This window comes from Heptranchias perlo, chromosome 32, assembly GCF_035084215.1.
Source record: "Heptranchias perlo isolate sHepPer1 chromosome 32, sHepPer1.hap1, whole genome shotgun sequence".
Taxonomy (NCBI): domain Eukaryota; kingdom Metazoa; phylum Chordata; class Chondrichthyes; order Hexanchiformes; family Hexanchidae; genus Heptranchias; species Heptranchias perlo.
This window is the reverse complement of record NC_090356.1, coordinates 18,337,634-18,456,780: the sequence shown is the minus strand read 5'-3', so window position 1 is coordinate 18,456,780 and position 119,147 is coordinate 18,337,634. Positions and strand designations below refer to the sequence as shown.

General features: G+C 44.5%; 2 protein-coding genes across 3 annotated transcripts; one reads left to right on the top strand and one right to left on the bottom strand.

Annotated features, from left to right (window-relative positions):
• The first annotated feature begins 549 nt into the window (after positions 1–549).
• clcnk (chloride channel K) lies at positions 550–45,944 on the top strand. 2 transcript variants are annotated; one of them, XM_067970527.1, is made up of 19 exons: positions 550–761; positions 9,259–9,387; positions 12,290–12,418; positions 16,847–16,986; positions 17,377–17,454; positions 18,859–18,937; positions 21,651–21,776; positions 25,718–25,802; positions 26,879–26,980; positions 28,854–28,938; positions 30,573–30,746; positions 30,972–31,041; positions 31,721–31,831; positions 32,319–32,532; positions 32,858–32,991; positions 35,567–35,664; positions 37,270–37,353; positions 44,432–44,518; positions 45,612–45,944. In XM_067970527.1, exons 1-19 carry the CDS (start codon positions 650–652, stop codon positions 45,663–45,665), a joined length of 2,091 nt encoding a protein of 696 aa, XP_067826628.1. In that variant the 5' UTR covers positions 550–649; the 3' UTR covers positions 45,666–45,944. The 2 variants fall into 2 exon arrangements, with proteins under 2 accessions (XP_067826628.1, XP_067826629.1); XM_067970528.1 differs by lacking the exon at positions 26,879–26,980.
• A 1,235-nt stretch (positions 45,945–47,179) lies between these two features.
• fam131c (family with sequence similarity 131 member C) lies at positions 47,180–62,882 on the bottom strand. The gene is made up of 7 exons (XM_067970054.1): positions 62,789–62,882; positions 60,576–60,700; positions 58,397–58,435; positions 55,758–55,851; positions 51,154–51,336; positions 50,009–50,119; positions 47,180–48,413 (listed from the first exon to the last, which is right to left on the bottom strand). The coding sequence occupies exons 1-7, from the start codon at positions 62,880–62,882 to the stop codon at positions 48,064–48,066; spliced, it is 996 nt and encodes a 331-aa protein (XP_067826155.1). The 3' UTR covers positions 47,180–48,063.
• Between the last annotated feature and the right edge of the window lie 56,265 nt (positions 62,883–119,147).

The window sequence follows — 119,147 nt, the reverse complement described above, 5'->3', positions numbered from 1 at the left end:
GGAAGTTAGGGGATGATCTAATTGAGGTATTTAAAATGATTAAGTAGATACAGAGAAACTATTTCCTCTGGTGGGGAATCCAGAGGTCATATTTTTTAAAACTAGAGCTAGGCCATTCAGGAGTGAAATCAGGAAGCACTTATTTGCACAAATAGTAGTGAAAATCTGGAACTCTTTTCCTCAAAAGTCTGTGGAAGTTGGGTCAAATTAAATTTTCAAGACTATGTTTCCATGTGAAAGAAATATACAAAAGATTAAACTGGGCTACTGATTTCGACAATGGTCTCTAATTGACCCAAAAAGACAATGAAGGTTAAGAGTTATTAAGCGACAGTGTTCTAATAGTAAATTGACTTGTTCTCAATGGTAGTGGATGTTTACATGCGTGTGTGGTGGGTTTCAAATACTCCCTTCAGTTTGCGTCCTTTTGAACAAGCTTTTGACTGTTATAAAGAGCCTTCCAAGGGCAGGCAGGTTGTGACTGTAAATGTTATGTGTACTTTGTAGGGGGGCAGGTGCTTTGAGCCTGTTTAAACCAGGTTTGCAACAAACTGCTGAGCCGTTCAGGTGTACCGGGCAAGGAGACTGTTAGCAAGGGACTGTGTGTGCAGTGAATGGCACAGGAATTTGGTAGTGCCATATATCTGCAATGAGTGAAGTATGGAGACAAGAGAAAGCTTCCACTCTAGGAGCAGAGGAAAGTATTCTTCTGCAGAAAAAGCTACAGAGACCCTGGCCCAAAACCAGGAAGAATGTGACAGGTAAGTAAGACTAGAATACTGAATAGCCTTCCAGCTTTAGAATTGTGCCTGACATTGTCACCATGTAGCATATATACATCTTAAATGATGAATGTGCCATGATAGAATTAGAAATATTTACAGAACGAAATAAGAATTCTCATTTAGTGTATTCTTTGTAGCTTGTTACATGTGGGAAGCCATTAAACCTGAGGAATCAGCTCGGATACCAAGCACTGGGCATCACTGATAGACATTGCCAACAAAAAGGTCAGGTCCAATGTAAGAAGCAGCCCCTGCAATTCCCCCACTCCATAACAATGTCTTATTGCATTCGTAATTCCTAAACCAGTTATAAATTTATGTCCTGTTATTGCGATGCTGCAGTGTCATGATTTTTATTGGGTGACTATCTGAACAGTGATTGCTTCAGTTTCTTTGATTATTTTTACTGGCCAGCAAGATTAAACATACAGATTCCCAGCAGTTTGTCATCATTAGTGGTCTGCAACACAGCACTGCTTTATTTATGGTGAATAACTTTATAAAAGGTGACCTGGAAAGTATCAAAAGCAGATTAATTGTTGGGCTTGGTTAATCTGTGTGCATTGGAAGAATCAAAGTACTAATGACATGTCAAATCATTGTATCAATATTGCATAAAAACAAGTAATGTTCTTCATTATCACAGTCTTTTCTTCAGTTAGCATACGGTTAGTTCATTTCAGTATATTATGATAGCACCAAAAGTGCTACTGTGGTCATTTAAATTGAGTAAGTATTTCACTGGGAAATACCGCAAACTTCTGTGTTAGCGTTCTCAGAGAACGACTGTGGCCAACAGTTGAGCACCAATAAGTGTGTTTAATTAATCATACTGATTGTGTGCAGCTAGCTCCGTGCAATCTGTTAAGTAGTTATTATATGCTGGCTTTCATCAGAGTGATCATGCACAGCAGGGCCAGCCTGGCAGGTGAAAAGTATTAGCTAACTCTTCATGTTGGAGGTTAAAAACAGTGGAAATTTGATGTTTGGTATTCATTTCAAACAGTTCGGATTTTGGAAACAGAGTATATGGATCACGTGGATTAATTGTGTGAAAAACAATGGTTTAAATTAAATTCCTAGTTACATACTTACCAATGCAGTTGCAGCCAGAGAATATCCTGCACTGGCTTGAATTTCTGCCCCCGTACCGTTACCTCTGGACTCCCCCAAGGATCAATCCTTGGCAACCTCCTACTTCTACGCCTATGAGGTGGGCCAAGCGGAGCAGTTGTCAATGGGGGAGCATTTAGAGAGCAGCGATCATAGTATCATAAGGTTTAGAATAGCTATGGAAAAGGACGCTGACCACTCTAAAGTAAAAATACTCAATTGGAGGAGGGCCAATTTCAATGGGATGAGAACAGATCTGGCCTGGGTAAATTGGAATCAAAGATTGGCAGACAAAACTGTAATTGAACAGTGGGCAGTCTTTAAAGAGGAGATGGTTCGGATACAGTCTAGGCACATTCCCACGAGGCAGAAAAGTAGGGCAACTAAAGCCAGAGCTCCCTGGATGACAAAAGAGACAGCGAGTAAGATGAAATGGAACAAAAGGGGCATATGACAGATGTCAGGTTGATAACACAAGTGAGAACCAGGCAGAATATAGAAAGTTCAGAGGGGAAGTGAGAAAGGAAATAAGAGGGGCAAAGAGAGAGTATGAGAATAGACTGGCGGTCAACATAAAAGGGAATCCAAAAGTCTACAGGCATGTAAACAGTAAACGGGTAGTAAGAGGAGGAGTGGGGCTGATTCGGGACCATAAAGGAGATCTACTCATGGAGGCAGAGGGGATGGCCGAGGCACTAAATGAGTACTTCGATCTGTTTATACCAAGGAAGAAGATGCTGCCAGAGTCTCAGTAAAGGAAGATATAGTTGAGATACTGGATGGGCTAACAATTGTTAAAGAAGAGGTACTTGAAAGGCTAGCTGTGCTTAAAGTAGATAAGTCACCCGGTCCAGATGGGATGCATCCTAGGTTGCTGAGGGAAGTAAGGACGGAAATTGCAGAGGTACTGGCCATAATCTTACAAACATCTGTAGATACAGGGGTGGTGCCAGAGGACTGGAGAAATGCAAATGTTACACCCTTGTTCAAAAAAGGGTGTAAGGATAAACCCAGCAACTACAGGCTGGCCAGTTTAACTTCACTGGTGGGGAAACTTTTAGAAACGATAATCCGGGACAGAATTAACTGTCACTTGGATGAGTGTAGATTGATTATGGAAAGCCAGCACTGATTTGTTAAAGGCAAATCATGTTTAACTAACCTGATAGAGTTTTTTGTTGAGGTAACAGAGAGGGTAGATGAGGGCAATGCAGTTGATGTGGTGTATATGGACTTTCAAAAGGCGTTTGATAAAAGGCCGCATAATAGGCTTGTCATCAAGATTGTAGCCCATGGAATAAAGGGGGCTGCAGCAACATGGATACAGAATTGACTAAGTGACAAGAAACAGTGAGTAGTGGTGAACGGTTGTTTTTTGGACTGGAGGGAGAAGTACAGTGGTGTTCCCCATGGGTCGGTGCTGGGACCACTACTTTTCTTGATATATATTAATGACTTGGACTTGGGTGTACAGGGCACAATTTCAAAATTTGCAGATGGCACAAAACTTGGAAGGGTAGTAAACAGTGAGGAGGATAGTGATAGACTTCAAGAGGATATAGACAGGCTGGTGGCATGGGCGGACCTGCTCTCGTAGCCACAGTATTTATATGGCTGGTCCAGTTAAGTTTCTGGTCAATGGTGACCCCCAGGATGTTGATGGTGGGGGATTCGGTGATGGTAATGCCGTTGAATGTCAAGGGGAGGTGGTTAGACTCTCTCTTGTTGGAGATGGTCATTGCCTGGCACTTATCTGGCGCGAATGTTACTTGCCACTTATGAGCCCAAGCCTGGATGTTGTCCAGGTCTTGCTGCATGCGGGCTCGGACTGCTTCATTATTTGAGGGGTTGCGAATGGAACTGAACACTGTGCAGTCATCAGCGAACATCCCCATTTCTGACCTTATGATGGAGGGAAGGTCATTGATGAAGCAGCTGAAGATGGTTGGGCCTATGACACTGCCCTGAGGAACTCCTGCAGCAATGTCCTGGGGCTGAGATCATTGGCCTCCAACAACCACTACGATCTTCCTTTGTGCTAGGTATGACTCCAGCCACTGGAGAGTTTTCCCCCTGATTCCCATTGACTTCAATTTTACTGGGGCTCCTTGGTGCCACACTCGGTCAAATGCTGCCTTGATGTCAAGGGCAGTCACTCTCACCTCACCTCTGGAATCTGTTGTCCATGTTTGGACCAATGCTGTAATGAGGTCTGGAGCAGAGTGGTCCTGGTGGAACCCAAACTGAGCATCAGTGAGCAGGTTATTGGTGAGTAAGTGCCGCTTGATAGCACTGTCGACGACACCTTCCATCACTTTGCTGATGATTGAGAGTAGACTGATGGGGCGGTAATTGGCCGGATTGGATTTGTCCTGCTTTTTGTGGACAGGACATACCTGGGCAATATTCCACATTGTCGGGTAGATGCCAGTGTTGTAGCTGTACTGGAACAGCTTGGCTAGAGGCGCAGCTAGTTCTGGAGCACAAGTCTTCAGCATTACAGCTGGGATGTTGTCGGGGCCCATAGCCTTTGCTGTATCCAGTGCACTCAGCCGTTTCTTGATATCACGAGAAGTGAATCGAATTGGCCGAATACTGGCTTCTGTGATGGTGGGGATATCGGGAGGAGGCCGAGATGGATCATCCACTCGGCACTTCTGGCTGAAGATGGTTGCAAATGCTTCAGCCTTGTCTTTTGCACTCACGTGCTGGACTCCGCCATCATTGAGGATGGGGATGTTTGCAGAGCCTCCTCCTCCCGTTAGTTGTTTAATTGTCCACCACCATTCACGACTGGATGTGGCAGGACTGCAGAGCTTTGATCTGATCCGTTGGTCGTGGAATCGGTTAGCTCTGTCTATAGCATGTTGCTTCCGCTGTTTAGCATGCATGTAGTCCTGAGTTGTAGCTTCACCAGGTTGGCACCTCATTTTTAGGTATGCCTGGTGCTGCTCCTGGCATGCTCTTCTACACTCCTCATTGAACCAGGGTTGTTCCCCTGGCTTGTTGGTAATGGTAGAGTGAGGAATATGCCGGGCCATGAGGTTACAGATTGTGGTGGAATACAATTCTGCTGCTGCTGATGGCCCACAGCGCTTCATGGATGCCCAGTTTTGAGCTGCTAGATCTGTTCTGAATCTATCCCATTTAGCACGGTGGTAGTGCCACACAACACGTTGGATGGTGTCCTCAGTGCGAAGACGGGACTTCATCTCCATGAGGACTGTGCGGTGGTCACTCCTACCAATACTGTCATGGACAGATGCATTTGCGACAGGTAGATTGGTGAGGACGAGGTCAAGTAAGTTTTTCCCTCGTGTTGGTTCGCTCACCACCTGCCGCAGGCCCAGTCTAGCAGTTATGTCCTTCAGGACTCGGCCAGCTCGGTCAGTAGTGGTGCTACCGAGCCACTCTTGGTGATGGACATTGAAGTCCCCCACCCAAAGTACATTTTGTGCCCTTGCTACCCTCAGTGCTTCCTCCAAGTGGTGCTCAACATGGAGGAGGACTGATTCATCAGCTGAGGGAGGACGGTAGGTGGTAATCAGCAGGAGGTTTCCTTGCCCATGTTTGACCTGATGCCATGAGATTTCATGGGGTCCAGAATCAATGTTGAGGACTCCCAGGGCCACTCCCTCCTGACTGTATATCACTGTACCGCCACCTCTGGTGGGTCTGTCCTGCCGGTGGGACAGGACATACCCAGGGATGGTGATGGAAGAGTCTGGGACGTTGGCTGAAAGTTATGATTCTGTGAGTATGGCTATGTCAGGCTGTTGCTTGACTAGTCTGTGGAACAGCTCTCCCAATTTTGGCACAAGTCCCCAGATGTTAGTGAGGAGGACTTTGCAGGGTCGACTGGGCTTGGTGTTTTGCCGTTGTCGTGTCCGGTGCCTAGTGGTCCAATGCCGGGTGGTCCGTCCGGTTTTTTAATTCTTATTATGACTTTTCGTAGCGAGATTTTACAACTGAGTGGCTTGCTAGGCCGTTTCAGAGGGCAATTAAGAATCAACCACATTGCTGTGGGCCTGGAGTCACATTTAGGCCAGACCAGGTAAGGACGGCAGGTTTCCTTCCCTAAAGGACATTAGTGAACCAGATGGGGTTTTTTACGACAATCCGGTAGTTTTATGGCCATCATTACTGATACTAGTATTTTAATTCCAGATTTTTATTTTAATTAATTGAATTTAATTAATTAATTGAATTTAAATTCACCAGCTGCCGTGGCGGGATTTGAACTCATGACTCTGGATTTTTTTTTAGTCCAGGCCTCTGGATTACTAGTCCAGTAACATAACCACTATGCTACCGTACCCTGTGATACATTTCGGTAGGAAGAACGAGGAGAGGCAATAGAGGGCACAACTCTGATAGGGGTACAGGAGCAGAGAGATCCAGGGGTAAATGTGCACAAATCGTTGAAAGTGGCAGGGCAGGTTGAGAAAGCGGTTAAAAAAGCATACCGGATCCTGGGCTTTATAAATAGAGGCATAGAGTACAAAAGCAAGGAAGTCATGATGAACCTTTATAAAACACTGGTTCGGCCACAATTGGATTATTGTGTCCAGTTCTGGGCACCACACTTTAGGAAAGATGTAAAAGCCTTACAGAGGGTGCAGAAGAGATTTACCAGAATGATTCCAGGGATGAGGGACTTTAGTTATGTGGATAGACAGGAGAAGCTGGGGTTGTTCTCCTTCGAACAGAGATGGTTGCAAGGAGGTTTGATAGAGGTATTCAAAATTATGAAGGGTCTAGACAGAGTAGATAGAGAGAAACTGTTCCCATTGGCAGAAGGGTCAAGATCCAGAGGACAGATTTAAGGTGATTGGCAAAAGAACCAAAGGTGACATAAGGGAAAACTTTTTTACACAGCGAGTGGTTAGGATCTGGAATGCACTGCCCGAGGGGGTGGTGGAGGCAGATTCAATCATGGCCTTCAAAAGGGAGCTAGATAAGTACTTGAAAGGCAAAAATTTGCAGGGCTACGGGGATAGGGCAGAGGGGTGGGACCAGCTGGATTGCTCTTGCATAGAGCCGGCACGGACTTGATGAGCCGAATGGCCTCCTTCCATGCTGTAACCTTTCTATGATTCTATGATTCTCATCTACATGCTGCCCCTTGGCAACATCATCCAAAGGCATGACTTCAGGTTCCACACTTGTGCTGACGACACCCAACTCTACCTGTCTCAGGCTGAACCAGACTATTCGCAATCTCGGAGTCCTAGTTGACCGTGTGCTGAGCTTCCGACCCCATATATCTCCATCACAAAGACCGCCCACTTCCAATTCTGCAACATTGCTCGTCTCCGCCCCTGCCTCTGCTTATCTGCTGCTGAAACCCTTCATCCATGCTTTTGTTATTTTCAGTCTCGACTATTCCAGTGCTTTCCTGGCTGGCCTCCCATCTTCCATCCTCCATAAACTTGAGCTCATCCAAAAGTCTGCTGCCCGTATCCTAACTCGCACCACATCCCATTCACCCATTATCCCTTTGCTCGCTGACCTACGTTGGCCCCCAATTCCCCATGCCTTGATTTTAAAATTCTCATCCTGTTCAAATCCCTCCATGGTCTTTCCCCTCCCTATCTCTATGACCTCCTCCAGCTCTACAACCCTCTAAGAACTCTATGTTCCTCCAACTCTGGCCTCTCCTGGTTCCCCTCTCCCTTCGCCCCACTATTGACAGTCATGCCTTCAGCTGTCTAGACCCTAAGCTGTGGAATTCCCTCCCTAAACCTCACCACCTCTCTCTCCTTCTTTAAGACGCTCCTTAAAATCTACCTCTTTGACCAAGCTTTTAGTCACCCATCCTAATATCTCCTTCTTTGACTCAAATATCTCAAGTTTTGTCTGATTATGCTCCTGTGAAGCAGCTTGGGACGTTTTACCAAGCCAAAGAAACTATATTAATGCAAATTGTTGATATGTATCTCCAGACAAATGAAACATGTATTATCCAGGTCTGACTATAATTGGAACAGAATTATGTGAAGAGAGATCTACATAAAAACTTGCCCCAGGGTTCTTCTCAGTTTTAGGGTATATAGGACAGTAACAAGGGAGATCAGAGAGTTACTATTAAATGTACAGATATCTCCCTTTGCAACAGTTAGAACATGTATCAGTTATTTGGCTGAGAAGGCCATTTATTCTAACAGATCCTGTGCAATTTGTACTATTGTGGAATCTGCCCAAAGTACATAATCACCTGGGCAAGGCGAATGACCAGAATAAAACTTCCAAGCAAATAAAGTGAAATTCCCCCTGACCTCAAACTTAATTGAACAAAAACTCCAGGATATGGATCTAACATTAGAACCTACGTTACTCAACCATGACCAGTTAAATTCCTCAGATAACATTTCCATGATTGCAGCAGCACAAGATCATAGAGCAGTGTACATGATTGTCTATGTCTGTGCCTACAACTTTCAATTCAGTTCTTTTTTATGTAATAGACATAACTTTTAATGTGTATTACTTGCCCACTACTGGGTGTGCGGGAGTTGCTCCCAATCTCCAGTTTAGCTTGAGGTTTGTTAATCTTGTACTCATGTACTTTGTATAGAAGGTTATTTGAGGAAAAAGTACAAAATTAACATGCCTCAAGCAAGATGGAGGATTGGAAGACATTTCCACACAACGCAGAATAATGCAATTCCAGTAATACCAAGTTAATGAAGAAAGCCTCATAGGACACATGGAGCATTTCTTTACAGGACGCACAGCTGTGATGTGAAGATGGGGAATAAAACAAATACGTTGCTTTTTGCAGGGAGTTGGAAGGTAAGTTTGTGACTCTGTGAAGCTTGGTGGGGTTAATTGTGTAACTTTTTTTGGGCAATTTTCTGTCCTGCTCTTCTCTTAAAGGCATCGATTCACACAGATGGTACGATTCCATGACCATCCATCGACCTCCTGTAACTCGCCCAAGTAGCCATTTGTCATGCATGACACCAGATAATGATTGTCGGCAGAGTATTTGACCACAGAGAGTGACACATTTGGCCCTGATCTCCTCACCCAATGTCTACATTAGGGTCCCTTTATGTTGATAAAGAGTGGTAACCCTGGTTGATTCTTTCCCTCCCTAGCTCATGGCAGAGAAGCCAATTGTTGTGTTCTTACTGCAGCTAACTCAGCGTAGACTGGGAGTGGAACTTGGGATCTTCAAGTTTGTATGGCTCAGTTACTCATTGCTTTTACCAACTGAGCTGTCAGGGAGCTCTAATTGTGTAATTCTGTGCCATGAGCAAAACACAATGATAAGCGGAACAGTCTCTGTAATGACAGTTATATGTGTGTCCTTATCAATGAATCATTTTCTTGCTTCACTTGTTCTGTCTTGCAGGATGTTTGGCTTTTGTTAAGCGCCAGCTCTTCCGGGTAGGAGATGACTGGTATTTTCTCTTCATTCTTGGTGTATTGATGGCTCTCATTAGTTTTGCAATGGACTTCACAGTGGTTAAACTTTTCAAAGGTAAGCAAAGGCAGAGTTTTTACATTATTTGATTTACTTTGCCTTTCTCTTCAATAATATATCCTTCCATACACCTTGTAGCTGGGAGGGTAGCAAATTGGCCATATGTTGCTCTGTAACCTGTTTTTATACAGGGTGAGACAGATGGTCATACTTATGGTGGAATGCTCACCTGGCTGAAAATTAACAGAACATCTTACATGGATATTATTCTGAAGGAAGAGAGCTAATTACCCCTGAGAGCTGACCAATTGCTAGCTAGGTGGCTTGCTATGGCCTGGGACCAACTATCCCAGGATTGTTTTGTTGCATATAACATTGATGTCATTAAGCTGTTGGGTAAACTACCAACACCTAAAAACTCTGCCTTGTATACAATGACTTTATTTTTTAAAGATTATTTTATTTGAATTTGTTTTTCAAAGGGTTGTCCTAATCCAGTTCAGAGAGTACATTATATTTCTTAATATTAAATGCCATGTACTATTCACCTGCTCAGTTGTAAAGCTCTTTGAACAGTATCCACCTCCTTGGAAAAGCCTAATTTCTCATAGAACTTTGTGTTACCTTCAGAGTTAGACATTCTATTAACAATACCTCACAAATAAATGTGATTACCAGCAGTGGTCCTATGACTGATCACTGGGGGATGTTGTTAGGTCACAGGTGCCTTATTATTATTGATAACTGCCTCTGTTTTGAATTTTTACTTTGGCAGTTTTTTCCATGACTTTCTTGAAAGCACTGAGCAGGATTTTCTGCAGCAATCACATCACTTTAGAGCAGTGTTGTCAATAGAAATCACTGACTAGCCACGGGCATGGCTGCGGAGACACGGTTTTAGCCATATGCACTAATTTTATTAGAAAAAGCCTTACACACAATGCGGGTACGTCACGTGTGTATTTACTTAACAAACATCTACCACCAATCAGTGTGCAACTTTGCAGTCTTTCTCATTCACCAAAGTTTGGAGTTCTGGCATGAATTTATCAGACACAGCACATCTCAGTGCAGCTTCTAGGAGCAGAAAATTGGTTGGAGAAAATCGGCTGGAGAGCCATTCCATCTCCCTGGTGATCGCTGTTAGTTCTAGGATTTCCTGCTGCAAGCTGGATGTTGTATGCACCTGCCCAAATATGGGCAACTGTATTCATAATGGATGGTAATGACAGTGCGATGTCATATGCAGCATTTCCCATCATTACCACAGCAATGTTGGATGCAAGGATTGTCAGCATGTTACTGGTGTTCAGCATTGCTAAGGGTTGGTGGAAGGCCCTTTAAAACTTAAATCTCCCTGAAGGAACTGTGGAAATGTTAACTTTTGGTAGTAAAATGTTGGATGCCTTTTCCTGCCCCGCAGACTGCTGGCCTCGCTGCACTGCTGCGAATGCCTGAGGTCCGCGGCAGACATTCTTCCTCCCCATCCTCCAACACAGGCGGGAATCCTGTTGGAAGGCCACCAAAAATATGCTAACCCCAGGATATTTGCCAAAAGTGCATTCTTCAGGCAGGCAGATGTTCTATTCTGCCACACAGCGACATAGTCACCTTAGAGGAAAATACCAGACACCCACTGTTATTGCAGCAATGGCACCTCTTCCAGGTTGGTAGTCTTCATGTCAACCAAGTTATTAGACTGTAGAGAGCATCATAGCCAAGCTCAATCCTGTCCTTACCCACCATCAACACGTGCACATTCCAGCAGCAATCACTGGATGGTGATCACGGCCAACAACCCTACTGGATTTTTTTCTACTTCTCTAGACCAGGGGCACTGAGGCCATCTCCAACTGCTGCCTCCTCCTTGAGATGAGTTAACAGCATAGACCAGAGATTCAACCTGGGACATTTCAGATCTGTATGGTTTGGTACTTTGTCTTTAACTAATAGACCACCAATGAAGCTGTTTCCTACTATAATGAATTAATAACTAGGCAAAAAACTACAGCATACCCGTAATGAGCCCTTGTATACAGTAGAATGGAGATAGATCACCTGACTGCTAGGTCAGTGTCCAAGATGATTTTCCCCTTTGAATCATAGAATCGTAGAAAATAGGAGCAAGAGTAGGCCATTTGGCCCTTCGGGCCTCCTCCGCCATTCCAAATGATAATGGCTGATCGTCTAACTCAGTACCCTGTTCCCGCTTTTTCCCCATATCCCTTCATCCCTTTAGCATTAAGAAATATATCTATCTCCTTCTTGAATACATCCAATGACTTGGCCTCCACTGCCTTCTGTGATAGAGAATTCCACAGGTTCACCACCCTCTGAGTGAAGAAATTTCTCCTCATCTCGGTTCTAAATGGCATACCCCGTATCCTGAGACTGTGACCCCTGGTTATGGATTCCCCATCCATTTGAGTTAACAACAATTTCTATTTGTAGGTAGAGATTGAAGCCTGTACTTATTAAAATCCTCTTACCAAATTGTTTTCGATATAGAGAGAGCAAACTCGATTGATATAATTCCATTATAATGAGTGTATGCGTTTAGTAAATAATTTAAACTCATTTTCATTTTCCCGGTTCTTCACTTCTTGCCCTTGTCCTTTTTGCCTGACATTTCCTTCAGTAACTGAGTGCTGCAGCAGTCTGTATTTTTCAACCAGAAATGTACACAGTGGGTTTTACCACATTCAAATAGGAAATGGGAAAATAGCACAAGGAGAGCTGAGAAAGTAGTAATTTCTCTAAGTTATGAGTTGTAAAAACAGCCTATTGCAATCTCTGCCACCTGTTAACACACACAGAGGAAACAATGTTAGCAAGTGTGTAGGTTTGAGCACATCTGTAAATTGATTTTGACCATGACACACAAATAGAATGTGCAGCCTGTTGTGTTTCTTCCTAAATTATGGATTTGGGGTTTCTCATGCTTTGTATGTCTCTACAGCTCACCGATGGCTCTATGAGCAGTTAGATGGCAGCAATCTTCTGCAGTACATCTCATGGACTGTGTATCCGATTGCAATGACCACATTCTCCACTGGCTTCTCTCAAAGTGTGTCACCACAGTCAGGAGGTAAGTCTGCCACTACCAGGTTATTTATAGAGCCAAACAGTATTCACATAATCAGTTTCCCACTGACGCTGTGAACATGCCACAAAATACAGCTGCTCAATCCCGTCTTCTCGGAAGAAAGTTCCCATGTCAAGATGAACTGAAATGCACAGTTAGATATTCAGTAATCCGTTTTGATTCCCCATCTATAAATTCCAGTAGTAGATTCAGAGATTCAAACTGGAGGAAAAAGTTAGTACAATAATAGTGTAATAAAGATGTCATAAACAAAGCTGTCCTGAGATTGAGGTAAATTCATTGTTCCCGTGCTCCCAGCAGTCAGCTGTGCTCAGAGAGTGAAGTTGATAGGGCTAAAATACTATAGTGCTGATTCTCTGACCCATGCTACCTTTGGGCACAGCACCCCACTGGAAGCACGGATTGGTGAATATACCCTCTTGTAGCTTCGTCTGATGTAATACTAAGCCATATGGACCAGTCCGAATCTCGGTCTGATCTGTGCTGATCTCAGCTGGGACAGCAGTTGACTAGTGACAATTGACAGTACTATGGTATCAGTGGAATGCAATAGTGCCCCATATGTACGCTGATGACATCCAGCTCTACCTCTCCACCACTTCTCTGAACTCCACAACCACCTCCATATTCTCAGACTGCCTCTTCAACATTAAGTCATGGATGAGTCTCCATTTCCTCCAACTGAACACCAGGAACGCTAAAGCCATCATTTTTGAGCTCCACCACAAACTCCACTCCTTTGCCACTGACTCCATCCTCCCCTCTGGCCACTTGCTCAGGCTGAGCTGAAATGTTGACGACCTCAGCATTCTGTTCGACTGTGAGATGAGCTTTAAACCTCATCTCTTATCCATTACTAAGACTGCTTATTTCCACCTTTGTAACACTGTCTGCATCTGCGCATTACCCGTTTTGTCACCCGTATGCTCGGTTACTCTAATGTCCCCCTCGGTGGCCTTCAATTCTCCACGCATTCCAATTGGTTCAAAATCACTGTCTCGCTCACCCATCATCTGCATCCTCGCTGACCCAACTTAGCTGCCAGTCCCCCAATGTATTACATTTAAAATCCTTGTCTTCATCTTCAAGTCCTTCCATGACCTTATTCCACTTTATCTCTGCAACCTCCTCCAACCTTATGTCCACTCTCACACCCTTTGATCCTCTGACTTTTGCCTTTTGTACATTCCTCTTCTCCCTTCGCCACATTGACTTGGCCTTACACTCCCTCTCTAAGCCTCCTGCTTCTCTTCTCTCTACTTTAAAAAAGCTTCTTAAAACCCATCTTTTTGACCAAGCTTTCAATCACCCGTCCTAATCTCTCCCTCCATGGCTTGTCATCTGTTATTTTACCTATTCCTATTTTTTTTTCTCTTGATCTCTGTAAAGTGACCTGGGACATTTTCTACATTAAAGGGACTGTATAAATGCAAGTCGCTATTGTAGTCATAGTAGAGGCAGGGTTCCAGTTTGAAGGCTCACACATGAGTCAGCACCTTCGGGAGAAGAGGAGAGAAAATCAAGCAAAAACCATGTCAATAGTGTGATTGTAAATAGGATGTTGTATTAGATGTGATACCGCAACCCTACTTTCTCAGTAGGGAGTGCTGCTCGCAGGAAGTGGATCTTTTGAAATCTTGGGCACGCAGCTGCGATTTTCTGATAGGTAAAAATTACTGGTCGGAAAATGATGGGCTGAGCTTCAGTGATTTCCCAATTTGCACTTCTTGCGCGCAGTTCTCTCCATTGGAAGCACTGGATAGTGGAATTGCACCTATAATACTTACTTCTAGTATCTGAAGAGAAGACTTTTAAAAATTATTGTGCTGTTTGGACATCTTGGCCTACAAATCCGTTTGCACTCGTTTTCGGGTGTGAACTGAGCGGCAGCAATGGCTGCCACCTAAACTGATGGGCGAGAGGACCACGCGATATTGGCCTCTTACATCATCTTGAAGCGACCAGCGACTGCGGGCACTAGTCGTGCCCCAAGAGGTATTTCGCCAGTCGAGGGCAGGAAGTCAGGGCGGGGGTGGAAATCGGGAGGGGGGGAGGGCGTGCCGGCAACGTTCCCCGGTTTTAATGTGCAACCAGGAGGAGCACTCTAAAAGGATCGAGGAACGGCAAGCGGCGATGGCTTTTTGTCCAAAATGGCAGAAGGATCCTGCAACAGGTGCAGGGGCCTTTGCAAATTTAAATTGGGCCAGCGCTGATTTCTAGTGGCCACCAGGGACACCTGAAAGCAACGCGTTCCAATATGGCGACCAGAAGATTCCAGGTTTGGTTCCCAGTCTGTCTTGAGTTAACTAATCTCAACCAGGGTGGCTATTGGCTGCAGCACCTCTGGACTAGGGAAAAGAAAAATCAGCCAGTGTTCCTCCTCCTGAATACTATTCAGTGACTCCTGCTGGAAAGTGTGTTTACGAGTACGTTGGGTGAAGACAAGATCGAATTTATCTGTGACGTCCTCAACAGATGAATCGCCTGTCACGACAAGTGTCTAACATTTAACACTAAATAGACAAGAATGTATGAAAAACTTTTTTTTTGCATGCTGTCAGTCGATTTGTTGTATTACCAATGTGAGGTTAATTACTGCTGCAGGAGTTACAGTACTGAATGAATTTTATTGTTCAGTGTGTTGATTGTCCTTATCTGTTACAATGTGTGACACACTGTCCGCCTTTTCAACACTAATGCAGTGATGTGTGGATGGAGTGCCCCCAATAGGCTTTTCACATCACTGCAACAAGTTTGTTATGCAGTCAGGAATTATACAGCAGAATTAACAGACAGAGTTAAAATTTGAAATCAAATATCAGTTTTGTAAAGAAAGGAAATAAAGAAAGGAAGATCTTGCATTTATATAGCGCCATTCATGACCTCAGGATGTCTCAAAGCGCTTCACAGACAATGGATTGCTTTTTAAGCATGCTCACCGTTGTATTGTAGGGAACATTTGTAAGGCAAGGTAGACATTTCACATCCTTCCCCCTTTGGGCTTCTGATGGGATCGAAGGTAAGGTGGTGCACTCTTGCTGGATTAAATGAAATTGTTGCAACTTCTATGTAATTCTATGTAAAATGACACCATAGATCTCCATCCATGCCGTTAAACAGGTGATCCCAGCAGTAAGTTGGCAACTTCCTTTGCAGATAGTGCCTCCCAGCACTATGATGGCTCAGCTGATCAAGTCAGTTAGTAGTTGAACCGTATAAAACAAGAAATTTCCATGTTTGATGTCTGGTGTCTGCTGAGTTGGCTGATCTTAGCTGCGGCAGGGGTAGAAGCACTACAATGGGCCTCAGCACCCCTGGGTTAAGGAGGGGAAATCATCCAGGATTCTTGCTATTGATTGCCGTCCAGTGACAGTTGCTGGAAAGTGTATGTGTGTGAATGTCGCTAAGGACAGGATTAGGCTGCTGTGATGGTCCCTGCAGTACAGTATGCTGCTGACATACGTAGTGCAGCTCATGCATGTATAATGGCTACTTCAACAATGTGCTGAAGGGCGACTGGTGCAAGTTGATCAGTATCCTAAAAAGTACTCAATGCCTTCAAGAGAGGAGATGGGGAGGGGAGAGAATTGGCAGAAAAAAACATAGAAGAAAAAAAATTACCTCCGACTACACAGCCTGAAGCTCAAACCATCAGTAAATAGATTTTTCCTCATGGCACCTCTTAGCTATAACAGGGAAATCCAAACTATCTGATTACTTAATTGTACCATTATATGTAATAATTGATTATCCAGTTAGTTTTATTTCTATTTTACATTCAATCCCTAATGCAACACCAACATCTTGCAAACATCTAGTAACTGACCCCATGTCTGTGTATTAATGTTGCCAAGTAGCAGCTTGTAGATGAGGAAGAGGAGGGGTCCAAGGATAGATTCTTGGGGAACTCCAGAGGTAACAATGCTTTGGCAGAAAGAGAACCCATTGCTGGAGATGCTCTGTCTCTAACTGGAGAGTTAAGGGTGGAACCAAGCAAGGTCAGTCGCATTGAGATGGACAACGGAGGAGAGACGTTGGAGAAGGATGGCGTGGTCAACCATGATAAAGGTTGCAAAGAGGTCGAGAAGGGATAATTCACCACGGTCACAATCACAGGGGATGTCATTTGTAACTTTGGTTAGGGCCGTTTCAGTGCTGTGGCAAGAGCGGAAACCTGATCGGAGAGATTCCAACAGAGAATAAAACAGGGAGAGATTCAAACAGGCAGAGTAAAGGTGTAAGATTAGGACTGTTTACTTTCTCCAGTTGTTTAGGGTTCATTATAAATATTTCTGATATTTCAAAACCTCAGATCTTTAGTTTATCTGTGCCAGGATTTTATGTTCTGTTAAATTGATTCTCTGTATCGTTTTAGAGATTTATCCAAATGAACATGTCCTTTTCATCTAGGTTCAGGCATTCCAGAACTGAAGACTATTCTGACTGGAGTACTCCTGGAGGAGTATCTGACTATGAAAAACTTTGGAGCAAAAGTGGTTGGTTTGACATGTTCACTGGCAGCTGGAAGCACAATCTTTTTGGGCAAAGTGGTAAGTTAAGGTGTAATTGTATAGTATGAAAGAGATTGGAGGAGTGTGAGGGCAGAGAGAGATAGAGAGAGTGCAAATACTGTAGAGGTAGGAGAACAAGATGAAAAAAAGAGTACTGTAGGGAAGAAAATGGTGGAGGGATAGAGAAGTGAGAGAGGGGAGAAAGAACTAGAGAGGTGTGAGGAGAAAGTGAGTGCTGGAGTGATAGCAAAGCAAAAAGGGGGAGAAAGAACTCAAGGAGGAGGTGGGTGTGCTCAGCATTGACACTTGGAACCATGGCATAGGGACAAGTATAGGTTCTTGAATGAAGGAGAATATCTAATGGAAAATAGAGAAGATTGAGTAAGGAAGAGGAAAATGACTAAATAACATTTCTTCACTGATCCCCAGGGTCCCTTTGTCCACATCTCCAGCATGATTGCCACCTATTTGGGAAGAATTCGAACTACAGTCACCAGAGATTATGAGGTAAGGAGGGACGTTGAAGTTAAATTTATAAATCATTAAACCAAATGAAATCATGTGTTTGATGCTGTGAGTTGGTATGTTGACATAGTGAGGAAACCTCACTTCATTCATCAGATAAAACATTCCTTCATTGTGGTAACAGATGGTTTGTGCTTGAAAAACGTAGCACTAAGAACTTTTTCCGAATGCTAGACCAAGCATACCAAAGACAATTCAGGGAACAAGCTGCCTTTAATGGGTACTCTCCCGAAATTTAGATAATCAACATATCAAGGACAACTGACTTTCCCCAAACCTTTCCTGGATCTGTAGAATCCTTTCCTCCCTGTCTCCTGTATGACACTGTGATATTAGTGACTCTATTACAGTGTTGTGATATTATTGCTTCCTATAGTGCTGTGGTGTGTGGCATTAGTATTAAGAGTTACCTTTTTTTGAGGGTTTGATAAACTTTGGTGTCACTGGGCTATATACCAATTGTTGCTGACAGTGTGAGTGGACAACCTGTTTCCAGACCTCTGTTAATAATACGCTAAGCCAGTTTCTATGAAATGTGAGAGGGGCCTGCCATTGATTTGCTTTCTGATCATTTTCTTCTCCCTGGAAAGAGATGCCTGAGCACTGTCCACTGCCTCCCACACAGCATGATAACTCAGGGGAAAGTGGAACTCAAACCTATGCCTATCCATTCCATTGTGTTATTTGTCAGTACTCCATGGACTGACGATATCAACACTTACATTTCATCATCTGCAGTATTCAAATCTATTTTCCCAATGTCCTAAACTAAAGAAGTGAAGTCTCTCTCTGAGCCATATAAATGAGGAAGGTTTGAACTCGTCTGTTAGTGGTGAGAGGGATAGTACAATTGGTCTTTGCACCCCCTGGCTTTGCAAAGGGAAAAGTCAGCCAGGGTTCCTGTAGTACAACAACACTTACTGAAAGTGCATATGTGTGGATGCTAGACAAGAACAGAATGGTGCTTGGCTGTGATGCCCCCACAGCTGGATAACTTGTGGGCACTCTCTGTCAAGGTTCATGTGGGAACCATGGTCACTTGGGTGAGGTACCTGAGGTCCACAACTATTTGTGAAACTGTACCCCAGTGACTTCAGGAGCGAACAGGAAGGGTGAAAATTGGAGGAAAATACATTTCTCCAAATTTTTGCTATATCGAATTAACTCATTGTACCTTATAATTGCCATATTCCAGGAGGAATGTCTTATGCCATAAACAGAGTATGTAATAATCATGTTATTTCATGCATTCAGATAATAAATTCCCAAAACATCTCAACTTGCCTAAGTCCTGTCTGGATTCGAATGGACTCTAGTAGACTCATGATAACTGCATTTCCACAGATGCAAGCCCATTTCAACATGTGATGTATTCCTTTTCTACAGAATAAGAACAAGCAATATGAGATGCTGGTGGCGGCAGCAGCAGTTGGGGTCGCAAGTTGCTTTGGTGCACCCATCAGTGGTAAGAAACTGTTCAGAAAAGGGTAACTCCTCTCTGGTATAAGCCCGATATAACCCCTACTCCCAGTGGAGGAAACGCAGGGTTTCATTCATGGTGTATTAATGGCCTCAACAGAATGGAAGGAGGTATAATTCGGCAAAAGGCAGTTTGGTTGGAGGTCACGTGTTTTTTTGGTATCTCCAAGTTTGCTGATGTTATCATTTGGATAGCCCAGTGGTAAAGGTTAGAATACTAGAGCCTGGTCTTCAGTTGCTTCCAAGCCTTTATTCACAGAGCTCCACATTACACACACATCACAACCTAGATCAGCTCTCTTATAAATGAATACGAGCATTCCCAATTGATACGCACCACCTGAATACAATTAACACTAATTGATATAAATCACATGGATTAATTAACAGCTGATGCATGACTAACCCTGATGAGTTGGCTTGAGTTACATGACATCTGGTGCCATTAGAGTTGCTTTCGTCCATTTCTATTGAGGATGCCTTGGGTGTGAATTTCCATGGTGGGGGAGGGGGGGATCTCCTGCTTGTCCACTGTAACAGCCCTGGAAAAACTACATAAAAGGTGTTTAGGCCATTTTTCCAGGGTTTCTGCGACTCTTCTGAAAAAGATACAGCGGAGGATCGGGAGAATGCCCATGGAACTTCACCCTCCCCTTCATTTTTTTTGATCTGTGAAACCAGTTTTTTTTCCTGCTATTTTTTGCCCCATCTCTCCTGAAATTGTTGATTCGTTCCTGGGGAAGGTTAATTATATCCATATGATTTATATCAATTAGTGTTAATTGTATTCAGGTGGTGCATATCAATTGGGGACACTCGTGTATCCATTTATATAAGAGCTTATCTAGGGGGTACATGGTGGGTAATGTGGACCTCTGTGAATAAAGGCTTGGAAGCAACAGAAGACCAGGCTATAATATTCTATCTTTCACCACCTGGCTATCCAGTTTATTACAGGATACAGTTCCATAGGTGCTTATCACCCTTCATTACTTTGTCCAAGTGGCCATTGAGCCTTAACAGTGACTGCTAACAAGATATTCAAGCTGGGAGCACAAGTAATATCATTCCTACCCTCACCCAATGTCCACACACAAGGACTTTGGTCACCGAATAGTAATCAAGAGTGGGAATACTGGCCAGTTTTTCTCGTACCTAACTCACTAACTCAGGATAGCAAAGCCAGTTGGGGATTGAACCTGGGACCCTCCTGGTCTGTGTGGCGCAACCACTCACTGTGCAAGACTGCTGAACCATGGGGGGGAAAATGTTATGATTCTGATTATGAATAAATTTATGCAAATCAGGTTCCCATTACATCAATAGGATAGCAATTGGCTTTTAACTCGGGCCTGAATGGGGAAGCCGCTGTGGAAAAGCAGGAGTGCTTCTTTGGATCTCACAAGGAAAGTCACGGCCTCTCCTACCCTGGACTTCGCCCCCTTCCCTCCCATGAGACCCTCCTTACAACTTACTTGCTTGCTGGTGAGCCTTCCTTTGGAGTTGGCTGGCAGTCTCTGGCCACCCAGACCTGCGCTGTCACTCACCGGTCCGCTGCCGCTTTCCTCCCGTTTTGGGTGGCATGCAGATGAGGCCTGGGAGTTAAAATGCCCCAGGCCTCAAACTTAGATCTGCGAGTGCGTTTTACACTCGTCCTGCCCCCGCCCACCTGAAACCCGCAGAGGATTTAAATTTGATCCCAGAGACATAGGCAGTCAGTCAGGCCCGGCAAAAGGCTGCAAAGTCAGTCAGGTTTTAAAACAGAAAGCTGCAAGGCTAAGCTTTCACCGGGCTCAGAAGGAGAATATATGAAACTAGTTAGGAGTTATTTTGTTTAAGTCAAGTAAGACAACCTACTGATGTGGGGAAATGCAGCACATTCATTAATTTGTATTATTGTGCAAAGACAAGTTGTACTGATTGAAATTAGTGAATCCAGTTACAACTGTTGCTCTGTATGTTCACATGTTGCAAAGTAAAATAGTTTAACAATTTGGAATCTGGCCTCTTTGTACCAAGTGTTTTCTCAGTCCACCTTCAAGAAGATTGAAGAACCTCACCTGTGACAGACATGAATACTCAGTTCAGATCACAAGGGGCATAACTGTTGTTACACCTTGGGTTACAATATTGTATAGTTAGATATTGGGCAGTACAGGCACACTCCTAAACATAAGACGCTCAGACCACTTTCGGCAGTTACTAGCCCTGCTGTACCCAAGAGAATATCTAAGGCAAGACCCCATACTTGTAACACCTGCCCACATTGACTGTCTGGGCTCATACATGAAGAATGACCACTTGGGTGAGGAACTATAGAGCTATACCTTAGAAAATGGGGGCAAATGAATGAAAATGGAAATAAAAACTAGTGTTAAAAAAGCTATACCTGATTTGTTATATTGAAATAATGTCAATACTCCCAGTTGAATCTTTAAAATTCATTGCTGTTAGCTGGAATCTTCAGCTGTGCAAATCTACTTCCAGGGAAGAGGCTAACAATAAATGTTAGAATTTAAAGCAATACATGGGGCCCTTATTTAAACCATAATGTTCAAAACGTTAATGTCAGTGAGTGACCTGGACATTGATACACTATCAGTGTTAGGGTCACTGATCCTTGCAGTACATCAGTACAGTAATAAACTACTCCTAGCCTATGATCCCTGTATTGAACCGTAATCTGTGCTTTTTTTTAGGTGTCCTGTTCAGTGTGGAGGTGATGTCATCTCATTTTGCGGTGCGTAACTATTGGAGAGGCTTCTTCGCTGCTACCTGCGGCGCATTCATGTTCCGACTTCTTGCAGTTTTCAACAATGAGCACGGTAAACACCACATTATGCCTTTTCACCACATTGTCTGTGAGGGCTACAAATCTCTACACCACATCCACCAGAATTCTCCATTTTGCTAATGTTCTGTTGATAGTGACAGGTTAAATATGAAAAACACACGATGGCCTCAGATTTGGAAATATCCTTCAGTTCATAAATTGGCAAGTGAGACAGGATTGAAATATTTATCCAGTTGTAAATGCAAAGGTCAGTGACTTAAGATAGTAATTCAGGAGGCAGGTACATCACGTTGATTCCTCATATAATGGGGATAATTTTGACTTTTGTCGATAGTGTAAAATGGGTGATGTCGGATCAGCCACCTGTTATACATCTCTCCCAAAATATTGTCCAAAGTCAAAATTACCCCCAGTGAGTGCTTGATTTCAACCATGGAGAAAATTAATAGTGGAGGATGATAAAACCTCGTAAATACCTATTGTGAGAAGATGCTCCCCATGAGTATCATGTGTGGAATAGCAAGAAGCAACTGCTGTGGGCCATCATGTAAACCTGGACAAGTGACAGTAGGCATTGCCCATGAAAGCACAGAGCCCACAGCGACTTTAGAAACAGACACTCCGAGCACTGATGCAGCGTTAACAGGGTAAGTTACAGAATCCCCTGCAACTTACCAATTGGCTTTTCAGCCATCCAGCATTGAGATAATGGGCCCGATATTACCATGGCGGCGGGTTCGCAATGGGGGGGTCGATTGGGCGCATGGGTAACGCGCCCGGTGAAATCAGTCTGCCCCGTGCGCAGTCGCAGGCTGATTGGATCCACTTACCTTGTCTTCCGGGTTCCCCACTGCCGATCTGCGCGTCGGGCGGACTGCGCATGCGCAGTAAGCTCTGTCAGCTGGAGGAGCTCTATTTAAAGGGGCAGTCCTCCACTGACAGATGCTGCAACAAATAGAAAAAATTACAGCATGGAGCAGCCCAGGGGGAAGGCTGCTCCCTGTTTAATGATGCCTCACTCCAGGTATCATTAGATGGGGTGAGGAGGAGGGGGAGGACAGAGATCTTCCCCCCCGGCAGGCGGGAGGAAGCGGCCTGCCTCTGCCACCAGGAAGGCCTGGCTCAAGGTGGCAGAGGGGGTCACCTGCACCACCAACATATCGCCTACCTGCATACAGTGCAGGAGGCGCTGCAATGACCTAAGTAGGTCAGCCAAAGTGAGTACACTTACTCATTCCCCTACACTCCGTCTGCCACATCACCGCCCCCACCCCACATCTCCTTCTGCACTGCCAACACTACTCTGTCACATCACCACTCACACCCACTCAAACCTCATTCTCATCTTACCTGCACTTACTCACCTCGCCAGTACTCATCCCGCCACTACCACTCAACCCAATCCTCATACAATCTCATGGCTCTATCTCATACTCACCCTCTGGTGCATCTCTTTCACGGTCAGCCTCACTCAACCTGCCACTAACTGTGCTGCAGCCACAGGGCATGCATCACATATGTGCAGTAGGCAGCATAAGGCAAACGTGTCATGAGCATGAAGGGGATGCACAAGGGTGTTTGAGGGTATGTCATGGTTTTTAATTTGTATTTAATTTCTGAGCAACTTACAATATATATTATATTGGCACCACTACGTCTGTCATGTCTTTGCGAATCTTGTCTGGTTTGTGCAATAATGCCCTTTCAGGAGGATCACAATGAAGACCCACATCTGATGCCACCTATTGTGTCACTGCAGAGTGTGTGTAGGTGTATTTGCAGGGCTCTTTTGTGCAGACGACTGAGAGACGTCGGCGATGTCCCCGGTGGCACCCTGGAAGGATGTGGAGGAGAAGTTGTTGAGGGCAGTGGTAACTTTGACAGCAACAGGTAAGAAGATGGTGCTCTGGCCAGCCGGGAGCAGCTCAGCATGAAGGAGGCTAAAGATGTCCACGACTACATGTCGAGTGACTCTGAGCCTCCGTGTGCACTGCTGCTCGGAGAGGTCCAGGAAGCTGAGCCCCTCGGTCTGTGGACCCTGTGGCGAGGGTAGTGCCCTCTGCGACGCATCTCTCTGCAGTTGCTCTCCCTCCTGCTGTGCAGGTGGATGTGTCACAGCACTGTGTTGTGGAGCTCCACGTGTCAGAGGTGGACGGCGAGGCTGGTGATGCTGTTCGCCCTCCGAGGAGGTCATGACTGCACCTACGGCGGCCCCCATCTGGAAGATGTACATCTGAGGGGGTCCGCAAGGTAGGTACATGTGTCTGGACGCCGGGGTAAGTGTGCAAGTTGGTGAATTTTGTTGTTAGGAGGAGGATGGTGGAGGCCAAACTTTGTCCAAAGTGACAGAGTGGCCTCCTGCAATGAGTGAGGGTTGATGAGGTAGAGATTGGTATGTGTTGCACCAATTTTTTGGATGTAAAACGGATGCAAAGAATTTTAGCAGTGGGACGGTCTGTGCTCAATCTGTACAGGCATTGGTCCCCCTTTTTTTTGTGGGGCCGTTTTTTTAGGTGTCCCAGTCAGAGGCATAAAAAATGTGTTAGGCCCCTTGAATATGTAAATTAGGGGCCTAATGCCTGTTGAAGGTCCCCACCAAGAAATTAGTTGGCAATGAGGGGGACAGGTGTCGGATCTGCCTCACTCAGGATTCTCCAGTGGCCCCTGCGGCTGCCAACTCCAGGTAAGTGAAATTCTTCTTTTGTTTAAAACACCCATCTTGTGGAGCCAGAGGAGTCATGATCACCACCCCCCGCCCCGTGTAGCCCACTCCAAACCCCCATTCCGGGATCTAATTGAGGTTCGCTGCCGCTAAGGTGCGATCAGCGCCGGCAGCTCGTGCCTTGTATGGTGATGATGCCTGAGGACCTATTTCCATGGATCCTCGGGCGTCTAGCTTCCGATGCGCGCTGGTTGCGCAACGCAGACTCCGGGCCCAAAAATCTACCCCCGTGACTCCTAAGATGCACCCTGTGGGTGCCTGAAAGGTCCCTGTGGCATAAAAGTTGAGGGAAGTGGTGACCTTCATTGCCAAATGGTGCATTGCAAATGTTTCATTGTCCTTTTACGTTTTTGGGGACTAAGTGACACACCTCAGTCACAAACATCCCGTGAGCTTGAGTCTCCTCCTTTGTTATACCCAGATGGCTTATTTTGTGGCATACACCTGCAGCCTTGTGTATTACCTGCTGCGGGTCATATGCTTCGTATGCCCTATGTACGCCCAGCTGGTATCTGTCCCACTCCACTTTGATATACCCGCCAATAGCTGTTATATCCATGCTGTCACACAGATACTCTGTAGTATTCAGTTTTGTCACTGCTTTGGTGATACTTTGAAATCTTTCCCTTTGTTAATCTCACAAAATCCAGGTCGGATCAGGATTAAAATGTTCACTTCTTGATTTGTGCAGCTGTGGAACGTTGCATGAATCCATCACTAATGCATTTTAAACAAGTAAAAATCTGCTCCTTCAATCACTTTTAAAAGTCTTTTAACTTCTTTTTTTATATAGTAACAGTAATCCTTAGATCAGTGCTAAACCCGGATGAATAGTACATGCTGAGCGGGTTAATGTCCTTAAAGACAGCAGTAGGGGTCCTGGGGGAGAGACAGCCAGGCAGAGTTCCAGCTCCTGATTATTATTGCTGAGCATGTGATCAGATGCTGGGCGAGGGCACGATTCGGTTTGGCTGTGATGTCCTCCACAGTTGGATAGCCTGCCCAGACTCACTGTCAATGCTCACGTGCAAACAATGTCCACTTCACTGAGGTACCACTGCATGTGGAATTATATCCCCGTGAGGGAATCAGTTTCTGCAGGAGGGGAAGGAAGACAGGAAAATTGGAGAGAAGCAAAACCAGAAGATTGTCCCAGCTCCATGGAAAGCAAATCGAATCACTGCCTGCTCCAGATTTTTCCTTCAAGGTTAAAATTCTTTCCTAATTTTCATTTTTTCTTTTCCCTGCAGAAACTATCATTGCTCTTTTCAAGACAAAATTCAAAGTTGACTTCCCGTTCGATTTGCCAGAAACATTAATCTTTATCATCCTTGGGTGAGGTGTCTTTGCAGCTTTTTCTCATGTGTATCTATTTAAAAGATGTGATGGGAATTAAATCACTGGCAGCTGCAGCATCTTACACACAGCATCATGCCCTTTCCGAGTGGCGCACAAGCTGTCACACAGATCATTTAGGATAGCATTAACTATGCACTATTACATGGGCACCTAGAGTGCCATTCATTTTTACAGCGTGATGCAGTAAAGCTTATGTGTTAGGGTGAACTAATACTGAACCTTTACTGGATGGTAGAGTAAAAATTAATATTAGCAAAAGACTGGATCAGACCCAAAGAAAATAAGTTAATAACTATTCTCAAGCTTTCTTCAAGAGGCACATGTCTTCATGAATAAATCTGCAGCACATCTTTGTTTGTAAACGCAAGTGCAATCATGTTAAACTGTGTTGAAAACATTATGCTGTCACTTGCACATAACAGTTCTGAGATCAAAATGATGCACTTCTCCCAGTGAAAACAAAAAAGGCATGACAAATACATTAGTAGTAATCTCAGCACAACCAAAGAAAAAACCTTTCTGAACCACTGGCCTTTATGCAGTTGCAAACACAGGGCCCTCACATCCAGAAATTGCTCTTTCTTTTTGTTGCTCAGATTTGGACCTATTTGTTGGTCCATTATCTGCTTTTCAAGCTGGAGCTGGAAATAAAACTTTTTGTTCTTTTTTATTCACATTGTCACACTCGGGACAGATAATGACTGACAGTATCACACTCAGGACAGAAGTGACACATTCAGATACTGGTAGTATCTTATTCAGGACAGGTGTGACAAAGTAAGGTACTGACGATACCACACTCAGGACAGGTGTGATACACTCAGGTGCTGACAGTATCATACTAGGGTTGACACTGTTATTAGTAGGTTGTTGGTCATCGTTAAGAATGTAAACACTGTGAGTTTGCTCCACTCTGATGGTCAGTGAGACTGAAGTGGGTGCCTGGAACTGGCACACTGTCTGATTATATGTAGCACAGTTTTTCTATCTGAAATATTACTTTCATTGTTTAGTTTAGAAAATAACTTCTTCATCTCTATTGGTGAGGTTAGGATCATCTGTGGGATGCTGAGTTGTGTCTACCTCTTCTGTCAGCGCTGGCTACTGGGATACATCAAGAGAAATGCTGTCATCCTAAAACTTATGGCAACAGAGTAAGATCAGAATACAATTTTTACAGTTTTCATGGAATGAAAATTGATAATAGATATGAAGATTGGTCCTGATAATATTTCTAGAGATGTAGAAAAAGTGTGAAGTCATTTACAACTATTTTCAGCCAAAGAGTAATAGAGTTGTAGAATAAGTTGGAAGGCCATTGAAATGGACAGTATAAATAGCTTCAAAATGCAATTAGGGGACTTCATTTTCTGTGGAAGCATAATAGTTAATGTATTTATGTAAAATTCCTCTGTATTTTAACATAGCCATTAAACTGTTTAAAATAAATAAATGGGTTAATGAGTTTTAGAGTAGCACACAAAGTAATTCTATGCAAATGAGTGAGCCAGCGCACTACTAATCCCCTGGATGTGTTTCTAGAGAGACCAAAGATTGACAGATATGGTAAGGAAGTGGGTAAATAGCACATTATAGAATCATGGAATGTTGCAGCACAGTAACAGGCCATCTAGACTATCAAGCCTGCCCCAGTGTTTTTCTCCACGAGCTACCTAGTCTAATCCCACTCTCCCGCTCACTCTCCATACAGTTTCAAATTCCAATTTTCAAGCAACCATCCCTTTTAAGAGTTTTGACTGCTTAAACAACAGTTTGCATTAGAGAATTCTACATTCTAACCACCCTCTGTATAAAGAATTTTTTCCTAACCTACCAGTTAATTCTTTCTGTGATTATCTTAAGTTTATGCTCTCTTATTGTCAGGTCACCAATCAGTGGAAACAATCTATCACTATTTACCTTTGTAAGGAATCTTACAACACCAGGTTATAGTCCAACTGTTGGATATATAAACAGTTGGACTATAACCTGGTGTTGTAAGATTCCTTACATTTGTCAACCCCAGTCCATCACCGGCATCTCCACATCATGACTATTTACCTTATCATAACCATTCATAACCTTGAAAACCTCTATCAATCATTTCTTAATCTTGAGCTCTAATGAACAAGCTCTAACTTCCCGCATCTCTTGTCATAATTGTAATGATTTATCTTTGGTAACATCCTGTTGAATCAAAGCTGCACGATTTCCACTCTTTCCTACAATGAGGTACCCAAAACTGTACCCAATATTCCAACTGCGATTTAAATAAGTTCTTGTACAAGTTCAACATTATTCCTTTGCTTTTATATTCTATGCCTCTAGATACAAAACCGAGGATATAATCTATGAAAAAGACTTGTTGCATCTAATCGTCATTTCCTTTTCATAAAAATTCTTGTGAAACCTTAGGTTTCCAATATCGTAACTCAGGCATTTTAATCATTTTTTTCTGCAAATGAATCTCAATTAAAGCTACATTGTACAATCTAATAAATATATAAATGATCCTTTGCAGTAAAGTGTTGATGTTAGAAAAATTGAGTTTGAATTTTTCCAAATGCCTTTAGGTGAAATAAACAATGGATTGCCAAATCTCAGTGTACAGTGCATGACAAACAAGATTTCCATTCTGTACTGGAATAGATTGCACATGTATATGCTACATTGTTGAATAAGAAGTGAGGGAGTCCATTGGAATTATGTCCTGGATCAGCTGGAGGGCTATCTTGAGTAAACTGTATGAAATCGAAACTTGAAATGTTTCCAGACAAATCTACAGTGAGGGATCAGCCTATTGTCTTTCAGTGTTCGTTAATAGATAGCCGCAGTGCAAGCAGATTTACTCATTCTGCTGAAAATGTTCACTGACAGATCAGACATCCCTTTCTCTATACTTAGACCATTATCATGAAAGTTACTGAATCAGGTGTTTGGTTGAGCTAGTTTGTGATGTAATTGTTCAGACTTTTTAGATTAATGAATGAAATATTGGCTGATATCCTAATATTTTTCTATCAATAGGAAGGCAGTGTACTCTGGACTTGTGGCCTTACTCTTGGCCTCCATCACCTTCCCTGCCAGTCTAGGGCAATTTATGGCATGCAGGGTAAGTATTTATGAACATGAAGCATTTTTTAACTTTGTATCCAGCTTCAGTGTCACTTCCAGGTAATGTATAGAATAGAGCTGCTACTTAAATTCAGGTTGTCTCAGCCAGAGATGGCATCCCCACTTGACAATGAGGGAAACCCATATACCAACTAGATTGATAAAGACTCCGAGACACACGTGGTACTGGTCTATCAGAGACACGTACTACCTGACACATAGTTGTTACTGGTCTACCAGAAAATATGGGTATCCTCTGCCCACTGGGTCAGGTGGTATGGAACTGAAAAAGAACTATCTTTAATCTGTAGTGCCAAACACAGATGCTGCCTGCTTCTCACCAGATGCCATGATGTTGGCAAATAAATAGTGGAACAAAAAATGCATTGAGCCTGTACCATAGAAAGGGTTCTGGCATTAGTAGTTGCATTTTGCTCACTTTTTGTTCAGTCTGTGACTCAATGATCTATCCAAATCTGTACTCTCCTGCCTTGGAGATTGCCAATTTATGGACCCAGTGCCACTTCTGCCTTCCAACTCAACTCTTATCTGTCCAGCTGTGCCAATATCTCAGAGGTAAAGTCTCTGTCACTGAGCCATACAAGAAGATCCCAGGTTCGATTCCAGTCGGCTGTGTTAGCTGACCTCAGTTGGAGAGGCAGTAGGGGCACTACAGTGGGTCTCAGCACCCCTGGGTTAGGAAGAGGGAAATCACCCATGGTTCCCTCACCTGATCCACATACAATGATCCCTACTGGACGTGCTTGTGTGTGATCAGCAGGTGAGGACAGGATTGAACTCAGTTGTGATATCCTCCATAGCTTGCTGGCAATTACTGTCAAGGTTCTCACACGAACAGTGACATCTTGGGAATGGTATTGGTGGGGCATTAGCACCTGTTGAACCATACTTCGGTGAGGGAGTCAACGGCTTTAGAGTGAAGGGGACAACATTAAAGAAAAAAAACTAAATAAGAGTTTATCTGTCCCACACGCGGAATGGTCTAACTTTCACGTTCATGGTATCATAGTATGATATAGCTCAGAAGGAGGCCATTCGGTCCATCGGGCCCATGCTAGCTGTTTGGTAGGGCTATCCAAGTAGTCCCATTCCCCTGCTCTTTCCCCATAACCCTATAATTTTTTTCCCCTTCAAGTATTTATCCAATTTCCTTTTGAAAGTTGTTATTGAATCTGGTTCCACCACCCTTTCAGGCAGTGCATTCCAGATCATAACAACTCGCTGTATAAAAATATGTTTCCTCATGTCGCCTCTGGTCCTTTTGCCAGTCACCTTAACTCTGTGCCCTCTGGTTACCGACCCTTCTACCATTGGAAACAGTTTCTCCTTATTTACTCTATCAAAACCATTCACGATTTTGAATACCTCTATCAAATCTCCTCTTAATCTTCTCTACTCTAAGGAGAACAATCCCAGCTTCTCCAGTCTCTCCACATAACTGAAGCTCCTTATCCCTGGTACCATTTTAGTAAATCTCTTTTGCATCCTCTAAGGCTTTGACATCCTTCCTAAAGTGTGTAAGAATGTTGTTCTAATTCTATAAAAGGAATCTGACGAAACAACTTTTGTGTAGAAAGGATAATCTCTGAATGTATTGTTGCCCCTGTGCAGCTCACCATGAAGGAACTTCTCTCCTCACTCTTTGATCACCGGTCCTGGGGTGTGCTTTCTCAGAATGCAACATTTAACATCCATGCAAGAGTAGACCCTGACAATCTCTGGATTGAATGGTGCCACCCAACCTTCACTTTTTATGGCACGCTCCTGTTCTTCTTGTTTATGAAGGTAAGGTGTGGCTTTTACTCCCAGCATTAAAATGCTCCACATGTCATTAATTGCTGACCCAAAATAAGTTTTAGTGATTCAATGCCCAGGGACACAGTCAAACGTGTGTGATTCATTGCATTTATGAATGGCCTCCACACATGGACATGCACAAATAACAGGAAACAAAACCAGTTAGAGGTTTAGTGCGAGACTGATTCTGCATTATTTCTCCTTTGTCTCCAGTTTTGGATGCTGATTCTTGCGACCACAATGCCAATGCCAGCTGGATACTTCATGCCTGTGCTTATATACGGTAAGTTCTAGAAACAAATCTTCATCCGAGTTGAGGTGTGCACTAAATGCATAGAGCAGAGCTGTGCTTTAAAATCAGTAGTTAGCTTGAACAAAACCACATGAATTTGAACCTGTACCTTTCTTGATAAATATTTACTGCATTTACAACTCTGAAGTAGAATGAATTGGTTCAGCTAAAACTTAGTCATCCTGCACCACTTGTGATCAGGACATGATCATGCAATCTGATGATTTGTGACAGTACAGTGTGTATCACACGGTTTACCCCTCTTTCACATCTGGCAGCAGCCTGGAATGAGCGTCTCCTCTTCACATGCAATCTGAAGTGAAACCCTCCCCCATCTCTGGAGACACTTCTGCTGTGGAGATGCAAATGTCACTAGTGATGAACAGATGATGATTTGGTTATAGAAAAGAAGGGTGTGTAGTCTCTCCCTAGGTGGCTATAAACAAGAGGATGTACAGCCTGCCCTCAGGGTTAATTATAGACAGAGAGATGTCGAGCCTCCCTCCGGATTGATTATAAATCGAGTACACGGAGCCTGCTTCAGAATGGCTATACATGGGGAGCATGTAAAGCCTGTCACAGGAGAACTTTAAATCTGTGATTAACTTTGTTGAATAAGTAATGGTTTATAAAGCCCTGACACTTAACTCGTGTGCTTTGCATTATGTAGGTGCTGTTATAGGTCGTTTAGTAGGAGAGGTTATGGCTCTTATATTTCCTAATGGCATCAAGTCAGAAGGAGTTTTGAACCCGATAATCCCAGGGGGATATGCCCTTGCAGGCAAGTATGTGCTGCTAATGCATTTCCTAAACATGCTACTATATTGCCAGTTTACCTTACAAATCTCTTGATCTGTCCTAAAGGATTGCAGATCACTTGTACCAACCTGACTTCTGGCATTGCAGGCAAGCCTGCTAAATGCACTGGTCTATTGCCCTGTCTGGAGCAGCCCAGCCAGGAGATTTGCCTACAATACTAGGAGCCAAGGCCTGCACTGATGAACTGTGATCCTCTTGGATGACGTGTAGGGTGCACTGTCACCCCTTTCTCTGCTTATTCCTTGCTAACATGTACAGCCTTTCTGTCACAATCTCTTATTTAGCACGGTTGGTCATTATGGGCACCCAGGTCTTTGCTAGTCTCACACCCTTAGATGCATCTTTTCAAGCTGTGAAATATCCGTCTCGATAAATCATTATATGATGTTGTAGCCTTTCTCTTCAATAAACTCATAAAGAATACGAAGTAAATCTTTTGGTCTTGGCAGGAGCAGCAGCGTTCTCTGGAGCTGTGACTCATACATTGTCCACTGCGCTGTTGGTATTCGAGCTCACGGGACAGATGGCACATTTCTTACCTGTTCTACTAGCTGTGCTGATAGCAAATGCCATAGCACAGAAATTCCAACCTTCCTTCTACGATGGAGCCATCATTGTAAAGAAGCTGCCATATTTACCCAAGATACGAAGTAGTGACATTGGGTATGTATCACTCCTAATGTCAGTAGGTTGGTGGCTTGAGATGTCTGATGGGTGTGGTAGGTAATGGTAAGTGAGGTGGGTTATGGTAGGTGTGATAACCAAAGACTAAAACTTTCAAACTTTATACATCTTTTTTATTGTGTTCTGAACCAGATCAGCCAATGTGGTCCTTTTTGAGATGTTCCTTCTCACATGTACTCGTTAGACATCCACACAACAAATATTTATCACTTATTACCTTGTAGCTTCATCCTGTGACCTTTAGTGAATCATCCTTAGGCTTAATCTTCCTGTTATAGTTAGATAGCATTGATCTATTCTTCAGCTCTTACAGTGTGACAGTGGAAGAGTTCATGAATACCAATATCACATGTTTGGACAAAAGTTTCAGCTACATTGATATCCTGCAACTGATGACCTCAAGTTCTGATGCTGTATATCCTGTTGTAGAGAATGCAGGTAACTAGAATTATGCAAACTTCCCTTCAATAAGAAACACTAACCTAAACTGCCCAGGACAGACTTTCATTATGGATTTGTGGTGGTTTGAATTTGTGACTGGTACCTTTGAATAACACAACTCTGAAACACACTATTGGGGAAGATTCCTGTTAATCTTCTGTTCATGATTTAGTGATTAGTGCATCCATGCTTCAGTTGAAATGTTCTAGCTTTCAAGGGCTGGTGCAAAACTAAAGAGGGTGCATCGATGCTGAATAAGGCATTAGTCAGACCCCTTATGGAATACTGTGTTCAGATCTGTTCACCTAATCACAGAAGGAATATTATTATGCTTGAGAGGGCACAAAAGTGAGGGAAAAAGGTGCTTTCCAGGTATCAGGAATTTAAATTATGAGGAAAAGTTAAGGAAGCTGGGTTTGCTTTCTTTGGAAAAGAAGAGACTTTGGGGTGACCTATTTGAAGTCTTTTGGATTGTGATGGGGATTGACAAAATTGATTCAACAAATTGTTTACTCTGGTGAAGGATTCAAATATCAGAGTTAAATATTAAAAATAAGGAAGTTAAGAGTAGGAAGGGAGGTCAGAGAACTTTTTCACCAGAAGGTAATTGAGTTGTGGAATGTAAGAACATAAGAAATAGGAACAGGAGTAGGCCATACGGCCCCTCGAGCTGGCTCCACCATTCAATAAGATCATGGCTGATCTTGGCCTCAACTCCACTTTCTAGCCCAATCTCCATATCCCTTGATTCCCCTTGAGTCCAAAAATCTATCTATCTCAGTCTTGATTATTCTCTATGACTCAGCATCCAAAGTCCTCTGGGGTAGAGAATTCCAAAGTTTCACAACCCTCTGAGTGAAGAAATTCCTCCTCATCTCAGTCTTAAATGGCTGATCCCTCATCCTGAGACTGTGCTCCCTAGTTCTAGACTCTCCAGCCAGAGGAAACAACTTCTCAGTATCTACCCTGTCAAGCCCCCTCAGAATCTTATATGTTTCAATGAGATCACCTTTCATTCTTCTAAACTCCAGAGAGAATAGGCCCATTCTACTTTAATCTTCCCTCACAGGACAACTGTCTCATCTCAGGAATATTTTCCCAGGGAAGTACATTAAAGCAGACAGTAAAAATGGGCTCAAAAGATCACTCTCCATGAAGAAGAACTTACTGATATCAGTCCTAAAATTACCTTTTATTAGTTTGAGTCTGTGTCCCCTTGTCCTACACCTACAGTTTAATTTAAAGTAATGCTACTGATTAACTTGTTCTATACTATTTACCATCTTATATACCTCCATAAGATCACCTTTCAGACACCTCCTTTCCAGGCTGAAAAGCCCATGCCTCTCCATGATTTCCTCATAATTCAGACCCCTGACACTAGGGATCAGCCTTGTGGCTCTTCTCTGTACTTCCTCCAGTGCTTGAATACCTCCTTGTTTCTTGGCAACCAGAATTGGACACTACTTAATTTGTGGTCTGACCAGAGCATGATCATGACTTACTTTGACTTGTATTCTATTGTTTTGGCTATGTAGTTCAACATCCAATTGGCTTTGTTTATTGCTGTTCTGTATTGGTTAGACATGTTTAGCGTCGAGTCTGCTAAGGTCTCTTATCAACTTTATCCTTAGCTATTTCAGTACCATTCCTGGAGTATGTATGTTACCCATCTATCCTTCCTACATGCCGTACTTTACATTTGTCTGCATTAAATTTCATCTGTCACTGTTCAGCCCGCTCATATAATTTGTTTAACTCATTCTGTAATTTCCGGGCTGTCTCCTTCAACTCCACTGCTCTTTCCTAGTTTGATATCGTCTGTAAATCTGACCAATTTGCATTAAGTTTATGAACCCAAGTCGTTAATATAAATCAGTAGTGGTCCCAACGTGATATCCTGCTGCTCCCCACTCAATATTTCCCTCCACCCCCAACATTACTCTTCTAGCCAGTACCCATTGTTTTCTACCTTTCTCAAGTTTTATCACATCTTTGAACTTAAGTAGTCAACTTGTGTGTTGAACTTTATCAAATGCCTTTTGGGAGCCTAAGTAAACAATGTCATAAGGTTTACCACTGTCCTGTGAATTGTCACTTCCTCAAAGAAATCAAGGTAGTTGGTCAGGCAGGATCTTCCTTATTCTAAAGCCATGTTGACTGCTGTTTAGTAGGTTGTTGTACAGATACTCCTTAAGGTCACTCCTGATTCTAATATTTTACATGGAATTGAAGTAAGACTAAGTTTTAAGATATGAAGTAGAGAGGAGATTGGGGAAGGGGGGTGGGGGGGTTCTGTGAAAATAGGATAGATTTATTGGGCATAATTAACTTTGTCCTGTTCCTGAAAATTCTTACGTGTTGTAGAAATAAGAATTTAGAACTGACAGTTTCCCAACTTATTCAGAAAACGGGAGCGATATTTTGTATTTCTGATGTTTTCTTTAATTTTACTTTACATTTCTAATGTGGAAGATTTTAGAGAACCCTTTCTGTCATTGCTATGCAACATGAGTGCATCAAAAGGCATTTAATCCTTGAGAGTAAGCAGAGATTCTGTTCCTGTTAACAGAATCCATGGTGCTTGTGGGGTCAGTTCAAAGGAATGAACTTACCAAATTCCTTCAGACTCAAGGAGAAGAGAAAGGCCACAAAGACAAAATACAGCTGGTAAGCAAACTGCTGAGGAAATAATAGACTGTATTGTAAAAAAACAACATTTGATTCCTAATCATGATTGAGCACAGATCGGAGATGCCTTTATCTGGACTCAGCAATTGCACACATTATAAGGGAGGTTTGACTCTGTGTGTTGGCATCTCAGACTAAAATGCTAAAAAAACCTATCAAGTGCAGTGACTGACTCTATCAGGACTGGAGGCTTTCCAGCAGATCAATTATTATTCTTTACTTTAAAAAAATCCTCCTTTTTGATTTGTTTGAGGTGGAAAGTCCCCAGATCCGGGCTGCTGCTTTTTATGTCCATTCTTGGATACAAAGATCTAAGGTAGCCCCCTGAAGCCTCAGACTGAGTCTGGCTGTGTTTCTACCTCATTTGTATGCTACACAGCCTGAAACAAATCAAGATTTACAATGTTATGTGTGACGTGTTTGATCCTACATGATCTATGGCTTTCTTGTGTAGTCTTATGATTAAGATTTATATTTATTTTTGTCCCAGTTTCTGAGTCTCTGATTCCAAAGCAGATCAATAGGTTCAAAAATAACTTGTTCTTACTGGAAGAAAGAAAAAATAAAGACTCACATTCATATTGCACTTTATCATGTCTCTCAGAAACATCTTAAAACTTCACATGCAATGAATTTCTCTTGAATTACAGTGACTGTTGCTATGTAGGCAAATGTACAGGATGAGAAGCTAACCTAGTTAGTACTAGAACAGGATAACAACCTAACCTGGTTAATACTGATACTTGGAAGTTTACCGAGGATGAAGGGATGATAGCAATATATGACTATCACCTCTCCAGCCTTGACCATGAGACCCAACTGAAGATACCTTTGTATCCTGCTTCACTGGGGAATTCTTTTGTTAAATTGTAATTTTAAAAAACGGAATGAAAATACTGAGTTAAAAACCATGAACAAATGCATACTTAATGCAAGCTAGTATACTAATTGCCTTTTTAGTTGCTCTCATTCTATAGAATTTCAATGGACCAAACCCAATTCAATTCACTCATTGTATAGAATTCCAGTGGATTTATAGTAGGATACGTGGAAGAAGGATTTTGAACAGAATGCTCTGAATGAGTTGTTGAATTGATGTAGAATTGCTAAAATAGGAAGAAGAATGTTAGAAAGTCTAGAGTGATGAAAAGCTATTTAGCCAATCAACCCTGCTCAATCCATAGACAATGTATGGTGATTTTATCAGGGACTTCCCTCCCACACCACATCACAAGTGTTGATCCCCTACTTTAAGAAACATTGTGGGGCTGATTTTCCTGTATCTGGGCTTATTTGATCCCCTTGGCACAGTGCATACAGCAAAATTGGAAGGGAAACAGCGCACTCCCATAAGGAATTTTCCAACCATTTAAATCAATAGGTGGAGAATCATTTGGGCTCCCTCATGGGCATGTGTTCCTCTTCGCCCGACTTTCCTCTATGCACTACACTCAGGCAATAAGCCTAGACACAGGAACAGGAAAAACGGGCCCATTAAATTCCTTCACCTATTATCCCCAAAGACGTGATTGTCATTATTATCTCTATGAGAACACCTTGGTATGAAATGTTTTTTTTTTGCAGAAAGAAATGGATATAAACCTTCAGGAAAAATGCCACATTGATCCAGTAACTTTCCAGCTGTCTCCAAGCACCTCATTACACCAGGTAAATGAATAAAGGGATGGGGTGGACTAGGTGGACAATGGTTGTGATACTCAGTATCAAGATATATGCATGTTCAGATTTTAATTATATTAATTCTGGGGGAAAGTCAAAGTTTAACCCTAATTTTTAGCACTATTAATAGAAAAAAGAAAGACAGATTAATCTAATATCTGATCATATTTCTCATAAATATATCTCAAAGCACTTCACGTGTAAACAGTGACAGTTACGTAGGCACACAGCAAGATCCCATAAGCAGCAATTAGACAAATAATCAGTTTATCTATTTTGGGTAGTGTGGGTCGAGGGAGGAATATTGGCCAGGAGAACTTTGTCCTCTTCACATGGTGCCATGGGATTTTTATCACCGCTTGAACAGGTAGACAGGACATCAACTTAGTGTCTCAGCTGTAGAACAGTACCTTAGTACTGCACTAGGTTGTCTGTCTAGATCTTGCACACAAGTCCTGGAGTGGTGTTTTAATCTGCAACTTTCTGACTCAGAGGCACGAGTGCTGCCAACTGAATGAAGCTGATGATATAGCTTGTGGAGTTTACATAAATCCTCTAGAAGTCATATGGGGTGAGGAATGCTGCAAAATGCTATGGCAGAGGGTTAAGTGCTTTGAGCCTGTTGTCTGACATTTCCACCCAAGGAACTGTGAGCCATCTGATATTTCACAATGCTGCAAGCAAGTCCAAAGAGCAAAACAACATTTCAATGTAAGAAGCTGAGTGTTAGTGTGAGATCATAGGAGCTGCCTGACATTTTCTGAATTTTTTATAAATACATATCAAGATAAACAATATCAGCGCTGGGGAATGGAATACTTTCTTCCATTTTCTGGAACCCAGTGCCAACATCAAGCAGTCTCAGGTCAGATATAGCTTGGGTTAGATACAAAGTAATGTTCCCCTACTCTGACCTAACAGCATGCATTAATGCATCAGTGTAAATTTTCATGCCAGCCACTGCAGCCTCTTTGAGTAAGATTTCCAGTGTAACGCTGATTGGTGCTGAAGTATAGGAAGTTTCATGGTGTGGATCTGTGACCACTACCAACTTAGTTAAAACTGCCAAGACTCATTCCAAATAAGATCCTTACTGCTAGCAGAGAGAAGTAAGATTTGCATCTCATCAGTCACAGCAGGATTATAACCTAGAACAAAGGTGAAAAGACATAAAAGCTAGATTTTCTGATCGGCGTTACATTAATGACGTATTAATCCATATTAATTTTGAAGGGGTTAATGTTGACATTAAAATAACACCAATTGAAAAATCCACGATAGTGTGTTAACTAAATATATTATTACTCAATTCTTTTGCCTGATATCTTCACTTAGGCAGACTAGAGTGAGATGCAAGTCATGAGAGCTACTGGATAACTAATCCTATTGACAACCCAGAAGAACTAAGGTATAAGAGTTAGTTGCACTTATGACAGTGGATTGTGGGACTCGGAATTAGGGATCATTGATGTGAATATGGATTCAGTTATTAACCCAGTGATCTTCAGCAATGTGATCATTTCAACTGTGAGTGTAATTCAGTTTCCTGACTCTTCAAGTCAGTACTTTCTCCAAGCCAACTTCCAGAATGTGTCATTGGAATTCACTGTTTAAACAAAACGAACAACAGACAGACAGAAATAAAGAGGATCAGGATTTGAGTCCCAGCGGCTGTCTGTCTGACACTCAAATCCAGGAATATATGAGATGCCCGACTGCTTCGTGGAAATGTAAGCATGAATTCCAATTCCTGATCTGTCTCACCATTTAAATCCCAGCAGTTCTGCTTCACAGTGCTGTGGGCAAAGGGACTGGATGCCAGGTCTCTTGACATTTCAGTTCAGCAGCGCGTGAGTGACCTGATTGCCACACAATGCTGCAGGCATGAGCTCAAAGCCCAGAGCTCCTAACATTTCAATCCAGCAGACTATGAGTAACCTGGCCATTTTGGAATACTGCTGATACAAGTTCAAAATTCAGATGAAGTTTAAAATGGAACTATGGTATCAGGTAAAGAAAAGTAAAAAGTTGGAGATAAAAAGCAGCTTTTAAAAAAAAATCTACTTGTTTTGATAATTCTAGTCACAGCCCTTTCCCCCCCCACCAGAGCGTAGGCCCTGATATTAGAGTAGAGGTGGGATGGCAACGGGGGTGGGGGGGGGGGGAATGGGCACATGGGTAGCCCAAGCAATAAAAAATGTCCATTTCCCACGCAACCGCGATTCAATCGGTGCCACTTAATGTGGCTTCCGGGTTTGCCGTCTGAAAGCTGCGCAGCGGGCAGACTGCGCACCCGCATCACAGACTGTCAGCTGGAGGAGCTCTATCTAAAGGGCCATTGCTCCAATGGCTTTTCCTGGAGCAAACACCCACAGAGCACAATGGAGCAGCACATGGGCAAGGCTGCTACAAGATTCAACGATGCCTCACTCCAGTTGCTACTGGATGGGATGAGGAGGAGGAGGGATTTGTTTTACCCGGCGGACGGGAGGAGGTGGCCTGCCTCTGCCACCAAGAAGGCCTGGCTCGAGGTGGCAGAGGAGGTCACCAGCAGCAGCAACATCTCGTGCTCATGGATCCAATGCAGGATAACTAGGTCAGTCAAAGTGAGCACACGTACTCATTCTCCTACATTCCGTCTTCCACATCACCGCCCCCACCCCCAACTCATTCTGCACTACCAACACTACTCTATCATATCACTCCCCACACCCACTTAAGGCTCATTCTCAACTTACCTGCACTTCCTCACCTCCCCATTACTCACCCCACCACTACCATTCAATCCAATCCTCATCCAATCTCATGGCTCTGTCTCATACTCACCCTCTGATGCATCTCTTTCACAGTCAGCCTCACCCAAACCAATGCATTCATCGGTTGGCCACTTCACCATCACTCATTCACATGTTTGTTCTTTCTCCCCTTCTAGAAGAAGAGAGCACAAAATGCTTGGGAGAGGGTGAGGACCGGGGGGGGGGGGGGGGGGGGGCGGCAACAAATAACTGCCCTTACAGACGCAGAGCAGGAGGCTCTGGAGCTCAGCCAAACCCTCGAGTGCCTGTCCGTCGGGGACACTGAGACTGGCACCCCACAAACGTCTGGTGACACAACTTATCAATTCAAACTGTGTGTGATGAATGTTGTTAACGTGCCTTGCCATCTTCAGCACCTCAGTATGCTCATCGCAACATGACACATCTGTGATCATGCTTAATATTGCCTTCTGTTCTCTCACAGGGCCTTCAGTGACCGCTGTGATGGCAGAGGGCGATTCCTCAGAGGATCTGCCGGCCTCTGAGGGTGCACTGTCACATCTCAGCGAGCCATCCACCAGCGCAGATACTCACACCTCACTGGGTCCTAGTCCTCAGTTAGTTGGGTTGGCACTTGGTGAGGTACCACACACATGTGAGCACGAGCAGACACTGGTGGTAGGGGCAGCTGCGGAGAGTCCAAGTCGGTGAGAGCACTCCTCTCCAGGCTCTGCTCAGCTGGACGCAGATGCGGAACCCTGGGGGCCATCCTTTAAAAGGAGAATGATCGAGGGACAGCAGCACATTTGCGAGGTACTGGAACAGGTGCCACGCGCAGTCTCCACAATAGTGCAGAGGATGGAGGAGTCCAACTCCTGCATGAGTGGAATGGTGGCACAGGTACATGAGCAACTCTCTGAGATAGTGTCACAGGTAAGTGCGGGAATGTCTCCGATGGAGAGAAGACTAGCCTCCATTGAGCTTCAAGCACGGCTCACAAATGAGTCCTTTCAGGCCATAAAAACGGCCTTTTGGACTCAGGGTGAGAAACATTCTGCCGCCTTAAACAGGCAGACAGAACCTTTACAACTGGGCTTCCAAGGCATCATACATGTCCTTCAAACTGTTCTCCAGCAGGGTGGTAGGAGTGATGTGGGCCTGGTCCAGGAGAGGGATGATGGCGAAAGGGGACGTGGAAGTGGGGACGCCACTCAAAGCGCTCCCATGTCTCACCCGTTGCCCCCCCTCTCAACCAGTACCCGCAATGCTGCCTCCTCTCCAGTGGACGAGTCTACCCCTGCACAGGCAGAGGTGAAGCAGTCTTTGGAGGGGACCTCACAAGCTCCAAAACCCAGAGGGCGTAGCCCCAAAGCATCTAAGCAGTCAGGGCATGAACAAAAGCAACCTGCCACTACTTCTGCTGCAGCCACAAGCAATGCACCATATAGACATAGTCAGAAGAGAAAGGCAAAGGTTTTGTGAGCACGAAGGGTATGCACAAGGATGTTTGACAGATTGTCATGTTTTTCATTTATATTTAGTTTTTGTTAAAGTGACATTAAATTTTTTGATTGTCACCATGGCTGCCACGTCTTGCCCATTCTTGACTGGCTTTTGTGATAGAGCCCTTTCATGAGGATCACCATGAACGGCGACACATGATGCCACTCATTGGGTCACTTTACAGTGGGTGTATGTGTAGTTGCAGGACTGTTTTGTGCAGGGAGGGGTGAGCGGCCTGGTGTGGGCACTGCTCGTTCTAGGTGGTGTGACGACTGGACTGTTCCCACTTTCTGATGTTAGGAGAACTGTTCACATATCAGTGACCCCCTGGCCTCATGAGCAGCCAGGTGAGCCGCTGCTCTGCCCATGGCTTCCTCCTGCTCCTCCATGTGGGTGGCTGATGTGGATGGGGCCTCCTCAAGCCCTCTGTGCTCTTGTGCAGGTGCCTGTGGTGCAGCACTGTGCTGTGGAGCTGCAAGTAGCGGAAGTGCACGCCGTGCCTGGCGAGGCTGGTGATGTTGCTCATCCTCGGATGTAGTGGTGAATGCAGCCATGGTGCTCCCCCATCCTGATGGTGTGAACTTGAGGGGGTCTGAAAAGCTGTTAAATATGTGTGAACAGAAGAATTGTGAGTCTAAAGCAAGAATTTTCAGTGAAAATACAAAGATCTTGCAGCCAAAAGTTTGTGTGAAAGAACTGAATTCCTTGCTGCAAGAATTCACCCTTTCTCCCCATCTGTCAAACAAGCATTTGAATGTCCCACTGGCTGCTGACTGAAATACGTCTGGCAGAATGTGGAGTGTTTCCCACAGCATGGGAAACACTCTGGGGATGTTTCAAAATTGGACCCCTGCCTTAATGTGGACAAAATTAAGTACTTTAAGTATCTAAATAAGTGTCTTAGCTATCATCCCGCCAGCTTTAATTGCCGGTGGGACTTCCTCATTCAGGAGGCGTGCGCGCACCCAGATGCATCAATGGGGAACCCCTAAATCTGCGGGTTGGAGCCAGGTTTCGAACCCGCTCAGGATTTCCATGATTTTCGGAGCCCCCCCCCCCACCCCCTCGTAACCAATGCACCCACTACTTCACTGGAAAATCGAGCCCATAGAGTCTGGTCTTAGGCTCCTCTTCTGGCTCAGTGAGTAGATTTACCTTGTGGTAGAGACCAGGAAGGTCCCAGATTCAGTACCTGATCTACGCTGATTTAGACGATTTCAGCCAGAGAAATTGCGAGGGTGCTAGAAATAGTCTCAGGAGTCCCTGGCCTAGGGAGTGGAAAAGTCAGCCAGAGATCATCATTGAGCATTCAGTGATAACTCTCCAATGCCCCTACTGGTGAGGACAGATTATGATCTGAAGTATAGCCTACCAACATTCACTGTCTAAATTCATATGAAGAATGGCCTCACATGAAGAAAGAAATGGATGGTTACCAGTGCCTGTGGAACTGTACTCTATGATGCTCAGCTAAAAACACATACCCTCTAAGATATAATATGGTATGGCTGATTCCATGATCCAGGGCTCCGAGCCAGGAATGGTCCTTGACAATGAGACCATTTCGGGAAATTGTGGGTGTGCAGTCCATGTTTTGATACCTATTTTCTGTCTACTAGGGACATGGATTGTGGAATCACCCCCTATGACCCCAAATAGTAGTTTGTTCACCTTTGTTTGAAATGTTGTTAGTGCAGTAAACAACAATAGTCTAAGGCTCTAGCCATTCTCCCTCTGCTGAAAACAAATGGCAAATGTTCAAAGATTGTAATTTAGACTCAGTACCCCAGAGCTAGTCTGTCTCATTCAGAATGAGAGTCACTAGTTTTGTTGTAATTCAATCTCACTGTAAACAAAAACTCAGTTGCTTGGGCAAGATTCTATGACAGCTACTATCACTCATGCTGATAATAATGATTCTTAACAGTGTTAGTTTGTGGCACAAAATGAACATGCATTGTTAAAAAGAAACAAGAAATCAAAACTCCACAATTCCATTTAAGACCCTATGTTGTCATGGATAAAAGTCTTATGCTGTTAAATTTACATTTTTGTCATGAAGTTTGAGAATGGCAGCCAAAACCAACGTCACCACAATCCTTTTTTAATCAATTAATGGTGCATCCACATGATAGGGAACCACCATCAATGGTGACACATCATAAGCCATTTTTGGTGCTGCTGATGGGCCGGGGCAGAGGTGTTGAGACAAATTGCTTATACACTGTCAAATACTGTTTTGCAGCTTAGCTCAGTTGGTTGCCCACTTGTCTCGGAGTAGATAGTAGGGTGTTTGAGAACACAATTGAAGTTGACACTCTAGTGCAGTACTGAAGGATTGCTGGAGCATTGTTGGAGCTGCTGTCCTTTAGATGAGATAAGGCACTATCTACCTGTTCAGGTGGCATTATTTGAAGAAGAGCAACGTGTTTTCCTGGCATCCTGGCTAGCCTTCCCCACTCAATCAACACCACCAAAAAATGATTAACTGATCATTTATCTCATTGCTGTTTGTGGGCTATTCTTGGTGCAGAATGGTTGCTGCATTTGTCTACAAATAACTGTCACTCCACTTTATAAGTAATTCATTGTGCGAAGTACTTTCAGACATACTGATGTGATAAATGCAAGTTATTACTGTTAGTGACAACACAGAGATAGTGCCATTCAATAATGTGTTAAATAGTTTGCAATCAGTCAACCGTTTCTATCTCTGAACTGCCAGGCAGCACCTGCAGGAATAATAAATTGGAATTGCAGTGAAATTGTTTTGAGAAATATCATTAAAAAGTGTAATTTATTTTCAGGCCCACAAACTCTTCGATCTTCTTGTCCTTCAGCACGTGTTTGTTAGCTCTGCAGGGAAGGTGGTTGGTTTTGTAACCAGGAATGAGGTAAGACATAAATAGAAATAATAGTCTGGGACTACATTAGGAAAAAAGATAATCATATATTAATTCAAAATATTTAGCACCAATTTTATTCTTGTGTGCAGACTGGTATGGGTGCAGACATGGGCAGGGAGCATTAAGCTTTAGAACACCGATTTGCATAAACATGGCTGCATGGGGAGGGGTGAGATGCTTGTAAGTAGATTAACGCAGTACACACCAAAAAACAAGTGAACTTGCTCCAATGTAGCTTGCACATTTCCTAGTGTAGACCATAATCTGAATTATGGCCATCAGAACGGGGGTATTTGAGAACAGGTGCTGTAAGATGTGGTAACAATTTGCTAACAATTTAATAGACAGTGGGTTAGTGTTTTAATTGATTTAACAGACTCAATTTGCACACACACCAGTAGTGTCTGTGAGACTAGAACAGCAGGCAAAATTATTGATCTAATAAACAAATTGATTTTTCTGTTTTTGGTTGTTACACATGTCAGATAGTTCAACAGGTTTATAAATATGCTTTTACCGGTTTATCCATTGTTTGTGGTATACACTAAGCACCAAGGATTGTTCTGTTGCATGCAAAGCTTTCTTTTTCATTGCTCCACATATCCTTAAGAGTATAAGTAAGCATGACTGACTTTGGAGAAACCACATTCTGAGCACGCATATGAAGAAACTTTATGGATATGTGGTGCTGTACATGACCTGCTACTATGTTATATAAAGCCCCAGGACCTGTGCCATTCTGCTGGCTTTCTCCAGCTAAAGGTTTATTTGTATCTTGTGTCAAGACTTCACAAAGTCTCTACAGCAGTAGTTTATATCAAACAGACAGTAGACTATCAAATATTCTGATATCTAAACTAGCCAGGACCTGGTACTTTATACAACACAGGAGTAGGAGATCATATTAAACACCATCAATTCCATATCATAACAGCATTTTCCTTGGTATATCAGCATCCTTTATGGTGTTCGCTTGAGATTGTGATATTGCTTGTAAATTGAGATCAACTACTGAGTAGTACTGTATGTTATTGGTTGTGCTGTGGGCTACAGTAACTAATACCTCTGTGCTCTTTATCAGCTGAAGAAAGTGATTGAAGACCTGGCCAATGGTCGCATCCCAGTCAAGCTGTAAATATTACAGAAGAGGAAATATGTGTCATTTTATGTGTCATTGTGCAGACTCACTCGTATTTTCTTTTTACCATGATATGTCACATCATAAGCTCCTGCACCAATATCAGCAAACACATTAAGGTTTGTGTGTCGTCACAATGCACTTAAAATAAGCCCCCTACATTCCAAAATATTTTACGAAAGCTGAAATTCCTACGGCAAATTGTTTGTGATCCATTTTATCGTGAACTATATAACTATATAAAATGTTTTTAAAAATTAAATAATAAGAAACAGATGGGTCACTTACTCTGATTCCTGCTTGGGGAGACTGTAATAATTGAATTGTAAGATGAAATCTCGTATTGTATTGTTCTCTTAAGAAATATCTGCTGTATAAAGGAAGGGGCATTTTGGAGTGACTTATGAAAAATGCACTGTATACTGGAGAAGTCAGAAGTGTTCAAGAAATTATGTTCTACCCTGGCCCAAGCAAAAAGGGACCGTGTGACTGTTTCACCCACTGTTATCCAAGTTATTTCATCCTCCACCACAAGAGCAAGAACTCGAGATGGGTTTGTAAATTAGTGGAAAGGCATCACCACTAACATTTGGCTGAGAGAGATCATAACCAGGGGATATATCCTTCAGAGTGTCATCTAATATTCGTGAAATTTCACCCAAAGCTTGTTAAGTATGGTACTACACAGTGTAAGATTCACAGGCTATAATGTCAGTACCATGTATTCAGGATAGGAGCAACTTCAGGATAGGAGCAACCCAAGGGTGGTGGGTGTATGGAATTCGCTGCCTGAATTGGTGGTAGAGGCAGGGACCCTCAACTCTTTTAAAAAGTACCTGGACCTGCACCTAAAGCGCTGTAAGCTGCAGGACTACGGACCGGGTGCTGGAAGGTGGGATTGGAATGGGCACCTGGTTGTTCTTTGAGCCAGCGCAGACACGATGGGCTGAATGGCCCCTTTCTGTGCTGTATCTTTTCTATGGTTCTTTCTATGGTTCTATTCTTAATACAATATGAGGGGCGTGCAGAGGGGATAGTCACAACATATTTTAAAACTTAAAACAAAAATATTTGATAATCACTGTGTCAGTTTCCCTTCGGGCAGTGTTTCCCAGAGACTGACTGCACCCATCATTCTTAAGCATGCTATTTCCATGTAGTCATCGCAAATGTCACAAAAGCTCATACACTTTCAAATAGTGATCATTGCTATCAATACAAGGTGCTGGCCTTTAGTCTTACGCCACAAGAGTTTGCACCATGTGTCTGGCTGTGGTTACTGTGTACATGTACCTTAGCATAGGTATATTTATATGATGCAATTTCATGTTTCAAAATGTTTCAGCTACTTGAAAAATATTTTCCAACCCAATCTCACCTTTTCCTATAGTATTCACATCTGAGATTGTTCACAGAATTTTACGGCAGAAGACAAATACTGTAATAATATAAGAAATAGAGTAACACATTTAAATGATTTTTAATTTTTTGCTTAAATGTTAATCCAAGTACATTTCACAACAAAGACAGAATAGTGGATCACAGCCGTCTGTCAGACATTTACCACGTACCCACGTGAACTCCTACTTAAGACAACCGCGTGACCGAGGGAGAACTAACAATGCACTCATTAAGGTATGGGATGACTAATACCTGAGGGGACAAAATGAGTTTCAGTAAAAGATCTAAAGAAATGATATCAATGTAACCTTTTATCTTCAGTGTTCAACAAGTGGGCTGTGCCAAGGTTAGAGATAGTTATAGTGTCAAGTATATAACAGGAGACTCTATTTTAAGGTTGATTCCTGTCTTCTAAAAGGAGAAGCTCTTTATTACAGCAATGTTATACTTGACCAAAAGTCTCTGTTGTAGCTAAGACATACCTGACTTTTTCTTTCAAGTTTTCTCCCCATCTCTCCTGAGGGTGCTGACTCCTGCAGGGGTGCAATTCCATGGGTACTGTTTGTCCTCCAGTACCTTGCCCAACTGATCATTCCTTATGTGTGAGGCTAGACATTTACACCGTTTCCCTGCAGGTTCTGCCAATTTCCTGCAGGGAATTTCAAGGCTTGGGTGAAGGGTATCGTAGCTGAGCCCAATTCTTTTTTCACCTAACATCCAGCAGGGATCACTGGATAGTGATGAAGAGCAGGAACCATAGCTGATTTTGTGTCTCCTGCCTAACTCTGGACAATGAGGCCAATTGTAGGGTCCTATTTTTCAGTCATCCCACACCTAAATGAACGCGCGCGCACACACACACACACACACACACACACAAAGTTAAAATGGAATAAAACTATGTAGATTCAGCTTTCATTTCATGTTTGGCAAAGGAAGCAGTAAGTACCCTTGTCCAAGAATACAGCCTCTGACCTTAATTTTCTTGTTCTGTCTAATTATAAAATACATCATCTTCGATGAGTGAACTGTTGTTGCTGGAGTGTGAATGGTGCTGGTGACTGCCAGTGCTCTGTTGCAGTGTTCTGTGCAATTCCACTCCACAGGAAGTGGCTTCTGGAAGAGACAAGTAGTTAGGAGCATCTTGAGTCAGTAAGATTCCTGCGAGAGCTGCGTTGTGGGAAGGACGTAGAGTAGCCATATCTATTTGCACTGGTTCGCCAGTTGGGCTGGCTACATGTGACAAGACAGGAGTTACGACAGTGCAAGGACCGTCGACATTCAAAGAGTAAAAGCCTTGTGATCCACTGGGAGAGTGATCTTCAAGGTAAATTTCTTCTGTATCTAGAAAAAGAAAACTTGTATTAAACTAGTATTACTTTCCAAAGGTTTATAAATGAGGACCTCATCGAGTACTGGCCTGCATATGAAACTTTGAAATATTCACAAATATTTTGCGGTTACCGTCCCCACCGCTTATAGCGGGCACGCCAGTGTTAACGTGATTTGCTCGCTATACGTGATGGACGGTAAAACCAAAATGATAAATAACTAACAGATTTTTTAAAAAGCAGGAACTCTCACTTAGCAATTGCCTCCCCTAATTGCTAGCAGTTGCATCCAGAATCTCATCACTATAGGAATCACACTTTAACTAGGTGCAAACAGCTGATTGAAATTGCTTGAAGACCCAACTTTGCCTGAAATCAGCACAGCCTTTTAAATCGGTAAATACAAGTAAGTACTTATTGAACTGCCCCAAATAGTCAGCGGGCTTAATACGTTACAAGTGGCATCTTTGTAATTGACTTCTATGATAATGACAAATGGTTAGTACTATTTGCCCGATATCGGTGGCTGCTCGAGATAATCGTGGACGGTGTAAGTGGTGGGGACCGTATTTGTAAAAAGGATTAGAATGTGCAAAGTCTCCAGATCTTTAAAAACAATTTGGTGCAATTTTTTAGGCGCCAGCTGCATTCAGGGAAGCCCAATTTCGTGACGGGGGCCTCAAACAGGCATAAAGCCCCCAATTTACATTTGCAAAGAACCATAATGCCGTATTCAGGCGTGGGCCCTGGACGCCTATACTGGAGCATTTACTAATACAGCACACGCCGTCTGCCATATTGGGCAAGGCGTTAACGAATTTCTAGTCCAAGTATTTCTCAAATCATTAAGATTGTTTTTTATAATTGTATATAAAGACTGTTCTGCAATGTTGTGCTGTTTGTGATCAGTGGGAAATTGAATTTGGGCATCATTATCATTACAGCTTAATCATAGACTCTTATTCGTTCTGCTCCCACCGCACACTGGAACTATAGCTTAGATTGATAGATTCATATGCTGAGATTACACATGAAATTGTCATGACATTGCAGATAGGTGGTGCTGCACATGATCTTCTACTCTTGGGTTTATTAAGCCCAATGATCTGTGTCATTTGCCAGGTTGTTTTAACCTGAACATAAATTGAATCTAACCATTTGCTACTAATCCCCCAAAAGACGCAATCCTGCAAGACTTGCAGGATGGATGGGTGGAATTGTGATGTGTGAAATATGCATGTTAATGGAAGAATGAAGACCATCCTACCAGGTACATAATCCATCTTTCTGTTCCATTCTTCATACTCCACACACTATAACAGCCCATAAATGTATTACACATTTAGGAGGAGAAGTTGCCCAAGGCCAGGTGCCTCCTCGCATAAGGAAGGAAAAATCAGATTATGGAATCTCCACTGGGCTACTGTTGAGTGCCTTCTGATGGTCAGGCACAAATCTTGTTGGCAAGCTGCATGCCCACTTTGATTGTAGGGGCTGTATGGCAATCAGTAGCCTGTTGGGCGTTTTCATCCAAACCTACCTCATAATATTTGCACTACAATTGATAGATGAATAATAAATATACAGAATAATAAATCTTTGACCTACTGAGATAGTTAACTGTGTTGCTTGGACTATTGCCACCAACCACCTCTTCAGTGTCCAGAGAGGACCAAGCACTCAGTGTTGCTTCAGTAATGGCAAACTGTTCAGCAACACCTGTTAACAAAATAGATTGAATTAGCCAATGAATGCTAAAGAATATGATTAAAAAGAGTATCAGCAATAAGCCCAATAAGTGGCAGGAACCAGGCCTATTTTAATTGGACCAATAGGGGTGACACAGTGTCACTGAACAAAAATCAGTACCACAAGTGTCCCCTCAATCTGATACGGTTAATAAAATAATCTAACCCGAGATCTAATCAAACTGAAAGAAGTGTAACATGAAACTAAATCAGGATCTTGTTGTTATGGTCAATTATACAATCAATGTCCTGGGGTACCCACTGGTTGGGGAAGGCAAGAACCAGGTATTAGCCTTTTGGAGCTTTGATCTTGAAATTTGTGGCCCTCCTGTTTGGAAATGCAAGTCTGCACCTGATGTTGAACTTTTGAGCCAAGTCTGATGTTCTACTTTAAGGGTAGAAATTACTATCAGTGATTCCTTACCAAAACCCCTTAGATTTGCTACCTCTCCATATTTTCAAAAGCCGTCTCAAAACCTCTCTCTTCAGACACCCCTTTGGTTACCTTCTGTACCTCCTCCCAATTGTTGCTTGCTGTAAGTTCTTCTCCACCCTGCAAAGTGCCTTGGAAAATTTTGTTATATTATGGGGGTGACTTTCTGCTTTATGCACTTGGCGCATGCAGAGAATACACCAGGGAATTTCATACCCCAGCGCATGAATTTTCATCCATTAAAATCATGGATTAGTGAAGGACAATTTCTTGATATGTGTCTCCGGCATACAGTGGGCGCACCGAAACAGAATATCTCCCCTGATATAAGTGCAAGTTGTTACTGTTGTTGCTTACTCATCAGGTTTCACTAGGGGGAGCCAATGGATCATCTACTGTCTGTTGACACTTCAAATTGCTAGCTACACCCCTGAGCCCAATTTATAAAAACCTTGGAGCAATGCCACAGAGACCCAATAGTTGTTTGTAGAAAAGAAGTACCATCTAAGTATGCTTCAGAGTATCTTGAGTGGGACCATTATCCAGCACAACTCCACTCCCATCCATCTTACCTGCTGCAAAGCGAGCTTCTTTCAGTTCATCAGTGAGATTTGAGTAATTGTCTTCATCCATCGGACATGCGTTACATCCTCTACGCTGGGCACCCCAACCCTTCCATTCAATTATATGAGCCACTCGCCCACGTGCCATAGCTGTTGGCTTAGTAATGTGATCTTTTACTGTCTGAACCAGACCTGCAATAGAAAATCAAAGACACTCATGGTAAAGTCACACTTTACTACCATGGTAAAACAGATCCATATTTTCCGTTATATACTTGCAAAAGTAACTATCTACAATTTAAATGGTGGGTATTATAAATGAGATTTAAAGATAGGACTCCTGACACAGTCCACAATCCCCTCCATCACAGCCGCTTCAATCACAGCCCCTCCATTACAGTCTCCTCCATTTGCCATCCCCTCTGTTTACTGTCCCCTTTGTTTACTGTCACCCTCGTTAATGAAACAAATAGGTAATTTTTCCATTTAACCCTTTTTTTTGCATTAGTATTTTTGAGGCAAAAGTAATGTTAGCCATCAAAGGGTTAATTTTCTTTGTGCTTACCGTACAGGAAGTCCATGGGGATAGCAGTAGGAGTCAAACTTACAACAGAAAAAGACTTGCAGTTATATAGCACCTTATCATGTTGTGGTTCTTCCAACAGAAATGGTGTTAAGACATTACCTCCCTCAGTACTGCACTGAAGTGTTGGCCTAGATTTTGTGCTTAAATCAGGAGTAGGGTTTGAACCCACAACCTGCTGACATTGGAAATCATAGTTTGAAAATTGTGTGCTGCATGCATCTGATATGTACTGCCCTCGCACAAGTCTCCTCGCCATTGTGCAAAGTTGAAAAAGTACCCTTGAAATGCCATGTTCAAGTTTAAGTGGAGATATTTTGCTCTCAGGCAGAAATGATACTAAATGCAAATAGCCTAGATCACGTGGACTTGTGTCACCCCAAAAATGTATTAAGAGGATCCATTTCTTACTGAACTCTAGTAACATGGCGATTGATGATTTATTTCCACTGGGCTGTTTCCAGTGCCCGGTGTGAATTTGGGCTCCATCGTCACTGGGATACTGGACAAGCGGGCTGAGTACAATGAGATTTGGACACAGGCCTGAATCTCTGGGCCCAACCAGGGCATTGAACATTTAGAGAAGAGAGGAGCATTTTTATAAATTTGGGTTTCAAATTCGTACCTGATTTAGGAAAAGCTTGCATCGGACCGTGAGGGACTCTGACACATCTCTCCCTATTGGGCCATAAGGGAATTGGATACATCCCCGTGCTGAACAGTTACATATATAAAACAAAACAAAAAAGACGCAGGTATAACGCACCAAACCCAGTCCTAAAATTAAAACTCTTCACATTATTGGTGCTGTACACACTGATTACTGAATTTCATGGCACTTGCAACCGTAGATGGTCAGTAAGGAGATTGTATTTGGCTTGTAATTGCCTGCTGGATACCTTCCTCCTTCTATATTTGTGGTGGAGATTTAAAAAGGCCTCGGTTAAGCTGCAAGTCGTCCCAAATCTGCTAGCTGTTTCAAATTGATTACCAATTCATTTAAGATGAGTCACAGTTGATTATTCTTCAGTTGAGAAAATCTGGTGCTCCAGGAGGTGACCCTCATTCTCGACATAGTATAGGAATCTTCAACAGAGGCATGTGAGATTCAAAGCCAGACTTAAGGAATTGCAAGTCATTCTCCTGATTCCAGTGCTCTATGATGCAGTGTATACGCCTCACAGTTCACCGTTCATCCCCCAATCTCACACAAAGCTGCACCCTGACTGGAACAGCGTTTCTTTTCCTCCTCCAACTATCCACCTATGGTTTAAGTTTTAATATATACGATGACCGTGTTTAATATCATCGATCAGAACCACAGCTGAACACTTTGAGAATTAAATCACTTTCATTTAACTTCCCGTGGATTCCAGTGCTGCCTTGCAGGTTTCACTAGCAGCATACTCAACGCTGGCAAGCTCCAATGAGTCATAATTTCAGCATATTAAATCTATGAAACTCCTGCTTCAGAGGACCTGAGTGGCTCAGTGGGTTTGTCCATGGTCCTTTCACCTCAACATTCTGCATTAAGTGAACAGACCTCAAACGGGCCAATTGTAAACTACACGGATAACTGTTGACTGTCATTCATGTGATTGTTTGAAAATGATGGTGATGATAACATAAGAAATAGGAGCAGAAGTAGGCCATACGGCCCCTCGAGCCTGCTCCACCATTCAGTAAGATCATGGCTAATCTTCGACCTCACCTTCACTTTCCCGCCTGATCCCCATACCTCTTGATTCCCTTAGAGTCCAAAAATCTATCGATCTCAGTCTTGAATATACTCAATGACTGAGCAACCACAACCCTCTAGGGCAGAGAATTCTAAAGATTCACAACCCTCTGAATGAAGAAATTCCTCCTCATCTCAGTCCTAAATGGCCGACCCCTTATCCTGATACTATGCCCCCTAGTCTAGACTCTCCAGCCAGGGGAAACAGCTTCTCAGCATCTGCCCTGTCAAGATCACCTCTCATTCTTCTAAGCCCCAGATAGTATAGGCCCATTCTACTCAATCTCTCCTCATAGGACAACCCTCTCATCCCAGGAATTAATCTAGTGAACCTTCGTTGCACCCTCTCTAAGGCAAGTATATCCTTTCTTAGGTAAGGAGACCAAAACTGTACAGAGTGCTCCAGGTGTGGCTTCCCTAAAGCCCTGTACAAATGCAGCAAGACTTCCTTACTGTTGTACTCCAACCCCCTTGGAATAAAGGCCAACATACCACTTGCCTTCCTAATTGCTTGCTGTACCTGCATGTTAACTTTCTGTGTTCCGTGTACAAGGATACCTAAATCTCTCTGAACACCAAAGTGATTGGAAGTCCTGTCTTGGTTAGCTGGGCATGTAATTACTGCGTGTATGCTTCTCCCCCTAACCCGATTACTCCCGAGACAGTGTTTGTAATTAAAGGCCAGGTGTATCTAAAGATTGATTTGCAACTGACATCAATCCTGCCAATTTCATGTTAGTTTGTTTCAGGCATTCAGATTTCCAAAACTCTCCATATGAGAGTTTATAAAAATCAGGGTTATAAAATATTTTTCATCCAGGCAGATTTTTTGAAAGATCAGAGAAGGATTTCCTTTGTGCATTGGGTGTAGCAAAAATCTTTATTAATGTATTTACAGTTTTGCTACACATAGTGAGGTGAGGAAATCATCCCCATTACTGCTGTTGTAAGCTGCATTTAACATAATCTTGCCCCCCTCCCCCTGTAACTGCAGACATCTGCAGTAGTTCTCTGAGTTTGGACTCTGCATTCACTCCCACTCAATGGATTATCTGCACTCATCACAGCTAATGTAATGCTACTTCATTGCCTTGTTTCTCAAATCCATGTTTTGTGCTATCTTCACTCTTTCAAACGAGTTTTATTCATTTCATTCTTTTTGTTATTTTACGTTAGAAACACACAAGACAGCCTCAATGTTACTTAATTCTACATGTCTGCCTTTCCTCAATAAGTCATTTGGTACGGCAATTTGTAACAAAGCGCACAGACCAGAAGATTCCAGGTTTGCTTCCTGGTCTGTGCGGAGCTGGGAGATCACGGCCAGAGCAGCTGAGGTGTCACAACTGGCCTCGGTGCCTGGACTAGGGAGGGTAAAAAAAAATCAGCCAGGGTTCTCACTTCTGATCATTGTTCATTGAATCCTGCTAGAAAGGGCATGGGTGTGAATGTTGGGTGAGAATAGGATCATGCTCAGCTGTAATGCCACCTATGATTGAACAACCTGCCACAGACATTGTCTAGATTCATACATGAGCGACGGTCACTTGGATGATGTATTAGAAGGCAATTGGCCCCTGTGCAGTTGTACCTCAGCAAGAGTCAGCACCTTCAGGAGACGAGGAAGAGAAGTGTTTACGCCAGATCGCACCCCTTTTTTGCCCTGAGGAAAATTGTATGTGGGCGCATGGTACATCCACCCATTAATAGGCGGGTGCATGCAAATACAGGAGTTATGATATACTTTGTTATTCCCACATTTATGCCCTTAGCTTTGCTGGACTGAAGGGATGCCTGTGGGTCCCTGGGCATCAGAGGCAGCTAAGTTGTTGAAGGCCATTGGTTTCCCCATTGCAATGGATCACAGACCATCAACCACAGTGGGCTAACTGGCCTATTGGAAAAAGCTGGTACATTTTTTGGACCATTTCTTTCACTTCTGTGGGCCAGCACGTTCATGCTGTGGCCAGCCCCCTCTCTAATTTCCTGAGGTGAGCACTCAGTTGCACCAATACTGGTGCATGCACCTCTCCACTTTATGTAAATACCATGACCCCAGTAATTCCAACAGGATCAGGGGTGCCTGGGATCAGCAGGTGAAAGTCCCAACCTAGCATGGGCTTGATGGCTCTGTAGGCCTTGAAGAAATTTGGGGCCCTAGTTTGTGGTAAAGATGATGCAAGGAATAAACTACTTGCAGACAAAGTAACAACCAACAAGGTAAAGGCTGAGTTGAAGGCTTCAGGATCTTTTCTGCCCAGGAGTGCTTATAAATAATTTCTATTAACTTACCAACCAGCGATGACCTTGCAAGTGCAGTGATGTCGTAGCCATTCAGAGTCTGCTTAGAGCCAGAAAAAATTCCATTTGAGCTTCCAAAACAGTTCTAAACCCCAAAGGAAAGGAGAATTTAAAAAAATAGTCAAAATAATCAATTATATTTTAGTTAAAAAATGAGATACAAAAGTGTATAATAATGTCATTTAAGACAGATTACTAATGGGCTAATACAGTGAGGCATTACCCCAAACGTATGCACACACTCTAATATATCACACCCCTCGCAATACACACTACATCATTATGATATAGCCTGTCTTTAAGATGTAGCATGATTTTTAATACAACTTCGCTTAGAACCCAGGCAGACAGCCTTTATGAATTGTGGGATATCGCAGAGGTGCGATGTGGAAATTTTGGGTATGTCAGGACTGTGGACTGAAAGAGCTCAGAATTGGTTTATTTCCTGCAAATATCTCCCTTTTTCTTCCCTTCTCTGGCTGGGCTATGATTCCAAAGGAGCTGGCATCTCTCCTGTACTTCATGGATTCTTCAAGTCTGACCCTAAATGGGTTGTGTGACCAAGACTGTTTGACAGAAGAGGACATCACAGCTGAGCCCAGTTCTGTTCTCACTCTACACTCACACATGTCCTTTCAAGCAGGTGTCACTGGATAGCAATCAGGACTAGGAATCCTGCCTGATTTTTTTTTATTCGTTCATAGGATATGGGCATCGCTGGCGAGGCAGCATTTATTGCCCATATCTAATTGCCCTTGAGAAGGTGGTGGTGAGCCGCCTTCTTGAACCTCTGCAGTCCACGTGGTGAAGGTTCTCCCACAGTGCTGTTAGGGAGGGAGTTCCAGGATTTTGACCCAGTGACACTGAAGGAACGGCGATATATTTCCAAGTCGGGATGATGTGTGACTTGGAGGGGAACGTGCAGGTGGTGTTGTTCCCATGTGCCTGCAGCCCTTGTCCTTCCAGGTGGTAGAGGTCGTGGGTTTGGGAGGTGCTGTCGAAGGAGCCTTGGCGAGTTGCTGCAGTGCATCCTGTGGATGGTACGCACTGCAGCCACAGTGCGCTGGTGGTGAAGGGTGTGAATGTTTAGGGTGGTGGATGGGGTGCCAATCAGGTGGGCTGCTTTGCCCTGGATGGTGTCGAGCTTCTTGAGTGTTGTTGGAGCTGCACTCATCCAGGCAAGTGGAGAGTATTCCATCACACTCCTGACTTGTGCCTTGTAGATGGTGGAAAGGCTTTGGGGAGTCAGGAGATGAGTCACTCGCCGCAGAATACCCAGCCTCTGACCTGCTCTTGTAGCCACATTATTTACGTGGCTGGTCCAGTTAAGTTTCTGGTCAATGGTGAGCCCCAGGATGTTGATGGTGGGGGATTCGGCGATGGTAATGCTGTTGTATGTCAAGGAGAGATAGTTAGACTCTCTCTTGTTGGAGATGGTCATTGCCTGGCACTTGTCTGGCGCGAATGTTACTTGCCACTTATCCGCCCAAGCCTGGATGTTGTCCAGGTTTTGCTGCATGCGGGCACGGACTGCTTCATTATCTGAGGGGTTGTGAATGGAACTGAACACTGTGCAATCATCAGCGAACATCCCCATTTCTGACCTTATGATGGAGGGAAGGTCATTGATGAAGCAGCTGAAGATGGTTGGGTCTAGGACACTGCCCTGAGGAACCCCTGGTTTGCTCTGGGATAATGAGGTCAATTGTAGCATCCCTTGCTGAGTGAGATCAGCTCTCCCATCCTCACTGCAGGCTCAACAAGGTCTCCTACTGTATTCCAGTACATTAGTACTATAATTACTATTACTTTATAACTATGGAATTCCTCACCTCCATCAGTCTTCCCTTTCTTCTAAAATCTACAGGCTTTTAAACAAAGAAAGAAAGACTTGCATTTATATGGTGCCTTTCACGATCTCAGGACGTCCCAAAGAGCTTTACAGCTAATTAAATAATTTTTAAAAAGAATATTCTCATTGTTGCAATGCAGAAACACGGCAGCTAATTTGCTCACAGCAAGGTCCCACAAACAGCAATGTGATAATTACCAGATAATCTGTTTTTTAGTGGTGATGTTTGAGGGATTAATATTGGCCAGGATTCCGGGGAGAACTCCACTGGTCTTCTTCACATAGTGCCATGTAATCTTCTGCGTCCGCCTGAGAGGATTTAACATCTCATCTGAAAGACGGCACTTCTGACAGTGCAGCATCCCCTAAGTACGGCACTGGAGTGTCAGCCTAGATTTTGTGCTCAAGTCTCTGGAGTGGGACTTGAACCCACAGCCTTCTGACTCAGAGGCGCAAGTGCTACCTCTGAACGATAGCTGACACCTGGCAAAGCTTAAGCTTAGCGTCATCTAACCACTACTCATTGGTTTATCTTGTTTTCCCTCCTCTTATCTACCTTGGAAGTGTCCCATACTCTAGGTCTTGGCACTTCACCTAAGTTCCTGAATAAGTAAAAGCACAAACTAGAACTGAACCTGGGAACCTGTATAGCTTTGTACCACACCGGACAGTGCATTTAGAATCAGGTTTGTTCCTTTTCTCCAAATGCAGTCCTGTGTTTAACCATGTTTAGGTGGTGGGTTGTTGCACAGTATCATGCAATGAAGAAGATACTGACCTGTATGATGGGGTCCCAGCAGAAATCCATCCTGTCTTGCTGAAACATAATCCATCAAAAAAAAATTAACAGTGGAATTATAGTTTCATTTCTGATTTCCTTTTTCCAATTTCCACTCCTCTCCACCATGCTGACTCTTGCTGAGGTACAATTCCACTAGCATCAGAAGCTCTGTCTACCTCAGACAAGTAGCCATTTTTAACATGTGAGCCTAGACAGTGGATGTCGGCAGGATATTTAGCCATCATGGCTGAGCTCAGTGCTTTCTTACCCATATCCACACACTCACATTTTTTGCCAGGAGTCACTGGTTAGCAATTAGGAGCAAGAGCCCTGGCTGTCCAGGGGTGCTGAAGCTATTGTAGTATCCAATTTGCTGTCCCAGCTAAGACTGAAAAACAGCACGGACTGGTGGTTGAACTTCGCCTTCTTGGTTCGTATAATTGAATCCTATTTTTACAAATGTAGACAAATTTCAGAAATGATAAAACAAGCTTTGAATTGCCAACATTTTCAGAATAATGTAAATATTTCATGACTTATATTTAGGCAGGCCGGGAAATTCCTCAGAGCTGCTCCCGTTCCGCCAAAGTTACTTTGATGGAGGCATGGCAGAGACCCTGTTTACGCGCCTAATTGGGGTTTCCGTTTCACTTCCAGCAAAGTAACACTGGCGGAGCAAGAGCAGCTCTGGGGAATTTCCCAGTTTGTGTCTTCAACAAAGCAAAACGTCGCAATGGATTTCAAAATTGGAGGCGGGAGCCTGAGCCGAAGTGGGAGGGAAATCAGGGAGGTGGCTGAAGGCACTGTCGAAGAGGTAGGTTTTAAGAAAGCTTTTGAAGATGGGGAAAGATGTTGCAAGGTGATGGGGTTTAGAGAGAGAGTTCCAGATGTAAGGGTAAGATAGCTGAAGGCACGGCCAACAACAGTAGACCAGAGGTAGGAGAGACTGTGCAGTAAGCCAAAGATGGAAGTCCACAGAGTGTGAGTAGGTATACAGGACTGGAGCAGGTAGCAGAGGTAGTGTGAAGCAAGGCCATGCAAAGATTTTTAGATGAGGACAAGGATTTTGAACCTAATGGGTTGGGAAGCCAATGTAGGCCAGTAAGGACAGGGTAATTTGTAAATGGAATTTTGTATGGGATTAGATGCGGGCAGAGTTCTGGATGAAATGAAATTTATGGAGGCTGTAGCTCGAGTGGTTGGTGAGGAGGATGTTTGTAAAGTTGAGTCTGGAGGTGACAAAGGCATTAATGAGGGTTCCAACGGCAGTGGGGATGAAATAGGGTTGGAAATGTTCAATAATTCAGGTGTGAAAGTTGGCATATTTGATAGACTAAATGCGGCGTTTGTAGTTCAGTTCAGGGTGTAGTAAGACAACCAGATTGTGCACCGTGTTGAGTTTAAACAGGCATCCAGGAATGGGGATAGGATTGGGGCCAATAAGCAGAGTTTCTAGCTGGCCCCAAACAAGATTGCTTTGGTTTTGCTAATAGTGAACTGCAAAAAGTTCTAGCTCATCTACAACTTGATGTTGCACAGGCAGAACAGCAACAATTGTGAAATCAAGGGTGGTGATGGAGAAGTAAAGCTGGGTGTAGTCAGCAGACACGTGAAGACTGATCCCATTCTTACAGACAATGTTGCTGAGAGGTGAAGCCACTATAGGAGAGGTGCAAGCTCCATTGGAATAGGAAAGAATGGAACCAAATGAGAATAATGCCATGGAAGTGGAGCACAGAGAAGAGGTAGTCGAGGACAAAGGATGGCTGATTGTGTTGAAAGCTTCTGAGAGGTTGAAGAGGACAATAATGCACCATAGTCACAAACACGCAGATTGTTGGTGACTTTGACCAGGGAGGTTTCAGTGCTGTTGGCTGGACAGAAGGACTGACTTAAAAACAGAAAATGCTGGAAAAGCTCAGCAAGTGAGGCAGCATCTATGGAGAAAGAAACAGAGTTAAAGTTTCAGGTCAAAGACCTTCTGTCAGAACTGGAAGATGTTCCAAATAGAGAGTTGAGTAGCAACTTCAGAGGAAGGGCATTTTGTAGATGGGGCTATAGTTAGGATGGCGGGTTAAGGGTAGTTTTTTTGTTGTTGTTTTTAATTGGTTATTTTATGAGATCTGCTCTTGTGGTGTTCCCAAGTGTAGTGATGTCACAGGGGATGGACCATTACCTTGCAGACTTCATGGTCTTCAGCAGTTGGAGGAGGTTCTCTCTGCTCCTGAGCAACTGTGTTACTCATAATCTGAGGGGCATCGCTGGCTCTTGTGGGGTCTTCACAAGCATTTGTGAGAATTTCTGAAGAGATGAAATAATTAAAAATATTGATAGAAGAGCAAGCAATGTATGCACCAGTGATAAATAATGAATGTTACAATAAACAATTTATAATCTGAAAATCTGAAACACAATCATTCTCTAGCCTCTAGTTGCTCCCTGTCCCAATCCCATTCCCCTATTTTTTATCAATATGTTGGTCAGTGATGCTTTGAAATTTTCTCTCTTGTTTCTAAGCTCCAAATACACCATCCTACGAATCTTTTCCATCCTTGCTGTGTTGAAATAAAGGCTCTATACACCTACTCCCACTCATTTATTCCCAGGACCTCGAAACTGTAGAACTCCTCACAGTCTTCCCATCCTTCCAGAATCTATAGGCTTTTAAAACTAAAGTGTGGGGTCACCTAATCACCACTTCCTGATTTACTTCATCTTCTCTCCTGCTCTTTTCAATCTTAGATGCCGTCCATCACTATAGACTGTGGCCCTTCACATTGGTTTCTTAATTTAAAAAACCATCACTGGCATTTGTCCTGGTCAGTGACCTGCAGTATTGCAGCTATGGCATTGTGTATCGAGCATCATCTTGCACTCAGTTGTATTTCCCGCCCATGTCCAATTTCACCCCTAAAATCTTCTATAGTCCACCATTTTTTGGTAACCTTCTGCCTCCTCACTCACTCTCACTCACCCTCTCTTCCTTTGCTCTTGTCATTCACTCTCTCCCTCAGTTCACTCAGCCTCTTACTGTCATTCTATTTAATCACACCCCATTCCTCTCTCCACTCACTTTCCTCTCCTTCACTCTCCTTCCTTCCTTCATTTTCCTCATTCACTCACTCTCCAAGTCCCTCTCTGCCAGTCTCACTCCTCACTCATTCTTCTCTCTCGTCTCACTCTCTTCCCTCCTTCCTTCACTCCCTCACTCACTTCCCTGCCCTTCACTATCTCCACCTTCACTCTCTTCCCTCCCTCTCTCCTTCACTCACTCACTCACTCTCCCTGCCCTTCACTATCTCCACCTTCACTCTCTTCCCTCTCTCCCTCACTCACTCTCCCTGCCCTTCACTATCTCTACCTTCACTCTCTTCCCTCTCTCTCTCCTTCACTCACTCACTCACTCTCCCTGCCCTTCACTATCTCTACCTTCACTCTGTTCTCTCCCTCTCTCCTTCACTCACTCACTCACTTTCCCTGCCCTTCACTAACTCCACCTTCACTCTCTCCACCTTCACTCTCTTCCCTCTCTCCTTCACTCACTCACTCACTCTCCCAGCCCTTCACTATCTCCACCTTCGCTCTCTTCCCTCCCTCCTTCACTCACTCACTCACTCCCCCTGCCCTTCACTATCTCCACCTTCACTCTCTTCCCTCTCTCCTTCACTCACTCACTCCCCCTGCCCTTCACTATCTCCACCTTCACTCTCTTCAACTTGTTACTGGGTCATTGCAGCTGCAGATTGATTTTCTCTGATGTCTTTGCATACTGAACTTCTCTCTTTCCTTTCCCAGCCCTCTGATTGCCATGTGAGTGGACCAGTAATACAGAGGCCTGGACTAATAATCAAGAGAACGTGAGTTCAAGCCCCACCGTGGCAGTTTGACAATTTGAATTCAGTTTTGAAAATCTGGAAAGAAAGTGCTGGAATCAGTAAAATTGATCATGAAGCTGGTCAGATTGTCGTATAAACCCAACTGGTTCACCAATGTCCTTTAGTGAAGGAAACCTACCGTCCTTACCTGTTCTGGCCTACGTGTGACTGTAGTCCCACACCAATGTAATTGACTCTTAACTCTGCCAAGCCACTCAGTTGTATCAAACTGCTACATTCAGGACAACTAGGGATGGGCAATAAATGCCGGCCTTGACAGTGACGTCCACATCCCAAGAAAGATTTTTTTTTAAAGAACTGGTGATGGTGACCACAGACTCCTTCCCTTTACTCTTTGTCATGAATCCCCATTTGATTGAATTCTCAAGGATGACAATAGACTTCTCAGCATTGCGCATCACTCAACCACAATTACAGGAGATGAAATTACCGCAGATTTAAAAAGCCAAACACAGAAAATGCGGCTGTGCAATTCTAGAATATTCCAACAAACCTGTACTGAATGTAGTATTAGGCACCCTTGTATTTGTGCTCAGTGCAGCACTCTCGTACAAAGACCTGATACTGGCAGCGAGGTCCTGTTCCATTGGTACGTGTAACCATAGCAACAACAAACCAGATTGATTTAATTCACCATGTAGCACAGTCTCCTTGCAATTCCAGGGCAGCTATTTAGCAGCACAACTAAAGGGGAGGAATATAACCAGACAGCAAGGGGTTCAGTCTGATTTGGGAATAAATGGTTATTTGTCATAATCTAGACTCACCTCTAGAGATGCAGCAACCCATACTGAGCAACGGAGGGAGAAACACAGACTATCCTCTGCTATCTTTAAAAAGATGCACCATATCTTTTTTATGATTATAGAGTCTTCCTGAGAGTACCTGAACACACTGCTTGCAGAGGCAGCTGGTATTGACGTCTGTGATTTGAATCTCAGAGCTCCTGGTCTGCACTTCTGAGCTGTACTGAAACCAGAGAAACAAACACACAGGGACAGGGACACCGAGCTGTCAGTCACGCTGCATCTAGGCATTAACTCTTTCACCACCAGGCCCTTAGTTGTATTGATTACCATGTTGACTGGACTATAACATGTTGTAGCACATACATTCCAACAGGTGCCCTGGCAAGGCTGGCAGGGTGATGGTGATTTGAGTGGCAGAACCTAACCGACATAATCTAAAAACTTGTCTTAATCTTGTGGGTGAAGGAACCATTACTCTGCACAGCATGTCACTTGCCTCACTAAAATATTATCTCACCAGTTTCATCTTATCATTGATGTCACATCAACTAGTTCAAAATGATGAAGTGTCCAGACAGAGTAGATAGAGAGGAACTGTTCCCATTGGCGGAAGGGTCAAGAACCAGAGGACATAGATTTAAGGTGATTGGCAAAAGAACCAAAGGTGACATGAGGAAAAACTTCTTTACACAGCGAGTGGTTAGGATCTGGAATGCACTGCCAGAGGGGGTGGTGGAGGCAGATTCAATCATGACTTTCAAAAGGGAACTGGATAAGTACTTGAAAGGAAAACATTTGCAGGGCTACGGGGATAGGGCGGGGGAGTGGAACTAGCTGGATTGCTCTTGCGTAGAGCTGGCACGGATTCAATGGGCCGAATGGCCTCCTTCCATGCTGTAACCTTTCTATGATCCAATGATTCTATGGATGTTATATCAACTCATTAAATGAATGGACATTGAATTAACCAATCACGAGCATTAAAACAACCAAGTGTGCACATTACATTAGAATGAGGGAAGAAACTATCTGCCCTTTTCATTGCATCTTTCTCTCTGTCTGACTGTCTCAGGCTCAATAAAGCAAAGGTGAGACAATTAGTTTCATTCAAAATTCAACTTTTTTCTGAAAATTGAACTAACATTAAATGAAGAAAATATCCCTCTCTCTCCCTCTTCCTCTCCCTCTCTCCCCCTCTCTCTCCCTCTGCCTCTCTCCCTCTCTCCCCCTCTCTCTCCCTCCGCCTCTCTCCCCCTCGCTCTCCCTCTGCCTCTCTCCTTCTCACCCCCTCTCTCTCTCTGCGCCTCTCTCCCTCTCTGCCCCTCTACCTTTCTCTCCTTCATCCTCTCTCCCTCTCTGTCTGACCCCAGACTCTCTCTCTCTTTGACCTCAGTCTCTTTCTCTCTCCCTTGGCCTATTAAACTGTATAAAGTTTGTAGAATACAAAAGATAGCCACAACAAGTGTATAATTAGAACACTGTCATTATTTCTCACTCTTTCACAAACACACAAAGCCCCTCTGTTTTAAAAAAATACTTAATATAAATTTTACCTCAATGTTTGCTTTCGAAATTTGTCCATTTGTTTCTCAAAATGATTTGAAAAAAGCTATTGAGCTAGAAGCTGAAGAGAAGTATTCCATCAATTCCTGGCGATCGATCACTTTCCCTAAGGGGCCCACTTGCTCTATTGGGAGCAGATGATGTTATAAGGTTTTTTCTGTCTGCTGTCAGAGCGGCACAGGGCGGCTCTCAAAATCTGACTGGTGGTTTGGGGCAGGTGCCGTTGATGTGCCCACTCTGGCTATGAAAATGGCTCAGTCCCTGAGATTTAGGAAAGAAAGAACTTGCATTTATATAGCGCCTTTCACAACCTGAGGACATCTCAAAGCACATTATAGCCAATTTTGAAGTGTTGTCACTGTTGTAATTGTAGGGAAAAAGTGGCAGTCAATTTGCCCACAGCAATGGCCAGATAATCTGCTGATTTTTCTTAGTAATGTTGGTTGAAGGATCAATATTGGCCAGGACACCAGGTGAACTCCCCTGCTTGGAACAGTGCCATGGGACTTTTTACAGGCAGGGCCTCAGTTTAACATCTCATGAGAAAAATGGCACCTCTGACAGTGCAGCACTCCCTCAGAGTTACAGTGAATTTGTCAGTCTAGATTATGTACTTAGATCTCTGAAGTGAATCTTCTGATTAAGAGGCAAGAGTACTACCACTGAGCCAAGGACGGGGTCTGGGACTGCCTGCTTGGGTGGACTTAGGTTCCGCTCCAGCGGTGTCCTTCCCACGAAGCTATGGTGGCAGAGCCAGAGGAGCCGAGGAGTTTCTTGTCTGGGATCACAGGAATCTGTATTCGCCCCTGTGGACCAGAGGCTGAGATTATACAATCATACCACCTAGTGGACCAGCAAGAATATTGCACCTTGTTCTGTGACCATTGGAGCACCCGTTACACAACAGTGCTGTCCTGAGGAACTGCAGCATATTACACTGATATCTTTCTTTGCTGGGAGTTACACACATTTTCTCACCGTTTTCATAGGAACAGGAGTAGGCCATTAAGCCCCTCGAGCCTGTACTGCCATTCAATTCGATCATGGCTGATCTGCACCTCAACTCCATTGCTCTATATCCCTTGGTATCCTTAACTAACAAAAATCTATCGATCGATCACAGCTTTTTGGGGGAGAGGATTCCAAATTTGCAGCACATTACCGAGGCAGAATTTCTTTTTTAGCGAGGAAATTCGGGTGGAAGTTGTTTCCTTCCACGATCTGACTGTCGAGTCCCCAATGGCCACATTTGCATTTGTAGCAGCTGCGAGTTTACTGGTTTTACTTTGCTATTGCAACAGACTGAGATTTATGAGGTGTACAGCTGCCAGGGTCACCTAATCAAGGCAGAAATGAGGAGTTTGTAAGCTTGAAGAGACTGGAATCTTTGTAGAGAAAAATGCAAAAAAAAAAGCTTCAAAAAACTACCTCTTTCTGACTGCCTCTAACTGGGTCAGTTCACCGGGAGATTTTTGGACCACCCCACTTACAGTCAAGGCATCTCAGTTGCAGCTGTGGGTTTCCCTATGGACACACCATTCTATGCCATTATCAGGGAGGAGGAGAAGGAGCAGCACAGGATGGAGGTAAGGAGAGTTTAGGCACCATTCAATTAGGATGCAGCCCAATAAGTTTTACCCCCCAAAGACTATACAGGCACCACAGGTCATATCAGGACCTCTCTGAGGAGCTTTGCAGAAGAAGAGTGTATTTTACCAAACAGGCAATAGGGAATCTCTGTGGCCTGCTGCATGAAGTCCCGCAGCTACCTTTATCTGCCCACGCTAATCTCTCAGTAGATGTGCACTCAGAGGCTTCACTGACTGCTGCAAGGGGCACCAGAGGACAGATGCTCTCAGAAGTCCTCCCCTTTCTAACTCAGTCTACGTTGGACACCACAGCCTGATCATCTTCTCCCCCACTTGCAAATAAAGAGACATTTTCTCAATTCATTATCTATCCAACCTCATGACAACACATCAGCCCTCTTTGCCCCAATGTGACCATCCAGTAATCATGACCTGGGTAAACCAGACAGCACCCCTTCTTGTATGACTGTAACCTCCACGAATAAGAAATTTCCATGTCAGTACACAGACTATTTTAATACAATAATTGCAAAGTGCAAACAAATAATCACATCCTCTCTCCTAACACTCTGCTTCCCCCGGTTGCCTTGCCATTGTCAATTCTAGTACTCCTTCTAAATGCCACCTGAAGGCCTGGATCTCGGGAGATGTTTGGTTCTTCATGCTGCACAGAAGGATCATGGGACCCAGATGTTCCTTGTCTCATGGCAGCTGGCTTCTGACATGGAGATACTGCTGGTTGCATCTCCTGGGCTTCCTAGTCTCACCTCCCATGTTCCATTGGTGCAGTGCTCTGAGGGGGAGGCTGGAAGCCCGGCATGCGCTGCTGTCCTGAGAGATGGCAGTTTCAGGCAGGAAGACTACAGCCGTAACCATTTCACTGAGCCCTGAATCTGTGGCCCCAATGATCAGCGGGATGGCTGGTCTAATGATTGCTATCAGATCCTGAAAGCCCTGAGACACTGCAGTCACAGCTGAATATTCTAGACTTTTGCTTGGTTACCTTTGGGGATCAGGTAGTATTTCTACAGAACTTTCCATCAGGAGATTAAGTGGGTGAGGTAGAGTCCATGATAGAGTAAATGGCACATGGTCTGTAAAAATAGAAGGCTTGATGAGCAGGATGACTTGTTCTAATTCCGTGCTCTCGCTGGTTCATGTTGCTATGTTGGGAAGCAATCCTGAGCAAGGCAGAAATGATTGGATGCTGCAGGTTGACCATCCTACAGTTGCTCTGTGGTGGGGGCAGGGGAGGGATCTGAAAGGTGCCAGCGTACAGTTTGTGGTGTAGAGAACATTACAGGTCATCTCCTAACCCATTACACAGGCCACCTATCAATTGTTTCTAATTGTTGGAAGACAGCGGGAGTGATCCGCATCCATTATGTGTGGGCTGCATCTATTTTTTCGGAATTTGCAATAGACCTTTGAACCAGTTGGTGCTGATTACGTGTCTTGTGTTTGCAGGCCTGCCTTGTATTAGCTTTGCACATGCATCGTGTTGCATATGCCTTGTGTTGTAGGGTACTCTTATGCCAGTACTGTTGCGTGTACACTGCACATTGTGTTTGTGTGTGTGTGTGTTCCCTTGTGTTGCATGTGCCCCTCATATGCCAAACAATGACCATCTCCAACAAGAGAGAGTCTAACCACCTCCCCATGACATTCAATGGCATTACCATCACCGAAACCCCCACCATCAACATCTTGAGGGTCGCCATTGCCCAGAAACTCAACTGGACCAGCCACATAAATGCCGTGGCTACTAGAGCGGGTCAGAGGCTGGATATTCTGCGGAGAGTGACTCACCTCCTGACTCCCCAAAATCTCTTCTCTATCTACAAGGCACAAATCAGGAGTGTGATGGAATACTCCCCACTTGCCTGGATGGGTGCAGCTGCAACAATGAAGAAGCTCGATACCATCCAGAACAAAGCAGTCCGTTTGATCGGCAGCCCATCCACCACTTTAAACACCCACTCCCTCCACCACCGGCTGCAGTGTGTACCATCCACATGATGCACTGCAGCAACTCGCCAAAGCTCCTTCGACAGCACCTCCCAAACCCGCGACCTCTACCGCCTAGAAGGACAAGGGCAGCAGGTGAATGGGAACAGCATCATCTCCAAGTTCCCCTCCAAATCACACACCATCCTGACTTGGAAATATATCTCCATTCCTTCATCACTGGGTCAAAATCCTGGAACTCCCTGCCTAACAGCAATGTGGGAGAACCTTCATCACACGGACTGCAGCAGTTCAAGAAGAAGGCCCACCACCACCTTCTGAAGGGCAACCAGGGATGGACAATGTGCTGACCTTGCTAGCGGCGCCCATATCCCGAGAATGAATTTTTAAAAATCTTGTGCGTGTCCCTTGTGCGCTAGTAAAATTCTGTGACGTTTTTTTTGAATGCCATATATGCACAAACTGATTTGAACCACTGTAGAACACAAAATAATTAGAGTCAATCGCAGCTACAAATTGATCTTGGCAGTGAATGCTTGGAAAGGGTCAGAAGCTCCCTGAGTTGTGTTGTGATTGACAGGTCTGTTCTGGGAGTGCCCCCTGTGGTTGTCTGGCATGTATGACAGTATTTGTGCTGAAAAGTACACTGAATAGAGTTATTTGCCAAAGTGAACCGTGCCAGCATCGCATCGTCTCCTTTGAAATGATCTTCAGAAACTGTGCTGCCAGCTACCTTGTAACTTTTTTTATTATTTAATCATAGTCTGTGATTGTTTGAGTTATTCTTTTAAGAGTAACTCCCTACCTGGAACAATGTGGATAACCATCTTCATGTTATGGGGCGAAGAGCTATGAATGTGACAATAATTATTAACATCAGTTAACACTCCAGGCAATGATCAATGATTATTTTTCTATTGACGTTGGGGGGAATTTTAACCCCCAAGAACGGGTGGGGTTGGGGTCGGGTGAGAAGTAAGAATTGCAGTAATTTGTAGCTCCCACAACCCGGCTCCAATGCGTCCACTTGCGGGTTTAACGGAGGCGGGTCGGTCAGTGAAATCTTTTATGGGAGCTGCATGCCTCCATAGTGGTTAAATTTTTATATTTAACCCCATTGAGGCCGGGTTTCCCGGGCCGCGGGAATCCCAGCAGGTAAAAGGAGGCGAGGAGGGCCTGATCGTTGAGGTAAGTGCATTTGCATCACTGCCCTTGGGCCAGGAGGAGCAGGAATGCTTCCCCCAGCCACCGCAAGCTAACCTCTTTATACACCATGCGATCGGACCCCACGATGTCTGACCTCACCCCCCCCCCCCCCCCCCCCCTCCCCGGCGGTCGGCTCCCCCGTCTACACCCTGAACCCCCGGATCGCTTCTCAGCTGCTTTCTTGCCTGACAGGCAGCCACAGCCTGTCCATCTGGCCGGCTGTCGGACGGGAAACCTGTTGAAAATATTTAAATGATGTCCTACCGTCAAAATCGTCACCGTGTGCAGGAAACCCCTCCAGGTTTCCCATCCGACAATCCTCCCCACTCTGCTCTCCTCCTGGCTCCGAGTAAATATCGGGGTCATTGTGTTACCTCATGCTGTGCTGGTGTATGACACTGTCATCAGAATAAGAACTTGAGTATTTTTAGGAACAGGAAAAGACCATTAGGCCCAACAAGCCCGTCCCTTTCTCATTGATCAGCCCCACCTACCGATCCGTTCAATATATTCCTCAAGCCCTTCTCAAGCCCTGCCACAAACAGGCAGAAGTACAGAAAATGTTAAAAAAAAAACCTCACTAGTCGTAGCAATAGTGATCAAGGAAGCAGAGGCAGAATGAGAGATGAGATTAACTGTTGGTAAAGTCTCTCACTCCAACAGCTTTGGAAGAAGAAAAGTGTCAGTAAAATAAGTCTGGAGTAATGAGCTACGAGTTTAACCATTACAGTGTCACAAGAGCTTTTAGCTGCTAGTAAAATTGGAATACCTGAGTCACTCAACAGTTAACCAGGTTGCTTCTTCGTGTGTCCATGCTCATGTGATTCATGGCATTAAAAGACCCATTGTAACATTCCATCTCACATAGGTAAGTGAATCAGATTGATTTAGATACTTTTCACAAGTCAAAGTAAATACACATTCACTGAATATTCCTGTCAAGCAGATAATAAGGGGAAATTCCAAACCACCGTCTATTTTATATCCTTTCTATTTTCTCCCTTCTTCTCCTCAAGGTTACTGATGGGGTTCAGTTCCAACCGTACTGCCAGCCCTCAGCTAAGTGGCAATTCTTCATGTGTGAGCCTAGATGGTGAGTGTCAGCATGATATTCAATTGCCAAAGCCGACCCTGTCAGTACCTAACATCCACATCCACTTTGCAGCACAGAGAGTAATCAGGAGCCCTGGCTGATTTCCCCCCTCCTTACACCAGGGACATTGAGAGCAATTGTAGTGCTCCTACTTTTGATCTAGCCGAGATCAGCTAATTCCACACAAACTGGGGATCCAGCCTGGGTACTCCTGGTCTGTACCGCTCAACCACCTTAGCTGACGGTGCACTCAACCACTTTCTATTTAAAATATCCGGATTCAGTGTGACGTGTGGAAGTAAATTAATTGTAAAGACCTCTTTATTTGGCTGAGGTTTTTTTTGCACATTTGGTTGCAAAGCAACGAGTTGCTTCAGGCAAATGTAACAAAGACATCTGACAGATTCGGCTCTGCTGTTTGCTTGGAGCATGTTAAGAACTGGAGTAATTGCACTTTACATAGAATTTACAACACAGAAACAGGCCATTCAGCCCAACCGGTTTATCCTGGTGATTACGCTCCACACAAGCCTCCTCCCATTCTATTTACTTCAACTCACCCTATCAACATATCCTTCTATTCCTTTCTTCCTCTTGTGCTTATCTAGCTTCCCCTTAAATGCATCTCTGCTATTCACCTCAACCACTCCAACTGGTAGTGAGTTCCACATTCTCACCAATCTCTGAGTAAAAAAGTTTCTTCTGAATTCTTGATATCAAGTGCTCTAGAGGCAGGAGAAGCAGTTTGTGACGCTTGACTGCAAATATTCTGTGTGAACTTTTTGATTTGATGCAGAACGTGGAGATGCAGCTTCTGTGCTCCTGACATAAACCTGGAAACATTGGGTCTCCAATAACTCCTGTGCTGCTGCTCCAATCATGTTCTTATATGCCTAGAAGTTACGGTTGATTTCAATGGAGGAACACCAGACACATTCATAGAAAATACTTTTGTCTGCGATTTTAATGTAGGCACTAACCCAATTATTTTCAATGAGTTAATGGCCCTGAATTTCCTCGGACTTTCTGCTGCTGTAACTTTGCCGGAGGTGCGATATCCACGTGTTTATGCATGTAAGCGGGGTTTTCAATGCACTTCTGACAAAGTTACAAAGGCAGAAAGTCCGAGGAAATTTAGGGCCAATGTCCCTGATAAATATCATTGAATGCATTAAACGCTCATCCACTAGTACCAACAATGGCGGTTTCCAGGCCGCAGTGAACTGAAAACCTCACTGTGTCTCTCCCAACACCACAGAGCCTGGTTATTCCATGCGTTAAACACCTAGCTTTGTGGTCATTCCATATTGCCGAGAAGTTTAAAGGGGTGAGCTGATGGAGGTCTTCAAGATTATGAAGGGTTGAGATAAGGTAAATGGCGATATTGTCCCTGAGGGTCGGTGAGACAGTAACAAGAGGCACAAATTTAAGATAATCACAAAAAAATTGAAAGGGAGATTGGAAAAAATATCTTTACACAGGGAGTGGTTGGAATGTGGAATTCTCTCTGCCACATACCCTTGTTGAAGCAGAGTCCGTTCATTCTTTTAAAAGAGGATTAGATGGTTGCTTGAAAAAGAGAAATATCAAAGAATATGGGGAACAAGCAGGACAGTGAGACTAAACTTTATGGCTCGTGGAGAAAAACACGGGCAGAGATTTGATTGACCTGTTTCTGTGCTGTAATATTCGACCCACGGCAGGCCTGGCTTAGTGGTTGTTCCATGCATGGCCAGGAGGCCTGTATTAATCAGATTTCAGTATAAAATACAACTTCCTAGTGGTTCTTCTCATATCTCAGAAACTGGTCTCGGGCAGTAGTGCAAAAACGGGCGATAATGATTCAACTGCCCGTTTTACACCCGCCCAATTTTCTTTTCAATTGACTTCAATGTAGTAAAACTGGTGTAAAACAGGCTGCTGGTTCATTATCACCGTGGGACGTTTTACCATGTTAAAGGCGCTATATAAATGCAAGTTGTTGTTGTCGTTGATGTTTTAGCACTACTGCCAAAGACCAATTTTCCCCCAGTGACTTTATCCTCTGAGTCATACTGACAAGAAGAGCCCAGGATCACTCTGGGGTCAGTGGTTAGTGGATCTCAGCTGGGAGTTGGCAGCAAAGAATGAACTTGCATTTATATAGCACTTTATCACATCTCAAAGCACTTCACATCCAATGAATTACTTTTGAAGTGCAGTCGCTGATGTTATGCAGAGAAACATACAGCCAGCTGCCCGAAAAAGCAATGAGATGAATGACCAGTTAGTCTGTTTTTGGTGGTGTTGGTTGAGGGAGGAATGTTGGCCAAGACATCGGGAGAACTCCCTGTGTGGATATCAGGTGAAGACAAGATCAGACTCAGCTGTGATGACCCTAGTGGTTGAATAGAGAACACTGACACTCAAGTGGCGATTTTAATTCTCCCCGATCGGCGGGGACAGAGCGAGGGAGCAGTTAAAATGGAGTAGCTCTATTCCCCGCTGATCTGCGATTTTAACACAGCTAGTTTTGGCGGCGGATGACACTCCTGCTGACCCCGATGGAATTAGCGAGGCCCACTAAGGTGATTTAAAATAACTTTCCTTAGTGGCGCCCGGAGGAGCAGGAGCCACGAGAGCCTCAGACTACCCTGTCTCAGACTTACTTTGCTGCCAGCGGCCTTCTTCTGGTGTTAGAGGGTGGCCTCCGGGCCGCTCGATTTCTGTCCTTCACCACCGGCCAGCTGCTACTTTCTTCTGGAAAAGACTGATCAACTGACCGACGGGATTCAAATGAGGCCCAGCAGTTAAAGTCTGTCTGGTCTCCAATTTACACTCTGGCACGGGAATGTCTTCCACTCCCACCAGCTTTCCGCCAGGAGTTAACCTTGGCCTGTCACTGACTATGTAAAGAATAGCCACTTGGACTACATATTGGAGGGCTGATATGTATGTGGATAATGGAGGGCTGCTATGTATGTGGATACTGGAGGGCTAATATGTATGTGGATACTGGAGGGTGATATGTATGTGGATACTGGAGGGTGATATGTATGTGGATACTGGAGGGTGATATGTATGTGGATACTGGAGGGTGATATGTATGTGGATAATGGAGGGCTGCTATGTATGTGCTTCCTGGAGGGCTGATATGTATGTGGATACTGGAGGGCTGATATGTATGTGGATACTGGAGGGCTGATATGTATGTGGATACTGGAGGGCTGATATATATGTGGATAATGGAGGGCTGCTACGTATGTGGATACTGGAGGGCTGATATGTATGTGGATACTGGAGAGTGATATGCATATGGATGCTGGGGGCTGCTTTGTATATGGATACTGGAGGGTTGCTATATATGTGGATACTGGAGGGTTGCTATATATGTGGATACTGGAGGGTTGCTATATATGTGGATACTGGAGGACTGCTATGTATGTGGATACTGGGTGGATGCTATGTATGTGAATACTGAAGGGCTGCTATGTCTGTGGATACTGGAGGGCTGCTATATATGTGGATACTGGAGGGCTGCTATGTGTGTGGACTCATACCCCAGCAAGAGTCAACACTTTCAGGAGAGCATATTAGCCAGATGAAAGAATGCTGGTTAGCTACCCTGAGAGTTCCTGCCCCTCAAGCTGTACATGTGAAGACCTCCCTACAGTCAGATCTCCTACAGTTTGACTATTGCTATGTTGCTCTGCCTGGAGCAGCTGGTGATCTTGGGCTGGATTAAATACTCAAAAGGGTTTAGAGGCTTCACGCCAATTGGCTCTGAATCAATTTCCTAAAGTACTAACTGCGCCTGAAGGCTTATTCACAAGGACACTCCCTGATTGAAGTTTACTGCTTAAATAATCTTTTCCTTATTTATTAACGATTACTGTGTATCTTCATACCTATTAGAGATGGTAATCACTCCACATCATGTGTGGCCTTCTTTTCTTAACTTCCTCTTTTTTCTGCTCATTTTCTGCCCTCCTCTCCTGAGGTTACTGACTCTTGTTGGGTACAGTGCTGGGGGCACTGCCACCCTCCAGCATCGCACCCAATTGGTCATTCTTCATCTTCTAGCCTGAAAGTTTGTTGGCAGAGTATTTGCCCATAGGGGCACCACGGCCGAGTCCAATCCTGTATTTACATCCATACATTTGCACATTCCGGGGTCGGGGGGGTGGAGTCAGTGATCGGGAGCAGGGACATTGACTGATTTCCCCCCCCCCTCACCCCCTTTGGGCACTGAGGCCAATTGTAACACCCCAATTGCCAACCCCATCATTGGGCCATTTTCTATTTAAAATAACTGGGTTTAGTCACATATTTAGAGATAAATTACATAGGGCTCGATTTTACACTTGTGGCGGGTTGGCAGCGGGGTGGGGGTGAAGGTGCGCGATTTTCGGAGCCCCCCGTCCCCAACGCACCCGCAATTGTCTCCTAAAATCACCCCCTATAGAGTCTTCAGCACAGAAACAGGCCATTCGGCCCAACTGATCTATGCCGACGTTTACTTTCCACGTGAGCCTCCTCCCACCCCTCTTCAGCTCATCTGGAGTTGAGGTTGAAGATCAGCCATGATCTTATTGAATGGCGGAGAAGGCTCGAGGGGACGTATGGCCTACTCCTGCTCCTATTTCTTATGTTCTAATGTTCACCCTATCAGCATATCCTTCTATTCCTTTCTCCCTCATGTGCTTATCTGACTTCCCATTAAATGCATCTATGCTATTCACTTCAGCTACTCCTTGTAGGAGCGAGTTCCACATTCTTACCAATCTTTGGGTAAAAAAGTTTCTCCTGAATTCCCTATTGGATTTATTGGTGACTATCTTATATTTATGACCCCTAGTTTTGGTCTCCCCCACAAATGGAAACATCTTCTCTATATCTACCCTATCAAACCCTTCCATTATCTTAAAGACCTCTATCAGGTCACCCCTCAACCTTCTTTTTTCTAGAGAAAAGAGTATCCAGCCTGTTCAGCCTTTCCTGATAAGGATATTCTCTCAGTTCTGGTATCACCCTTGTGAATCTTTTTTGCACTTTCTCTAGTGCCTCTATATCATTTTTTATAATATGGAGACCAGAACTGTGCACAGTGCTTCAAGTGTGGTGTAACCAAGATTCGATACAAGTTTAACGTAACTGCTCTGCTTTACAATTCTATCTCTCTAGAAATGAACCCCAGTGCTTGGCTTGCTTTTTTTATGGCCTTATTAACCTGTCGCTACTTTTAGTGATTTGTTCCCCCAGATCACTTTGCTCCTCTACCCCATTTAGACTCTTATTATCCAATCAGTACGTGGCCTCCTTATTCTTCCTACCAAAATGTAACACCTCACACTTATCTATATTGAAATTCATTTGCCAATTACATGCCCAATCGACAGGTTTATTAACGTCGTCTTGTATTAAATTATTTTTAAAGAACTGCTTTTGGCTTAGTTTTTGTGTATTTGGCAGCAAAATAACACGGAGCAGCCAACTGCAACAGTAACTCGGACAGATAACCGATAGATTTGCTGCTGATGTTTGCTGGAAGCATAGAAAGAATTGGATAAATTCTACTTGGTGCCAACAGCAAATCCATGGTGTATAAGCGAGAGGAGTGGTGAGAGGAGCTGTATAGAAAGAAGTGGTTTGCAAAGCTTCACTGCAGCTATTCTATGTAGATGCTTCGGTTTGATGCAGACTGATGAGGTGCAGCACCTCCTGTTTTCCTGATGTAAACATGGAGGATCTGGGTTAAGCTCTAGCAGCCCTTGTGGAGTTGCTGCAGTCATGATCTTATAGGCAACTGATTGCCTGGCTGTATCGCTCTGAAATATAGACTGGTTATTCCATACATAGCAGGTCCGGCTTTACATCAAGTTACATCAAGTCTACAGCACAGAAACAGGCCATTCGGCCCAACTGGTCTGTGCCGGTGTTTATGCTCCACACGAACCTCCTCCCTCCGTACTTCATCTAACCCTATCAGCATACCCTTCTATTCCTTTCTCCCTCATGTACTTATCTAGCTTCCTATTAAATGCCTCAATGCTATTCACCTCAACTACTCCTTGAGGTAGTGCTTTGCTGTTTATTCCATACATGGCGGGTCTAGTTTTGCTGTTTATTCCATACATGGCAGGTCTAGTTTTGCTGTTTATTCCATACATGGCAGGTCTAGTTTTGCTGTTTATTCCATACATGGCAGGTCTAGTTTTGCTGCTTATTCCATGCATGGCAGGTCTAGTTTTGCTGCTTATTCCATGCATGGCAGGTCTGGTTTTACTAGTTATTCCATGCATGGCTGGTCTGGTTTTACTAGTTATTCCATGCCTCGTATGCCAGCAGCAACCAGATTTCTGCATAAAAGCTGTTTTGCTACCTTCGCAGTTCCTCCCTCCAAGCTGTACACATGAGGAACCCTTGCTGGTAAATCATTAACATGACAGAAGTAAAATGTGTTTAACAAATTTCTTGTTTGTATTTCACCTGCCTGGCTTGATTGGCATGAGCTGCTCAAAGCTCTGAGTCTGGATTAAATAGTCAAAGAGTTTAGAGCCTTCATTCCATTTGACTCTGAAACAATTTCGAAAAGTACTGATTGTGCCTGAGGGCTCATTCACAGAGACACTCCCTGTTTGAAGTTTATTCCTTAAATAATCTTTCTCTAAGTTATTACCTATTATTACATATCATTACACCCATTGGAGATAGTTAACGCTCTACAGCTTATATGGCCTTCAGAGATGCTGTCAGGTATGTGGGTTATTACATTAATTACTTTCTGGGGTATAGCTTCACCGGTCAATCCCATAAGTGGATCTTGCGTCCCCTACAATCCAAAATGTGCCTTTCCTATCCAATATCTAGGTAAACAATAGCAAGTCCCAGGGATTGTAACACAGAACCCTTACTCTGTATAGGCTACTAGAATGTATCACATGCCACCATGTATTATTTCTCTCTTCGAAGGGCAGACTGGTTACAAATCGAGGCACAGACTTCAAACCAACAGCTGGTTTATTTGCATAAGGTAGATGAATGAACAGTAACCAGTTTAAGAAGGTGAAATATATATATTTCTTTGTTCCTCGATATATGAAACAACACAGATGCAACTTGCTTTCTCTAATCTCTAACTTGCTTGCTGTGGCCACAATCAGCTTAGCTCCTCTTGTCTAAACTCAAACACACTTTTTAAAATACAGATAACCCTCTACCTGTTGGCTGCAAGGTTCCCTCACTAACTGCCCTGAATCCTCTTGTGAACTGCCCATATAATTCTGTAAAAAGATGCCTGTCATAGAGGGTGCCATCCAATCACTAGGCATGCCCCTTCTCAAGAGGTCTCAGAAACAGCTGTCAAAGTCACTAAAACAAAAACAGAGAATGCTGGAAACAAAACAGCAGGTTAGTCAGCATCTGTGGAGAAAACAGACACGTTAATGTTTTCGATGCTGACCTTGCTTCAAAGCTTTGAAGAAGGCTTGTCTGTTTTCTCCACAGATGCTGACTGACCTGCTGTGCGTTTTCAGTATTTTCTGTTTTTGTTTCAGATTTCCAGTATCTACAGTATTTTGCTTTTTATTTGTAGCCTTGGCTCAGTGGTAGAACTCTTGCCTCTGAGTCAGAAATTTTTGGATTCAAGCCCCACTCCAGAGAATTAAGCACATAATCTATGCTGGGACTTTAGTGCAGTAGTGAGGGAGTGCTGCACTGTCGGAGACGCCGTCTTTCGGATGAAACCCTCTCAAGCGGATGTAAAAAATCCAACAACACTATTCGAAGAAGAGGAGGGAAGTTCTCCCAGTGTCCTGGCCAACATTTACCCCTCAACCAACACTTAAAAGACAGATGATTTGGTAATTTATTTCATTGCTGTTTGTGGGACCTTGCTATGTGCAAATTGGCTATCGAGTTTCCTACATTACAACAGTGACTACACTTCAAAAGTACTTAATTGACTTCAAAGCGCATTGGGACCTCCTGAGATTGTAGAAGGTGCAGTATCAATGCAAATTCTTTCTTTACTTGTCAAAGTTACTAACCCAGGCTGAGGCCAATCAATTGCTTAGAATATTTTAGTGAAGAATGAGACTTTTCGTTTTCTGACTGACCGTGTACCATGCTGGAGAATTGAATAGAGCAACAACCATCTTAAGCAGCAAGGTGCCACAAAGTACTTCTTAGGAACAGCTAGGGCAGTCTTTGACAATAGCATGTTTGGGAATGCAAAGAGAGGCTCCCTGTTTTGATGAACCAGTTAAAACTTCAATCATTGTGTGGGCCATAGCAAACTCACACCTCGAAGAGAACCTAGCAATCAAACTAAGCAAAGGGAAAAAATGCTGGAAATAATCAGCAGGTCAGGCATCATCTGTAGATCCTTCATCAAAAGTCCTGTCATTGGGGAGGTAGATCACAGCTAGGTGGAAATACATTATAGGTGAAGTCTAAGAAGCTCGATTCCAGAACTTCCTATTATTTGGACTCACAACTCCCAGCACATTCCACTGTTTTATTGGCACTCCTGATATACTCTTGGCTTGTTTGGATTTGCTGCTGTGACATTCCCAGGACGCTCCTGGTAGGTTTCAGTAAACCCAGGAACGTCACCCTCATCCCCTTTGTCATTTAATCACTCTTGTCCTCCACCCTATCACAGACCTTCCCTTTTGTTCTCTGCACCCCCCCCCCCCAACACCCCGGTAACTCTTTTTCCCTGGCGCAGCACATGCTTATAAACTGTTAAATCCCTGATTGCTTCCAGTTCTGATGAAAGGGCATTGACCAGAAACATTAACTCTGTCTCTCTCTCCACTGATGTTTCGGGGGCCAGAGTGAACCGAAGTAAGAGTGAGGCCATGTTCTTTGACAGATGGGAGACCCGATCCTTTGTCCCCTTCAACCGTCAGGTCCGACTACCTGAAGGTGCTGGGGATCTGGTTCAGGGGGCCCCAGGCCTTCACCAAGAACTGGGAGGAGTGGATCACCAAGGCAAAACAGAAGCTTTGTATGTGGGTGGGGCGTTCCCTCTCCATAACTGGCAGGAACCTGGTGATAAGGTGCGAGGTACTTGCGGTGTTCTATACATAGCCAAGGTCTGGCCCGTTCCCCGCCGATCTGCCGTCACAGTCACCCGAGCTATCTTCCACTTTGTCTGGTGGTCCAAGGTAGAACGTGTCCGCAAGGACACCATGCACAAGCCCCCAGACAAAGGGGAGAAGAGCATCTCCAATGCCGCTCTGATCCTCATGGTCAGCTTCGTATGTGGCTGCCTCAGGATGTGTGTAGAGCCCCAGTACACAAACATCAAGTGTCACTACTAGCTAAGTTTCTACCAGTCCACCACACTGAGAAGACTGAGCCTGGCCACGCTGGTCGAGTAAACGCAAGACGTCCTGTCTAGCTGGACTATACCCCACCACCTGTCCCAGGTGGAGAAGTTCCTGAGGAGGAACCCCTTCGACCACAAGGCCATCAGACAATGGTCGACACTGAACGTTCTGAGAGTCCTGCAGGGAAAGGAGAAGGTAGATCCGATTGGACCAGACGGTCGAAGCCATTCGGCAGAACGTCTCATTGCCATAACTGACCAACAGGCACCAGAATATAGCCTGGATGGTAGTGAGAAGGGCCCTCCCAGTGCGGCCCTTCCAACACCCATAGAATCTCAGTGCCACCCCTAGATGCCCTCGAGGCTGCGGCAGGGAGGAGACCGTCGTCTACCTCCTGATGGACGGGCCCTTCGTGAAGAAGGTGTGGAGAGAGATGCATTGGTATCTGTCCCAGATCATCCCCAACGGTTCGGTAACACAGGACGCTGTGCTCTATTGGCTGTTTTCCGGGACTAACACTGAGACAGATATCAACTGCTGATGGAAGACCATCAGCTCGGTGAAGGAGGCCCTTTGGTCCACCCGAAACCTGTTGGTCTTCCAGCTGAAGGAGCTGCCCATGACCGAGTGTTGATGACTGGCACACTCCGAGGTTCAGGAGTAAGTGCTGCGGGACGCATTAAAGCAAGGTGTGGCCTACACAAAGGCTCTATGGGGAAAAGCCACCGTGTAAGGCCACCTCACCTTGTATTGTACGCCATGTATCATAAGATATATCCTGTGTTTTAAATTGTAATATTGGAATCGTATTGTGTACAATCCATGTTGTATTGTTTTGAATTGTATCGCCTTGGAATTATGATATCTTTAAATTTCATGAAATAAAGTATATTTTGAAATAATGTTTCTCTCTCCACAGTTGCTGCCTGACCTGCTGAGTATTACTAGCATTATATGTTTCTTTTCCAGGAACATCACACGTAGTAACAGAAAAGAGACTTTCAAGAAGAATCGCACCCTCACAATTGTGCTGATAAAATTTATAAACAGCTGTGATTTACTTCAGTATCCTGGCTTCCAGTCCCATTTATTTCAGTCGGTTTGTATATCAGTGTATGCTGATGACTGACATGGAAAAGTTACTGAGCTCAACAGGTTGAGGTAGTTGATTTAACATATGCACAGATTTAGCCATTGTGTTACACAACTGTTTAGAACATTGTTCTTTTGAACCTGGTTTTGAATCCAGGCCAGAAGATTAAAATTTATGAAATCAATGGCAATTTAATTACTGGTTCACAAACTGGTTTCTCAACATAAAGCAGAAGGTGTCTATTAATGATCTGTCTGGGTCTCCTGCTGCTGGCATTATTTATACACCTGGAAGAAGCTATTTGCATTAGTATTGTGCTATTTACTGGTGATACTAAGCTTTACCCTGCCTCTTGTTATACTATCTCATTAATGTAAGGGAGATAAGTAACATTCAAAAGAATCTGGATAAATCAAGTAGATGGGCAAATGGGTTTGTGGTTTTTAATGCGTAAAATGTAAGGCACACTGTAACAGGAAACGTGAAATGTGTACACAATGAAGGGGTGTTCATTCGCAAAAGGGAAAATGTTAAGCTGCATGTGTTAATTGTTAATATTGGCAAGACCAATATAAACAATTCTGTTTAGGTCCCACCAGAAACTTTGCACCTTAGCCCTTGAATTTATCCCCTTCCTGGCTGTTTGCTCAAACTGAACCTAATGGTGCACAACCTCAGTGTCTATCGGTGACCCTGAGCTCAGTTTCAAACCCTGTATCCACTCCATCACCGAGACCACTTACTTCCACCAATACCGTCTGCCTCTGCTCCAACCTTATACCCACTGGACCACCCGGCATCGGACCACTAGGCACCGGACACGACAAAGGCAAACCAAGCCCAGTCGACCCTGCAAAGTCCTCCTCACTAACATCTGGGGACTTGTGCCAAAATTGGGAGAGCTGTTCCACAGACTATTCAAGCAACCGCCTGACATTGCCATACTCACAGAATCATACCTTTCAGCCAACGTCCCAGACTCTTCCATCACCATCCCTGGATATGTCCTGTCCCACCGGCAGGACAGACCCACCAGAGGTGGCGGAACAGCGAAATACAGTCAGGAGGGAGTGGCCCTGGGAGTCCTCAACATTGACTCTGGACCCCATGAAATCTCATGGCATCAGGTCAAACATGGGCAAGGAAACCTCCTGCTGATTACCACCTACCGCCCTCCCTCAGCTGATGAATCAGTCCTCCTCCATGTTGAACACCACTTGGAGGAAGCACTGAGGGTAGCAAGGGCACAGAATGTACTCTGGGTGGGGGACTTCAATGTCCATCACCAAGAGTGGCTCGTTAGCACCACTACTGACCGAGCTGGCCGAGTCCTGAAGGAAATAGCTGCCTGACTGGGCCTGCGGCAGGTGGTGAGTGAACCAAGACGAGGGAGAAACTTACTTGACCTCGTCCTCACCAATCTACCTGTCGCAAATGCATCTGACCATGACAGTATTGGTAGGAGTGACCACTGCACAGTCCTCATGGAGACGAAATCCCATCTTCGCACTGAGGACACCATCCAACGTGTTGTGTGGCACTACCACCGTGCTAAATGGGATAGATTCAGAACAGATCTAGCAGCTCAAAACTGGGCATCCATGAGGTGCTGTGGGCCATCAGCAGCAGCAGAATTGTATTCCAGCACAATCTGTAACCTCATGGCTCGGCATATTCCTCACTCTACCATTACCAACAAGCCAGGGGATCAACCCTGGTTCAATGAGGAGTGTAGAAGAGCATGCCAGGAGCAGCACCAGGCGTACCTAAAAATGAGGTGCCAACCTGGTGAAGCTACAACTCAGGACTACATGCATGCTAAACAGCGGAAGCAACATGCTATAGACAGAGCTAAGCGATTCCACAACCAACGGATCAGATCAAAGCTCTGCAGTCTTGCCACATCCAGTCGTGAATGGTGGTGGACAATTAAACAACTAACGGGAGGAGGAGGCTCTGCAAACATCCCCATCCTCAATGATGGCGGAGTCCAGCACGTGAGTGCAAAAGACAAGGCTGAAGCGTTTGCAACCATCTTCAGCCAGAAGTGCCGAGTGGATGATCCATCTCAGCCTCCTCCCGATATCCCCACCATCACAGAAGCCAGTTTTCAGCCAATTCGATTCACTCCATGTGATATCAAGAAATGGCTGAGTGCACTGGATACAGCAAAGCCTATGGGCCTCGACAACATCCTGGCTGTAGTGCTGAAGACTTGTGCTCCAGAACTAGCTGCGCCTCTAGCCAAACTGTTCCAGTACAGCTACAACACTGGCATCTACCCGACAATGTGGAAAATTGCCCAGGTATGTCCTGTCCACAAAAAGCAGGACAAATCCAATCCGGCCAATTACCGCCCCATCAGTCTACTCGCAATCATCAAAGTGATGGAAGGTGTCGTCGACAGTGCTATCAAGCGGCACTTACTCACCAATAACCTGCTCACCGATGCTCAGTTTGGGTTCCGCCAGGACCACTCGGCTCCAGACCTCATTACAGCCTTGGTCCAAACATGGACAAAAGAGCTGAATTCCAGAGGTGAGGTGAGAGTGACTGCCCTTGACATCAAGGCAGCATTTGACCGAGTGTGGCACCAAGGAGCCCCAGTAAAATTGAAGTCAATGGGAATCAGGGGGAAAACTCTTCAGTGGCTGGAGTCATACCTAGCACAAAGGAAGATGGTAGTGGTTGTTGGAGGCCAATCATCTCAGCCCCAGGACATTGCTGCAGGAGTTCCTCAGGGCAGTATCCTTGGCCCAACCATCTTCAGCTGCTTCATCAATGACCTTCCCTCCATCATAAGGTCAGAAATGGGGATGTTCGCTGATGATTTCACAGTGTTCAGTTCCATTCGCAACCCCTCAAATAATGAAGCAGTCCGAGCCCGCATGCAGCAAGACCTGGACAACATCCAGGCTTGGGCTGATAAGTGACAAGTAACATTCGAGCCAGACAAGTGCCAGGCAATGACCATCTCCAACAAGAGAGAGTCTAACCACCTCCCCTTGGCATTCAACAGCATTACCATCGCCAAATCCCCCACCATCAACATCCTGGGGGTCACCATTGACCAGAAACTTAACTGGACCAGCCATATAAATACTGTGGCTACAAGAGCAGGTCAGAGGCTGGGTGTTCTGCGGCAAGTGACTCACCTCCTGACTCCCCAAAGCCTTTCCACCATCTACAAGGCACAAGTCAGGAGTGTGATGGAATACTCTCCACTTGCGTGGATGAGTGCAGCTCCAACAACACTCAAGAAGCTCGACACCATCCAGGACAAAGCTGCATGCTTGATTGGCACCCCATCCACCACCCTAAACATTCACTCCCTTCACCACCGGCGCACAATGGCTGCAGTGTGTACCATCCACAGGATGCACTGCAGCAACTCGCCAAGGCTTCTTCGACAGCACCTCCCAAACCCGCAACCTCTACCACCTAGAAGGACAAGAGCAGCAGGCACATGGGAACAACACCACCTGCACGTTCCCCTCCAAGTCACACACCATCCCGACTTGGAAATATATCACCGTTCCTTCATCGTCGCTGGGTCAAAATCCTGGAACTCCCTTCCTAACAGCACTGTGGGAGAACCTTCACCACACGGACTGCAGCGGTTAAAGAAGGCGGCTCACCACCACCTCCTCAAGGGCAATTAGGGATGGACCATAAATGCTGGCCTCGCCAGCGACTCCCACATCCCATGAACAAATAAAAAAAAGGGACCCTCATCCACACATTTGTCAATTCCATGCTCAGCTTTTCCAACATTTTCCTCGCCAGTCTCCTGAAATTCACCCTACATAAACCCCAACTATAGAATTCTGCCACACCCACATCCTATTTCACACAAAGGCCTGCTCACCTATCATTCTTATACTTGCCAACTTCCGTTAGCTTCCTTCCTTCATTGCATTGATATAAACATATTCCTCCATTGCCTCGTTTCCTCCAACCTCCTCAACCCCTACTTTCCCATTCACACCCTCTGCTGCCTCTGTTTTACTGTTTGTTCCCCTCCGTCTGCCCTATTGGTAGCACAGCCTTCATCCATCTCATTCCCACACTCTGGAATTTTCTTCCGAAACTCCTTTGCCGTGTGATATCTCCATCTTCAAAAGCCTCCTTTGACTGTATCTTTGGTCACCTCCATTAGCTCCTCGACAACAACAATGAAAACTTACATTTATATAACAATAATGCATTAGTACCTTTGATGTAGAAATGTCTCAAGTGTTTAAAGGAGAAACAGACACCAAACATTAGTAGAAGGGATAAGAGACATGACCAAAAGCACGATCAAAAAATTAGGTTTTCAGGAGACTTTAAAGCAGCCAGAAAAGTAGCAAGCAGGAGGATTTTAGGAAGAGAGTTCCAGAGAGTAAGGCTTTGTCACAATGGTGGAGCAGAAGTAGAGACACCAGTCGGAGGAACAAAGGGCATGGGCTGGGATGCAGGAATGTCGGAGGTTGCAGAGGAAGAGTGGTGTGAGGCCAAGTAGGAATTTCTAAAGGAGGACACAGATTTTGAATTTGATATGTTGGGGGACGGGAAGCTAATGGAGGTCAGTGAGGACAGGGCAGGTGAGTGAGCAGGTCAGTGAGGACAGGGCAGGTGAGTGAGCAGGTCAGTGAGGACAGGGCAGGTGAGTGAGCAGGTCAGTGAGGACAGGGCAGGCGAGTGAACAGGTCAGTGAGGACAGGGCAGGTGAGTGAGCAGGTCAGTGAGGACAGGGCAGGTGAGTGAGCAGGTCAGTGAGGACAGGGCAGGTGAGTGAGCAGGTCAGTGAGGACAGGGCAGGTGAGTGAGCAGGTCAGTGAGGACAGGGCAGGTGAGTGAGCAGGTCAGTGAGGACAGGGCAGGTGAGTGAGCAGGTCAGTGAGGACAGGGCAGGTGAGTGAGCAGGTCAGTGAGGACAGGGCAGGTGAGTGAGCAGGTCAGTGAGGACAGGGCAGGTGAGTGAGCAGGTCAGTGAGGATTGGGCAGGTGAGTGAGCAGGTCAGTGAGGACAGGGCAGGTGAGTGAGCAGGACAGTGAGGATTGGGCAGGTGAGTGAGCAGGTCAGTGAGGATTGGGCAGGTGAGTGAGCAGGTCAGTGAGGATTGGGCAGGTGAGTGAGCAGGTCAGCGAGGACAGGGCAGGCGAGTGAGCAGGTCAGTGAGGATTGGGCAGGTGAGTGAGCAGGTCAGTGAGGATTGGGCAGGTGAGTGAGCAGGTCAGCGAGGACAGGGCAGGTGAGTGAGCAGGTCAGTGAGGACAGGACAGGTGAGTGAGCAGGTCAGTGAGGACAGGGCAGGTGAGTGAGCAGGTCAGTGAGGACAGGGCAGGTGAGTGAGCAGGTCAGTGAGGACAGGGCAGGTGAGTGAGCAGGTCAGTGAGGACAGGGCAGGTGAGTGAGCAGGTCAGTGAGGACAGGACAGGTGAGTGAGCAGGTCAGTGAGGATTGGGCAGGTGAGTGAACAGGTCAGTGAGGATTGGGCCGGCGAGTGAGCAGGTCAGGGTTTGAATGAGGGAATTTTGGACAGTTGGGGACCAAGATTCTGATTAATCTGCTCTACCAGCGGGCTGTAAGTGGAGCCAAGCGCCAGCAACAAAGTTGGAGTTTCACCATCCTGAAGGACAGAATGGAGTGGCCTGGGAGCTGCTTCGTGCAGGTTTTGAGGAGGGTCTGGCATGTGCTTGACTGCGCTGTTCCTGGGAAGACATATAAAAGGGTTAATCATTCGAGTAAATGCAATATGAACTTAAAGTATGATCAATGAGAAGAATGAGAGGTGATCTCAGTGAAACATATAAGATTCTGAGAGGGCTTGACAGGGTAGATGCTGAGAGGTTGTTTCCCATGGCTGGAGCGTCAAAACTAGGTGGCATAGTCTCAGGATAAGGGGGCGGCCATTTAAGACTGAGATGAGAAAGAATTTCTTCACTCAGAGGGTTGTGAATCTTTGGAATTCTCTACCTCGGAGGGTTGCGGATGCTGAGTCATTGAATATGTTCAAGGCGGAGATTGATAGATTTTTGGACTCTGGGGGACTCAAGGGATATGGGGATCGGGCCATGATCTTATTGAATGGTGGAGCAGGCTCGAGGGGCCGTATGGCTTACTCCTGCTCCTCATATTTCTTATGTTCTTATGTTCAATGGCCTATCTGTTTTATTTCCCATCAGAGTTGGCATTATCTGTGAAGATTATCAGTAATGGGAGGGGAAAAAAGTTGAGAATAACAAATCCTTAGTTGGGACCAACCCACCTGCTTCTGCATATCCTGCCACCTGTGTCAAGTTCCTTCCTTGCAGCCCTTTCCTCAAACTGGGAAATTTCCTGGATAGAATCATGGAATCATAGAAAGGTTACAGGAAGGAGGCCATTCGGTCCATCGAGTCCGCGCCGGCTCTATGCAAGAGCAATCCACCTAGTCCCACTCCCCCGCCCTTTCCCTCTAGCCCTACAAATTTTTCCTTTCGAGTACTTATCCAGTTCCCTTTTGAAGGCCATGATTGAATCTGCCTCCACCACCCCCTCGGACAGTGCATTCCAGATCCTAACCACTCGCTGTGTAAAAAGTTTTCCTCGTCACCTTTGGCTCTTTTGCCAATCACCTTAAATCTATGTCCTCTGGTCCTTGACCCTTCTGCCAATGGGAAAAATTTCTCTCAATCTACTCTGTCTAGACCCTTCATGATTTTGAATACCTTTATCAAATCTCCTCATAACCGTCTCTGTTCCAAAGAGAACAACCCCATCTTCTCCAATCTATCCACGTAACTAAAGTGCCTCATCCCTGGAATCATTCTAGTAAATCTCTGCTGCACCCTTTCCAAGGCCATCACATCTTTCCTGAAGTGCGGTGCCCAGAACTAGACACAATACTCCAGTTGTGTCCGAACCAGTGTTTTATAAAGGTTCATCATGACTTCCATACTTTTGTACTCTATGCTTCTATTTATAAAGCCCAGGGTATCCCGTATGCTTTTTAACCACTTTCTCAACCTGCCCTGCCAACTTCAACGATTTGTGCACATATACCCCCAGATCCCTCTGTTCCTGTACCCCTTTTAGAGTTGTGCCCTCTAGGTTATATTGCCTCTCCTCGTTCTTCCTACCGAAATGTATCACTATGTATTTTTCTGCGTAAAATTTCATCTGCCACGTGTCCGTCCATGCCACCAGCCTGTCTATACCCTCTTGAAGTCTATCACTATCCTCCTCACTGTTTACTACCCTTCCAAGTTTTGTGTCAGCTACAAATTTTGAAATTGTGCCCTGTACACCCAAGTCCAAGTCATTAATATATATCAAGAAAGGCAATGGTCCCAGCACTGACCCCTGGGTAAAACTAGTGTACAACTCCCTCCAGTCCAAAAAACAACCGTTCACCACTACTCTCTGTTTCCTGTCTCTTAGCCAATTCTGTATCCATGTTGCTACTGCCCCCTTTATTCCGTGGGCCGCAATCTTGATGATAAGCCTACCGTGCGGCATTTTATCAAGTACTTTTTGAAAGTCCATATACACCACATCAACTGCATTGCCCTCATCTACCCTCTCTGTTACCTCATCAAAAAACTCTATCAGTTAGTGGGACTGCCTCCAGTGGTGTCTTCTGCTAAAAGCCACCTTTTCTTGTAGACACATTATAATGAGTCCTTTATTGCTCACAGCTGTATTTAGATCTGGACACCCTCCAACATTAGGTGAGACCTCACCCTATGCATTAAGGAATTTCAGTGAATTAGCATATGCTGCCAAATCAGATTCTTTCATGCATTATATCCTTCCAAGGGCTCAATTTTAAAATTGTTATCCTTGTTTTCAAATCCCTCCATGGCCTCGCCCCTCCCTATCTCTGTAACCACCTTCAGCCCTACAACCCTCCGAGATCTCTGCGCTCCTCCAATTATGATCTCTTGTGCATTCCCGATTTTCATCGCTCCACCATTGGCAGCCATGCCTTCAGCTGCCTAGGCCCAAAGCTCTGGAATTCCCTCCCTAAACCTCTCTACCGCTCTCTCCTCCTTTGATGCTCCTTAAAACCTACCTCTTTGACCAAGCTTTTGGTCTCCTGTCCTAATATCTCTTTATGTGGCTCAGTGTCAAATTTTGTTTGATAATGCTCCTGTGAAGTGCCTTGGGACGTTTACGTTAATGGCGCTATATAATTGCAAATTATTATTGTTGTGTGGAGTCAGTGTATGGAAATTGGGAGTAGGCAGGCATTCCTAAGTGGTGGCAGACTCTGCTGGCTTACATTATGTCATTGTAAAGTGGGACATTACAATGTGTGAGGGTGTGCATTAGGTAGTTGCCAAGGGGCTCTCTAATTTTATGTGTGTAAAGTTTCACACTTATCTGATGAGGTCATGAAATATCTTTCTGCCTGTATCCACATCCTGCAGACAGTGCTGCTGAAGTTTACGGCCTCAGCCACCTCTTGCCATGCTCTGCATGCCACAGCCTTGAGTATCTTCCTTACATGGCAGGGAAACAGGGCCCAGTTTGTTAGTCTCGATTTTTTCCCCTCCTGATACTGATAACCTTAAGAATTTTCTCATCAACAAGGCAGCGTGCTCTTATGTGCCCAGCTCTCCTGCTTGACATGGTGAAGGCTAGTACAATCTTTTCACTCAGCCACTAGGTACTCTCCCTTGGCACTCTGAATTTTGATCTGCTGGCAAAAAACAAACTTCTCTCCAGGATTCTTGGAGTGAAGCTGCAGGCTTTCCAAATCGCCCACTTTACTCTCTGTGTAGCGTTTCCGCCATAAGATTTCCCACGGAAATAAGCGGTTGTATCTCCTCTCAAGCCTTAGCAGTGCTTCTGTTATCTGTGCCCTCATGACTGCGCCCAGTTACAGCGTATTCCACTCATCTCCAATATTAAAATAAGCCCCGACAGGAAATCGGGACACTGAAACTACGAGGTCAGGCACAACGCACGTCCACCCACATGTTGTGCTGCCAAGTCCCCAGGAATATCAGGTTTATCATCTCAGGGATTCAAATAAGTGCTTAGGAAACTTTTGGTGCCATTGTTGTCTCTGTTGCCATAGTAATTAGAAGATACAGTATTTCCAAGATGGGGGGGTGCACTATTCTGATTGCTGTGCATTTAATGGTGAAAATACTACCGTTTGTGATAGCATTTTCACTTTAATTTCGGTTTTCCAGCATCTGTAGTATTTTGCTATTTATTCATAGATTGTTTTATTGTGTTTGAAACTGTACTGAGACCTGTAATGAGCTCCTGTCATGTTAGCCCATCGTTCATCCTTCTGGGTGCGTGCAGTGTGTGGGTGGAGATCAGCTTACTAGCGATAGTGGGACATGATGAAATGTTATGAAAATGTCAGTGTCGAGGGCTGGCCAATCTGATCAAAAGGCAGTATCTGGAGTCATGACTTACAGCTGTTATGAAAAAAAGAAAGAACTTGCATTTAAATAGCGCCTTTCATGACCTCAGGACAATGAAGTACTTTTGAACTGTAGGCACTGTTATAATGTCGGGAAATGCAGTAACCAATTTGCACATGGCAAAGTCCTCCCCAACAGCAATGAGATAAATGACCAGCTCATCTGTTTTTAAGGTGTGGGATGATGGATAAATGTTGGTCAGGACACCAGGAGAACTCCCCTGCTCTTCTTTGAACAGTGCCATGAGATCTTTTCCATCCACCTGCAAGGGTAGCCGGGCCTCAGTTTAACATCTCAGCTGAAAGACGGCACCTCCGACAGTGCAGCACTCCCGCAGTACTACACTGAAGTGTCAGCCTAGGTTATATGATTAAGCCTCTGCAGTGGGACTTGAATCCACAACCTTCTGACTCAGAGGCAAGAGCAGTACCACTAAATCAAGGCTGAGACCTGTGTTTTCTATTTCAACAGTTATTGTTTTTGTTTTGATGTGAATTCTGTGCTGTTTAAGGTGAAGAATGTCAGTGCTAGGGAGTGGTGCACCCTTTGTGAATTTTTCTTACCCAGTATCAGTATCAAAAAGGTCGGGTAAAGTAGGGTAAAGCTCCCTCTACACTGCCCCATCAAACTTTCTCAGATCAGAAACTATACAGGTTAAGGTGCAGAGTAAATCTCCCTCTACAATATCCCATCAAAGACTCCCAGCTTAGAAACAGCACAGGTTAGATGCAGAGTAAAGTTTCTTCAACATTGCCACCAGTATAACAATTTTCCATTTCCCACAGCAACCATCTGGTGGCCTCTAACAAGATAAGTACTGAGTAGAAGGTCATTTGGTTAATGGTAGCTCATTGATCCAGAAAGACTCTCCGAGTGAGATTGCTGATTTAGTGCCAGTTTTGGGCTGCAGGCCCATTTCTGCAGGGAACTGGGTTGAGATGCATTTCACACAGGTCCTTTGCAGCCAGAGAAAGGAAAACTTTCATTTTATCATCCTAAGGTGTCGTCATTTGAATATGTTGGAGATTCCTGACTCACGGTGGACAAACAGTGTCATTATCTGGTGATAGCAGGGTGGGGCTGCAGGTTCTGACAAAGAACAGACAACTCAAGGTACAGTTCCTTGAATCAGTTATTAAAATCTCTTGAGATTTAAGTATAATTCCTTATTTTCAAAGGACGTGCCAGTAAACAGCTTCCTCCCCACCCACATTGCATTCAGTAACACACCTGAATAACAGTGAATCACTCAATGTCAAACTGCATTTGAAATATGAATGACATTCAGGGAGATAAAAGAGCAAATGTGTAGGCAAATTTCTGTGAAGTGCAAAAACAATAGGGCAGTATTAGTAAGGGATTTCAACTACCCTAATATTAACTAGGATACAAACAGTGTGAAGGGCCTAGAGGGCACAAAATTCTTAAATCGCATTCAGGAGAACTTTTTTAGGCAGTACGTAGCAAGCCCAACAAGAGAGGGGGCAGTTCTGGATTTAGTTTTAGGAAATGAAACTGGGTAGGTGGAGAGCATTTTGGTGGTAGTGATAATAATTCAGTTAGTTTTAGCATAGTTATGGAAAAGGACAAAGATAGAACAGGAGTTAAAGTTCTCAATTGGGGAAAGGCCAATTTTACTAAGCTGAGAAGTGATTTAGCAAAAATGGACTGGAAACAGCTACTTGAAGGTAAATCAATGTCAGAGCAGTGGGAGGCATTCAAGGGGGAGATTCAAGAGGTTCAGAGTAAACATGTTCCCACAAAGAAAAAGGGTGGGACTGCCAAATCTAGATCCCTCTGGATGTCAAGGAACATACAGGGTAAGATTAGGCAGACACTGAGAACTCAATATTGCAGAAAGCCTAGAGGAGTACAGAAAGTGCAGGGGTGAAATTAAAAAGGAAATTAGGAAAGCAAAGAGAGGGCATGAAAAAATATTGGCAAGTAAAATCAAGGAAAACCCAAAGATGTTTTATAAATATATTAAGAGCAAAAAGATAACTAAGGAAAGAGTAGGGCCTATTAGAGACCAAAAAGGTAACCTATGTGTGGAGGCAGAAGATGTTGGTATGGTTCTTAATGAGCACTTTGCGTCTGTCGTCACAAAAGAGAGTGACAATGCAAACATTGTAGTTAAGGAGGAGGAGTGTGAAATATTGGATGGGATAAATATAGTGAGAGAGGAAGTATTAAGGGATTAACATCTTTGAAAGTAGATAAATCACAAATCACCAGGGCCGGATGAAATGTATCCCAGGCTGTTAAAAGAAGCAAAGGAGGAAATAGCGGAGGCTCTGACCATCATTTTCCAATCCTCACTGGATACAGGCATGGTGGCAGAGGATTGGAGGACTGCTAACGTTGTACCATTGTTTAAAAAGGGAGCGAAGGATAGACCAAGTAATTACAGGCCAATCAGCCTAACCTCGGTGGTGGGCAAATTATTGGAATCAATTCTGAGGGACAGGATAAACCGTCACTTAGAAAGGCACAGAGTGATCAAGGACAGTCAGCATGGATTTGTTAAGGGGAGGTCGTGTCTGACTAACTTGATTGAATTTTTTGAGGAGGTAACAAGGAAGGTCGATGAGGGTAGCGCGTTTGATGTGGCCGACATGGATTTTAGCAAGTCTTTGACAAGGTCCCATACGGCAGACTGGTCAAAAAAGTGCAAGCCCATGGGATCCAAGGGAAAGTGGCAAGTTGGATCCAAAATTGTCTCAGTGGCAGGAAGCAAAGGGTAATGGTTGAGTGGTGTTCTTGTGACTGGAAGGCTCAGTACTAGGTCCCTTGCTTTTTGTGGTATATATTAATGATTTGGACTTAAAAGTAGGGGGCATGATTAAGAAGTTTGCAGTTGATACTAAAATTGGCCGAGTGATTGACAGTGAGGAGGAGAGCTGTAGACTGCAGGAAGATATCAATGGACTGGTCAGATGGGCAGAAAAGTGGCAAATAGAATTCAATCCAGAGAAATGTGAGCTAATGCATTTGGGGAGGGCAAACAATGCAAGGGAATACACAATAAATGGGAGGATACTGAGAGGTGTAGAGGAAATGAGGGACCTTGGAGTGCATGTCCACAGATCCCCGTGGACAGGTAGATGAGGTGGTTAAGAAGGTATATGGAATACTTTCCTTTATTAGCCGAGGCATAGAATATAAGAACAGGGAGGTTATGCTGGAACTGTATAAAACACTAGTTGGGCCACAGCTAGAGTACTGCTTACAGTTCTGGTCACCCCATTACAGGAAAGATGTGATTGCACTAGAGAGGGTACAGAGGAGATTTACGAGGATGTTGCCAGGACTGGAGAATTTTAGCTATGAGGAAAAATTGGATAGGTTGGTTGTTTTCCTTGGAACAGAGGAGACTGAGGGATGATTTAATTGAGGTGTACAAAATTATGAGGTGTCTAGATAGAGTGAATAGGGAGGACCTATTTCCCTTAGCAGAGAGGTCAATAACCAGGGGGCATAGATTTAAAATGATTAGTAGAAGGATTAGAGGGGAGCTGAGGATAAAATTTTTCACCCAGAGGGTGGTGGGTGTCTGGAACTCACTGCCTGAAAGGGTGGTAGAGGCAGAAACCCTCAACTTGTTTAAAAAGTACCTGGATTTGCACTTGAAGTGCCGTAACCTACATAGCTATGGACCAAGTGCTGGAAAGCGGGTTTAGGCTGGGTGGCTCATTTTCAGCCAGCGTGGATACAATGGGACGAATGGCCTTCTTCTGTGCCATAAATTTTCTATGATTCTATGATAGCTAAATTGATATAAATCATAAAACCATTATTAAAACTAGACTGATTCAAATAAAAATGCCTCAGTTGGTAAAGTTATAGGAACATAGGAACAGGAGTAGGCCATTCAGCCCCTTGAGCCTGTTCCACCATTCAATTAGATCATGGCTGATCTGTACCTCAAGTCAATTGACCAGCCTTTCCTCCATATCCCTTAATACCCTTACCTAACAAAAAGCTATCGATCTTAGTTTTGAATGTTTCTATTGACCTCCAGCCTCAACAGCTTTTTGAGGAAGAGAGTTTCAGTTTTTCACCACCCTTTGTGTGAAGAAATGCTTCCTGACATCACCCCTGAACGGCATAGTTCTAATTTTAAGTTTATGCCCCCTTGTTCTGGACTCTCCCACCAGAGGAAATAGGCCTTTTGCTTTGATGTGGCACCTTACAAATAGGCAAGGATGGTTATACCTCTGGGAATTCTGAACATGCCAAATAACTGAAATAAGGAGAAATTCATGAGTGGCTTAAAAATGTACGTGCAATAATTTCTGAGGCAACCCGGCCACACCTGTCACTACTCTAGGACCTGTGTATGGGCAAGTCAGAGAAGTCCTATCTTACCACCTCCAATTCACAAGATAGGCAGCCACAAAACTGTGCCATCTGTTGCATTTTGATCTGCACACAGCATCTGGATCAGAGATGGCTCTTCCTGGACAAGTGAAGGTTATTGCAACGTGAAGCTTCCATGCAACCATATCCTTCCAAGTCACCCCTGCAGAACTGCCACATCAGTGCCATAGCAGTGTCTATGTATCAGGGAAATGACTGTGGCTTTGTTGGCAAGGGGCAGCACCTTCGTCACTTTTCCAGTGGAAAGAAGGCATCAGATGGATGGCAGGATTCTCTCAAGTGCTAAGAGTTGCAGACGGACCCCATTATGAAGAGAAAGGATTTGCACTAAGCCAATTTTCAGGTTGTATCTGACTAGTGGAAACATCATCATGAATATCAGTGACCATTATCCAGGAAGCAACGGTCCATGGTGCCCACACTCTGTGAAGGCCGAGAAATATTAGGTGGATGTTTGTTAGGAGAACCAGACTATCCTCTGCGTCCATGGCTGCTGAATAATCCTGTAACAGTCTTGCGCTGGAAGTCTGAGCATCTGTTTGCAGTTCTGCCACCTTCACCTGCAAGAAAAGTGTCCCATGCAGCTTGGACACAATGAAAGTGTGTATGCAATAGGGCAAAGCTTGAAATTGTACCTCCCAGAGGGTTTGTGCCATGCTTAATAGGCCACCCAAAAAATATGTGCTAAAGAGAGGAATACACCACTTTGTGTAGTTCCTAAGAGCAGGACATGTCTTCCTCATTTGCAGCCAGTGCAAGGGAACTGGCTGATTGCTTTGATTTGGGTGCAGATCTTCATGCAAATGGCACCTGTATCTTTGTAGAGAGGGGGCCTACACCTCCAAATAGGGCCACTTTCCTTGGTGTACTTTCTGCAGCAGAACTCCCAAACCTTCAACATCAAAGGGAGCAGTGTTGCCCATATATTTCCACGGTGCTGTTGTGAACAATTAGCCAACTTTTCTGTCCCCACCACAACTTCCCCTTTTAAAGTGAGCTGCAGCCTTTTAAGAGCTGCGCCCACACCCAATTTTGCAATCCCCTGCCAAATGTGCTACAAGGCAAGCTCTCTTGTAGCTTAGTCAAAATAGGCAGCAGAGCTTATATTGAAAAATTGGGTGCAGACCACCCAATACATTCCAGACACAGGACTCCTCTGACATGGATGTGCATTGCCGCCAAATTTGTGTTATTGGAGAATTGGGCCCAGTCAGCACCACACTTGGTATATTTTGTATAAGGTACTGGTCTGTAGCATTTATTCTGTATATTGCCTAACCTTAATATCTGGATCTATCAGTTCGTGTTAGTGTCTGCAGTTAGCTCATATAATTGGAGCTGATAATTGCATGTGGTGCAAGGTTACTCATTGGGCCCCTAATTAATGCAGTCAGTCATTAGGAGGAAAGATGGGTGCAGGAAAATTGCATTGCCCATATGTAAACGCACACAGACGGAATCAGGTACAGTGCAGACATGTTGTACGGAAACTAATATTAGCACTTACCCGCACGCAAACAGCAATTACATTCACCCACGTAAGTAAGATGGAACCTCAGTATCCAGAGAGGATCCCGCTATTAGTGGGTGCACAGAAATCAGTGACTGCAAATGAAACTTGTGGAACGTGCAACTCAGAAGCATCTTTGTTCAGCAATCCCTGACCCTAACTCTTTCCCATTCACAATACTATGAGTTAATTCATTGCATTTTTTCCTAACTTGTGCAATGGAGAAAACAAGCAAAAGACTACAATCGGTGGCATTGTTTAATCATTTCCATTCCTCTCAAACTATTCAGGCTCTCCTCCTATTAGGTACTCCCCAAGTTTAAGCAAATTCCTGACATTCACTTGCACGAACTAAACTTGACTGTAACCTTTAAATATCTCCACGTCCTGTTGTTACTTGTTTTCTTTCTCTAAGTCAAGCAGCTGGTAATTATCTGCACAGGCATATTCTTTAATCCTTTCCGCCTGTTGCCTGGTTTTGCTGAAAGACTCAAATCAGCTCAGATTGAAGCCTGCAGGCATGGTCTGTCATACAGGTCCTTGTGAGCAACACTTCAAGCTTCAGCAAGGTCCAACTTGTGACACAGTAAAGAGCAGCTCCATAGAAGAGGGCTGGTACTTCCTCACACAGAGAGAGGGGACATGGGAGAGGAAATCTGACGTAACCCTGGCAACCGGGGCTAGTAGAGATCTGAGAGATGCCTCCTTGACAACTTTTATATTGGATCTGTGCCATGTTAATACCGCCAGCATGCGCCTAGGTGGCATCCTAAAACAAACTTGCGAGATTCACTTGGGGTTGCTTTTAGCTGCATGAGACCCATGCACCAGGGGTAGTGGCACTATCATGGCAAAAACCAATATAAAAGCAGCTTTAGGTGGGGGAATGGAGCGTACACAAAGACACCAAAAAAAGGGAGGAAATAAAGCATAGAAGGAGGAAAATTACTTAAAATAGACATGATAGTAATTTCATTCAACAGGGATTTAAATAAACAAAAGGGCCCCAAAATTCCATGTGGTGATTTGCACTAGATTTGCGGCAATTCATCTGGAGTTCGGCCCACCAGTGCTCTAGAGAGCTGAACCACCAGAAATTTATGTGTGAGTTTGTTTTCATGTCCATTGGAGGATCTCCAGTGCAAATCCAGTGTAAAACAGATGTACTGTGCTAGGGGTGCTTGGAAATTAGATTGAAAGCCTTTAAGAAGCCAATTCTGGCTGAAGATTGCAGCAGCTGTTTGTATCCCTGAGCTCACTGCCAGGGACCCGCACTCGATGCCTCATGTGTGATTTTGTCCCTCTTTACAAGAATGTCTTCTACTGGACGATCTGGCACAGACAGCTGAAAACGGGACAAGGGCATTGCAAGGAGAAACAGAAGAACTGACAAATTCAGTGAGACCAACCTCCAAACTTTCCTTAAGGAAATTAAACACCGGAGAGACAGATTGGGCCTGCGCAGGTGGAAACCTCAAAAGAAATATCTCTTGTGCCACATTTTTTTTTTATTCGTTCATGGGATGTGGGCGTCGCTGGCGAGGCCGGCATTTATTGCCCATCCCTAATTGCCCTTGAGAAGGTGGTGGTGAGCCTGGAAGGAGATGGCACTCTCTCACCCTCCACTAGTGCCACAAGAAGTTCAATGACCTGACCAGACACGCAGGGTAACACATCAACCACTCTCTCTTTACGAACTTGGGCACCAGCACATTCTTCACCCTCTAAAATCAAAAACTGCATATCCATCCCTTCACTCTGCACGCTTGTTAAAGGGGACACTAACTAGGCATCTTACAGTATGTGTAGCCATCTCCTCTAATAGCACTTACTTGAATTCACAACTTTAAAACCCTTTCCTCCATTTTTACGGGGTGATACAACTATAGCCCTTGCATTAGCCGTCCAATGTCATCTGGGACTCAATTGCCACCTTTCATCTAATTCACTCAATCTTGTGGGAGGAGAAACTTACGCACAGTGCCCAAGAGATAGGGGTTCGGAAGAGGTATCGACATCAAGGAGATTACTCCCTGTGAAGAGCAAGCCATGGAGCTGATGAGGAGACCCTCTGATCTTGCTGTGGGGATGGCATGGTCAGAGCATAGTGCCAGGTCCAGGTTAGTGATTGCCCACCTACACAGTTGCTGTGACATCCTTGAGAAGCAGCACTCAGCCACAGCCAGGGTCCAGCCGGTGTCACCTCCTCCACTGAAGCACAGACTGCAGGTCTGACGGCAATAGGGGACAGATTAAACAGTATTTTGCATGCCTGCTTGCAGACTGGGGACCAGCATGCAGACCATTATCTCTCAGGGCTTTCATGATCTGAAAGCTGCCATTAGTCCTGCCAGCCAGCTGGTCAGTCGGACCTCAGATCCCAATGGAACAGTGACTGCTGGAACAGACTTGCCTCAGGCTGCCATCTCTCAGAATAGCAAGACATGTTAGGCGTCTGGCCTTCCCCCTCAGCGCATCATGTCAGTGGCATGTAAGACCCAACACCAGGCTGCCCGGGCACAAACGCCAGAGATGCAGCAAGTAGCAGCTCCCTCCCAGGAGCAAACTGCCCTGAGAGGACAATCACTTCAATTCCATGAGAGTTTTATAGCACAGGAGCAACCAACCACCTTTGCAATTCTGGCACTCAGGTTGTACATTTACACACCCAGGAGAAGAACGCTGTTAGGAAAGAGTAGGTTAGCTTCTGCTCACTTTGGAGTTTTTTTGTATTAGAGATTGTGCACTTATGTTATAATCTGTTATTCGTGGAGGTTAGAGTCATACAGAAAAGGATGCACTTATTCCTGCTGACTTATTCAATCAAGTGATTATTATTAGCATGGTCATGAAGTGGCAAAGAGGTCCGATATGTTGTAATGTTTTCAGTTGGGGATTTGATTTAATAATTGACCCTTTATTTGAAAGTAGAGGAGAAGGATTTAAGGCAGTGGTGACAAGGACAGACTGTGTTAAACAGAAGAGAAGACTCCAGTGATCAGTTGTGCTTTGATGCCCCTTGCAGCAATCACTGAAGAATCAGTAATCCCAATGCTCTCCTCCATGTATTTCTTCCTCCAAAGCTGCTAGGACCACCTCCCCAGAAATGTCCATGTCCTAGCCTTTTTGGATGGTAAAGTCATGTAAGGGACAGCACGCTACAACTATGTGGGATATGCGAGCTGGAGCATAGTCCATCCCTCCTGACCTGTCCAGGCAGCAAAGGTGCACCTTTAAGATGCCAATGGTCCTTGGAATGACCACTCAGGTATATGTCTCGTTGTAGCGCTGCTCTGCGCCGCTCTTAGTGGGGTCATTATGCATGGAAGTAGGAAGTGGGCAGTGTGACCCACAAGCCATCCACTGGCATGATCTTCTTCCTCGAAAAGAATAGGGGGGGCTGAGGGTTGAAATACAAAAGGGAGGAAGTTATGCTTCAATTGTACTGAGCCTTGGTTCAGACCCCATCTGGAGTATTGCTTTCAATGCTGGGCACCGCACCTCAGGAAGGATATATTGGCCCTAGAGGGGGTACAGCATAGATTTACCAAAATGATACCTTGGCTAAAAGGGTTAAAATATGAGGACAGGTTGCATAAACCTCTCTTGAGTGCAGAAGGTTGAGGGCTGATCTAATTGAGCTGTTTAATATGATAAAAGGATTCGCTAGAGTAGATATAAAGAAACTATTTCCTTTGGTGGAGGATTCTAGAACGAGGGTTCACAATCTTTAGATTAGAGCTAGGCTATTCAGAAGTGAAATCTGGAAGTACTTTTTTGCCCTAAGTGTAATGGAAATGTGGAACGTTCCCCCCCAAAGGGCTGTGGATGCTGGGTCAATTGAAATTTTCAAGACAGAGCGACAAATTTTTGTTAGGTAAGGGTATCAAGGGTATGGTAGCATAGTGGTTATGTTACTGGGCTAGTAATCCAGAGGCCTGGACTAAAATCCAGAGTCATGAGTTCAAATCCCGCCATGGCAGCTGGTGAATTTAAATTCAATTAATTGAATTAAAATACTAGTATCAGTAATGGCCATGAAACTACCGGATTGTCGTAAAAACCTTTAGGGAAGGAAGCCTGCTGCCCTTACCTGGTCTGGCCTATATGTGACTCCAGACCCACAGCAATGTGGTTGATTCTTAATGGCCTAGCAAGCCACTCAGTTGGAAAATCTCAAGAAGGCAGCTCACCACCACCTTCTCAAGGGCAATTAGGGATGGGCAATAAATGCTGGCCTTGCCAGTGATGCCCACATCCTGTGAACAAATAAAAAAAATATGGGTCAAAAGCAGGTAAATGGTGTTGAGGTACAGATCAGCCATGATCTAATTGAATGGTGGAACAAGCTCGAGGGGCTAACGTGCACTCTTCAAATACACATCTCTTCACTGAAGTCCCTATAGGATAGTGCTGCCTGTACATTTTTTTTGGGGGGGGTGGTGTAATACCTGATGGGGTGCAACTTCCTTAATGGTGCCTCGCTCTCCTTTTCTCCATCCTCTTCTCCTCTATGACAATTGCATGATAAGGAACGCCCTTAGTGAATGCCATAGTTGCTCCTGAGGACCTTCACTGTGGAGGGTCAAAATCTCCCAGTGGTCTCACACTTCTACAGGCAGTGAGAAGCAAGTTCAAGGCTCTTCTTAAAGATGGTATAGTTAATAGAGATTTTATGTTAAACCTGGGCTAACCAGTTCTGAGGAATGTTGTGAATGGCAGAAGAAGTGTGGTTAATTGCAGAGTACCAGTCCGTGGAAGATTTGTTTGCCAGAAACAGCAGTTTGTGTGTCTCTATACTGCAATTATAAATGGCTGTATAATCTGGCGCTGAAATTTTGGGTGGTCTCATTGTTTTAAAAGAAATGTAAACATGTTTAATATATTGACACCGGAGGTTGCAGTGAGTTGGATAATCCATTAGCACTGGGCAGACCTCTGAGTGAACAATCAGGAAGGAAATACCACAGGACAGGTGGATACATTTAAGAAAACAGCAGAAAGCCACATACAGTCATGTCACAGATCTGCCAACTTGTTCGAATTAATCACACTAGTCAAGATTTTGCTGCTTTTCTGTGACAATAGTTTGCAAAACTCTCACGATTTCCACTTCTAAAGATATGCATGAGCCTGTTCGGGCAGCGTGTGCCAACCAGCGATTATATATGTTTCAGTCAGTTGTGAAATTGCTGTTTCCTGGCTCTTTGTGCTACCTGAGTATTTTCTCCTATGTTTCCTCGGTTCTTCCAAAGATTCTTGGTGTTTTTACTTTCTCTGTCTCTTCTCTAGCGTTTCACTGCTCTCTCCATCTCTCCCCAGTGTTTCTACTTTCTCTGTGTTCCCTGTCTCTTGTCCAGTGTTTCCCTGCTCTCATTAGGGATGATTCCCCAATATTACACTTGGGAGTGGCCCCCGGCTGGCAGCGTGCCAGACCTGTGGAATCAGGCTGGTAGGTCTCAGCATTCACGACACTGAACTCTCTAATCGGTGGGAGCAAAGGTTTTTCCAGTTTTGGAGCTAATGCCACGTTCATCTGCTGGCCTTGTTAGTGACTCCAAAAATATGCTAATTCATTAAAAAGCAAGAAAGACTTGCATTTATATAGTGCCTTTCACGTCCTCAGGACGTCCCAAAGCGCTTTACAGCCAATAAAGTACTTTTTGAAGTATAGACATTGTTGTAATGTAGGACTCATTATAATGAGTCCCACAATTAATTCCCCTTGGTCTTTGGCATTGCAGTTCCTGACATGCTGAGTCCTCAGCATGCTTCAGCCTGTACATTCACAACTCCACTGCTTACAGCTTTGTTCCTTGATTTTGGACACTTGTGTGCTTCCTACTGTTTTTGACTTGCCAAACTGAATTTTGTGCATTATACCAGCTTTGGTGCAAACCTCCAAAAGCAACATTCCAGCTGCCACCAGTCCCCGCCCCCAACAGCTGCAAGCACAATGCTCAGCTGTGGGCTTTTCATTGGGATTGCCGATGGCTGTCCTGGATTAGGAGGTGGAAGAGGAGATCCTGTAGAGGAAGGAAAGGCAGGTGTGCTTACACCTCAAAAGGCAGGTGCTCACCCACAGGTTGCCCAGGACTTAATGATATGACCCAGGCATAACTACCTAGGTGTTTATGAAAAGACCTGCCTTCATTTTCTATATTGATCACCCTGGAGAGCAAAGATAACCTCCAGCTTCTTTTCTCCACTACCAACTGTCTCCTTAAACCCCTCTGCCCTACCCCCTCCACCCTTATCTCCAACAACAAGTGTAAGGAGTTCATAGATTTCTTTGTCGCTAAAATTGAGACCAATTCATTCAGCTGCCTCTGCTACTTCCCACCTTCTCTTTGCCCAAACCTCCCCCCTCTGTATTTCCAACTCTAGCCTCCCGTCTTCCTGCCATTGGCAGCCATGCCTGTAGCCACCTAGGCCCTACCCTCTGGAATTCACTGCCTAAGCCCTTCCACCTCTTGACCTCCCTCTCCTCCTATAAGACCTTCCTTAAAACTCACCACTTGGACCAAGTTTTTGGTCACCTCATCTAATATCTCCTTCTTTGGCTTGGTGTCTGTATTTTTTTTATTATTGTCTCTGAGAAGCACCTTGGGACTGTTTTTCTATGTTCAAAGATACTATATAAATGCAAGTTGTTATACAATGGGAATGAATGTGCTGAAGGGTGAGGACCATTCTGATTAAACCGTACCCAGTTAAAGTATTAAGTACATTGCCTATTATATAAGATACACTAAACAAACACTTGGAGTGGATGATAGTAATTGGAATACCCAACATGGTCTAAGGTCAACCCTCAAGCTTTTGGGAACCTCTCCTAATTTCTTTTTCTTTGACTCGGTATCCATTTATTTATGATTACGCCTCTGTGAAGCTCCTTTGTACATTTTTCTACTTTAAAGGTGCGAGTAGTTGTTGTTTATCAGGGAGGCAGTCACCAAGATGTGCCATTGACTGAAATCTTCCCTGCAGATTACACACAGCATTGGGATAACCCTGCCCATTGCAGCCAAAGCCATCACCCCATTGAACTTCTGTGCCATTGGCTCATTTCACCACTGGGGACATGTGCCACATCAGTCAGATGTCTGTATGCTGGTGCATCAAGTAAGTCTCTCCAACCCTGTTTTTCAGGGGCAGCACATACGTCGCTTTCCCCATGGAATCGAGAGAACAACTTGAGAGACACAGCACTTCTGCCAGAGGTCAGGTTTTCAAAAGCGCAGCGCCTCATTGAAGGTACCCATGTAGCCACTAGGTTTCCTAATGATAATCCAGTGGCATATTTGAATTGCAAAGAATTCTACTTAATGAATACCCAGGGTAGTCCCAGAACACTGCAACAGAATGATGCAAATGACTGCAAGATATAACCAGCAACCATGCTTTGATCTTGCAACAGTCCACAGCATCATTACAATTTGAAGGAGCAGACAGAATGGATGGATGGCTACTAGGAGACCAGAGATACCCTTTTCTGCCCTAGTCTGGAGCCTAGTGGTTATGGTACAGAATTAGTAACCAAGAGGTTATGAGTTCAAATCCCACCGTGGGAAGTTATGAAAGTACAGTCAATAAATCGGGTAATTTGTAGTAAAAACCTAATGTCCTTCAGGGAAGGCAGCTTGCCACCCTTACCCCTTTCTAGACTACACGTGATACCTCATCACTGACGTTTAATTCGGGTTCCACCAAAACCATTCAACTCCAAACCTCATGACAGCCTTGATCCAGACATGGATTTAAGAGCTTAATGCCAGAGAAATATCAAGGCAATGTTTGATTGAATACAGCACCAAGGAGTCTAGCAAAACAAAGGTCAATGGGGATCAAAGGGTTCAGCTCCATTCACAACTCAATAGCCTATGCCAATCTACAGCAGCACCTGGATAACATCCAGACTTGGTTCTCACAAGTGGAAGGTAACATTTTCACCACATAAGTTCCATAAGTAATGACTATCTCGAACAAGAGAAAGCCCAGCCATCTCCCCCAACCTTTAAAGATGCCACTGCTTACTTTTAAATACATTTTTTAAAAAATCTCCTCTGAAGCCCAGGGGTGCTGAAGCCAAATCACACCATCTTGGCTGAGATCAGCTAACACAGCACAGATCAAGGGTCTAACTTGAGACCTTCTGGTCAGTATGGCTCAGTACTGCAGCAGGTGATGTATATAACTACTGGGATATCAGTGGAGCTATAACAAAAGAATATTTTATAAATTATGACCTGGAAATTCCTGGGTTCCTGATGTGCCGTAAGTGTGGCAGAGTGGGACTTATGCCCAAAATCGGAGGAGGCTGCCACCCCCTCAGAAGTCCTGAGATCAGCTCATTTAAATAATGCTGGTGGGACATCCTAATTGTTTACTCAATTCTGATCCGTGTCTTGATGCTCTTCATTGTGCTGCTCCTCTGCAGCACTCCAAGCCTCAGGTCCTACAAGGAGGCTTCATGAGTCATGGGTGTAGCGGATATCCCTTGTGACCCAGCAGCCACCCTGCCCCTTGCCCCTGCTGTTGAAATAGAGCTGAGACACTGGACTGATAGTATAAAACATCATGGCAGCTCCCAGCATGTTGCAAATTCATGTGCAAGAAGCTATGCTCATCATTGCAAATGAGCCACACATTTAGAGAATGGAAGCCTTTGCAGTTCATATAAATATAGGGATTTACATTTAGGTCACGCAATGCCACATGAGTGCAATCAAAAGCCTCCACAGCCCCGGGGAATCTGGAAATTATGAAAATGTTGTGGCCTTCTGAGTCATCTGTGTGGGAGCAGCATTGTAGTAAATTAAATTAGCTGTCCTGGCAAAGAGGGCATTGGTGATTTGCCTTATAGAGGAGTGCACAGCAAATCGGCTGATCTGGCACAAGTCCCAGGTGGCTGTCTTGCATGAGTCTGTGGCATAAAAGTTGAGAGCTCTAGTCACTTTCTGTTCCTGTGTGGGCTTTGGACCATGGCTGCAGCAACAGAGCTCCTCCAAATCTTCATGACTAAAGGGCAACCTCGTGAGACAGAGCAACTGGGAATGGTCTCAGAAAGTGCTCCTGTGTCTATACATCCTGCTGGATGAGTAGTGTTGGGATGGTCTGGCTCTCCTCTAATACTGCCTGATTAAGCTGCTTTATCTTATGGCCTCCTGCTACTGCTCTTCCTCCAGTATATAGATCATGCAACGTGGGATTCCCATTGGGAAGCCCACTGTGCAGCCCTCAGCTCTGAGCTCAGTAACTGTGTTGAAATAGAATGCAAGGTAATGCAAAATGTGGGGACAGTTTCCTGAGCGTAACAATGAAGATATTTTTGCAATACCTGCAGTGAGTTCCAGATATGGCCAAAAATTTCCCTAAGCAATCTCAATTGAGCAGTGTCCCTTTAACCAAGTACCTTCTGCCTTGATGAACAGGGTCCTGGTAAACTGCACCTTTTAAACCGTGGCACCCATTCCAAAGGCCAGATGAGAAGTCATGGAATTTAGGACAGGTGACATTATCCCGTCCTAACTCCATCATTTTCATGTGACGACTACTGGGAGGGCAGGTTTCTCCAGCACACCTGAACCCAAAGAGAATTTATGCCAGGTGCTCCTCCAGTGGAAGTCTGGCGTACTTTGGCCCATCAGAAATTTTCGGCCTCACAAAGGTGTCACTGCCAACCTATGACCTGCCCCCATCCAGGAATTGCAGGGCCTATTTGACTTAAACAAAAAAAAAGTAGTTTGTATTGAGGTTAGAATGGTTTTTCTTTGTAATTTTATTATTTGAATTCTTCTTCCTTCCAAGAACAGACTTATTCCAAAGATGTTTTTTCACTCTCTCAGATCTGTAGCAGTCACATTAGCCGCCTTCGCCAGCAGGGTGGCTCCTGTACCCTGAGGACTGGACTGCTCACACATCTCACTGGCACTGAGCTGCTCGAGCCGTGCCTGAGGAGATCTGATCTAGCTTCCCCCCTCTCTGATAACCAGACACAACCAACACATTGTCACCTGAGGGATATTTTGTTGCATGTCAGTTAAGACTGGGATTAGGATTTGCACCGCTTTGTGAGGAAACCGCCACCGAGAGAAGCAGCTCCCAGGCCAGCCTCCAGGTGTCTGCTTTGATTTGTTTTCGTTGTGTAATGACATGAAATGGCTGCATGGAGCTGCCAACTAAGTACGTCGCTACCCTGTGGCGGGAAACTAGGTCCAAGTTAGATCAGCTTGCTCTAGAAAACTAGTCAATCCAGAGACTCTGGAAGCAGAGCCTCTGCCTCAGATTGCAACACCGTGCTCTATGGGAATTTTCTTCCTGATTCACAGGAACTATAGCTGCCAACTAAGAGGCATAGATCTCAGGCCCTAGAAACCTGGATCTGAATTCAAACCAGCAACAATGGTTGCATGTCTGGTTGCTCAATAACTAATTGTCATTTGCAAAAATGTGGAAACACACAGGTCAGTCAGCATCTGAAAGGGAGAAATGGGTTTCATAACTACATTATGATTATAATGGTCTGGGCTGGGACAGCAAAGTACTCAAACAAAACAAATGAGTATTTACCCACTCTGTGCTGTCTTCAACTCAATATGGAAAATACATGTTAGTAGTGATCGTAGAAAAGTAGAGTTACCACTGTGAGTACTAAATGGGTAAACATTTATGTTGTGCATTGGTTGCATAAGGCTGGGTGTGATGACTAGTGGGTCAGCTAAATATTGGACATCCATGTAAAGTGATGTTTTATGCTCTTGAGTCAGTGGCCACCTGTATCTGGTGCTAATGGGAACTGAATGTAGGGAGGAACGTGGGGTAATTGTCCTTGGTGTGTGCAGTGAATCTTGCCACCCATAGTCGATAGTTACAGTGTCTGTGACTGGGTGTCTTCCAATGCCTGTGATATGACACCTGTTCAGATATTTGGTACTGACAATTGTCAGGTAATGCTGCCAGCAGACAGGACAGCAAATGTATAGCCCAGCAACAAAGTACAGACTGGATAGAACTTGAAGCAGAAGGGAAGTGTATCAGTTTGGCTCAGTTGGAAAGACTCTCGCCTCTGGTTCAGAAGGTTTAAGTTTGAGCTGATAATCTAGGCTGACGCTCCAGGGCAGTACTAAGCATATGTTGTGCCGTCAGAGATGCTGCCGCTCAAATGAGATATTAAGCCAAAGTCCTATCTACCTGTTCAAGTGGACGTTAAAGATCCCGCACACTAATCCAATAAGAGCAGGGAGTTCTCCCACTATCTCGTTAAGCATTCAGCCCCCAACCAGTACCACCAAATAGCAGGTTAACTGGTCATTCATCTCATTGGTGTTTGTGGGAAGTTCCTGCTGCAAAATAACTTCTACGTTCACCTATATAAGAAACACTGTACTTCAGAGTGCAATTATGTGAAGTACTTTAAAATATTTCACCACGATATGGTGTTATAAAAATACAAGTACTATTTGTTAGTGAAATTGCTCACAAGTTCTAACCACTGTGAATTCACTACATTCACAAATCCAGCCATGATTTATCTCAAGGGAGAGCTTTTATCCAAATATTTGAACTGAATGTTGTGGCGATAAGGGTTGCTAGCCCGCACTAGGTGCAGAGTCCTGACCCATTCACAGCTTCAATCTCCAATCCAGCCCGGTCAATGCTGTCAGGGTGTAGCACAGTCCAAATAACATTGACAGGATGACTAACACGGCTCTGCCAATGCTGACAGGCTGTTTAATACAGCCTAGCCAACAATAAACAAGGTGTATAATACAGTGCAGCTAATGCTGATAGGGTGTATAACATATTGAAGCCAATGCTGATAGGAATATATAGACCATGCAGACGCTGCGACAACGGATGAATGGACACCGCGCAACAATCGCCAAACAGGAGGGTTCTCTCCCTGTCGGGGAACACTTCAGCAGTCATGGACATTCAGCCACCGACCTTCGGGTAAACATACTTCAAGGCGGCCTTCGAGACACACGACAACGCAAAATCGTCGAGCAGAAATTGATAGCCAAGTTCCGCACCCATGAGGACGGCCTCAACCGGGATCTTGGGTTCATGTCACACTACACGTAACCCCACCAGCGAACAAATGTTATCTGTTTTTAATATAACGGGTCATTGACTGTCTTCGTTCTGTCTCTCTTTTTTTCTTTTTTTTTCCTTTTTTTTTCTTTTTTTTTTCCTTTTTTTTTTGGGGGGTTGTATATTCAGTGGCCTTTTAGATGACACCTTTCTGTCTGCTCACTGTGATTGCCTTGGCAACGGGCAGTAATCACCAGGCATTGTTCTGTGATCTTAAAATGCGAAGGATTCGAAATTGTCACTTCCACACCGCCTGAGGAAGGGGAAAGCCCCCGAAAGCTTGTGGGATTAAAAATAAAATCGTTGGACTATAACTTGGTGTTGTAAAATTGTTTACGATAGGAATATAGGAACAGAAGTAGGCCATTCAGCCCCTTGAGCCTGCTCCATCTTTAATTAAATCATGGCTGATCTGTACCTCAACTCCATTTACCTGCCTTAGCTCCATATCCCTTGATACTCTTACCTAACAAAAATCTATCTGTCTCAGTCTTGAAAGCATCTATTGTCCTAGCATCCACAGCCTTTTGGGGAGAGAAGTCCAGATTTAAACTACCCTTTGTGTGAAAAAGAGCTTTCTGATTTCACTCCTAAATGACCTAGCTCTAATTTTAAGATTATGTCCCCTCGTTCTGGATTCCCCTACCAGAGGAAATAATTTCCCTGTACCTACCCTATCGAGCCCTTTTAACATTTCAAACACCTCAATCAGATCATCCCTCAATCTTCTGCATACAAGGGAATATAAGCCAAAAAAATCTCCCCAAATTTATGCAACCTGTCCTCATAATTTAACCCTCTAAGCCCAGGTATCTGTAGGTTGTATAACATAGCCCAACCAGCACTGACAATGCATTACACAGAGCAGGCAATGCTGATGGTACATAACACAGCCCAGCCAGCAGTGACAGGCTGTATAACAGAATTGTCACTGCTGGCAGTAGCATTGCCATGTGTCAGTCTTGGCTAAGCGGTAGCACTCTCACCTCTGAGTCAAAAGGTCATGGGCTGAAGCTTCACACCAGAGTCTTGAGCATGTAATCTGGGCTGACACTTCGGTACAGGACTAAAAGAATGCTGCACTGTCGGAGGTACCACCTTTTCGATGAGACATTAAACCGAGTCCCTGTCTGCCCTTTCAGGTGGATGTAAAAAGATCCCACGACTGTATTGGAAAAGAGCAGGGGAGTTCTTCTGGTGTCCTGGCCAATATTTATCCTTAACCAACATCACTAAAATTATCTGATTATCTAGTCATATATCTAATTATCGTTTGTGACATTTTGCTGTGCACAAATTGACTGCTGCGATTACTACATTACAACGTGACTATACTTCAAAAGTACTTTATTGGCTGTAAAGCACTTTGGGATGCCCTGAGGTTGTGAAATATGCTATAAAAAAGCAAGTTCTTTCTCTCTCTATAGAAGAAGCCAAATTGGCTCCAGGACGTAAGAAAGATCACAGCTGCTCTATGCACCAGATCACTCTACTGTAAATGGCAACACCTGCAGTGTCATATCAGATGGAGTGTAGCAATGTGGAAAGCATAAGGCATACAGTACGTTCACTTTACACCACTTCACTCTGGAGTTAGTGCTTCCTCCAGGAATATGTTACCTCAGAGAACAGGAATTTTAGAAGTTAGTTGCTCTGATGAAAGGAATGTCGGTTCGTACAAGAGACTTGAACTTTATGAAAGCTAACAGCGGTGACAGGTTGTGAAGTTTGTCCAGTGCGTTGCCAGGCATTGACTCAAACAAACAACAGCTACCTACTATCACTTTCAGTGGAATACCTGAAGGCTGAGGACATCACTTACTCAGAATGTCCTGATTACAGCTTCAAAGCTGAAGGGTGTGGTATTTAATAAATGATTTTAGCTAGATATAATGAGCAGGGATTGGAAACATTTCAAAGCACCTATCCGCTGTGACATCATCTTTCCAATGAAGGTTTCACAGAAGAGGTAACGTGGTCAGGATCCTCAGCCAGGAAAATATTCTTCTGTGAAAACAGAATATTGGAGGCACAAGAGTGAGAAATGACAGGGGTCCATGTGATGCTGAAGGCCACAATTTGTGTTAATGTGAGTTGGTTTTAACTTTGCATTGATATAGGTTGTGTCGTGTGATTCAGGTGTGAAGTCAGCAAGTCACATTTAGGCAATTCAGCTGGAACCCCCTACAGGAGGTAGTTTAACACCACTTTGCTTCACACCCCATGCAGTGACCTAATAGAGATCTTTAAAATTATAAAGGGGTTCGATACAGTAGACCTAGAGAAGATGTTTCCACTTGTGGGAGAATCCAAAACCAGGGGTCATAAATATAAGATAGTCACCAATAAATTCAATAAGGAATTCAGGAGACACTTCTTCACACAGAGAGTGGTTAGACTGTGGAACTTGCTACCACATGGAATAGTTGAGGCCTTTAAGGGGAATCTAGATAAGTACATGAGAGAGAAAGGGATAGAAAGATATGCTGATAGGGTGAGATGAAAAAGGGAGGGAGGAGGCTCACGGGGAGCATAAACCCCGGCATAGACCAGTTGGGCCGAATGGCCTGTTTCTGGCCAGACACACACCCTTCTGCTACAATTAAAATGTAACCAGCATTCGGTACCTAGTAAGTGTTTCCAATGGTCAGAGGGTGACGAAGAGACAGCAGTGTAGCCAAAGTCTACGAAACGACTATCACTCTCAACAGTGTCAGACCAGTAGACCTATGGTGTACTGACACCCTGAATAGAATCAGAGGCAAGTTTGAGTAATGGGATCAGATGAATGGCTTCACCTTTGGGTTCAGACTCTATTTATTTCAGCAGTTTGAAATGGAAAATTAAATATGATCCCGAATCAATGTCAGCAGAGTGCTGGTGGGACAGCTGCTCTTGGGGCACTGTGAGCCCCTGCAGTGCAGAGAGCTGATGTGCCCTATAATGCAAGGTCAACTCATGAACGTACATTTGCAGCACTCCCACCACAAAAGTGCATCGTCGTTCAAGCACCCTAGCGTCAAGGGGCATGTTATCGGTCCAATCACTGAAGACGAATCAAAATGGCTGGAGCAAGATACAAATTAGAGGCGCTTCATTCTAAAGAAGCAGCTTTGCAGGTCCTGCTGCAGGATGTCCCATAGATTAAGGGTGGTCCATTTTGGAGCTGAGAGCCATCCTCCTGTCAAGGGCAACACCAGAGCAGCCTGGAGGGAAGTGGCTGAATAACTGAATGCTGTCTCACCAGGGCACTGAACCTAGGAGCAGCTGAGAAAGAAATCTGTTATTCTCAGGAAGGCTACAAGGTCAAGTGTGCTCACATGTTGCTTAATTGTACATGTTAACAACACTTTACTGCCAGCTTGGTAGAGCATCAGAGAGGGAGAGTGCACAGCATTCTTGCCATTGTTTACATGCTTTCCAAAAGCATGGACATGCCCATGTTTCACCAGGCACTCTGGCTAGGTACCAGGCCAATGCATTTTTCCCATGACTTAATAAACATGGCAAGCAACAAACATTAAGCACAGTGCCAACACCAGATACCTGCATATGTCATGTTTACAAGACATAAGGAGATTGCTGGGATGTTACTTGGCTGGCATATATCATCTCTGATATTCTTTATTCCAGCATATGTTTCTTTCCTATCTGTTGACAGCAGAAGCCTCACATAACAGGTGGCAGTGCATACAAGCCGGTGAGGGTCATCTGAGCCCCTTGACTTCTTGCAAGGTGAGTGCCCTATGATTCTAGGCATGGAAGCAATAGAGGGAGTGGTTGGAGTCCTCCCCCAGCTCATCGCTAACATCGTTTTTTTTCATTCTCCATCTCCTTAATCACTCATTTATTCACTGCCTCACACATAGGCACCGCTGCATTATAACACACTAGACTATTTTGCTGTATAACCTGTTTCAAGAGGTGCCTTACTGTCAGCATTCCAAAATATGCTCTTCATATTTTGTCAAGAGTAAGAGGTGTCAAAGCCTAAAGTCCAGGCTCAACTAAGCACCTCAAGCACCCAGCATCACCCACTCCTAGTCATAATTCTATACCTATGGTACAGAGCAGCTGTACATTCATGGAGTGGAACCCCTTTCTGTTGAAGAAGAGGATAGTATTGGGGTTAGGGGCCAGAATGGTCACATATATGCCATCAATAATACCCTGCACTTTGGGGAGCCCAGCCAAACAGTAAAAGTGCCAGGCTCATTCGTGTAATGTCGGTTTTTCATACGGAAGTTTATGAAATCACTGGTGTAGACAAGCAGGACATCTTTCAGCTGCAAGATGCAGCTGTGCACTGCAGGTTGTGAAACTTGACATATTCTCTGCTGTTGCTTGGAAGGATCTAGTGGCATAAAAAATCAAGGAAGTAGTTACCATGCCAGCTACTGAACTGACAGTCCCTACTCTGAAAGTGGTTTCTAGGTATGGCTGTCATGGCTTCCTTGGGAAATTGTAGTCCTGTTCCTGGGCAAATCCAGGTACAACCATCTTTGTCTGTGGTGGTGGTGGCATTAGGGCGGTTCCTTCTTGAGCCATTGAGGTGCAGTTGCGCCTGTCTTGCATGCCGCCTCTGATCCTTCTCTTTCTCTTCCTCGTCTAGAACCTGCAGATAGGGAGGGATGCCTAGCCAGATTTCACTGATATTATTTAAGCTGTCTTCACAGCTACAGTTTTTCTTGACTAACAGGTCCTGAAGAAAAAAGGGTGCAGCTTTAAGGTCAGAACAGTTTCAGTACCAAAAGGAGAAAATAAATCAGCAAGTAAGTATTCACATTGCTGGGTTAAAATATGGGTACTTGCCACAACTATCATTCTTTCACCTTCCAGCAAGGCCACTCAATGTCAATCGGGAGTGGGGACCCTCAGAATCCATACTGATCTCCCCACTTCCTACCCCGAGAGAGTTAAGGTCAATTGAAGTGCTCCAGTTGTAGTGCTACACCAGGCAGTGCCATCACTCACTAACAGTGGTGAATTTTTAGAAGTGAGTCAAACTCTGTTTTGATTACGGGTAAAGTCCAGAAACATCAGCCAATCGATATCTTGATCGAAGAGCTCAGAAACAGAAAACATAAAAAATACCTCAAAGTGGAGATTTGACCCTAAATTGTGGGGCAGAGGAATGGTGGAAGATAAGCAAAGAGAACTTAGAAAAAAATCAATAAATGTTACTTAACCAGCTCTGAAAAGATTCTAAGGGGGGAAAAACATAGGAAAGGATGAGATGCCTTATGTACAGTGCAAAACTGGATGTGATAAGACTACAATAATCCTAAATGGACAGTGAGCCATGGTGTTTGCTGCTTGCTTGATCACCTGTTTGTACTGAGGATGAATGAGTGAGGATCAGTGACTGACAGCACCATTAACAAACTGCTCCTTCAATCAGCAGAAACTGGTTTAGTTGTTTTGACACTCACCTGTTTATTGATGCTCCGAGCTCTACGGTACATTCATAGTTTCCTGACAAGGTGCTGCTGAAAGGAAGCTTCTGCTGCACGCAACTGTTTTCAAGATGCGTGCTTTTGTTCCCAGCTATTCATACCTTGGATCGTGTGGGCGCATTGTGTTTACCGAATGTAATTAAAAAGTCTCACAAAAACAGTTTGCCTAGAGGATAGACGGCTTGTTGCCAATAATATGTCATTTCCTTTTTATTACCCCCTGGCAGAACAGATAGAATGAGGTTGCTAATGAGTATTGTCATCAGCACAGTCAGCAGATTGCAGGTTCCTAGGACCTGGGTGTTTGGAGACATCTGGAATTCATATCTGAATTGTACAAAATTCACCTCCTTGGAATTTGAATCTGAAATTTGCACTTGAAACGTTTAGTGTGAGCATTGGGACTGGTGGGGTTCAGACCTCTGCATGGACCACACTCAACTGCCAGGGACTCGTTACAGTCCTATTAGATAAATTAGGATGTTAGAAATTTCGTGCCTGCCTCGGATATTCTCTTGGGTTCAGCAGCACTGGTCACTCCCATAAGTGGCCCCCACATCTTACATTTAGGAGGGTGTCTGCACTGCCATCTATCTAACCATACAATTATCTTAACCAGTGTACCCCCTTGTGATCTGAACTGGATATTGTGCCTTTCGCACGTACCCTCACATACACTTCTCCAATTGTTCAGTAGGTGGACTGATAACACATTAGTGAGCCTGAGCCTGAGCCTGAGCCAAATCCAAATCCAAATCTTGAAGTTGATTTTACACAGGGTCTGGTTGACTCCCTTTTTAAGGTAACTTGCTGGCCTCCATCTCAGTAGGCCTCACCAAATGACTTCCCCACATGTGGGCTTTGTTTTCTTGTTTCCTGTCCCACAGGAAGTCGGGGCTTGATTCCTGATCCATTCCTTGTCCAGGGTTGATCAGAAGAGCTTCCAGTCAATCCTGCAACCACCTCTCCTCCCCCAGTATGGGACCCTAGTAACTATCTCCTTCTATTCACAAAAGGAATGGGACTATTTTATTTTAATGTTATGTACTAAGGGTGAGAAAAGGCCATCAGGCCAGTACACATTTGCCCGACTTCTTACAGGACTCATCCCAGTATCCCCACCCTTTCATCCCTTCCCCCATTTCCTGGGAGATTTTTTTTTATTCGTTCATGGGATGTGGGCGTCGCTGGCGAGGCCAGCATTTATTGCCCATCCCTAGGGACAGGGAGAGGGAGATAGGATGGGAGGAGAGGAAGGGGACAGGGAGCAGAGGAGAGGAGATAACAGTGGATAGGGAAGGGTTGGGGACATGGAATAAAAACAGAAAATGCTGGAAACTCTCAGCAGGTCAGGCAGCATCCGTGGTGAGAGAAACTGAGTTAACGTTTCAGGTCGATGACCTTTCATCAGAACTCACTGGGGACATGGTGCCAGGGCTAATTTTCCTCTCAGTGGAAAGAGGGAGCTGTACTGGGCGAGAGGCCAATTACAGCTCCATTGGAGAGGGGTGGGGAAAGCGCTTTTAGTTCAGGTTTTAGGGTGCTGCTATGTTGCTTCTGGGTGAGAGGCTGGGTGGGACTCTGCTCAGTTAAGGGGTGGGGGGGGGGTTCAGTGGAAGATGGGGGGGGGTTGGTGTGTGGATGGCCTTAATATCTGGTAAGTGGAGTCGGGAGAAAGGTACCAGATCTGTTCTTGGAGGATGGATGGTGGCTGCTATCTCTCATCTACATGCTGTGCCTCGACGACATGTATGCTGACGACACCCAGCTCTATCTGCACCACCACCTCCCTCGACCCCTCCTCTGCCTCTGATTTGTGATGCTGCTTGTCCGACATCCAGTATTGGATGACCAGAAATTTCCTCCAATTAAATATTGGGAAAACCAAAGCCATTGTCTTCAGTCCTCGCCACAAACTCCGTTCCCTAGCCATTGACTCCATCCCTCTCCTTGGCCACTGTCTGAGGCTGAACTAGACCATTTGCAACCTTGGCGTCCTACTTGACCCTGAACTGACACCATATCCTCTCCAACACCAAGGCGGCCTACTTCCACCTCCGTAACATTGCCTCGTCTCCACCCCTGCCTCAGTGTACCTGCTGCTGAAACCCTCATCCATGCCTTTGTTACCTCTAGACTCAACTATTCCTGGCCAGCCTCCCACCTTGCACCCTCCATAAACTTGAGCTCATCCAAAACTCTGCTGCCTGTATCCTAACTCGTACCAAGTCCCGTTCACCCATCACCCCTGTGCTCATTTACCTATATTGGCTCCTAGTCCAGCAACGCCTCGATTTTAAAATTTTCATCCTTGTTTTCAAATCCCTCCAGGGCCTCACCCCTCCCTATCTCTGTAACCTCCTCCAGCCCTACAACACTCTGAGATCTCTGCGTTCCAACAATTCTGGCCTCTTTCATCGCTCCATCATTGGCGGCCGTGCCTTCAGTTGCCTAGGCCCTAGGCTCTGGAATTCCCTCCCTGAACCTCTCCGCCTCTCTCCTCTTTTAAGACTCTCCTTAAAACCTATCTCTTTGACCAAGCTTTTGATCACCTGTCCTAATAGCTCCTTGATGTCAAATTTTGTTTGATAACACTCCTGTGAAGCACCTTGGGACGTTTTACTATGTTAAAGGTGCAGTATAAATGCAAATTGTTGTTGTTGTTACTGTTCACTACCTTTGCTCAATGATGTGGGGATTTATTGGCCTCTTCTTTGCTAAATGGGGGAAGGGGTAACAATGTCTGAAAAGTGGGGTCAGGAAACTTGCATCTGTCCTGTGCTCAGTGAGGGGTGGGGGTTTGGGCCCATCTATGGTCGGTGAGGGGTGGGGGTTTGGGCTCATCTATGGTCGGTGAGGGGTGGGGGTTTGGGCTCATCTATGGTCGGTGAGGGGTGGGCTCATCTATGGTCGGTGAGGGGTGGGGGTTTGGGCTCATCTATGGTCGGTGAGGGGTGGGCTCATCTATGGTCGGTGAGGGGTGGGGGTTTGGGCTCATCTATGGTCGGTGAGGGGTGGGCTCATCTATGGTCGGTGAGGGGTGGGGGTTTGGGCTCATCTATGGTCGGTGAGGGGTGGGCTCATCTATGGTCGGTGAGGGGTGGGGGTTTGGGCTCATCTATGGTCGGTGAGGGGGTGGGGGTTTGGGCTCATCTATGGTCGGTGAGGGGTGGGGGTTTGGCCCATCTATGCTCGGTGAGGGTGGAGGTTTGGCCCTTATCTTTGCTGAGTGGAGGAGTTTCTTTGACGGTTGCTCTCTTTGCTGATTGGTGTGGGGCTGGTTTGGCCAGCATCTCTGCACAATTGATGGGGTGGGGGTGAAAAGGATGTCTGATCAGTTGGGTCGAGAGATGAGGCAAGTGGAGATGCATCTGATTTTAAATACCTTCTAGAGTTGGGTAAGGAGTGCAGTGCCAGGGAGCTGAGGTATGAGGAATCGACAGTAGCTGCCTATTCATAGAGCTGAGCAGTGTGGAACAGTTAAACCAAATTGTGTGCTCTATGCACCTAAGGACTGGTCCACATAGCCAGACCAAGAATCTAAGCATCACCACAGATTGAAAACCTCCCCAAGTTATTTTTCCAAATATCGTAAAACACAGTGGGAAACAAGAGGCTTAGAGTAATTCCACTTGTGTAAAGGAGCTTTAGTATCAGTTAATTGAAGTTTCACCCTCACAGAGAGAAATGGGTAATTAAATGAACTACACAATATTGGTTGGAATCCAAATGATACGAATCACAAAGCAGAGTGTGCAGGTTGCAAAAAAACAGGTCATGGGACAGATTGGGTCAGTCTGTGAAACTGGCTGATGTATTGTTCCACTGTGGAGCATTTTCATTGGTAAATGGGAAGCCAACATTCTGTGTGTGTTCACTGGCAGTTCCACAGGTTTAGGAATCCAACAATGCATTGTCTTTCCCCAATGCACCAGCGGCAACCTCATTGTTTTCCCCCCCATTGGTGAAGCTTCTATGGCTTCAGTCCACCTGGTTGCCGCCACCTTAATCTGGATCCAAGTGTAAAATTCACTTAATAGAACCGTAGAAAGGTTACAGCATGGAAGGAGGCTATTCGGCCCATCGAGTCCGTGCCGGCTCTATGCATGAGCAATCCTGCTAGTCCCACTCCCCCACCCTGCACATTTTTTCATTTCAAGTACTTATCCAGTTCCCTTTTGAAGGCCATGTTTGAATCTGCCTCCACCATTCCCTCGGGCAGGGCATTCCAGATCCTAACCACTTTTTAAAAATTAGTTCATGGGATGTGGGCGTCGCTGGCGAGGCCGGCATTTATTTCCCATCCCTAATTGCCCTTGAGAAGGTGGTGGTGAGCCACCTTATTGAACCGCTGCAGTCCGTGTGGTAACGGTTCTCCCACAGTGCTGTTAGGAAGGGAGTTCCAGGATTTTGACCCAGCGATGATGAAGGAACGGCGATATGTGTAAAAAAGTTTTTCCTATCACCTTTGGTTCTTTTGCCAATCACCTTAAATCTATGCCCTCTGGTTCTTGACTCTTCCGCCAATGGGAACAGTTTCTTTCTATCTTGACGCTTCGTGATTTTGAATACCTCAATCAAATCTCTCCTCAACCTTCTCTGTTCCAAGGAGAACAATCCCAGCTTCTCTAATCTATCCACATAATTTAAGTCCCTCATTCCTGGAATCAGTCTAGCAAATCTCCTCTACACCCTCTCTAAGGCCTTCTCATCCTTCCTAAAGTGCGGTGCCCAGAACTGGACACAATACTCCAATTGTGGCCAAGCTAGTATTTTATAAAGATTCATCATGACTTCCTTGCTTTAATGCCTCTATTTATAAAGTCCAGGACCCCGTATGCTTTTTTAACCACTTTCACAACCTGCCCTGCCACCTTCAACGATTTGTGCAAAGATACCCCCAGATCCCGCTGTTCCTGTACCCCTTTTAGAATTGTGGCCTCTAGTTTATATTGCCTCTCCTCATTTTTCCTATCGAAATGCACCACCTTGCATTGTTGCATGTTAAACTTCACCTGCCACATGTCCACCTATGCCACCAGAGTGTCTATATCCTCTTGACGTCTATCACTATCATCCTCACTGTTCATTACCCTTCCAAGTTTTGTATCATCTGCAAATTTTGAAATTGTGCCCTGTACTCCCAAGTCCGAGTTACTCTTTTCCCCCACTCCTCTAGCGTCAATCACATCCCAGCTCCTGGATCACACTAATGAACCAGAGCTTTTATTTCCCTTCCTCCACTAATCTCACACACAGGCATGAAGGGAATTATTTTGACCAGCCATCTTCTGACACTCACAGAAACCCATCAGAATGCTTTTACAGTCTCCAAACCAAACTACTGAGAAATCCACTAAGTGTAGATACAATTGCCCAATACTAAATGCACACACTCTCCCCACTAACCTAAAAGTG

Bases quoted from the DNA above. Each gene is read 5' to 3' on its own strand.
- clcnk (XM_067970527.1), top strand. From the start codon at position 650: ATGAGTGAAGTATGGAGACAAGAGAAAGCTTCCACTCTAGGAGCAGAG. The intron at 30,747-30,971 runs GTAAGGTGTGGC...CTTTGTCTCCAG, and splicing joins TGTTCTTCTTGTTTATGAAG to TTTTGGATGCTGATTCTTGC. The intron at 37,354-44,431 runs GTAAATGAATAA...ATTTATTTTCAG, and splicing joins CAAGCACCTCATTACACCAG to GCCCACAAACTCTTCGATCT.
- fam131c (XM_067970054.1), bottom strand. From the start codon at position 62,882: ATGGAACAGGACCTCGCTGCCAGTATCAGGTCTTTGTACGAGAGTGCT. The intron at 60,701-62,788 runs GTTTGTTGGAAT...TCATCTCTTCAG, and splicing joins TAATACTACATTCAGTACAG to AAATTCTCACAAATGCTTGT. The intron at 55,852-58,396 runs GTCAGTATCTTC...TTTGGGGTTTAG, and splicing joins GCTGGGACCCCATCATACAG to AACTGTTTTGGAAGCTCAAA.